The following is a 118,469-nucleotide window of genomic DNA, read 5'->3' as shown; positions in this document are numbered from 1 at the left end:
GCATGTGCCGGTATAAGATTTTGACGGTATGATAACCTTGGATAAAAATATCACGGTTTCACGGTATTGTGTTTACTAATGTAAAATATGGTCTTTTCAAACGTTTGGGTAAAAAACACACACTTTTCCCCCACTGGACACACTCCATTCTAAATATTTTGTAACGGTAAACATGTCAGGCTACACAATTAAATGAAATCATTGACTTCTGTTGTTTTCGTTAGTTTCAAAACTAACTTAAAAACTAAATTAGTTCTTGAATAACTTAAAAAGGCATCTTTGTTTTTCAGATGTTTTCTGAATCGTGGGCTGATCAGTAGCTTTTGACACGAAGGCTCCTTTTCTGCTGGAGATACTGTTGAACTAAAAAAACAACTAGTCAAATAGTCGTAAAAAAACATGTAAAAATGACAAATACCTTAGGAATGGTTTAACAGGAAATTTTAATGGTATTAAAACCTTGACTTCTCAAAACCGCGGTAAACCTTAAAACCGGTTATCGTCCCATACCTAATCCCTGGCTGTATCCCTTCTAACTTTACAATCAACAATGAGAGGAAGAAAAAACTGGAATAAAATTAGCATAAAACAGGTGAAGGATGTGTATGAAAATGTAAACGTCTTAATAATATAGTTATTTATTGTATAACATATTCCAGTAATGTTTTTTTACACCCACATGAAAAACAGTATTGTTTATGAACTACAAAGAAGTATATTGTACTGTATATATTATTGTATTTTAAGCTCTTTGTTAACGAATGCTGCAGCAAACTGCACTGTGAACTAATACTGTAGTAAACTTTAATTTTTATTACAGTAAACTGGTGTAGTATAACACTACCTCACAGTTTTCGAACACAGTTTTTATTGTTACCAAAATAGCCGTGTTATTAACAGTTTAATTCAAGAACTTTATTATAATGTGGTTCAAAAACACTACAGTATTAACTAAAATTTACTATAGTATGTTTTCACGCAGGTAACTTTAAGAAATCCTTTTATGGTAAAGCTTGTCAGATGGTCAGGTATTGTAAAGAATTGCTCGATATCATGAACTACTTTATAATAAATGCAGATTGTTTTTAAAAAATCCTATAGTAAATAGTGTTTTATCCATTCTATAGTAAAGTATTGTGTTAATTCTATAGTTGCTTTAGTAAAACTACAACTATAGTAATATAAACAAAATACCTGATACTGTACCATTTTTTTACAACTGCAATACACCAATACACTAAATTATACGACAGCATTTATTACAGTTTATCAGGTTACTGTATATGCTGTTATAAGTACTATAATATATACAGTATAAGGCTGATCAACATGACAGAAATCTCATATCGTGGTATAAGTCATCTCATATCCTGATAACTATATATATATATATATATATATATATATATATATATATATATATATATATATATATATATATATATATATATATATATATATATATATATATATATATATATATATATATATATATATATACATACAGTTGAAGTCAGAATTATTAAACCCCCTTTGATTTTTTTTCTTTTTTAAATATTTCCCAAATGATGTTTAAAAGAGCAAGGAAATTTTCACAGTATGTTTGATAAAGTCTTATTTGTTTTATTTTGGCTAGAATAAAAGCAGTTTTTTAATTTTTATGAACCATTTTAAGGTCAAACTTTTTAGCCCCTTTAAGCAATTTTTTTTCAACTGTCTACAGAACAAACCATCGTTATACAATAACTTGCCTAATTACCCTAACCTGCCTAGTTAACCTAATTAACCTAGTTAAGCCTTTAAATGTCACTTTAAGGTGTATAGAAGTGAAAAATGAAAAATATCTAGTCAAATATTATTTACTGTCATCATGGCAAAGATAAAATAAATCAGTTATTAGAAATGAGTTATTAAAACTATTATATTTAGAAATGTGTTGAAAAAAACCTTCTCTCCGTTAAACAGAAATTGGGGGAAAAAATAAACAGGGGGGTGGATAATTCAGGGGGGCTATTAAATCTGACTTCAACTGTATTAAGTCAGAGTTTTAGGAGCAGCAAATAATATCTTGACTTCTAGTTGATCATTTGGTATCAGAAGTGACTTTTTTGCAAGGCAAAGGCCTCTAGATGACGCTTCTTTTACCAAAATAAAATATGATCATGCCTTGATTTTTAGTTCTTTAATTAGGACAGTAACAAAAAGACAAAAGTCTTGTCACTGAACCTTCAATAATGTCCAGTATAGAATATGTGGTCATGCTGCAGTGGAAACAGAATGAATATTGTGTCTGACTCCATCATGAGCTTGGAGGACTGCATCCATACATCTCTGACATGACTCAAATCACTGATTAATAAAGTCATCTGGAATGGCAAAGAAAGCGTTCTTGCAGGACTCCCAGAGTTCATCAAGATTCTTTGGATTCATCTTTATTGCCTCCTCCATTTTACCCCAGACATGCTCACTAATGTTCATGTCTGGTGACTGGGCTGGCCAATCCTGGAGCACCTTGACCTTCTTTGCTTTCAGGAGCTTTGATGTGGAGGCTGAAGTATGAGAAGGAGCGCTATCCTGCTGGAGAATCGTCCCTCTCCTGTGGTTTGTAATGTAATGGGCAGCACAAATGTCTTGATACCTCAGGCTGTTGATGTTGATCATCCACTCTGCAGATCTCTCACATGCCTCCATACTGAATGTAACCATGTAACCAAACCATGATTATTCCTTCACCAAACTTGGCTGATTTCTATAAGAATCTTGGGTCCATGCGGGCTCCAGTAGGTCTTCTGCAGTATTTGTGATGATTGGGATGCAGCTCAACAGATGATTCATCTGAAAAATATACCTTCTGCCCCTTTTCCTGATCAACTAGAAGTCAAGTCATATTGTCCTATACACTTAACTACATTATGGTTCAAAAACACACTTTAGTATTTACTATAAATTAACCAAAACTTACTAACAAATGTGTTTTATATTCAGTCCTCTGTAATTAGAAGACCAAGTCCATCAGGAGCTGCATACGCTGCAAATATAAACATGCAAATGTTGCCACACCATCATCATTTTCAGGAAAAAGAGACTGTATCATTAAAACTCCCATACATACAAGACATGAGCCGACATCACAACTACAAGCTGGATGTTGTAGAAAACCAACTGCGAAAGATGAGCTTCGCCAGAGAGAGACGACATCATCCAGAGAGCGATCGCAAGACCGAACCCATTCATGTGGAAGAGCAGAATCAGTACGTTCCTTCGCGGAGAGAATCCGACAGACTGTTCCCGCTAAAACCGGTGCTTCACAAGAGAGCGTACAGCCTGAGTAACATCCCGAAACCCGATCATTACGCAACATTGGCTGAGCAGGCCGCTCTCAGACACCAGCAGAAGATGGTGAGGAAACTAGACGCTCGAGATCAGCATATCACCGCACGAACAACGAGCCATGAGAAGAAGAGCTCTGAAAAACACACAAGGCTGTCGGAGGAAATCCACTCCAAGGAGATGATGCTCCAGCAGAAGATCTTCAGGGCGGAGGAAACCGTGAGAAGAGTCCAGAGAGAGAGGAACAAGCGTTTTTTTGAAAAGCAAATGGATGACAGGTTGTACAGTGATTGGTACGAGGGAACGGGCAGATATCAGAATCCAAGAGATGATATGGAGAGATGGGAGATTCGTGATGCCAAACAGCAAACCAGAAGACAACTTCTGACCTCAAAAGATCAAGAACCAAGAGAATGGGATGAGTATACAGTAAAAGACTGGGATTTGGAAAAGATAAACATGCGGAGAGAGAGAGAGATGACGTTAAATAATCATGTCAGGAGACGAAGAGAGATGGACAGAGAAGATGAGGAGCTGAGAAAATCCACGAGAGGAGACGGATCTCAGAGAAGACATGATAGAAGAGCTGATGAAGATGCCTTAGGTCAGCTCTCATCCAGACGTCTGCATGACAGAGATCCTGGCGAGGAAAACGCAGAGCTGCTGATTCCGTGTAGCGTGTGCCAGCGCTGCTTCGCACCAGAGCGCCTGGAGACACACATGAGGGTGTGTGAGAAGAAACGGCCGCAGCGCAAGGTCTTCGACATGTCTAAGTACAGAGCCAGAGGGACCGAGCTGGAGGAGTTCATGAAGACCAACAGCAGGAGCAGAACGCCTGAGGTCAGAGATGCTTATCTTTATTATGCAATACTTTTGAAATGATCACTCACATTAAAAAATACTGTCTTATTTATAGTAAAACACAAGTGAAGTATATTAACAGTTGATCACACCGAACATGCGTTTGTGTTCTGAGAACGTGAGGCACACCGCACTGCCTTTGTTTGTTGACAAGAATAACGACTGAATCAGCTGTGTGCGAGTGTTGTTGTTGGTGTTGTTATAATTTAATAATATTGTGATATTCAAGATTTTTGAAGTCATACAGCTCTGAGGTGCGTTTCCCGAAACCATCGTTAGCCAACTAAGGTCGCAAGTCCCGTCGTTACAAACATAGTTCGTTGATTTGCCGTTTCCCAAATCCGTCATTCCAACGAACATTCGCAAACTGCGTCGCAAACTTGTGCACTTGCAACTACACCTCTGGAGCTGTAGTTAGAAACATAGTTCCTGGCTGTGTTCTATTCCCACTTATCCCCCCTATGCCCTATTAATTTAGAACGTTCTAACATTTAAACTTGGAATGATTAAAAATAAAAACTCATTGAAGTCATCTCTCTTAGGTGTAATTTGCTTTCAAAGAATTTTTACAGTTCAGTTTTGGCGATCTTCATGTTTACAATTGTGCTCCCTTTGCAGTGCACTTTGAAAACATTGATGTTATTTTGAACACAGGCTCATGGCGAAAGCTATTGGTGACGTATTTAAAAGACCAAAGCTTGTAAAAAAACAAAAAACATAGCATACGTTAATGCCAGCTATTCCCCCTATGCCCTAATAATAATAATAATAATAATAATAATAGTAATAATAATAATAACAATAATAATCATCATCATCATTAATATTATTATTAAAGTAGGATTTTTTAAATTTCGTAATAAATAATAAATATTACATTTCATTTTAAATAATAGTCAAATTTTTTATTTATTTATTTATTTATTTGATTTATTTATGACATTAGAATATGTGTTAGCTTTTGTAAGCGATTTGATTTAGAATAGACTATGTAATGTTCTCAATAATATTTGTAAAGGAAACACAGGTCATATATGTTGGATTTTTTTTTTTTAAATGCGTGTGTGTGTAAAACAGTGATAATTTGCGCAAATAAATGATGGGTTTCTTCTCTAATGAAGTAGTTACTCCACCCCGTTTAGAGCATTATTATGGGCGTTTTACGTTATAACTAACGTGGTTCAAACGACGGATCTGCGACAGAGAAACTGCGGGTTTTGGGCAACACTCGTCACTATATCGTTCTTTTCCCAACCGCACAATACACAGCTGATTCAGTGGTTGCTTAGTAACATAAAAAGCGCACCGCACTTCTTTTTTTCTTGTCAACAAAAAAAGCCAGTGTGGTGCACCTCGCGTTTTTAGAATGGAAAAGTGCGATCAGTGTGATCGGCCGATCACACCAAACACGTTTTTTGTGGTAAGAGGTGCATTTTTTGAATGATTTACTAATGACTAGGCCCACACGGAATCTCCGCGCACAGAATTCCGCAGATGTTTAGCCCATCATTAATTCTGTTTATTTACTTGTGTAAATGTGTGTAAATTTATATTTATTCAGTTTTTCAATTAATTGCTTTAATATCATTGACTAATATGTAAATATTAAATATTATTTATTTACAGTATAGTTTATAAAGTAATATTTTCTGTCTTTTAGTAGATATATTATATGAGAGACTTTGTTTTAAACAAAATAAAAAATGTATTACTCTTAATTTCATATATTTAGTTATGATACTCCCAAAATCATTCTGCATAAATCCGCAGATTTTTAACAAAATTCTGCACAGAAAATAGCAAAAAATATCTGCAGATTTCGTCTGGCCCTACTAATGACCACAAGCGTTTTGACCTTGTGTTTTGCCGTTGCGCTCTGTGTGCCCGCAGTTTGAGTCATCAAGACTACTATGGAGATGGAAGAGAGACTAGTGGTCGCTGTTTGAGGTTATGGGCAGCTGAATGACCTTAATACTATCAAATATTAAAATTATAACAATATCAACTGCAACACTCGCACACAATACGCACCTGATTCAGTCAGTGCCTAGCGACATAAAAACACAGCACACTTCTTTTTTTCGTTCCAACAAAAAAGGCAGGACGCTGCGTCTCGCGTTCTCAGAACGGAAAAGTGTATTCAGTGTGATCAGGCCATTAGAAACCATTAAAAAAAGGCCTGTCAATGCAAAAAGTGCATTCAGTATGATCAGGCCATTAGAAACCATTAAAAAAAGGCCTGTCAATGCAAAAAGTGCATTCAGTGTGATCAAGGCCTAATAGTATAGAAAAATAATCCTATTTACAACCTTAATGTTGTGTGGCAACAGTATAAGGTTATAATAACAGTATATGGTTGAATATAACCAGCTTCTGATGATAAAAATAAATGGGACCACCCGAAGGAAACCCACGCCAACACGCGGAGAACATGCAAACTCCACACAGAAAGGCCAACTGGCCCAGTATAATATACCCTATAGTTGTAGAAAACTGTACGGTATTGGGTAATTTCTTTAAATTACTATAGTTGTTGAGTTTTCATAGCAATTAGAATTATTACAACAGGTTAATTCAAGTACATTACTATAGTATAGTTCAAAAACACTATAGTATTTATTTACAATTACTTGACTTCTTTATTACTTGAATTATATTACTAGCCCAACAATTGTGTTAAAATGGCGTTTACCTTTTTAAACATTAACCCAACAGTTGTTTTAGACCATATTTGACTAAATGTTGGGTAAAAACCAAGTGTATTACAATATTATTGTTAAAACATTGATTTACATCAGAATTTCTTTTTGGTTCCTGTTAATATCAGCATCAACCATCTTGTAATTGTCTCTTCAATATTTTCACTAAGTCATATCACATGAGCCATAAAACCCTGATGTATAGGAAATGTAATATATTATCACACATGACATATATAATATCCTATTACAAAAATTACATACGTGTTTTAATTTTTATATGCAGCATAGTTTAGCCTCTATAGTGAAAACAGTGTTGATGCCAGTGTTTATGTGTATTAGCACTTCATAACGCGTCTTATCAGTGAAGTCACTCTGTATTGTTTGTTTGTTTTTCCCGCGCAGCGTAAGAAGAATACATGGCGTCAGAAACACGAGGCTTTCATTCAGACCATGCGTCAGGGTCGTTCCAGCACATCTCAACAGCCAAACTCAATATCAGGTCTACACTCAGAATACATCACCTGTCCGCACTGTGGCCGTAAATTTGCCCAGGGTCCAGCAGAGAGACACGTCCCGAAGTGCCAGAACATCAAGAGCAGGCCAGCGCCTCCAAAACAACCGCACAACAGCGCCACCAGGAGGAGGACCACGCACTGACAGCATTAAAATTCATCTCATTTAGCTTTTACAAAACCGCTTTCACTAGAAAAGTACATTAAATACAAATAATTAATCAGAATAAAACTTTCAACAACAAATTTCTTAATTTTTTTTTTTATATTAAAAATACATTTAGACTCATTTTCAAACAAATGTATAAATTAAATAAATATAAAAAGAAAGAAAAGTGAAAATTATTAAACTAAATATTATCAAATTAAGCTTTTAAAAGCAGAGCAATGCTGAGTTTTTTTTAGATATGTCCATCGAGGTCATGTAGCGAAATGGGTTTAAATGCAAATAAAAATAAATTAATAATCTCATGTTAAAAAAATTGTATTTACATTTATACACTCACCGGCCACTTTATTAGGTTCACCTTACTGGTGCCGGGTTGGACCCCTTTTGCCTTCAGAACTGCCTTAATCCTTAGTGGCATAGATTCAACAAGGTACTGGAAATATTCCTGAGATTTTACTCCATATTGACATGACAATAACACGCAGTTGCTGCAGATTTGTCGGCTGTACATCCATGATGTGAATCTCCCGTGCCACCACATCCCAAAGGTGCTCTATTGGATTGAGATCTGGGGACTGTGGAGGCCATTTGAGTACAGTGAACTCATTGTCATGTTCAAGAAACCAGTCTGAGATGATTTGCGCTTTATGACATGGCGCGTTATCCTGCTGGAAGTAGCCATCAGAAAAGGGAGACACTGTACTCATGAAAGGATGAACATGCAACAATACTCAGGTAGGCTGTGGTGTTGACACCATGCTCAATTGATACTAATGGGCCCAAAGTGTGCCAAGAAAATATCCCCCACACAGTTACACCACCACCACCAGCCTGAACCGTTGGTACAAGGCAGGATGGATCCATGTTTTCATGTTGTTGACGCCAAATTCTGACCCGACCATCTGAATGTGTCAGCAGAAATGGAGACTCATCAGACCAGGCAACATTTCTCCAATCTTCTATTGTCCAGTTTTGGTGAGCCTGTGTGAACTGTAACCTCGGTTTCCTGTTCTTATCTGACAGGAGTGGCACCCGGTATGGTCTTCTGCTGCTGTAGCCCATCCGCCTCAAGGTTGGACGTGTTGTGTGTTCAGAGATGCTCTTCTGCAGAGTGTTGTAAAGAGTGCTTATTTGAGTTACTCTTGCCTTTCTATCAGCTGGAACCAGTCTGGCCATTCTCCTCTGACCTCTGGCATCAACAAGGCATTTGCACCCACAGAACTGCTGCTCACTGGATATTTTCTCTGTAAACCCTGGAGATGGTAGTGCATGAAAATCCCAGTAGATCAGCAGTTTCTGAAATACTCAGACCAGCCCGTCTGGCACCAACAACCATGCCATGTTCAAAGTCAATTAAATCCCCTTTCTTCCCCATTCTGATGCTCGCATTGAACTGCAGTAGATTGTCTTGACCATGTCTACATGCCTAAATGCATTGAGTTGCTACCAAGTGATTGGCTGACCTAATAAAGCGGCCGGTGATATATATACACACAGTTGAAGTCAGAATTATTAACCCCCCTGAATTATTATCCCCCCTGTTTATTTTTTTCCACAGTTTTTGTTTAACGGAGAGCAGATTTCTTCAACACATTTCTAATCATAATAGTTTTAATAACTCATCTCTAATAAGTGATTTATTTTATCTTTGTCATGATGACAGTAAATAATATTTGACTAGATATTTATCATGACACTTCTATACAGTTAAAGTGACATTTAAAGGCTTAACTAGGTTAATTAGGTTAACTTGGCAAGTTATTGTATAATGATGGTTTGTTCTGTAGACTGTTGAAATAAATAGCTTAAAGGGGCTAATAATTTTGACCTTAAAATTGTTTTTAAAAAAATTAAAAACTGCTTTTATTCTAGCTGAAATAAAACAAATAAGACTTTCTCCAGAAGAAAAAATATTATCAGACATACTGTAAAAATTTCCTTACTCTGTTAAACATCATTTAGGAAATATTTTTTCTAAGGGGGGCTAATAATTCTAACTTCAACTGTGTGTGAATGTGTGTATATATATATATATCCGTTATTTGTTGCTATGTATTTTTTAACACTTATTTTGTTATCATCAAAATGCTATATTTGTTTTTTTTTTTTTGTCTTTAGGTAAAGTTTTACTAGTTTTTGTGTGTTTTGTTATACATTTCTATATGGTTTTATAGATTTATACATTTTTCATTTGAGTTTATTTTTGTTTTATTTTTTTATTTTAGTTAACATCATCCTCATGCAAAAAAGAGATTTGCTTCTTGTTTAAACTACTTATTTAAAATGAGCTGAAACAACACAATTCTTGAGTTTTTTTGGGGGTAACAACTTAATTGTTTTATGCTCCATAAACTTAAATGTGTTAACTTAATCGATTTGTGTTTGACAACATGAATAAATTGAGTGGAACCCTGCATTTTAACATTGCTAGACTAAATTGAATTGAGAAACTTTGACCTGAACTGTTCTCGTCTGTTTAGTTACCCACAATCCTCTGCTGTAGTGCCACTATACACTGAAAAAAATTACTTATTGGATTTACACATTTTTTAAGGTAAGTGATAAACAATTTTTATAGGCTGAATTTAAACAAACAAATGAATATGAACATTACTAAATAAAATGTGTTTGTTAAATGCAGCCCATATAAATTGTTTCCAACCACTTAACTTAAAAAATGTAGTAAATTTAATAAAGAAAGTCCTGTTTTTGCACCTGTCAAAATTTGATCGATGACGTCTGGCCCTGCCCCTTTTAGGGTGGGACTTCTGGTTTAAGCCCTGCCCCCTTGTCACTATCAGCCCCACTCTGACTATTTATTACAATATCAGTTCACTATGTTTTATTAAAGTGTTGTAAAAACAATATAATACACTTTACCATAATCATTCATTCACTTTCCTTCGGCTTAGTCTCTTTATTAATCAGGTAATGAACTGCCAAAATATCCAGCATATGTTTTACACAGCGGATGTCCTTCCAGCTGCAACCCAGTACTGGCAAACACCCATACACTCTTATTCACACACACACACTCATTCACTACAGCCAATTTAGTTCAATTCAATTCACCTATAGCGTGTGTCTTTGGAATAGGGGAAACCAGAGCACCCGGAGGAAACCCACACCAACACGGGGAGAACATCCGCACTCCACACAGAAATGCCAACGATCCAGCCAGGACTCGAACCAGTGATCTTCTTGATGCGAGGCGACAGACCACTTCAAAATTCTGTGACTGTGATATTCCAACAACAATTGCCAATAATAAAAAGTAAAATTCAAAATTAAATGTTTATTGAATATTGCCTTTAGAGCTAATGTTAATGAATGAAGTGATACTGAAGAGAGAGGACGATAACAACAAAGGGATTTTCTCCTCTCCATACCTTATTTTTCACTATACGTTTCCATTTAGATGTTTTTTGAAAAATAAATAGAAAGTGCCAATTATAAAAAGTAAAATTTGAAATGAAATGTTTAATGAATATTGCTTATGTGCTACTGTTTACTAAACCAGCCCAGCTATGTAAAATATACAATTTCTAATACAGAGATAGCCCTTGAGGGAAAAAAAACGAAGGAAAATCACTAGTTAAATGCATCATTAATAGTCACTGTTGTTGGAATATCACATTCACAGAATTCAAAATGCAATAAGCTTAACAGAGGCCAGATGATAATGATAAGTTGGTGTATTTGAATCACAATATATTAAAGCGTATAGAGGAATTACCAACCAACGTTACACATGACGTCACATGGGTTCCCAGTAGCAAAAAAGACCAGTTGCAATAGCAAACATGTTGTGTTGTGTTGTGTTGTGTTGTGTTGTGCGGTAGGATGCCAAATTCGAGTCCAAAAATCAAAAACGTAACTTTTACCGTACACCACACTGATTTTAATGCCAACTGCAGAAGTCTTTGGCTAAAAGGGAGCTGAATGGAGTGAAGACCTAATTAAAAATGCTTTGCAGTTCTCATTTCATATCCGGTGAGTTCACGCTATGCTAAATCATACACATTACTTGTTTTTGATTACAGCAATGATTTCAGCAAAAACAGTTAAATATGGTGATTTAAACTGCGGACACTGAATGCTTAGAATGAAATGTAAAAATCTAAGTTCACATACCCTGCCGTACAGGTGCAGTTCGCTGTCAGAATGCAGTTGTTTTGAGAGGGGCTGGATGCAGACCTGGTGCAGTGCAATCTGAGCTGCATCCAATGCTTTTTAATGCGCTCACCTAACCCCACCCCTAACCCAACCCATCATAATGACATCACTCCATTGAGTGCATTGTGTCTGACATTGCATCGCGGAGTGATGCAATCTCAGCTTGCATCATAAAGGCTCATCCAGATACTACTGTTTGTTTTGCTTGTTGATGATTACCCAGGCCTTGTACAGTTCCGTCTTCTTTCCTTGTCTTTGGCTAGGCAGAACCTCGGTTTTTAGCACTACAGAGTTTTGAATCTGGTAATCATGGGACCAGGGGCGTAACGGACATTTTAAAAGTGGGGGGGACAGCTGTATGAGATCATACATTCATATAATTATTAATCTCCTGTTTCTAAATGGTCTGACTCTAAAAGTGAGGGGGATGTATCCCCCCGTTCCCCCCTGGTTGCTACGCCCCTGCATGGGACATTATTTCTTGCACATGACTAGAACTAAATTGTTAGCATCCAATGATTTGTAGGCCTTTAACTTCTCTCTTGTAAAATCACTTGGAGTTTCAATGAGAGTTGTATATTTCGGGCTGGATGCTTGGCGATTTCGTCTTATCCAATATCCATTGGGAAGGTGCTATCGCAAATGGACCTGTCAGACGAACGCTGCTCATTTTAACGTTAATTTTGCAGAATAACTGTGCTTATCACTGGGTGACAAGCTGTTATAATACTCTGAAACATTATGTAGATAATATATATAATATGTAATCAATATAACTTATTTTTAAGACAACAACAGGCTCTGTACCCCATCGAATGTTATTCCCTCGCTGTAAATGCTAGCGCTCCTGGGTTTTTTTCTGCAACCTTGCTGCGCGCGCATCCTGAATGTTTACAAATTGGTAATTCGTTTATAGGTTACATCCACCCCTGCATATTAATTCACTATAAGCTGTAGCGTTCATTAAAGTGCTGTAAATTCAATACAGCCCAATACACTTTACTATATTGTGGTTCAAAAAACCCAACTTATAATATTATCTGACTTCTGTATGTTTTGAATTATGTGAATATGATATTCCACTAGTAACACCAGTGACCATTAATGTTACGTTTAATTGATGATTACCCTTCGTTTGTTTTCCAAAGAAGTACATTTTCATAGTACATTTTATATGTCTGGGCTAGTGTAGTAAAGAGTAAACACTTGGCAGTGTCCAGTGAGCAACAGTAGCCTAAATATGTCATCCATGATGCCATCCCGAACGCGCTTCCCCGTGTAACGTGACCCCTCCAATGGCTGCGTGAGAAACCCCGTACAACCGGAAGCGGAAAAAAACTCCCGCGGCATGAGTTTCGCCGCCATTTTGCACCAGACCTATTGAAAAGAGTGAGATAGCAGACACGGCGGGATTTGGCCACTTTATCCTCTTTCAATACGTTTCCCTCTGGATTTATCCCAACACAATCCAAGATATAATCTGACAGGTATGATGGCGTTCTGTTCAGTTTGGCGAAGCCGGAGCGCGGTGTGATTTTCGGTTTTCAGTGAATAATAGTGTACGGCGGCACCGGCTTCAGCGGCGGCACGCGCGCGCGGATACACGGCCACGTTTACCAATAATTCCCGGACTCTCTTCGTTTTGATTTTGTACACGCGTACAGTGTTAAGCTAGCGTGGTGAAGTCATTGTGTGTTTTTATGTTTGCTGGTGGACAACAAACACGATGCCCCCTCCTTTCCCAACACACACACATACATTGTCACACAAACAAACAAACTTAACACGTCCGAGCATGACGAAACTTTCCGCAGGAAGTGTTAATGACTCGATCGCGAAGCTAAAGACTTGTGTGTTTGTGTTTAATGTCGGATTTTATGTGCTGGAACTGTGTTTATCTGAGCGCGGAGTGTCCACGTAGCTCTTGTGTTGTGGCCTAGCGAGTGTGCCCTTGTCATTCAGCATCTGCACAGTGACAACAAAGAGACAGAGCCCGACGCTGAGTCGTCATTTTATACACACTCGACTAATGTGGAGATTAATTTTAACCATTTGCCAGCTTTATTATTATTATTAGTTGTAGTAGTAGTATGATGATGATGAGTTGGTTAATCATATTGTGAAGCTAAAGTGTATTGATCACCACACTAGTTATTGAGGTGAAGAATGTTGAAATGATGAAGATCTGCAGTGATGATGAGGATGTGGTAGATATGGTGGTTTTCTCAGTAGACAGCATGATGAAGATGGTCCCAGTGCACATGCTCGTGAAGCGGGAATCAAACACGTGGAGCTCTGAGTGATGAAACAGGCACGAAACCACACTCAAATGGTTTTGCTGTTTGTTCAAGCTACTTATTTAAAATAAGCGTAAGCAACAAAGTTCTTGAGATTTTTTTTATTTGGGCTACTTGATTGTTTTCTGTTCAATCTACTTAACCCTTTAACTGCCTGCTCTACCAAATGGTTGATAATATTTTGACTGTTTTAAATAATGGCTATCACACACACACTCACAGGATTGTTGGTTCACAAAAAAAAAAAAAAAAAAAATCTAACAAACATAATCCTGTTGCTCTACTACACTTGACTTTGGGTTTTATTGTAAAAATACTAACAAGAAAACATGTTTATTGAGAATCTGAACTATTTTATGGCCTACGTCAAGAAATAAAGATGATTTAGTATTCAAAAATGTTTGTTTTTATATAAATTGGTCTGACACTTCATATTTTCAGATTTTTCATAGTTTATGAATTAATTTTGATAAAACCGATATATTAGCCTCTACCAAATGGTTGATATTTGATAAATTATGGGATGTGTTTAAAAAAAAATGCATTGAGGTTGTTAACTAGCAACATTAGGAGGTTTTTTTTTGTTGGTGTGGCAATTAAAGGGTTAAATTTAAAGTCGAGTGTGTATGAAATGACGGATTGGCGTAAGATTTATGACAGATTTTCAACTATTTAGCAATCGCGTAAGTAAATATCTTACTAGGGCTGTACAATTATTCAAAATAGTATTGCAATCGCAATTTGAAACGTTGCGATTAGCTAATTGCAAGTGGCTGTGATGTGGAATATATATGTATTATTTAATTTCCCACACCCAGAGCAAATGTGTGACTGCCGTCTATGTGTGATAGTCTTACTAGCCAATTGAGTAAGCACACTGTTGTTCTGCCCAATCAGAATTACGCAAATTACGCAACAGAACTATGCAGAATGCCCCCAATAAAAAACAAAAAAAACATACAGGAAAAGGACCATTGGGTTAATGGCGTCTGCTGCTTCAGAAGCATTAATAGACAAATTTATATCAAAGAAAAACAGGACATCAGTAATATTTTAATATTTTGGTTTCAAAGTCACAGACACCAAAGAAAAACAGGTGATTTTTAAAAGCTGTCGCAGAAGTGTTTACAGGTTATTGACCTGAAGCTTGACTGCAAAATTAAATCGCTAATCAAATTGCAATCGCAATGTCTGTCCGAAAAATCGCAGTTAGATATTTTCCCCAAATCACACAGCCCAGTAAAATTTATGATGATAATGCCATTGAGTGAAATCAGGTCCAAAAACAGTATGGTTAAATACACAAAAAAATGCAGGGTTCCACACGATTCATTCATTCAAGTTTTGGGACAACATGAATTAATTTTATTGTAATAGTACTATTATAAATGAACTGAAATGTTTTTATAACTGAGGTATAAATTAGGCATGGACCGTATACGTTTCTGACGGTATGGTAACCGTGGATAAAAATTTTGCGGTATCAGCAATGCTGAATTGGGATTATATTTGACCAGGAGCTGCAGTTCAGAACATGGAGTCATTGGAGATTTTTACCATAATGGAGCAAAAGTTTATCATTTGCATATTTTTTAAGCCCTGTGACTGTATAAGCATGTGAATAGAGTTTAAAGCATTCAGACACAAGGAATTGTACCATTTGAAACCTTCATAAAAATATTTTATTGAATTATTTATACAACGAAGACTATGCAGTGCTATTTTACGTTTGATCGTTACATTTCTGTACCTGAATTCTTACCAACCAGAGCTAATTAAGTCATCTGGTGAAATTGTATTCATATCGCAATATACATTATACAGAAAAATGAAACATTACCATGTCAGGTTTTTCCAATATCGTGCAGGCCTATTTTAAATGAAGTTCTCATCAAAGCAGTAACCAAAAAATGGGTTATTTAATTTTTACTGTAAGATATTCACAATGTATTCATGGAAGATGATCTATACTTTTTACCCTAATATTTTTTCATCCTTATAATGCATTTTTGGATATTGCTAAAATATTCCCATCCAACACAACACTAGTTTTGGGGTCCAGGGTCACAAATAACAAAATCTCCTACACGTGCTTTAAAAAATACAAATTTCCTCACCTCAAAGGGTTCTAAGCATTTATCTCCCGTTTCTTCCTATACGAAAGAAGATAATTGTCTGACATTGAGTTTTTTTATACCTACTATAGATGTCAATGGCTACTTTTTCATCATGCTTCAGAATAATTTTGTGTTCAACAGAATAAAATTCACACAATTTTTAAACCAGTAAATGGAGAGGATATGTTAGTATTTGCGTGAACTGTACATTTAAAGATTCCCTTCAATTAAAATGAAGTTAAACTGTTGTTCGTAGCTATGTTTCCATCCAAAGATGCTAATTGCGACACGCAATGAACACGTAGTGGCGCGTCCTTAATGATGTTTAGATATCTATTTTGACTTACATTATAATTTGGGTAAAAGTCAGTTTGAATGCAGTGTTGTCCTTATGGTTGGGGATTTTCTATTTTTTTTATTGTCTTTATCGTTTTGGGCTGCTTAAATATTTTCATTTGATAAAGACTTAATAGTTCAAACATTACACCGAAAGCTTTTTCTCAAAACAAAATGTGGTTTTTAACGTGCATCTCTAACTGTGTTTCCATCCTCTTTATGCGCTTTTTGGATTATCGCATAAATACTTGATGGGAATGGCAAGATGTGCTTAAATTTTGAAAGTGTGGATGATCTTATGCGCATATCTGAGTAGAATAAACATTTTATTCAGTAAAAAATGCACATAAACTACGATGGAAATTCCAGTATGTGGATTAAAAGTCATGTGATTTTGATATAAGAGATCATCTAGTAAAAAAAAAGTCTGTGATGAATGGCATTAGTGGACCAGTACATCAAACCAGTGCATCACACACACAAATGCAGCACATTCTGTTTTATATTTCTGATATTTTACCAGTTCATCAGTGATTTGTTTTCTTTAACTCCCTGGATATAAACGCTGCATTGTTCGTAAATCTTTAAAGCAGTTGTATGCTTAAATTTACTTCACATCTTTGTATGGAAGCATAGCTACTGTGTTTATTAAAAGTGCATGCTCGCTACATTTATAGAATAAGCAAGTGTTCCTGATCATTGAGCAGTGAGTAAAATCAGGTTTATCCTGCAGCGTTTCTGCTTGCTGATGAAGACAGACGCCAGGCTCCAGTTCGCTCAACTTTGACCCAGTTTTGGATTAATTTGGCCCCTTACATCTGCACAGGTCACGGAGACATGGCCACGGAGCATATAAATGGAAATGGTGGTACGGATGAACCGGCGGAGTCTTCAGCAGCAGTTACCCATTCAGAGCACTTCCAGACGCTACTAGACGCAGGCTTACCGAGAAAAGTTGCGGTCAAACTAGATGAGATTTACATCGCAGGTGAGATGAGCAACACATTTCACACTCTATAGGACAGGTGTCAAACTCAGTTCCTGGAGGGCCGCGGCTCTGCACAGTTTAGTTCCAATCCTAATTAAACACACCTGATCAAACCAATTGAGTGCTTTACGACCCGCTCACACGGTGCGTCAGCGTCAACACTTCCCATTCACTTTGAATGGGTGACATCAGGCGTTGTGGATCCGTCTGCGTCGCTTTAGTGGTGTTGCAGAAGTTGGGAATTTCTCAACTTTTCAAGCTTCAGCCAATCAGATAGCTTTATGCAAATACCAGACTTCATGCAATGTCAGACAGTAGCCAATTGTGGACTAATTTCATTGGCTGACACTGCTATGATGATCACATCAGCCCTAACTTCAGACACGCCCTCTGTCCAGCGTTAACGCTGATGTACCGTGTGATTGCATGGTTAGGGTTGTTTGATACCTGCAGATAGGTGTGTTAATGCAGCGCTGGGACTAAACTCTTCAGGGCTGCGGATCTCCAGGAACGGAGTTTGACACCCCTGCTCTATAGGATTGTATGCGGTGTGGTGCTTGTGTGTGACTGTTGAAAGTGTTGTTTTTTTGGCAGCGTATTATTATTATTATTATTATTATTATTATTATTATTATTATTATCAGGGCTGCATGTTATTGGTTAAATCTTATGTTTCTGTTTTATTGTTCTGCGGTAAATATGATGATATGAATACAGTTTCACACGATGGGTTCAATTGGTTTTCTCGGGAGTCTAACAGCATTCAGGTGCAGTAATTGAATAATCACAATGCAGAAATGCTTTTCTTTGTGTCGTTTCTAGTCCAAATATCTAAAAAAAATCTTAATCAACTAAATGTTTTGTTTTCAACTTCAGAAAAAGGCAAAATTATTTCAGTTCATTTAAATGAAGTTTTTCCTTAAAGCAAGCTAAATGATCTGCGAGTGGGATAAGTAAAATAATGTTGTTTTTGCTTTAAAATGTAGATATTCCGACAAAAAGGAAAAAATTTTTGGAAAAAATAAATTGTATAATTCTTTATAAATACAGTAATCAAATACAATCTTATGGCTTCTGGTCAACTATAATTCAGACTCAACCTTGCATATCTTGCGATGATCTTGAACAAAATCCAGCCAAAATGAAGTTCTTTTTGTGTTTGTTTTGGCTAAAACCGCTCATCAAGCCAACATTTTGGGGGAGTTTATTTTGGTCCTAAACACCTTTGAGCTGCAGTTGGTCTGTGAAAATTACAAAACTGATGGCTGTCTTTTGGAGCTCCGCCTTAGATGTGCTTTGTCCGAGTCAGAGAGGCCAGCACAATAACACCAATAGCAACGTAAACTGGAGCTGCTACAGATGTATCCCTGTACAATCACCTTTGAAAGGACTCTGAGGGTTTCACACACCTGATAAAGTTGGCGTCTGTATAAAAATATAAAGCTATGCTGCCGTGGTGCTTGCAGAGAAGGCTGTTTGTCAGATATTAATTTTCTTTCATCCGCTGTGGTTGTGTTTGGCAGACTACACTTAAGCAGTGAGACACCTTTACAACACCACCTTTTGTTGTGCAAGTGTGTCGGAGTGTTCGAAACCGGTATGCCCATCACTCAGCCTTTTCAAAACCGTTTTTGCCCTAAAATGAAGAACTTGACCGTTTCTGCACTGTAATCTTAAAGAGATCAGGACCAGTTTGTAGTGCCATGAATATTATCTGCTTTACTGTCTCTTAATTTGGAGTTCTGATGTGAACTATAAGAACAAATCAGTCTGTCTAGATGAGTTATTTACGTGTGGTGTCAGAGGAATCACGCTGAGAAATGTGCACATGCAGGGACAATGACAGCAGCTGGGTGTGATTTGGGTTATTATAGTTTATAAAGCGATGCATCCATTAGATTCACTCAATGGCTCTGCTGTGTCAAATTGCACTCGATCTTCAATTGACAAAAGCACTGCTGGAGTTTTTATATTACGTCTAGGCTAATGGTATCAAAGTTCATTGTAATTAATTGCTAAAGCTATTGTCATGGTGTACAATATTATAACGATGGTAAATATTGATACAGTATTATAACGATATTGATAATAAGCTGCAAAACAGTTACCTTAACTGCTATAATTTCAATATAATTACTTTTGTATTTTCTCTCTCTCTCTCTCTCTGTGTGTGTGTGTGTGTGTGTGTGTGTGTGTGTGTGTGTGTATATATATACACGTGTTCAGAATAAACAAATGGTTCAACCAAATTACAAAAGGGTTATAAAGTACAATATGTAAAACTTTACAAAAAAGTCTTGTTAATATTAATGAATAAATATCACTTGAGACATGGCTAGAGTTTTTGCAGTTACTATGTCAATATTAGTAAAAAAAAAAAAACTGCTGAAATTAATTGGTCATTTACATTTAATAAAACGATTGACTTTTTAATAAGATTATGACTACGGTTTTAACACGTTAATAGCCATGGACCGAGTAAGTTACATAAGTCTGCGCAAACACAAAGGTGAATTATCGTGACAGGGTGTGAATGATGCAGAGTTTGAGTAAATCTGCTCAAATCGGATGTACCGTGCAAGTTCAAATAATTAAACTTGCCGATAAGTCACATGAGGTGAAAAACATCCCGTGAGTAAACTAGTGCAAGTGACTGGCTGCTCTGTGTAGAATGAAGCTGTTTTGGCCAATCAGAAAGGAGAAACCTGTGCATGCTGACTAGGGCTGCACAATATATCGTTTCAGCATGGATTTCACAATGTGATCATTCGCAATTGTCACGTGGCAGGATATGCAATGTTGAGCATTATAATTGATCATTTGCATGTGTTTTTGATGCCCGTGATTTATATAATGATTTTAAAAACATTCAGGTATAAGAAGTGTACCATTTGTGACTTAACTACGATTAATTTTGAGTTATTTTTATTTTTACCATTCAGTTACTGTACTTGAATACTGTTAGACTCAGAAAATGGTAAAATATTTTATTTCAATTGTGTCTTTTTCTTGATTGTATTTATAGATTGCGTGAAAATACTCACAAACACATGCAATTACAGAAATGCACTGCAAACAGCACAGACCACAATGAAAATGTGTTGAAGGACCCTAAAAAGTTTATAGATTGTTTATTAGATTTGATGGAGATGCAAATAGTAAACCTTAATTCATCAATCTCTGACTAAACAAGTGCATGGAAATACTCGCACAACATGCAAAATACAGAAATGCACTGCAAATAGCAGCGACAATGTCTTGGCGCTCCCTAGAACGTTTTATGGAGATGCACTCCCACTGCAGAATCATCCCAACTGGTCTAACATTATAAATTCTTTCCAAATAGAGATATAAAGTCATGTTGTGAAATTGTATTCATATTGCAATATATCTCGCAAAATAAAAAATATTGCAATGTTAGAATTTTCCAATATTGTGCAGCCCTAATGCTGACATCATGAGGTGCAAAACAACCACAACGAAAACCTGAAAATCTTCACTCTGGCTGGTTTTCAGAAAGTTTCGGTTTCTTTTGCCTGATGCCACGTCTTTGTGTGCACCAACAACCATACTGTGGTTTTGAAAATATCTGTGTTTGTCTAGAGAGGGCCTGAGTTTTACACCTGTGGGATTTGTTTATATAGTTTTTTATATTGAATTTGTGAATATCAGCTTGTGAAATCGTTTCAATATTTTTTTGGTTGTTTTTAAATTGCTAATATGTGAAATGTGTTGGCAGATTGTAGTGTGTAAAGGGTGTGTTTTTTTTGTTTTTGTGCAGGGCTCGTGTCTCACAGCGATCTCGACGATCGAGCGATCGAAGCTCTCAAAGAGTTCAACGAAGAAGGCGCGCTGCAAGTCCTCCTGCAGTTTAAAGAAAGCGACCTGTCGCACGTTCAGGTATGTTAGACAAGACTAAACTAATGCAGACTAAGTCTCAATGATTCCTTTCAATGATTCCTTTCACCGAGTGTTTTTGACATCTTTAGTATTCGCTTTTGAGGAATTTTATGGTCTTTAAATCAAGCATTTTGTTGACAACGCATGAATATAGCGATTTTGTATAATTGTATTTGTTTTTAATTGTATAGTTATTAATGAAATGTTTTTGTCATGAAAGGAGCCTTTGTTGCTGACATGGCATTAAATAAAAATATGATTAGTCTTATTGCATAATGTAAAAAATATAATCTCAAATTTACTAAACAATCTAGTTTACAAGAATGTTAGCTGTATTGAACATGTTTGACGGCAACAATGAATAATCTTTAGGGCAATTAAGAAGTGTTTTCAGAGATATTATGTACTGGTGCTTGCACCTTTAAGTTTTATTTGTTACAATACAACATTTCTGATCGTTTTCTTTTTCACTGCGCATCGTCTCCAGTTCAATCCTTAAATTGATGATTGTAGACATACTAAACAGAAACAAGTTGACAATGATGGAAAGCAATTTGAACTTTCAGCCAATTAGTTCTGTTTCTTTTGCTCTCTCATTCACTTAATGCGCATTTTACAGGTTTATATAGGAACTATGAATAATTGTCTTTGTGTTTGATGTGAAGCTGCATCCTATTATACATTTTTGGAGGTGAGAGAGTTGAGAATGTTTTCATTGGTTTGTTTTTTCATCAGCAAAAATGTCGGCTTGTGCCAGAAAACATGTTTCGGCTGATGTTTCTTTAAAATTTGGCAAAGTCAGTTTTTATTTTACAAAGTAACAGGCCACGTTTGAGAATCAGAATTTTCAACAATGTTGTTTTTAGAATATCTTTTATTGAGATTAGTATTGTGAATTGTGTTGAATAATTAGTTGAATGACTCTTTACATGCCTAAAATTGAAATATCAATGGTTGCTAACAATAGCTATGTTTCCATCCAAAAATGCTAATTAAATTTATTTACAAAACTGCAATATCACATAAAAGACATGCAAATAAAGCAGCATTTCCATCCAACGAGTCAAAGAGAACAAAATTGTCTCTTTGTGATTAACTGGCACCAAATATCAACAGTAAAAACTGAACTTGCTATGGTAGGAGACCACTTCAATCTTTTCTTTTATTAATAAATGACTTGCGCCTCAGAAAACGATGACGGCGCGCAATGAACGAGTGGTGGTGTTTGAAACGCGAGACGCGGAGCACAGACGCTCTTGACAGTTCTGTAGGTCGTTATTAATATAATTACACTAATACTGAAAGGTGAAGGCATTTTAAAATGACCAAATCAACATTTCAGATGGTTTACAGTGTGCTCAGCCTGCTGGTTTATCTATTCACACGCATTTTTATCATCACATGATCACTTAAAACAAAATCACATGACCTTTTTTAGTGCACATACTGGAATTTGTTCGGTAAAAGTGTTTCCATCGTGGTTTATGCCCATCTTTTCTTATTGAATAAAAATTATCCTACTCAGTTATTGGTATGTTTTTTTTTTTTTTGTTCAATACGTATGCACATCTTGGCGTTTCCATCAACCATTTTTTTTTATTGCACATCCAACATGCACATAAAAATAGTTGGCTGTTAACATAGCTAATGAGAACATGCTTGTAATTTTTGTTTTTGATTTCCTCTAAGGTTAATTATCTGTCTCATATTTTTATGTTCGTGTGATTTAGTTTGTGAAGGAAAACTCAGTGGTTCTGATGCTGCCTCAGTTTCTTTTGCATGTTTATTTATTTTTTTATTCGCATCCTCCTGCTGGCGCACGCTCACCTCATGTTTTAATACAGAATAAAAGTGCCTTCCTCTGTGGAGTGATGAAGACGTACAGGCAGAGGGAGAAACAGGGCACCAAAGTGTCAGACTCTACTAAAGGACCGGACGAGGCCAAAATCAAAGTCAGTCTGCTTCACTTTATTGTTTGTTTTGTCCCGCCACTGTTGGTTCTTGTTCGTTCTTTTACTATTTATCGAGTTACAAGTGCTTTTCTGTGTGCTGCTTCACCAGGCTCTGCTGGAGAGAACTGGCTATACGCTTGACGTGACGACAGGCCAGCGCAAATATGGTGGTCCGCCTCCAGGATCGACCCATGCCGCAGTACAGCCCACCATCGGCACAGAGGTCAGTCTTATAGTCTAATAAATGCACATCAGCACACCGTTATTCTGATCTAGTGTTTGGTGGTCATTGTATACCTAAAACTGCCAGTGTAGGTAAATTCTGTATATATATATATATATATATATATTTTTTAAAAAGCATTATTTCACTGTATTATGCCACCGTGTTATCAAAGAAGTTGAAAAAAATTATACAATATTTTTGTCCTGTTTTAATTTGAGGTTTTTTTTTAATGCAAGCTTCCTCACAGAAGTGCTCTGATTGTTAACAGAGTTGTTGAATGTTAAAATAAGGTGTATTAAATAAAACATAAGGAACATCCTGGATCTGTTGCTCTTCTTTATTGTTTTTTAATGTATTTAAGAAGTATTGGATCAGGTTTCGGTATGGACAGATACTCAATCAAAGGACTTGAGGGACATTCCTAAGGGTTAAGCTTAAACTCTTACGTCTAACAACTGAAAACAGTAATTATGTATAAATGTAATATTCAGTAAGCTTCAGAACCGAAATCTCTTAATGAAAATGCTAGCACTGTCCATCCATAACAGCAGGTGCAGTGAACAACTGTTCGGTCTTGTTTATCCATGTTTATGTAAACGTTAATGGACGTGCGTAACCGTTATACACTCTCCTCTTTTTCAGTGTCTCGTATGAGCACTGTGTTTTTTTTAGACTGCTTGTCAAGATAAAACAGTTTCAGCTTTTACACACAGCACTGTTCAATCTCAGTTACACAGCCGCAGACCAATCAGAAGCACTCTGAGCTGAGACCAGAGTTGCGAGCTTCAGTTTACAGTAGCAAGTTGGCATGGCACTGGCAGCCTCAGAAAAGCATTTCTTGATGCAAAGACGCGTTCTTTGTGAATAACTCCTAAGTTGTTTACTGCTGGATTCATTCAGGATGAATACATGTATTGTTACACCCCTATTGTTTACAGAACAATATCAGATGGTGATGTAGCTTTGCAAACACATCTTTCATTTATAGCATGTCTAAAGCCTGTTTTATACTTCTGCATCGAGTGATTGTACCCTATGGAATCTACCTTGCACAGAGCTAGCCTTTGTGAGCATTAATAATTCTGCATTGTGTGTGTGTTGCTCTGTAATAACACTTCTATTATATAATCCGTTCGGTTTCTTTGCCGGTTTTTCACCTGAAATGAAACTTAAAAGATAGAAAGAGGCAAGAAACACAGAACTTTCAACAGCTGTAATCATGAAGCCAATATTTGGAGCTCCTCCACAGGACTCAACACTTGTTAAACACCCCGGCCTATCCCATGGCGCTCGCCATTTTAACGTGATGTTAAAGACATACAGAATTTGAAGCTTTCCCAGTTAAAGCACGTTTATTCCAGCCTTGGTTCAGCTGTTCACTTTGGATCAGTGGGATCTGATGATTATGACCTTTGTTGACAGATTTTTGTGGGAAAGATCCCGAGAGATCTGTTTGAGGACGAGCTGGTCCCTCTGTTTGAGAAAGCTGGACCCATCTGGGATCTGCGTCTGATGATGGACCCTCTCAGTGGGCTGAACAGAGGATATGCCTTCGTCACCTTCTGCACTAAAGAGGCTGCTCAGAAAGCGGTCAAGCTGGTAAGTGCTGATCTGTTAGTCCACGTTCAGCTTGCTGGAGTCAGTTCAGTATTTGGATTGTTATTCTGATCTCCTTTACAGTGTAACAACAATGAAATACGGCCCGGTAAACACATCGGCGTCTGCATCTCTGTTGCCAACAATCGTCTGTTTGTGGGCTCCATTCCCAAGAGCAAAACCAAGGATCAGATCGTGGAGGAGTTTGCCAAAGTCACTGGTAAGTCATGATGATGATCATTTGTGATTTGTGTTTACAGTTGATGACGTTTATTAGCCCTATGATGTAGATCATATGGGCAGAATAAAAAGTCTCATTTCATAGAAGTAATCTAGCTGAATATATCTACACTGCAAAAAATGCTGGGTTCCACACAATTGATCACCACTTGAAGGAATTGAAAGGACTTATTTCCAAACTTAAGTGGATTGAACACAAGTTGTCCCCCAACAAAACTCAAGAATTGTGTTTCAGCTCATTTTAAGTTGTTTGAACAAACAGCAAACAATTTCTTTGAGTGTAATGTTTATCTCGATTCCAACAGAGGGCTTGAACGACGTCATCTTATACCATCAGCCTGACGACAAAAAGAAGAATCGAGGCTTCTGCTTCTTAGAATATGAGGATCATAAAACGGCAGCTCAAGCCCGCCGCAGGTTAATGAGCGGCAAGGTCAAGGTTTGGGGGAACGTGGTGACTGTGGAGTGGGCCGATCCTATAGAAGACCCCGATCCTGAGGTCATGGCTAAGGTGGGAGGTTTTCCATTAGCTGCAACGTTGTGCAGCCCATATATATATATATATATATATATATATATATATATATATATATATATATATATAAAGGTAGCTCGGAAAAAAAAAAAAAAAATTCAATTCCAATTCACCTTTATTTGTATAGCGCTTTTACAATGTAGATTGTGTCAAAGCAGCTGATCCTGAACCATGCAAGCCAGTAGCGACAGCGCAATTTTCACTATCACAGGCAGTTTTTTTTTCTGATTGTGCGTTGTGCAGCATAGATAGATAGATAGATAGATAGATAGATAGATAGATAGATAGATAGATAGACAGGTAGATAGACAGACAGACTGACAGACAGGTTAATAGATAGATAGACAGACAGACAGACCGATAGAAAGATAGACAGACCGATAGATAGATAGATAGATAGATAGATGGACGGACGGACGGATGGACGGACGGACGGACGGATAGATAGATAGCAGGGAAAAAAATTGCATGTAATATTTGTCCAATAAATAAATAAGTATATAAATAATATAACTAATAATTAGTTTGTTGAAAACTATCTTTACTAATATTAATTTTAAATTTCTATAAAATATTATATTTATATGTATATATTTTAATCACACATTTGCCCTGAAGTTCTAAATAAGGTTAGAAATATCTAAATATCTATGTACACTTTAGATGTAAAAAAGAAATGGCCCTTTACATGTGGTCAATATAATAAATTGGTTGAATTTACATTTATATATCGTTATCAGGACACATTAATTGTATCATGATATGATATTTTTGTCATATCACACAGCCCTACATTGAGTCAGTTTATTTTTATGAAGTCACATAAAAAATGTATACCAGCGAAAAGTCCTTCATACTGTTTTCAACCCTACAGTAAACACTATGGGTGGTACGGTGCATGCATTTGTATTGTACTGTCTTAGTACAGGACTTTTGGTTTGGTGCATTAACATCTAATAATATAAAAACATTCAGAGTATGAGCCATATGGACTGATTTAAATACGTTTCAATTGAAAATGTTATTTGCCACGTGCTCTCTGGATAAAATGTCTTTGCAGGTTTGAAAATGCTATCAAAATCGATATTTTTCCTGGTATCGTATTCAAGTTACAAATTTCAGTATCTCAATAACTACAGTAGAGTAATTAAACTTCAGACATGAATAAAAAATATAAACGTTTCAATGCAAATCCAATTATATCCACTTGTTTGGTAAACAAAGCAGTCATATATCTATTAGAAAACATTACAAACTATAGTATATCATATAAACATTTGCATATTATTCACTAATGTTACTGAAATTAAAATACAGAACTGAATAAATATATATTGACACACTTTTAAATTAGTAAATAGATTGAATGAGGCTCAAAACCCTGCTGATTTCTTAACACAGATTTAGTGTGGGCCTAACAAAATGTTAATTTGTCAAATTATACACAATTTCACGTGTTATTTAGGTCAAAGTCCTCTTTGTGAGAAACCTGGCGAGCACAGTAACAGAGGAGCTCCTGGAGAAGACGTTCTGTCAGTTCGGCAAACTGGAAAGGGTTAAAAAGCTGAAAGACTACGCCTTCATCCACTTCGAGGAGAGAGATGGTGCTGTCAAGGTGATCTTCTCTTTAGTTGTCTGAGTTTAGAGGTTGTCAGTAACGTATGTGCAGATTTTAATCAGACTTTTCCACAGGCTCTCGCTGAATTGCATGGGAAGGACTTGGAAGGGGAACCAATTGAAATCGTCTTCGCGAAGCCGCCCGATCAGAAGAGGAAAGAGCGAAAGGCCCAGAGACAAGCTGCTAAAACTCAAATGTAAGAGCATTTATAGTGCTTTGCAGTGGCAGTGCCCATTCACTTTTATTTTACTTGATAAATATCCACCACATGCTTCAGAGGATCATAGCCCTGCTGAAAAATCCAGCTTAAACCAGCCTGGGCTGGTTTTAGCTGGTTGACCAGTCTGGTTTTAGAGGGGTTTTGGCCATTTCCATGCTGGTTTCCAGCAATTTCCAGCCTGGTCTTAGCTGGTCAGGCTTGAAAATGACCAGCTAAATCCAGCTTGACCAGCTTGGTTTAAGCTGGGCATAGCTGGTTTTGGCTGGGCTCCCAGCCTGGCTAGCTGGTCAAGCTGGTTTTACCTGGTCAATTTCCAGCCTGACCAGCTAAGACCAGGCTGGAAATGGCTGGAAACCAGCCTGGAAATGGCCAAAACCCCTCTAAAACCAGGCTGGTCGACCAGCTAAAACCAGCCAACCAGCCTAGGCTGTTTTAAGCTGTTTTTTTCAGTAGGGAGAGCCCTAAACATTAAAGGCTGTTATCGCCACATCTGTTGAATTGGTCTGGGTCGATTCTAAACCACATGCGTTTGTTTCAGGTATGATGAGTATTATTACTACGGCCCACCGCACGTGCATCAGCCGACAAGAGCGAGGGGACGAGGTGCTAGAGGTTATTCGTATCCGCATGACTATTACAGCTATGAGGATTATTACAACTACTATGGCTACGACTATCACAACTACCGAGGCGGCTACGACGACCCCTACTACGGCTACGACGACTTCCAGGCTCACGTGCGAGGAAGAGGCAACAGAGGAGTGCGAGTGCCCACTCTGTCCCGAGGCCGCGGCTCCAGCGTCAGCAGAGGACGAGCTGCTTTCTGCCAGCGCGGGGCTCCAGGATCCAGCCGTGGGGCCCGGGGCTCCAGAGGAGGCCTCCAGCAGAGATGTCGAGTGGTACGTGATGTGACAAATATATCACAGTAGAAGTCATCTCATATTTTAATAGCTATATATATCACAACATAGTACCTTTCCTGTAAATTCACTTCATATTGACTGCATAGATAAGGAAGTCTGAAATGTTCGTATGCGTATTCATATCTGAAAAATTCATCACACAGACACCAAGTCTGATGCGTATTAATGAATCCACTGCGAAATAATCCTCAACACAGTATGAAATGGAGTCTTGGAGTGGTGAAGATGATTGTGGTCTTCCTGTTAAACAAAGAATAAAAAGAGAGGAAGGAGATCTACCTCCTTATCAAAGAACTGTGGGATTATCTCGACCCAGTCAAAGTTTACTTCAGGATGTCCGTAGCTCAGTTTGATACTTTACTAGCAATACTGGAAATAGAGTTTCGATTGGGCCCAAAAAACTAAACCCGACCCTACTTGAGCACCTTGTGTCTAAGCCCGACCTCGTCCAGCATTAATGTAATTATGAGCCTGAGCCCAATTGAAACCTGACTAATTTTTAATACGTGGGCCGTTATATCAGACGTTCTCAACTACAATTCTTGTCTGAACTACAGAAATTAGTTTTGATTGATCTTAATGAATAATGAAACAAGAACAAATCATGTGAACTGCACTGTTTGTTTATTCAGAATGGATCGTAACAAAGGGGACATTGAAGGCTGACTATTATCTTTTCATTATTTATTTTATCTTTGCCATGATGACAGTAAATAGTATTTTACTAGATATTAAGCCACTTCTATACAGCTTAAAGTGACATTTAAAGGCTTAATTAGGTTAACTAGGCAGGTTAGGGTAATCAGGCAAGTTATTGTATAATGATGGTTTGTTCTGTAGACAGTTAAAAAAATATATAGCTTAAAGGGGCTAATAATTTTGACCTTAATGTTTCATAAATTCTAAACTGCTTTTATTCTAACCAAAATAAAACAAATCAGACTTTCTCCAGAATAAAAAAATATTATCAGACATACTGTGAAAAATTCCTTGCTCTGTTAAACATCATTTAGGAAATATAGGGGGGCTAATAGTTCTGACTTGCTCTGTATATGACCATTAAAGCGCTCACATTAAGATGACTTTAGATGTGTGTGGTCTGCTCGTCTCCGAGGCTAAGCACACGCAACAACATGTGCTCTTTCACGCTTTTAAAAACATGAATGATTTGAGTGTACATCAAAGAATGATGCGCATCCCGTGCTGCAAAAGTTACTTTACAGTACATGCTTTTAGTCATTTTAACATGAAACTGAGAGCAACAAATGTGTACAACTGAGAAGGGGGCGGTATATGATGCAATAATCGTTTCATCTCGATTAATAATTTTTCGAAACCGAATTTTCGATTAATTGCACAGCCCTAGTAGAAGTCCCCGATTTTGTCATCACCTCTTTCACACCGCACATGCGAGCATACCTGCCAACACTCCTGTTTTTCCCGGGAGTCTCCTGTATTTCAGACCCATCTCCCACCACCCTCCCATTTTGTTATTTCCCCTGGAAAACTCCTCCCCACATATACCGCTTTTTGGATAGTCTGTAACACCTCTGGGTCGCCAACTTTGGTATAGTAACCGATCGCAGCGACTGCCCGAAACCTGATGATAATAGTGAAAACCTGGCATTGATAATGACCAAAACACATTGGATGACAGTAAAAAGTAGTAATTTTTCCCTATAAATGCATTGATAAGATCCACTGATTGTTATGCACCATGTCCGCTCTACATACGTGCTGCTTCACCTCTGTCTGCGCATGCGGTGTGAATGTGTGCTAGTGGAGGAGACGCTGTTGCAGGAGCTAGATAATAATAATATTTCTAGTTTTGGCATAGCTCTCCACTCAATTATGCTAATTAATGGCTAAAAACACACAAATGCTTGATCACGGCCGACCCTGAAGATAGCGGCAGGGAATATCGCCCTTGATCAAGTCATGGCTGGGCTCGGGCAGAGAATCTAAACTAACTGGAGACACACTTTAAAAGTACACCACCAATTTCCATGACATGTGCTTTGTTTAATTCTCATTTGATGAATTTCTTGCAAATGTCTTTGTGGTTTGCCCACAACTGCACTAATGAATTTTACTAATGAAATATGAAACCCTTTTTAAAAGCTAATGCTTACAGGCTAAACCAGGGGTCACCAAACTTGTTCCTGGAGGGCCGGTGTCCAGCAGATTTTAGCTCCCAACTCTAATCAAACACACCTGAACGAGCTAATCAAGGTCTTACTAGGTATACTTGAAACACCCAGGCAGGTGTCTTGAGGCAAGTTGGAGCTAAACCCTGGAGGGACACCGGCCCTCCAGGACAGAGATTGGTGACCCCTGGGCTAAACACTTCAGCCCTCGTCCTGATTGCGATGAACTAATATGGATCAATAGACACCTTGTCCTTATGAAATATATGTGATCATATATTGCACAGCTCTATTTTAGACTACACATTCACTCTTTGAAATTGAGCTTATGTGTACAAAATGATTAAAATATGTGTATTTTTCCCCCTTTCATTATTTTTCATATTGCTTACATATGCAAGGCACTTTGTGGACGATATTGAGGTTTGCACTTTTATTTCCTATCGCTCTGGAAGTGCACGGATTAATTTTATATGTGTCTTAAAGGCATAGTTCACCCGAAATGTACAGTTTTGCCATTATTGTACAATTTTAATCATCGTTTACTCGCACTCCATGTGTTCCAAACGTATTTGAGACCCTTCTGCTGAACACAAAAGAAGATATTTTGAAAAATGTTAAACTCCTCGAAATATATTCTCTTGTGTTCAGCAGAACAAAGAAACTTGTAATGTTTTGGAACCTCTTGAAAGCGAGTAAATGTAAAAAAATTTTGGTGGACTTTGCTTTTAAATATGAAATTGTAGTGCAATTGTTTTCTTTTTGTTGAACCAAGATTAAATGTGAGCACTTTTCAGCCACTGTTAAAAGGTTTCTATTTCAGCAACTAAATGTAGCAGAAATATAAATGACTAACTTTATTTCAACTGGTAAAAACTAGTGATGTACTGATCTTGCATCTCATGGCTGCTTCAGATTGCTGATTTAAAGCACTTTTTCTGTTTGTTTAATGTTATTTTTATGTTTAAAATATGAGTGTTTATACAGAAGTGTTTATTTGCTTTATCATAGGCTGGTCTATCTTTACGTGACTTAAAACAGGAGCGAACCACAGCTCTGTAATCACAATCCACATAAAGATGTTACTAACAGCATGGGGAAGATGGGGATTTCTATGAAGTAAAACCATTATCTGGCATTATCTTTGGTGAAATTGCTACAAAAACATTCCAGTACAAACGTGAGGATAGACTGGATAAAAACCAAAGCTAGTTTAAAATGTAAACTCCCTCTCTTCCAGCAGGTGTCACTAATTGAACAGCAGGAACAACAGAGTCTTTGGGTGATGCTTGGAACTAAGCAGCAGTGCTGTTTTTAATTGGCACACTGAACAGATGCACAATTATACTGAATTAACCCCATGTATAATACATTAAGCATAGATGTTTACTCTATATTTACATAAAACTGATTGAATTAAAACAAATCCTGACCCCACCCCTCTTGCCATCTATTTGAAACAGATTAAACTCCAAGCGATCATCTAAACATGAGCTGAGATAACAACTCCCCAAACAAAAACACTTATATCATACAGTGTGTTTTTTACATGTTAAAGGAACAGTTCACCCAAAAATGGTCATTTATTCACTATTGACTTCCAAACAGATTCGATTTCTTTAGAAGACAGAAGAAGATATTTTGAGGAATGTTAGAAACCGACATCCATAGTAGGAAAAGCAAATGCTATGAATTAAGGTTGGTCGACGTCAACCAATTTGGTATCGTACGATGTCTAATGCGAAACATCTCAATGGACGATGGCATCGTTGTTGTAGGCGGCGGTGAATTGATTATGAATAATTAATTAATAATGAATGAATTATTTGTAGCCTACCGTTTCAACTACCTGACCCGCATGGTGTTTGTTTTACCCATAACCAAATCATAAATAAAGATAAGTTACACACAAATTACCACCTGTCAATCACTTTCCGCAGGACTCTGGCATGAATATGCAGAGTGATCTGTGTTGTTATAATGGCGTCGACAAACATGGTTGGTAAAAACGGTGCACAACCAACAGTATCTGAGTTTTTCACTAAAATTACTAAGTACAAGTGTGAAAGTGAAAGATTGAAGCAGTGTACTGACGCTGTGACATGTTACCTGATAGATTCAAAAGACAGAATAGTCGTTAGATAGAGACAAGATTAATTAAATATCACCTTTAACAACTATATACGCCATGCAGCAGTACATCCTCGATAAACTGTGTGACGTGCACTGCTCTCTGGGCTTTTGTGCTCAAAGCACCCGCTGACTGTTGGAGCTCAGACATGCGCATGCAATGCAGCGCATGGAGTGTGTGTGGTCACGTGATGTGTGTTTTCAGCGGTGTAGTGTGGATGCAGATCTTTTCAGAAATGCTAGGTGAAACGCCAGTGCGGATGTGGATCGTTTTCGTTCTTAAAAGCCATTTTAATACTGAGACATAGTAGTGTAAACGGGGCCTAAGTGTGTGTTTTTTCACGAGCGGGTTGCTACTATGACGGGGGCGGGGTGGAGGATCGTGATTCCGCCTCAGCATCGTGATGTCCATCAGCCATTGGCAATTGACAATGGCATCGTCTATCGACCCAATGTCAGTGGTTACTAGTTTCCAACATAATATTTAGTTAATTACTGGTGTGTAACAAGTCAAGAGTGAATAAATGATGACTGGAGTGTCATGTTTGTGTGAAGTATTTGACTCTAGTAGATTATCACTTTGAAATCAAGAGTACGGTTTAGGTCAGGGGTGGGCAAACTCAGTCCTGGAGGACCGGTGTCCTGCACAGTTTAGCTCCAACTCTAATCAAACACACCTGCTTATAGATTTCTAGTGATCTTGAAGACACTGATTAGCTTGTTCATGTGTGTTTGATTAGTCTTGGAGCTAAACTGTGCAGGACACCGGCCCTCCAGGACCGAGTTTGCCCAGCCCTGGTTTAGGTTAACCAGCACACGCTTTTAAGTCCTGCATGATCTTGACTGATGTACCTCTGCTCGTGTCTGAAGCCTGCTTCTTTTTCTGTCCCCCAGGGCAAAGGGGTCGAGGCTGGTCCTGACCAGGTTGTATGAAGATTGACTTGTTGTATGGGGTTACACCGGATGCTTCCAGTGTTCATAAGCTCACAGCAAACTCAAAAGGTCCAATGATATCCCAGCCTGTATCGAAGCATCTCCTATACTGCCACTCCAACAAACACCCCTAAGAATTCAAGACCATTTTTGGCCGTTTTACATTCGGAGCCCGTCTAAATAAACCAAACCCGCTACTGCCCCCGGTTAAATAGCCCACATTTTTGAACCCGGAGACTTTCAAGGATCCCGATATACGACCGATGTCTTTTTTTGCACTTTTTTTTTGTACTTCTGCGTTTGAAGTGGCTCAGAAGAGCTTGATGCTGATGTATATTTTTGTGCTATCTACACTTTTTTTTCCGTCGGAACGTCCCATGTTAACCTAAAATGTTTGGATTTGCTTGAGCATCTGTGGGTCTTTGGTGTAACCGCCTCACGAGGAGGAGTCAGGCATTCCAGGAACGCTGTTCTTTTAAGAACTTGTCTTTTTTTTTTAAGGGTCGGTTAACTACCTCAGTAGACGAGGATTCAACTACCCTGCCTGTACTGTAAATAGGGACACTTAAAAATGAAAACAAACAAAAAAAAAAACAAACAAAAGCCAAGCATAGGAGCAGGGCTTGTTTCTGATAAAATATGCACAAGGGCAGCAGAACGTCTTCATGTAATATAGTCAATCCACTGCTGCTCTCACATTGCAAACAGTAAAACTGGGCATGCAAGTCAACCTCATCTGATGAGCTGGAACAAGCCCTGCTCTTATCCTCCTCTCAACCTGAACTAGCCGCCTCGCTTCTTCAGATTATGTAGTTACTGGGTGTATGATTGTATGATAGTTTGGAATAAAATGTTACTTTTGTATCGGCTTAAACCACACAAATGCATCCGCTGCATTTGCTAAGCCCTGCAGTGTCCTTTTTTCCCTTCACCTATGGAGCCAGATCAGTCTCAAAAATAATACATTTACTAAATAAATTTCATACGTTCACAACAAAATTAACGTTTACAAAATGCAATTTGTAAGTTCAAAACACAATTCAAAATCAAGCCCTGATTTTCGTAAATTTAAAACACGATTTAGAAATACACAACTCCAATTCGTAAATTCAAAACGACTCAAAAACACAAATCCAATTCGTAAGTTTCAAACACGATTTAAAAACACAAATCCAATTCGTAAATTCAAAACACAATTAAAAATTGCACAAATACAATTCGTAAATTCAAAACACGATTCTAAAATACAACTATCATATTCGTAAATTCAAAACACAATTAAAAAACGCACAAATACAATTCGTAAATTCAAAACCAATAACAAAAATACAAAAATCCAGTTCTTAAATTCAAAACACGATTCAAAACCACACATCCAATTTGTAAGTTCAAAACACGAGTAAAAAACATACAAAACCAATTCGTAAAATCAAAACAAGATTCAAACACACAAATCCAATTCGTAAGTACCAAATACTACTTAAAAACACAAATCCAATTCGTAAATTCAAAACACGATTTAAAAACAAAAAATCCAATTCGTAAGTTCCAAACAACTCAAACACACAAATCCAATTCGTAAATTCAAAACTCGATTCTAAAATACAACTATCAAATTCGTAAATTCAAAACGCGATTCTAAAATACAACCATCATATTCGTAAATTCAAAACGCGATTCAAAACCACACATCCAATTCGTAAATTCAAAACACGAGTAAAAAAACACACAAATCCAATTTCATAAATTCAAACACGATTCAAAAATCCAATCCGTAAATTCAAAACACGATTCAAATACAAAAATCCAATTCGTAAATTCAAAACACGATACAAATATCCAATTCGTAAATTTAAAAAATACAAAAATCCAATTCGTAAATTAAAAAAATACAAAAATCCAATTAGTCAGCTTAACACAATTCATTAATTTGCAAATTCAATAAATTTTTACTTGTGAATTGACAAATTGGATTTTGTAAATGAATTGTGCTGTATGAATTTTATTTTGTAAATGTATTCCTTTTGAGACTGATCTGGCTCCATATTCACCTATCAGCTTTCTGAAGAGCAATTATGTAGGGGTTTTTTAATCAATCATGACTATTGTGGATCGACATTAACGCCGGACACTTTCCCCGTGGCCGCCGCTTTCAAAGATATAAATGTTTTTTTTGGTAGAAAAAGGGATACTGCAGCTTCAGTTTATATTCCATATATAGCAAGCAGGTGACCGAACCATTCAACCGGTTTTGTACACAGTTAACTCCCTCTCAATAAAGCTGTAACATTGCAAACCTTTTGAAAAAGATGTGCGCAGTTTTAAACTATTGTTGGTGGCCAACAACGTTTTTGCATTCCAGCAAATAAATTGTTTTATACTGTAAAATGAGGTGAGTGTAACTTATTTTTGTAATAAAGGTTTTGAATTCTATCTTAAAACCTGTTCACTGTCGTCATCTTGTCTTCTTGAACCATCTTCAAGTGTTGCTAGTTTGCTTTATTGTTGGGGATTTTTGGGTTCATGTAGAATAATACAAAACGTACAACTGTTTACCCTTATCATGGTAATGGGCATCAGCTTCAAGGGCTCTATTTTAACCTTCTAGGCACAAAGTCTAAAGCGCATATTGCTAAATTATTTAGAGCGTGTCTGAATCCACTATTGCCATTTTATGGATGGTAAAATACGCTCTGTGCCTCGGTGTATGGTCTAACAGGGTTGTGCTTATTCTTTTAATGAGTTCTGGGTGTGTTTTGAGCATAATGTGTATTAAACCAGTCTTATCTCTCATTCCCTTTGAGATTGTGCATTTGCGATTGACATGGTGGACTTTGTAAGTGGAAAAACTAAATGCTTTACTAGTGAGAAAGCAGTTAAACAGAGCATCTGCAGCGCGCGGATAAAGAACAATCCTCCTCCATTCAGCCTCTTTACTTTCTCTTTACTTTTACTCCTTTACTTTGGAGGATAAGGAAACTCACAAATAGGAACCGACTAACTGAATTGCATCTTTATAAAAGTAACTGTCAAAATTGTCAAATAAATTACAAAATGTATATTAATTCAAATGCACATGAAATTAAATTGGTATAAATTATTCAACACTTCTATATTATGTTAATGTAACTGTGAAACAATGTGAGAGACACCTGTCAGATTTAATATTTCATTGTAAATATGATCATTTCCATGCAGGAACAATAAAACAAAATAGATTTAATATTCATCACAATTGGCCAACAGATAAGTCTAAAATAAATGATGATCCTTAAGAAATTTGACCAAAATACTACAAATATAACAGTGTTCAGGGATTAAATTCCGGGAGTTTTCAAAATGGGAGATGGGTCTGAAATACGGGAGACTCCCGGGAAAAACGGGAGTGTTGGCAGGTATAGTGAGGAACAGCTGATGGTGGCCAAATCTAAGGCAAATGGCAGATGATTGCAAGTTCAGAAACGCACTTAAATCGCTAAAGGAAGAAGCACGCGTCATGTTTTCAACATGGTTTTGGACGCAATATGTGAACAGCCCCAGTGTTATGTATTTCTTTCATTTATTGAAAACAATAATACAAAAAAGTTATTTTATTTGAAGTAGTGAGTTTTGTCCTGTGTTGTTGTATATGCCTCTGTTGTGGTTTTCTTCTGTCCGCCTCTTTTCGTTGTATCAGAGACATGTTTCTTTATCAGCGCACGGGTGTGGTGAATCAGGTGCTGACACGTGGAAGCTTGCCAGCTTGTTTGCGCAGTCAATTTAAACCGGACTGGAAGATCGTTCGGAGAATCTCCTCTCCCGGCTTGTTTTGTTTATTTATAAAAGAAAACTTGTGTTTACTCTGCGATATTGTTGAAATAGTGTTGACTGATCTATATGAAGACACGTGTGATGAGGAGGGTGACCTTTTGTGTTGTTACGTTTTCTCATAAGTTTTTGTTTTTACCCAGACATTTAAAAAGAATATATATTAGAGCAGTAATCATAAAACCGTGATTTATTTATTCAAGGTTATCATACCGTCAGAATCTTATACCAGCCCATGCCTAGAGGTAAGTAAATTTAATTTATTTTATTTCATGTGCAGGTAAGAGGGTTAACTTAGTTGTTGAGTTTTTGTTTGTTATTGTGGCTTTACCTCCGTAAGTTGTTTTTATGTCTCCTTTTAAGTTAAATGTCAAATAAATTTGACTTTACATTTTCTTTGGTCAATCGTTATTCTCCATTTCTACCTGGGGATACTTTTCCCGAGGCCCTCAGACTATGCAGAGTCACTGATTCGATCCAAGACCAACGACGAGATGATCCCAAGGTTTCCATATCCTGGACCAGGCCGTATCCTGAGCAGCTACTGTGGTGGTCATGGAGGAGTGGAGAACATGAGACTGATTCCTGTGACGCTCCAGGGACAGACGAGTCTTCGCTGATGCCAGCTTCCAGCCTCCGCCACTGAGACTGCAGCTCTGCACAAGACGTTTGGCCAGTGGAGAAATTAAAATGGTCATGCACAAACTGAGTCTGGTTTCTCTCAAGGTTTTTTTTTCTTCACTTCCGCCTTTAGTGAAGTTTTTTTTCCCTCTCCGCTGTCGCCACTGGCTTCCATGGTTCGGGATCTGTAGAGCTGCGCATCGTTGGATTTGCTCTTCAGTGTTTGGACTCTCAGTAGTGATTATTAAACCACACTGAACTGAGCTAAACTGAACTGAACTTAAACACTACAAACTGAACTACACTGTTCCTATTTACTGTGACCCTTTATGTGAAGCTGCTTTGACACAATCTACATTGTATAAGCGCTATACAAATAAAGCTGAATTGAATTGAATCGTCTTTGTTGTTGTTTTTCCTTTTGAAAGGGAGACTCTGGGCTCATTAATTTGTTGGTGTCCTAATTATTTTAATTATTGGCTTGCTTTGTGGAGCCATGCAAAGTTAAATAACGTTACACCCACATAGATTTAACCTGAGAGATGCAGTACAAGCACTGATCTATAATAGATAAGTGTTTACAAGCCGCTCTGGGCAATTGCATCTTATAACACAATTAAATATATTTTGCAAACTGCACAAAACCATGCAAACATTTTAATTACACTAACATGTTATGATCCGGAGGAAGAAGAAACTGGTCCATATGAACTGTAACTATTACTGACAAAGTCCCAAGCATTATGATCTCTGCTGCTCCTTCAAACAGCTGGGAAATCCCGCGTTGCAGCATAGGTTATTGTATCAAAATACAGAAAAACGACAGGAACAAAAACAGCACAGGGTTGGCTATACTTTGGTATTGTTGTGAAGATGACCTTTAAAAAAAATGAACTTTCCCCTCAGCTGAATCTCCATCTGTCAGTGATCGTCATCTTCGCGTCATGATTAGTCTCGTGATCCCCCACGCTGCGCTAGTGTCTGGAAAGGGGTGTTTAAATTTTACCGGATCTGGCACTACATATTTGATGTACTGTATCGACATGTTCAAGCGAAAAATCCAAACCCAACATGATTCATTTATTCAACTCTGAGTTGACTGTTTCCTTAAAGAATCAATGGTTTAATGCTGTGTTCACACCAGACGCGGCACGCGCGGATAAAATCTGCTTCACAATATATGCAGAATCGTGTCATGAGCAGGGCTTCTGCCCAGTGACTCTAGCTTCGTTGCTAAATGGCTAACATGGATTTTATTGAGAGAATAGCTGTGTTTATGTGCTTTATGAAGGCTGAAAAACAACATCGATTCGTTTGGAGTCTTGTCTGAGTCCACTAGATCCTTTCAGAGGTGCACCCAGCTCTGTAAGTACATAAACTCCTCCAGACACTGTACCTTGATGATGGAAGCTTTCAGCTGTGCTTCCGACTGAGCCGAGCCCAGTTTGATCAACTGTTGTCCGGTGTCGGCAGGAGGATTTCCCCCGGGACACCAACAACAGGCGCTGTTATAAGCACACCCCTACAAGAGAAAGCTCCTGATTGGTTAACGCGGCGCGAATCTCTGCTGAAATTCAGATTTTTCCAACTCGAGCGGGCCATGCAAAACACTCAACTCATGCTGCTTCATTCGCATGAACCATGTCATTCGCGCTGCCTCATTCGTGCAAATCACGCCGCAGTATGTCTAATCGTGCCTTTGCGTTGACTTAACATGTAAATCACTCGCGCTTGACACTTCTTCCGCGTCTGGTGTGAAAGGGGCATTAAACACGGCCACTCGGGTTTTACCCAGGGATATATCAGCACCCTGGGCTGTCTTGGAAGCCACACCGTATTTCATTTAAGTTATGAAGGCAATCAGGGAGGAGGCGCTGGGGAAAAAAGGGTTTTAATTTTGAACTGCAATACCTAGTTCAACCACTGGGTGTCAATCTTACTGCACCTCTAATAATGTTATTCACTTTTAATTACAATAGAGAATACTGTAGAAGTATTGCAAATGTGACGTTCATTAAATAAGTAAATATCTTTCGATTATTACACGTATTCGATACAGCACAACTGATTGCTACAGGCTTGTTTAATTTACATATTTACATTATCTGAAGTTCCGCTGAAGGATTAATGTGACGAAGAATCTCTCCGCAGCCTTCAGCACAGTTTCACTGATGATCCAGAATAAACCTTAAACCCAGCATAAAGAGGCTGAGTGAATGTGGTCTGGACTGAGTGGACGAGGTTCACTGTGTTTCTACAGATGTTGTAGAATCTCAGAGTTTCTGCACTGTGATCCACATACACTCCTATTCTACTGCTGATCGGCTTCACTGGGAGATCAGTCCATCTATTATTGTGTCCGTATGAGAATCTGGAGGAATAGCAGCTCAAACCCCAGGACTGATCATTACATCCAAACTCAAACTCATCATTTCCTTTACTGTTGACGCTCTTATATGACACTGATATACACGCGCCAACATCTCCACTCCAGTCAATTTCCCAGTAACAGGGTCCACACACACTCTCTCTGCACAACACCTGAGGATGATAATCAAATCTGTCTGGATGATCCGGATACGACTGTTTCTTTATCACACGTGTCGATTCTCTGTTCTCCGCAGACAGACTGAGTTCAGTGTTTGCCGTGTTTGGGTCCAGCGTGAGATAACAGATCCCTGAACACAAGAAGAGACATTTATTACACAACAACACTCTAAATACTAAAGCTGTGTGACTGTGTGTAGATGTACATTTGCGTGGTCCTGCTGTAATCCTCTTCGCTCCTGCATGATCCACACTGTAAACACAGATTCACATTTAGTCAGTAAACAAACACTAAAGCTCACTTTTGTTTCAGCAAGGCTGCACGCAGAATTATTCTCATTAGAAATGTAATTATGTTTTATAGCGGATCTAATGCAAGTAAAAAAAAACGAGAAATGAATAAAGAGAAAACCGAATGCTCCACATACTTGAGTTTGGCCAGTGTGTAGTTAGAATCCTCCAGTTTTTGGGAGAGCAGCGCGAGTCCTGAATCTCCTGGATGATTGTAGCTCAGATCCAGTTCTCTGAGGTGTGTGGGGTTTGAACTCAAAGCTGAAGACAGAAAAGCGCAGCCTTCCTCTGTCACCATACAGCCAGACAATCTAAAAACACAGAAGTAGGTCACATGACATGAGTTTGACAATTATCTTTTTGCGTTATGAAAACGCTCACTTGAGATTCTGCTCATGTGAACACCAGTGTTGAAAATGTTTTGGTTCCAGATGTAACACTCATTCCCCAATGGCAGGAACGAAGATATCATGTTGGAACGAGAGTAAGAGTACTTATGAGTAAGATGGTTAGCTGGTAGGGATGTTTAGCTGGAAGGGAAGACATGGGTTTACCTATAGAGGGGTAACTCGCCATGGCTGACTGATGCAGAAAGGGGCACTGATCCCCAAAATGTGCGTTGACCAAGCGGGCATATTAGACAATGCAATGGACCAACCACCTGTCCCCTGACATGGCTCACCTTTACTTTGGTATGCAAGGGTGATGGCATGCACAGTCCAGTGGACCAACCTCTGTTCGGATATGGCTCTTCACTTCAGCCAACCACCATAACAGATGAAAAGCTACTCAGTGTATCTTATGCTCTGTGTGTGGTTCACATAAATGCGCAGTGCATAAATGGGACACAGCATTGAAAGGGCTGGGTATGCCTCCTCCAAAGGCAGCACTTGTAGGTTCATTTCCTGGTCCCTAAAGGGAGTCATAAGAACCTTGGGCACATGGAAAGGCAGGGTTCTTGGGACAATTGTGTGTAGCTCAGCCTGAATTTCAGGCATGATTCTTGACTGAAAATGCCTCCAGGGCCCAATGGTTCAATGGATCTCTCTGCAGTCCCACTAGGACTACATATTAGCTGGACCACACCAAAGTGGAGTCTCTATTCTACCAAAAGCATGAGCTGCCTTGAGAGCCTGTTGGCTGCACAGATGAGCTTGACCAGAACGTGAATATCATGTAGCAATTTGAAGGGACCAGCTTGATTGCTTCCTTTGCCAAGAGGACAGCAACCTCCTTGCGCAAGACAGGGGGAGTTATGACTAAACAGGCTGACAGAGCCTGCACCACTTTTTTTGCTCCCAGAATCCCACAAAGAGGCTGGAGGCATGTGAGAAAGGAGCCCGTCCTCTGGAACACTCAGCCTCTGTCAACTTTGCGAGCTGGAAGGCAGCATCTCCAAGACTGGCAACAGTTGAGAGTTCACACAATGCAGGTGTTCTTGCTGGAATGGTGACCAGACAGGATTGAAGGTCCAGCACGATTGCAGCTTAATACATCGTTACACAGTCTATCAGACAGAGAAACACTAGAACTCTGGAAGTCAGGAACTCAATAGCAGTTGTAATCTCGTCTGAGATGTTAATGACTCTGAAATTAAGTCTAGTGTGCTATCTCACAGGTGTGCCTTATATAATGCCTTGATTACTTAGTGACTGCACTTGCAGATTGCATGTTTAGGGTTAGGGCTTTTTTATCATTAACGCTTTAACATTTTTTGTGTATTTTATCCTCAACAGTTTTGAAATGTGTATGAATCAGTCTTATTTGATTTAGATCCAATAAGATCCAACTGGACTTAAGTTCTGTCAATAAATAAAAACAAAGTTTGCAAAATATGAATAAAATCACATCACCTCAGAATCTCCAGTTTACAGTTTGAACTCTTCAGTCCATCAGAAAGAAGCTTCACTCCTGAATCTCCCAGGTCATTGTTACTCATGTCCAGCACTCTTAAGACACAGGTTGAAGATTGTAGAGCTAAAGAAAAACTCTTACAAGACTGAGCAGTGAAATTACAGCACTGCAGCCTGTATAGAGAAAACACAACAATGTTCATGTGTTCATTTAGTAGGTTTTAAAGTTTTATTATGATTACACATGATCAATCTGAACAGGAAGATCATGAAATAGATTAATAGTGTGACTTGATAATTAGCTTAATGAAAATAACAATTAAAGTAATTTGAACTCAAACCTCAGTATCTCCAGTGGACAGTTTAAACTCTTCAGTCCACAAGAGAGAAGCTTCACTCCTGAATCCTGCAGGTCATTGTTACTCAGGTCCAGCTCTCTCAGAACACAGTTTGAGGATTGTAGCGCTAAAGACAAACTCTCACAAGACTGAACAGTGAGATTACAGCACTGTAGCCTGTGTAGAGAACAAAAAAACTATATTCATGTGTTCATTTGGTAGGTTTTATAGTTTGCTTACAATTTAACATTAAGATTGCACTTGGAAGATACCGCTCACATTTGCTTTGCCTGGCTGCACTCAGGCAATTATAATAATAATAATAATAATAATAATAATCCCTATTTATTAGCATGTGGAACAAAGAGACTAAAACAAAAGCCATCTGCTCACATTAGACAGAACCATGCAGCCAATGTGAACATTAGCCCAAGATTGAACTTGCCCAAAATTGTGCACCAGCTACAAAGACAAGAAACAAGAGAGTGTGCAGCTTGAGCTTACACAAGACCACCTCCTCAGTACAGAGACGAAAACAAAGACAGGAGAAATAAGTGCATAGCCTCACCTCCTGGTGTCCTCCAGTAGAGCAGCCAACAAGATACAAAACACAGAACAGACAAGAAACACCACATGACAAAAAGACAGACAACACAAGACAGAAAAGAAACAGACAAGAAACCATGACGGGAGGAGGGGGGGTGGATAAGCCAGGCCCAGCATAACAAAGAAAGATGGACGGGAGGGTTAAGCCCAGGGAGGGTCTGGGGAATCAGGTACTATGACTGACAGGTAGGGCAAAACAGTAGGGTATTCAGGGCAAGGGACTAGGAATGATCTAGAGGAAACAGTCCAGGGTAGGTGGGACAGTTCAGAGTAAGTCCAGTGTGTCAGGGAGCCTGACTGGGGGCCAGGGTGGAGCCGGTGGGATAGACCAGGAAGGAACAAGATGCACCAGGGTGGAACACTCGAAAATATAAAACGATTATTGACAGTATTTTGGAGTGCCCACAATACCAATATTGTGCAAGTTCATTATCACTATTTATTGAATATTGGCATATGTCTATCGTTTTTTTAGATGAAAGCAAAAATAACCTTGACTTACAGAGCTCTTTTAGAGGTTTTGATGACTGCCGATAGTCTGATGAGACACTCGTCTGATTTCTTGAATTTCTGAAGATCAAACTCCTCCAGCTTCTCCTCGGAGGTCAACAACACAAAGGTCAAAGCAGACCACTGGGCAGGTGATAGATCAGCAGATGAGAGACTTCCATCTCTAAAGTGGGACTGAATCTCTTTCATCAGAGATTGGTCGTTCAGTTCATTCAGACAGTAGAGCAGATTGATGGCTCTCTCTGGAGAAAGATTTGTTTCAAGTTTCTGCTTGATGTACACAACTATTTCCTCTTTGCTCTGGTCACTGTTGTCCTGCTGTGTCAAGAGACCTCGTAAGAGTCGTCGATTGGTCTGGAGTGACAAACCAAGAAGGAAGCGAAGGTAAAGATCCAGATGTCCATTGTCACTTTCCAGAGCCTTGTCAACTGCTGTCTTCAGCAAACCAGTCATGCCTTTATTTTTGTGCTTCTGTCCAACAGTAAACACGGATTTCTTTTTGATGTTTAGATACAAATGTGCATAAAGAGCTGCGATGAACTCCTGAATGCTCAAGTGAAGAAAGCAGTACATGTTACCAAGGATGATTCCTGTCTCCTGCTTAAAGATCTGGGTACACATGCCTGAGCACACCGATACCTTATAGACGTCAATGCCACAGTCTTTCAGATCACTCTCATAGAAGATCACATTGTTTCTTTCCAGCTGCTGGAAGGCCAGTTTGCCCAGTGAAAGGATGAGGTTTTGATCCCAGGAAACACCAGCTGTGTTTTTTCCATCATACTTTTGCCTGCTTTGCTGGATCTGAAAGCGGAGAAAGTGTGTGTACATCTGTGTCAGAGTCTTGGGAGATTCCTGCAGTGCTTTAGCATAAGCCTTGTGTTTTACTTCAGTCTCCTTCAATACATTCTGCAGAACAGTGGCTGAAATCCAGCAGAAGACTGGGATGTGGCACATAATATAGAGACTCCTTGACTGTCTAATGTGCTCAATGATTTCCATGGCCAGATTCTGATCTGCAAGTCTCTTTCTGAAGTACTCCTCCTTTTGGGCATCATTGAATCCTCGTATCTCTGTCAGCCGGTCGATACAGTCAGCAGGAATCTTACTGGCAGCTGCTGGTCTGCTGGTGATCCAGATGAGAGCAGAAGGAAGCAGATTTCCCTTGATAAGGTTTGTCAGGAGAACATCCAGATAGGCTGGTGCCAAAACATCATGACATGTCTCATTACCGGCAAAGTTCAGAGGAAGACGACATTCATCCAATCCATCAAGGATGAACAGGACTTTGTTTCGTATCCTTCTTGTAAGGTTCAGTCCTTTGGTCTCTGGGAAAAACTGAGTTAGGAGGTCTTTCAGACTTAGTTTTTCTTTCTCCTTTAAGTTCATCTCTCTGAATGGAAGAGGAAATATTAAGCTGATGTCTTGATTTTCTTTTCCTTCAGCCCAATCCAAAACAAACTTTTGCACAGAGACTGATTTCCCAATGCCAGCAATTCCTTTTGTCAGGACAGTTCTGATCTGCTTGTCTTGTTCAGGTGCTTCAAACAAATGTTTACATTCAACCTGTATCTCTAGTGATTGATGACATCTGGAAGCAGCTTCAATCTGCCTTATCTCATGTTCAGTATTGACCTGTTCAATCGCACCCTGAGTGATATAGAGATCTGTGTAGATGTTATTCAGAAGTGTGGAGTCTCCTCGTTGTGCAATTCCTTCAAAAACACTTTGGTATGTTTTCTTCAGGCTACTTTTTAATTGATTAATAAAGAGCAGCTCATCTAAAAAACAGGAGCAAAGAAAAGATAGTTTTAGTCTTCCCTTTTCTAGCTATTTTTGTAAGTGTCAGTCTGACTGATGGCCATGAGTATCTCACCTTCGAGAGTATCAGCAACTTCATCTTGCTTCATCTCTCTCAGCAACAAGAGTGTGAGATCAAGAGCTGATTTAGTGATACTACTTTGGTTCTCATTAAAGCCCTTCGCAAAGTCTTGTGTATTTTCTCCTTGTAAGATCTGCTTAAATTTCTCCAGTTCATTCTTCAGAACTTTGAAGATTTTGCTCTCAAGATCCTACAATTGAAGGAAATAACAAGTACATGTTCGATCTTAAGAGAAAAGTAAATTAATTAGAAAAACTACAAGTGAAGTGTAATATTTTTTGTTATAATATGTAAATATGAATCTAAATGAGTTTTTCCCCACCTGAAAGATCCTCAGGAGATGGTCTGTGAAACTCTTGCGGTTGCAGTGAGTCTTGTCAACTGAATCTGATAACTCATATTCAACGCTGTAAACAAATAAAACTACTGAAATAATACATTTCAAGAGTTCACACTTAGCTGATGATTGATTATAAAGCTATTTTGGCATGCAGTCCCGGGAGAGAGCCCTGAGCTCATAAGATCCTCGAGCCTGGGGCTCCCTCCCCTTGTAAGGCAAGAGGGGAGTTTGAGCTCAGATAGATCTCGAGAACTCCCCTGTCATGGTGGCAGAAGAGCAGATAGAAGTTGCTCTTTAAAGATAAGTACTTGGTAGGAGCATGTCTATGGTGTTGATTTGGATTAGTCAATAAATTTAGGTTGCATGTTTTTGGACATGAGCACGGGGAGAATGTACAAATTCTGCACAGAAACGTCGGCTGGTTGGTAAAGACTGGAACCAGAGATGTTCTTGCTATGACGCAACAGTGCTAAGCACTGGGCCACCGTGTCACACATCTACAAAGGAGGAGGAGTAGGGGTGGAAGGGGGGATTCTTAAGCAAGGGTATTTATAGTAGCTTAGAAATAGTCTGATTGGTGCATTGTAAACTGGATAATGCATGTCCAGCCACAAGCAATCATGATCATGTGATGTTTTGGAAATTAGTTTATAAATAAACTTTACTTTGAGATAAAAGAAATCTAAACTTTAACAGATTATTTTAAATGAAATATAGGGCTCAAAATAAAAATAACAGATGTGAAACCACAACCAAAGTTTATTCAGTTCACCTATAGCGCATGTGTTTGAACTGTGGGGAAAACCGGAGCACCCGGAGGAAACCCACGCCAATACGGGGAGAACATGCAAACTCCACACAGAAATGCCAACTGACCCAGCCGGGGCTCGAACCAGCGATCTTTTTGCTGTGAGGCAACAGTGCTAACCACTGAGCCACCGTGCCACCATAATTATCTGAAAACAGCAAGCTGCTCTGTAAAGACCCACATGGGCACATAAGTTACACCATGTGAATAGACATCTTTTTCTTCTCTTTATAAACAGATGATGCCAGTGTGCCCCCAAAATGGCATTTGACTGCATTTATTGCAGTCTCTATTCTATCTAGAAATACTGTATTATTAATAATAGTAATAAATTTAATTGTTTTTCAAAATGGATATTAATTATTGCAACAATAATAATTAAAAAATACTCTAAATGCTAAATAAAAAATATTACTAAACAAAACCAAATCAGAATGTTTTCCTAAAAACAAAGAGCCATGTTACAGGTCTTCGGTCTCTATAGAGCAGGGAGACTATAAGTACCTTCTGTTGGATGATGGTAGTTGTTCACCGAACTCTGGAGGTAAACCCTTCCTTGACTCGTCACTCTTCAGAGACACAGAGCTGGACACATATGAACCTGATCTCACACTGATGACACAAAGAAACCAGAGGAATAAACTGCAGGAAATACATCATTCCTGCTCAAAAGAAGCCAAATCGATGTGTTTGTTTAGTTTAATTTCGCACAAACTAAATCTTGGCTCAAGATTTGGGTGATCAGGTCTACTACAGAGGACCCATGGGTAAACAGATGCTGCTTCTCTTCTTTTATTTCAACTTCACTGCCAAACACATTTGACTCTAAAGCCTTGTTATGTAGCCTGCTCAGATCATTGTTTAGTGAATAACTGCATTATCAGTCTTTTATTATAATGCAGTCATTATTGATCACTCCATCCTCAAGAATTGTTTCCTAACAAATTAATTTAAAGAAATATTTTGCTAAAATAATTCACAGATTTTATATGACATGGCATGACTTTATGACATGGTCTTCCCCTTTCTTCCCCATTCTGATGCTCGGTTTGAACTGCAGCAGATCGTCTTGACCATGTCTACATGCCTTAAATGCGTTGAGTTGCTGCCATGTGATTGGCTGATTAGAAATTTACATTACCGATCAGTTGGACAGGTGTACCTAATAAAGTGGCCGGTGAGTGTAATTGCAAACCCCTTTTTAGCATCTTCAAAAAAACTGAAACAGTGTTTAAAAACTATTTCAACATCTAGTAACAAGAAAGAAGTTAAAGCATCTAGTATTTGTGCTTAAATATTCATATATTTATTTCCTTTTCATGAGCCCTTCGCCATTTACCTGTTTTAGCAGTATTGCAATTATAAGTAGTAATAATTATGTAATTACAAGTAGTAATTTATCTCCCCAGTGTGTAAGAGTTTGTAGTTTACATGTTGGGTCTGAGAGAAAAGTTCATGTTTCTGCCAGATTGAGTTGTTTTGGAGAGCTTCATTACGACCTGAACAGAGGAAGTTTGGGAAATTAAGTTAAAAGTTTTGGATTATTGCTCACTTTGAGTTTTGCAACAACAACAAAAAAAAATCATAGAAATGTTTTAGCAATTGAGAAAATCTGTAAATAAAAAAGGCCTATATAGTCCCCATTTTATATCCTCTATAATACAACCTTAAACTGTACTGTAGTCTACTTTAAATCTGATGTTGTACAGAGTTTAAACACAACACATTACACACATATTTAGCTTTGATAAGTATGACAGCACATCCAACCGGTTTATAAACTAGAATGATCTAAATAAAAGTTGTAATCTGAAGCTTTGTGCATCAATTGATCTTGCAATAGCATAAGTGCGTTGTTGTCGGACTTTGTTCTTCGAAAAAAGTGTTGAAATAATGGTGTAAAAACAGCGTGATTACCTGTGTTTCTCTGAGAAAGAGTCCTTTGCTCGCTCCTCTGCCATATTGAGCTAAAACACCAATGCAAACATTAGCAGAGCTTTGAGGAAACAATCAGCCACCGACCAGGACCTAGAGATGACAATATACTGTGATTATCAACATCACACAGTATGTCAATCAATGCTGAGTTCTCAAACAAGCAGTTACTAAAACAGGCCCGATATATATATAGTTAAAGTCAGAATTATTAAACCCCCTGAATTATTAGCCCCCCTGTTTATAGAAGAACATTTCTAATCATAATAGTTTTAATAACTCATTTCCTATAACTGATTTATTTTATCTTTGCCATGATGACAGTAAATAATATTTGACTAGATATTCTTCAAGACACTTCTATACAGCTTAAAGTGACATTTAAAGGCTAATTTAAAGGTTAATTAGGTTAACTAGGCAGGTTAGGGTAATTAGGCAGGTTATTGTATAATGATGATGGTTTATTCTGTAGACTATCGAAAAAAAAATGGCTCAAAGGGGCTAATAATTTTGACCATAAAATGGGTTTAAAAAATTAAAAACTGCTTTTATTCTAGCCGAAATAAAACAAATAAGTCTTTCTCCAGAAGAAAAAATATTAGAGGAAATACTGTGAAAATTTCCTTGCTTTGTTAAACATCATTAAGGAAATATTTGAAGGAGAAGAAAAAATTCAAAGGAGGGCTAATAATTCTGACTTCAACTGTATATATACTCAAAGTATTATTGTTTGTTAAAACTACCTATTTAAAATGAGCTGAAACAACACAATTCTTGAGATTTCATTGAGGCAACTTAATTTTTATGTTTAATCCACATAAATGTTGTGTTAGTGTTAAGTTAACTTAATTGATTTGTGTTGGGAGAACATGAATGAATTATGTGGAGCCCTGCATTTTTTGAAGTGTATAGTATTAGTTAATGTTAGTTACTGTATATAGTAACATAAACAAACAAACAATACATTTATTACAGTATTTGATCATGTTTGTTAACATTAGTTCACGGAAATACATTTGTTCATTGTTAGTTTGTATGCACTCAAGGTGCACTAATTAATGTTAGCAAGCATGAATTTTGAGGTTAATAATGTTGAACTATGATTAATAAATGTATTGTCATAATTAATGTTAGTAAATACAGTAACCTTAATGTAAAGGTAATATATATTACCCCCCCCCCCCCCCCCCCCCCCCCCCCCCAAAAGATGTTTAACAGAACAAGGAAATTTTCACAGTATGTCTAATAATATTCTAATATTTTTCTTATTTGTTTTATTTTGGCTAGAATAAAAAAAAAAACATTTTATGGTCAATATTTTTAGCCCCTTTAAGCTATATTTTTTCGATAGTCTACAGAACTCTAACTCTAACCTGCCTAGTTAAACTAATTAAGCTAGTTAAGCCTTTAAATGTCTCTCTAAGCTGTATAGAAGTGTCTAGAAAAATATCTACTCTAATGTTATTTACTGTCATCATGACAAAGATAAAATAAATCAGTTATTAGAGATGAGTTATTAAAACTGTTATGATTAGAAATTTCTTAAAATTTTTATTTATTAATTTGTATATTTATATTAAATTTAACACTGAAAAACGGTGACATTTGTTACATTAGTAATAAAATGTTTTATTTATGTGTTGTAACTCTGGATTATCGGAAATATCGGACAAAATAACTCAAATCCTAATGTTATTTGGAAAGTACAGCATTCACAAAACAAAATGTATGCAGACTGTACCAAACTGTAATGTCTTTTTCATTAAGCTAAAGATTTTATTATGATTCCCTGACTTTAATACAGAGTAATCCTAAAGCTCTTAAGACCTCTCAACTGCTGAAAAAACACTTAATGTACATAATTAATATGCTTAATATGAGTTAAATGTTTTTACCTTTTGTTGTTAATTCTCTTTTATAACTTTGTATTTCCCTGTTTAAAGGAAAAACAGTAGTTAGATCAGAATGCTGGCGTTTACCTTCCTGTTTAACTGGAAAGTCAACTTTAACTTTATTTTTGTTTTGGGTTTCGCTTTGTTTAGAGTTATAATTTGTGAAATGATCAAGTCAGCCTGATATTAGAGTACAAACACTTTTAAGAGAGTAAAAATAATGTTTTATCAGGTGTTTAATTGACCGTGTTATTATTTTGATATGATTCTTAAACGGAGTTTGAGGCTGACAGTTTCAGGAGCAGACGGACATTTAAATTACGTTCTCATACAAAAATATCCCTTCATTTTCACAAATTACCGCGTAAATATAGAAGTATTAAACTTACATGCAGAAGTACAGACGCTTTTGTGAAGTACGAACAGGCTCCGAGCTCTTTGATTTTTTTCTGTCCACCAAAATAAACCTGTGCGATCTTACAGGTATGTCCTGAAACATGATTGGTTCCACTGGCGCTTCATGAATATTCATGAGATTCTCCCGGGTGTGGGCGTGTTCTTGAGACAACATACACTGGAACTGAAAATATCAGGTTTATATGATCGCTAACATTTTTAAAAACATTTTTGCCAAACTCTTAACACACCTAAAAACAGACAGCGACAAAATAAATAAATAAAATAAATAAGCCCTGCTGAAAAATCCAGCTTAAACCAGCCTAGGCTGGTTTTAGCTGGTTGACCAGCCTGGTTTTAGAGGGTTTTTGGCCATTTCTAGGCTGGTTTCCAGCCATTTCTAGCCTGGTCTTAGCTGGTCAGGCTGGGAGATGATCAGCTAAAACCATCTTGACCAGCCTGGTTTAAGCTAGACATAGCTGGTTTTGGCTGGGCTCCCAGCCTGGCTAGGCTGGTCAAGCTGGTTTTAGCTGGTCATCTCCCAGCCTGACCAGCTAAGACCAGGCTGGAAATGGCCAAAACCCCTCTAAAACCAGGCTGGTCAACCAGCTAAATTCAGCCAACCAGCCTAGGCTGGTTTAAGTTGGATTTTTCAGCAGGGAGATGCTCAAAATCACACACACACTCAAAACTCTTTTTAAATTACAAGTACACACTCCCTCAATACACTTCATTTACCAAAGCACTACAAACATGTCTCAAAATCTAATTATTAATTCAAAACTCTAACACGGTCTTTTATAGAGTGGCATGATGGCGCAGTGGGTTGCGCTGTCGCCTCCTAGTAAGGAGGTCACTGGTTTGAGCCGCAGCTGTGTCAGTTGGCATTTCAGTGTAGAGTTTGCATGTTCTCCCCATGTTGGCGTGGGTTTTCTCTGGGTGCTCTGGTTTCCCCAACAGTCCATACACATGCGCTATTGACCTTATTCTTCAATGCGGAAGTGCGCTCGTTTTTGCGATTGTTTTTGAACTTCTGACTCAGCTGCCTATGGGAGAAATGACTAGGAATAATAAACGGCAGAAAACGGTCAAACAACTTACTCTACACGCAAGTGTTTTCATGACTATACAGACAATGTAGAATAATATAATAAGAAAATATCAGTTTGCAACATCAACCAGCAAACAGAGCTGTTTTTAACATTCTAAAAATGAATGGAAGTGAATGAGACCGGAAGTATCGAGCCAAAAAGATTCCAATGGCTGCGCCCACTCGTGCGTGAAGAATAAGGTGAATAGGGGAATTGGGTAATCTAAATTGTCCGTAGTGTGTGTGTGAATGTCCTGGTCCTCCAGGTTAAGCGTTGGGCTAACAACTCACCTCATAAAAATAGATGTTAGGAAACGCCAACATTGTGCGACTAAATATCAACTTCGATATAAACGGCCCTGTGAGTAAGTAACACATGTTCTCTTCGAAAATTAACATTTAGTCAATCACAGCACAATATCATCAAATGGATTTACAGAAACTGCAAGTGTCGGATTTGAACTTATGCCTTAAACAGTGCAGCAAACTGGCATTAGATGAGGTAATGTTGCTTTATAGTTTAATCAGCACTGACATGCTCTTACATGCTTTAATAATCTTTTTTGTTTTAATAATCTCTTGTTGCAGGTCCTGAAGAACAAACAACCAACTAAAAAAGCTAAAAAAGAAAGGGAAAAACACCGTGGTGTTGATGTGATTAACTATAGTTAAATTAAATTTATCTTACAAACAAAATTATAACATTTAATGTATTTATTTATATATTTTGAATATTTTTACTTACAAAATGAGCATTATTTTTTAATCAGGGTGGGCCATTTATTATCTAACTTAAGAGCAAGGTGAGAGGGACTTTTTTCTTGCCTCTCTCTCCTGAATGTATCTTATTTCCTGTTCCACCTCCTGTGACCTGTCTTCCCTGGAGTTGTGATGTCTGTGCACGGTCGGGGGGTTCCATTTACCTGCATTTCGTTGCCTTGTACTTGTACATGTGTGATGACAATAAATTGAATCTAATCTAATCTAATCTAATATGGAGGTAAGCGATCAGCTGGTAAGCATGAAAAGGAACGTATCACTCGTTTTAATGATGAAATGCAGCGTTAAGTTCCTCTGGCTACATAATTCGTGATCTCCAGAAATGTATACAGGGCTACGTTTTCAGAGTGCGCCTATGTTAGATTAATTTAGACAGAAAAACACACTGCAGAAATGTTAATACTTCATTCACTCGTTTATTTCAGTTTATTCATTGATGTTACAAAACTGGATTTCTTTGGTCGTTTTATAGTGCAGTTCTAAAATATATACAGGTCAACAGCAAACAATTGCAAACCAACCTGAAGCAATCAACACTCAATATACACCATTGAAAGACAAAAGATTAGGGATACTGGTAATGGATGTCTTTATTTTGCCAAATGCAGACATACAGATCATTTTAAACTCAGGCATTTCAAACGCAGGACACAAAACTACTGAATGAATGGACTGATTTCTGCTCTCAGACGCCCATGAGTTTCTTGGCCATATAGCCAGGCATACTGTAGAGGAACAGGCCCAGAATGGCAAGAAGCATCAGCGCCAACACTAATTTGATGACCAGCCACTTGTATTGGTTGCAGACGAGATGCCGGATTGCCTTTAGCGGCATCAAGAACCACAGCATAGCAATGTCCGGGCGGCTGGTGGGACAAAACCAATGAACAAGCTTTTAATCTTTCTGAACAAATCGTAAACGTTTGTCTCATTGAAGACATGCAAGCTTGGCAGGTCAAAGCAAAAGGGAAGGGCGAGTATAACGTTGTTTAATGAACGCTTCAAAATGGATTTTGCTAAATCATTTGAAGGAAATATGATGATTGGTGCAGCGAATGCATCCAAAGATCAAAAACTACACTGGTCTTCGGAGCTTAGGTGCAAATAATTGATAGTTTTCACATGACGTCACATGATTAGAGGAACGCCCCCCCCCTGATGGGCAAAACATTACATTACATCTCCTGCTGACTGGCAAGTCTTTATATACCACTTCTGTTCTTAATTCTAACAGGTAAAGTGCAATAAACTATCAAGTCAAAGTATAAATAACAGAAGTAAACAAGTAGATTTTCACCATCAGCAATGACTAAATTACTGAGGAATATCCACAAGATAAATGTAAACATTGGAGAATTAGAGCTCTGACAGAAACACTAAGGGTTTTAAATGACTGACAAAAGGGTGCAGATGCTGTATATGTATCCCAAGTGCTAACAATTTACATTTTGTGATCTGTTTTGTTCTGTTGATATGTGATCCTAATATTTGTAGCTTGAAGCAGATGTATATATGCAACCCAGGCTCATTCCGAAAATGTAGTCCCGCGGACGTTCCTGGAGACCGCGAATTATGTAGCCGGAGGTACGTATGGCTGCATTTCATTTTTTAAGCGAACGCTGCGGGGTGGTAAGACGCCGTTCCTCTCAGCGCTTACCGGCTGACCGCTTACCTTCGCGTGGAGGGCTTTCCCGCAGCAACCAGTTTGTCTGGTTAGCTCGTCCTGTGTGTCGGCGGATTTGAGACGCAGAGAGGAGCTGACCACGACGACGACGACAACCGGGTTCAAGTCCGGGGAAGAGGGGTTCAAGAAATCATGTAAGAAAACAAAAACAGAATCCAAGAAATAAAGTGAACGAGTTCATCACAGGGTAAAAATGTGGTAAAAATCAGATGAGGCTTTTCTTTTTGTGGACGGCTTTTGTAAATTGTTGGTTGGGTTCAGGGAAGTAGGCGGGCGGGCGGGTCAATCTGTAAAATTGGTTGGGCTCAAAGTAGGAGGAGGGTGGGTCGGCCGGCCGGTCGCCCAGTCAATCATTCAGCCAGTCGGACAGACAGACGGTCGTTCGTCAGCGGGCTCGGGTGGGTTTACGCGAGAACAGCGCGGGAGACATTTGAGAAGCGAAAAAGCGCACACAGCGGCCTCTCACGGATTTGCGAAAACCAAAACTGCAAAAATACGTACCTCCCGGGACGTATTTCGTGGTCTCCAGAAACGTCAGCGGGACTACGTTTTCGGAATGAGCCTGGGTTGTACATTTGACCAGTTTGTGCTGTCTTTCCATGGAGATTTAGTGTAGCCGCCATTGCGGCTCATTGTTTTGTCGCTCGCCATGTCTCCACACAGGTCACGTGACTGAAAACTATCAATTGTAGAAAGAAAAATTTTCTCTGGGTTCTAACAAATAAAATGCATGCATAGTTTTTTTATTGATTTATCAGCAGCAGCCAAAAAGCACACAATAACACACATTTCAGCGAAGAAACACAACTTCCAACCATCGGAATAGTCCAGAAATGTACTAATTTATAGATGTATATAAAACATTTTACATCAGCACTGGATATGCAGACAACTACATATTTTTATGTGTTTTTAGTTTTCTGAAGCACAAAGAGATCTCTACTGTACGCTCCTCTAAATCTATATTCAGTCTTGCGGTTTAGTAGTGTTTATGATCAAACCAGTAATAATTGAAGGCAAAAGAGGAAAGTAGGTTTGCGTATGACTTCTCCAACACACCAATACACCATTCCAAATGAAATTTCGCAGAACTATCAAACGATGCAGAGAGAAGCTTCTCAAGCTCCCAGAAGCTTTTTCACCATGTAACCAGGCATACTGTAGAGGAACAGGCCCAGAATGGCAAGAAGCATCAGCGCCAACACTAATTTGATGACCAGCCACTTGTATTGGTTGCAGACGAGATGCCGGATTGCCTTTAGAGGCATCAAGAACCACAGCATAGCAGTGTCGGGGCGGCTGGTGGGACAAAACCAATGAACAAGCTTTTAATCTTTCTGAACAAATCGTAAATGTTTGTCTCACTGATTGCATGCAAGTTTGGCAGGTCAAAGCAAAAGGGAAGTGCAAGTATAACGTTGTTTAATGAACGCTTCAAACTGGATTTTTGCTAAATCATTTGAGAGAAACAGGACGATTGGTGCAGCGAATGCATCCAAAGATCCACCACTGGACTGGTTTTCAGAGCTTGGGTGCAAATAATTGATAGTTTTCACGTGACGTTACTTGATTGTGGAAACGCCCCCCTGGTGGGCAAAACATCACTATCTCCTGCTGACCGACAAGTCTTTTTTATATAGAAACACTAAGGGTTTTAATTGACTGACAAAAGGGTGCAGATGCAGTATATGTATCCCAAGTGCTAACAATTACATTGTGTGATCTGTTTTGTTCTGTTGATATGTGATTCAAGTATCTGTTGCTTGAAACAGATGTATATATGACGGTTTGTGCTGTGGTTCTATGTAGATCCCAGTGTAGCCGCCATTACGGCTCATTGTTTTTTCGCCCGCCATGTCTATCTCCCGCAGACTGACAAGTCTTTTTATTTAGTTTCTATTCTAGTGCAATCCAAGTAAAAATCGAAATGCAAAGTCAAAGTTTAAATAGCAGAAGTGAACGGTTAGATTTTTGCAGTCACCAATGACTGAATCGCTGAGGGATATCCACAAGATAAATGTAAACAACGGCGAATTCGAGCTCTGAGAGAGACATTTGTAAATGACTGAAACAGCTTTATGGATTTCGTTTATAGTTCGCAAGTGCCCACAATTTACAGTTTGTGGATATATCTCTTGTTCATTCTGTCAATATGTGATCCAAATATTTGTAGCTTGAAAGAGATGGAAATATGACCGGTTTGCGCTGTGTTTCAATGGAGATCCCAGTGTAGCTGCCATTGTGGCTCATTGTTTTGGTTTTTTTTGCCTGGCATGTCTCTACACAGGTCATGTGACTGAAAACTATCAATTATAGAAAGAAAAATGGCAAGATTTTCTCTGGGTTCTAACAAATAAAATGCATGTATAGTTTTATTTTTAATTTGATTTATTAGCAGCAGCCAAAAGCACACAATAACACACATTTTAGCAAAGAAACACAACTTCCAACCATCGGAATAGTCCAGAAATGTACTAATTTATAGATGTATATAAAAACATTTTACATCAGCACTGGATATGCAGGAAAATCAGACAATTATATGTTTTCAAGTGTTTTTAGTTTTCTAAAAGACAAAGAGATCTCTACTGTACGCTCCTCTAAATCTATTTTCAGCTTTGCGGTTTAGTAGTGTTTATGATCAAACCAGTAATAATTGAAGGCAACAGAGGAAAGTAGGTTTGCGTATGACTTCTCCAACACACCAATACACCATTCCAAATGAAATTTCGCAGAACTATCAATCGATGCAGAGAGAAGCCTCTCAAGCTCCCAGAAGCTTTTTCACCATGTAACCAGGCATACTGTAGAGGAACAGGCCCAGAATGGCAAGAAGCATCAGCGCCAACACTAATTTGATGACCAGCCACTTGTATTGGTTGCAGACGAGATTCCGGATTGCCTTTAGCGGCATCAAGAACCACAGCATAGCAATGTCCGGGCGGCTGGTGGGACAAAACCAATGAACAAGCTTTTAATCTTTCTGAACAACTCGTAAACGTTTGTCTCACTGAAGACATGCAAGCTTGGCAGGTCAAAGCAAAAAAGCCGTGCAAGTATAACGTTGTTCAACACAACGGTTGTTCAATGAACGCTTCAAAATGGATTTTTGCAAAATCATTTGAAGGAAGTATGATGATTGGTGAAGCGAATGCATCCAAAGATCCACAACTAGACTGGTTTTCAGAGCTTGGGTGCAAATAATTGATAGTTTTCGCATGACATCACATGATTAGAATAACGCCCCCCCCCTGGTAAGCAAAACAGCTATCTCTCACTGACTGGCAAGTCTTTTATACAGTTTCTATCCTAATTTGCACGTTAAGTGCAATTGAATAATAAAATGAAATGCAAAGTATAAGTAGCTGAAGCAAACAAACAGATTTTTGCCATCACCAATGAGTAAATTAAAGAAATATCCACAAGATAGATGTAAACATCGACAAATTGGAGCTCTGACAGGGACATGAAGGGTTTGAAATGACAGTAAATGGATCGACACAAGTATACGTGCGAACAATTTACATTTTGTGATCTGTTTTGTTCTGTTGATATGCGATCCAAATATTCGTAGCTTGAAACAGATGTAAATATGATTGATTAGTTCTGCTTTTCTATGCAGATCCCAGTGTAGCCGCCATTACGGCTCATTGTTTTTTCGCTCGCCATGTCTCCGCACAGGTCACATGACTGAAAACTATCAATTGCAGAAAGAAAAATGGCAAGATTTTCTCTGGGTTCTAACAAATAAAATGCATGCAGTTTTTTTTAATTTGATTTATTAGCAGCAGCCAAAAGCACACAATAACACACATTTCAGCGAAGAAACACAACTTCCAACCATCGGAATATTCCAGAAATGTACTAATTTATAGATGTATATAAAAACATTTTACATCAGCTCTGGATATGCCGACAACTACATCTTTTTATGTGTTTTTAGTTTTCTGAAGCACAAAGAGATCTCTACTGTACGCTCCTCTAAATCTATATTCAGCTTTGCGGTTTAGTAGTGTTTATGATCAAACCAGTAATAATTGAAGGCAAAAGAGGAAAGTAGGTTTGCGTATGACTTCTCCAACACACCAATACACCATTCCAAATGAAATTTCGCAGAACTATCAAACGATGCAGAGAGAAGCCTCTCAAGCTCCCAGAAGCTTTTTCACCATGTAACCAGGCATACTGTACAGAAACAAGCCCAGCATTGCTAAAAGCAGCAGAGCCACCACTATTTTGATGACCAGCCACTTGTATTGGTTGCAGACGAGATGGCGGATTGCCTTTAGCGGCATCATGAACCACAGGAATGCAGTGTCAGGGCGGCTGGTGGGACAAAGAAAAATGTGTGGTAAAATTATGCGGCATTTCACTGGGCGACTTTCGATCGCACTGGGGTTTAATCTCAGCTTATTTAAAATTTAGTAACAAGCAAGCACAGATTATTTTGGTAACACTTTACAATTACACACTATTAATCATTTGTTAAGCATTAGCAAATAGTCAAGTGATTATTTGTTAAGCATTAACTCTACATTAACAGACGTTAGTAAGCAGTTTATAAATACAGCTACCCATGCTTTATTGTTGCCTTATAAGCGCACAAATAATGTGCTTAATGATTGTGTTTTCATACTTTGTTAGTGATTCATTTTTCATTACTAAATTAAATGTGGCATTATTTACAAACCAGTTATGTAAGAATAGTTGGTGTTTTTTAAGATCATTCAGAATGTGTAAGTGAATGATTAATAATTTCAATGGCTTTAAAAGCTACGGTCACACCGGGCTTTGTGTGTGCGAAATTCTGTCATGCGGAGCTGCGAAAAGGGGCGGGATTAAACAAGCTTATTAGACATTACTAAAGCGAGCGATTGCTCCATGTTTTAAATTTCTGTCCAGAGAGGTCGTGTTTTGATCCTCGATTGGTCTCACGCAGTCAAGTGATGCAATTTCGCAGGTCAGAGTTCACCAAGCTTGAACTTTGCACCGCAGCAACATGCGAAACTTGACGCATGACCCCGCGTTTCTGGTCTGACGCATTCGCGTGCGTATGAATGGAAGTCTATGGGAAGAAAAGTCAAGTGTGACCGCATCTTAACTTGTTAACAAAGGTACGGCAAAACCACGCCCCACTTAGACCCAATCCCAATTCTATTTTTGTACCCCTACCCCTACCCCTTGGCCCTTAAAACCAAGTGTGAAGGGGAAGAGCTTCAAAATGTACCCCTAATTAGCACTACAACTACAACACTACACTAAAACACCTGCACACGTCATCAGATGTCATCGCGATCCCTTGCTTCATATGAGATCAGATGATCGCGACTGCTGTACTTATTCCAGTTGTTTATTTTTTGGTATTTATCTTCAGGAAATCACTGAAGGCATATATTATGTTATCATGATGATCTAATGTGGCAATAAGATCGTAACTGTACTGTGCATTTACACAGTGGCCATATTCATCAATGTAAACAAACCAAACACAACATTAATACTATAGCAGACACTGCAAAAAGCTCATTCTCAGCCACTAGACATTACTGACAGGGGATTCGAGCGTCATCGAGTGTCAGAATGTTGTGGGCCTGCTATACAAGAGTTATTATTATGGATTATAGATCGCAAAGGTTATTTAATTTAGCAATTTTTTTTAAAAAGTATGATGGTAAAACACAAACGCGGTTATAAAAAAAAAAAATATATATATATATATATATATATATATAAACGTGCTTGTTTGTTGTAAACATTCGTACTAATAGGACAAAAAAACACTACTTTGTGCATCTCCTTAGATCTGGTTGCAGCTATCCTGCCGTTGTGGCTAGTGTATTCTGGGAAATTTTCATACCCCTTGGTTTTGAGTGTGGTCCTAAAAAAACCTCTGTTCGAAGGGCTATCTAGCCCTTCCCCTTAGCCATACGCCTTCAAGCTAAAGAGAATTGGGACAAGGGCAGTAAGGGGAAGGGCTAAGAGGTAGAATTGGGTTTGGGCCTTAGTCTCCTTTCCAAGCACCTACTCCCTAAAACATATTTAAGGCAAATCAGCCCTCTAGCACAGTTTTTCCTCATTCTTTCGAACCTACCCTCCCTCACTATATTTCCTTGCTTCCCATTCACAATCCTATAACCCTCTCTTCACTCCTAGGTTGAATCAGGGTGTCCAATCACCAAAATATTACAGAGCCATTACTCTCACTCTGAGTCTCTGGGCATCATCATAGGTCACCCGATCAACCTACCTACCTGTTCACTGTTTATCCTCCTCTTACCTCAGTTCCCCTTCATCCCACTGTTCTCTTACCATCCCCTTCATCCCTACAATAAAGTCTAGCTCAAAGCGTGGGGTGGTCCATACTAGTGAATTAATAATTAGAATTCAGGCACACAATAGAAGTTCATTTGTATGTTAATTACATTTTTTTAGATAAGATAGCAAAGATGTGTTAATTGTCATTTATATGGGATTTAAAAATATGGGATTTCAAATAAGCCACTTCTTATAGCAAATGATCAACTACAAGTCAAGGTATTATTTGTTGTTCCTAAAACTTGGATAGGCAACAAGACTTTAGTCAGGAAGTGTACAAAGTAACTATTATTATATGCCTGAATAATAAGATATATAAATGTACATTTGAATAGTTTATTAATCATCTACTTATGCATTCTTAATGATCTTAAACACCAACTATTCATAAATAACTGGTTTGTCAATGATGCAATATTTAATTTGGCAATGAAAAATTAATTACTAACAAGGTATGAAAACACAATCATTAAGCACATTATACATGAGCGTTTAAGGCAATAATACAGCATCTGTAGCTGTATTTATAAACTGCTTACCAACGTCTGTTAATGTAGAGTTAATGCTTAGCAAATAATCAATTAACTATTTGCTAATGCTTATGATTTATAGTGTGTAGCTATTTTCAAGTGTTACCATTACTTTTTATTTGGAAACAGGCTCATATTACAGCTCCCCAAGAATGAAATAGTTGAGTTTTACCATTTTTGAATCCACTCAGCCGATATCCTGGCGGGAGCACTTTTAGCTTAGCTTAGCATAGATCATTGAATCAGATTAGGCCGTTAGAATCTCACTCAAAAATGACTAAAGAGTTTTGATAGTTTTCCTATTTAATGCTTGACTCTTCTGTAGTTACATCATGTTTTCTAGGCTGATATGTCATTCTGGTGTAATAATCAAGAAACTTTGCCTACGTAGCTTGGCTGAATCAGGAGTAATGATAATATGCAGCGACTGAATATAGTCTTCCAACATGAACCTCCAATGTCTGGCAGTTGTGGTGCCTAACATCATTGTGCCTACTGCAGCCATGGTACAGCAGCAAAGTTCCTTGATTATTACGCCAGAATTACAGTATAGTTCCTAGGCATATCAGCCTAGAAAATAGCAACTTTTCATTTCCCGTTGGTCTTAGTACTCGATGTAACTGCGGGAGAGTCAAGCTTTAAATAGGAACATTTTCTAAACACTTTGATTATTTTTGGGTGAGATGCTAATGGTCTAATCCGATTCAATAACCTATGCTAAGCTAAGCTAAAAGTGCTCCATTCAGTCCCGGAGATCAGCAGAATGGATATAAAAATGGTAAAACTCACCTGTTCAACTCTACGGGACTAAAATCAGCCTATTTTCAAAAAAAAAAACTCCTTTAATGCATTTATCAGATGTTTCTTTTAATCAGATTTATCAGATGTTTATCTTTTCATAAGCAGGTGATCTCCATGAGAATGTGGTGGGAGAATCTGAACAACCAATGAAAACTTCATATGGGTTGATGACACTTATAACGCAGTGTTAATTTCGCCAACGAAAATGGCTCGATACAAACAGTAACTTCACAGGTCTGCTGCGCCGATAACGTTAAGCACAGAGGACCTGTCTAGCTTGTTTGTTTCAAGCTACAGGCAACACATTTTTTTGTCTTGTTTTCAGTAATGAAATTAACACTGATATATGTCAACTAAAAGATTATCCACCAGAGGACATACCCTTTATTATTCAAATTTAGTTACATATTTATTTATGTCGGAGATCATTCCTTTCCTGGGAGATGTTAGATTTCGTTTAAATCAGGATAAGCAAAATCTGTTAATTCATTCACTCATTTAGTTATAATTTATTTATAGTTTAGAGTTTTATTTGGACTTTAGAATGTTTAAAGTATTGCAGTATACTTGCTTAAAAGTTAATTACATGTTTAAAGCGTTTTAATGTTTAGATCAACAATTCAAGTCCTTTTATATTTTATAGAAAAAGAAAAATTGTAAGTGGCACGAGATATTGAAGGTGTGAAAGTGTAAATGTTGCTCTTACTTGGGTTTCTCCAGAGGCTCTGGCTCATTGCGTCCTTCACCGACGGGACTCTTCTCAGCCTCCTCACCTGTCAACAATTGAAGCTCTGCTTCCACTTTACCCTAAAGCAAAAACATTTTTTCAATCTAAACTTGAAAACAAGGCTGAACATTTTCTTATTTGCATCCACTTGTTACAAATTTGTATGAACACAAAGATATTCTGAAGGATTTTCACAGCATATTTGAAAATGAAAGGTCAAACCATGCTTTGTAAAAAACTGCAATTCTGAGTGTGCTCCATGCAGGTGAGTGGGCTTGACAAACCACATGTAGGAGACACAGTACTCTCCAAATGCACCAGACACTTTCTTATCAACTTCTGGAAAACATCATGCAATTCTTATGGCCTGTTTCCACTAAGCAGCACAGTTCGGCACAGTGCGGTATATGGTGTGCTTGTTTCCACAGTTAAAAGCCCCTAAAAAGTGAACTATACCGTACCAATTTTTTATATACCCCTTCCAATGGGTCCCTAGCACACTAGGCCAAAGATTGCTTGGAAGAATGCTATTGGTTCACAGAGAATCATTACCAGTGTGTGCAACACGCCAGGAGAAAGACAATACTGGAAGCACCATTTTTATATACAGTTAAAGTCAGAATTATGCCCCCCTGAATTATTCGCCCCCCTGTTTATTTTTCCCCCAATTTCTGTTTAACAGAGAGATGATATAATAACTCGTTTCTAATAACTGATTTGTTTTATCTTAACCATGATGACAGTAAATAATATTAGACTAGATATTCTTCAAGACACTTCTATACAGCTTAAAGTGACATTTAAAGGCTTAACTAGGTTAACTAGGCAGGATAGGGTAATTAGTCAAGTTATTGTATAACGATGGTTTGTTCTGTAGACTATCGAAAAAAAAATGGCTCAAAGGGGCTAATAATTTTGACCATAAAATGGGTTTAAAAAAATTAAAAACTGCTTTTATTCTAGCCGAAATAAAACAAATAAGACTTTCTCCAGAAGAAAAAATATTATCAGACATACTGTGAACATTTCCTTGCTCTGTTAAACATAATTTTGGAAATATATATAAAAATAAGCAAAAAAAAAAATTCAAAGGGGGGCTAATAATTCTGACTTTAACTGTACATAGCCTGGACATGACAACATAAAATTACTAATAATGAGCCATGTTTGACCCAAGCTCAAAAAGACTTTGTCAACAAACAGCCACATGCCAAGAAGAAGAACAGAATCTGCTGTGTCCTCTACTGTTGTTTACGAGACCATCTAAATACAAATGGATATCGTAAGTGTTTTCCTTTGCTCTCGGTGTGCATTTGCCCAGTGTCTATTTTTAAAATGATGAACTTGAGCTCATGACAATAATTTGCTGTCAACTGTGAGAGTAAAGCGTGAAAAAACAAATGAGCAAATGATTCTTTTTGCAACCTAAAACACCACTCAGTGGAAACAAGGCATTAGTGTGCTTCATTCAGGTGAGTGGGCTTGACAAACCACATGCATCTCTAAAAAAAGTCTAATTTAACCAGAGCAGTCATGGCATGTATATAGAGTAGTACTTATATACTGCTGCTCTTTGATGATTAGAAGTGCATCTTTTATTCTTACTTGTAAGACGCTTTGGATACAAGCATCTGCTAAATGAATAAATGTCTAAAAAAAATCTCTAACCTGCTCCCAATATGACAAAAAGCACCACAGACATGCCATCAAAATAGTCCACGATTGTCAACAGGTCATGCATGAGGTTTTTTTAAGATCGTAGGACAGCATTTTTAGTGAAACGATTCATTTTGGTTTGGACCAAAGTAATTTTTTAAAAGTTTTACACTGTAGTAACACACTTAACCACAATACCTAGATATATACAGTAAATATTCAAATCAAAACAACACAAGGTACTATTTGTTAGTTTTGGGTGCCTTATGAAGCTTTGAAACCTTTGTTGAACATTTCTTTTTGAACCAGTGATTCAGAGCACAATTCAAACCTGTTTGGAAACAGTTTGAAATGTCATAGCAGTATATTAGATATACTTCCGCAGGTCACCTACTGTAATTTCTAGCTCATCATTTTCATCTCGGGCCACAAACGGCCACCAGCCTTTGATTCTCTTCTGCTTGAAGATGTTGACCATGGGCATTTCATTCTCATTAGTGACCATTTCGATGGAGCACTGCTTTGCTGTCTTTGCGCCTCTTGGAAATCGATTTAGGTCCAGTTCGATCGCACCTGAAACAAAATGTGCCAGCGTGAGTGAAACTCATCTAATTCAAACGGATGATAAATCAATGCATCGCAATGGAGAACTGATTCTGCATTGAATCTGAGATTTTTCTGATTCCATTAGGATATTCTCTCTTCACAAAACTCTACTTGCTTTCAATTCCTCACACATACAACTTTAACTTTTCCTGATTTATTAACGATTACTTTACACAAATTCCAAGAGTGTTTATAGCTAGCTGTGTTTATATTAATCTTGTAACATAAAATCAAGGTGCAAGCATATTTGACCACTTACAGTATATGCAAAATGCACAAGCACCATCTGCTGTTAAAAGTAGCAAAGAGTGCTGTCTTCTGTTAAAAACAAACCTAGACTGAGCATCATCTGCTGTTAAAAACTAGCCTAGAGAGCAATCTGCTTTTAAAAACTAGCCTAGAGTACCGTCTGCTGTTAAATCTAGCCTAGAGTGCCATCTGCTGGTTAAACTAGCCTTGACTGAGCGCCATCCGCTGTAAAAACTAGCTTAGAGTACCGTCTGCTGTTAAATCTAGCCTAAACTACCATCTTCTGCTAAAAACTAGCCTAGACTGCCATCTGGTGTTAAAACTAGCCAAGAGGCCATCTGCTTTTAAAAACTAGCCTAGAGCGCCTTCTGCTGTTAAAACTAGCATAGAGTGCCATCTACTCTCAAAAACTAGCCTAGAGTGTCATCTGTTTTTAAAAGTAGCCTAGAGTGCCATCTGCTGTTAAATCTAGCCTAGAGTGCCATCTGCTGTTAAATCTAGCCTAGAGTGCCATCTGCTGTTAAAACTAGCATAGAGTGCCATCTACTCTCAAAAACTAGCCTAGAGTGTCATCTGTTTTTAAAAGTAGCCTAGAGTGCCATCTGCTGTTAAATCTAGCCTAGAGTGCCATCTGCTGTTAAAACTAGCCTAGAGTGCCATCTACTGTCAAAACTAGCCTAGAGTGCCATCTGCTATTAAAACTAGCCTAGAGTGTCATCTGCTATTAAAAGTAGCCTAGAGTGCCATCTGCTGTTAAAACTAGCCTAGAGTGCCATCTACTGTCAAAACTAGCCTAGAGTGCCATCTGCTATTAAAACTAGCCTAGAGTGTCATCTGCTATTAAAAGTAGCCTAGAGTGCCATCAGCTGTTAAATCTAGCCTAGAGTGCCATCTACTGTCAAAAACTAGCCTAGAGTGCCATCTGCTATTAAAACTAGCCTAGAGTGCCATCTGCTGTTAAATCTAGCCTAGAGTGCCATCTGCTGTTAAAACTAGCATAGAGCACCATCTGCTACTCAAAACAAGCCTAGACTGAACGCCATCTGCAGGTAAACAATAGCTAAGAGTGCAATCTTCTGTTAAAAACTAGCATAGAGCGCCATCTGTGGCTAAAAACCAGCCTAGACTGCCATCTGCACCATTTGCTGTTAAAACTAGCCTAGAGCACTGTCTGCTGTTAAAAACTAGCCTAGAGTGCCGTCTGTTGTTACAACCTAGTATAGAACCGTCCGCCATTAGAAATTAAGCTCAGAATCTATTTATGAGAAAAACGTGATGCATTCTGATCATCTAAAAACTATTCAACAATCGCAATGCGTCGATTTATCATCATAGCCCTATTTAAAATTGTATAAAGATTGACTATCCACTGTAAAACAGCACACCCAAGAAGTCGTCAGCAGAGAAATGATCTGCATCCCACACTTGCAAGTTCAGTCGGGCAGGAATTTTGTACTCAGTCTCATCCCAGGAAAACATGGACTCTTTCTTTGAGATGACAATTTTCTCTTCGGCCTGCAGGTAGTCGAAAGGATAAATGAAGCGCCAGTTGAAATTTCCCTCTCCAGTCAGTGAGTGATAGTGGACATCTGTGTCCTGCTTATCCTCTTGTTGGCCTTTCAGCCATCTGTTGGTCACAAGTTTCACAGTAAATTACACTTCTGATGGTAAACAAATGTTCTCTGGTTTCATAATTTGTATGAAACAAATGCGAGGTACAGTCCGACTAGTGAAACGCACACCACATTACAGCAACTACAATAATGTCCACTTGTAAATAATAAGTCAGATATATCATTAAGCCCAAGTTGGGATTTACTTCAGAAAACCAGCTCGCTCGGAATCCAAAACTTGGATAGTGTAAATACATACAAATGTACAGAAGATCTCATACCCTCTAACAAAGATGTCGCTTGATTTTTCCCCAGTGAAGATGTCATCGTCCTCAAGAACGACTTCGTCTGTGTTCCACACGATCACCCTGAGCTCAAATCTGTCAATGTGGAACACATATTTTAAGCATATTATTAATATTCACCTGTATTATGTAAAATAAAACTAAGCGTTTCCTACTTCTTTGGCTTCCTTGGTGAGATATCTAGAGCAGGTCCAGGCGCAGACATGTCCTTGGGGAACATGTCTACCCACATCTCAATCCTCCCCTATATCACACACATACACACACACATTCACATTTATCAGCATTTCATCACAAAACAGTGCTGCCTGTGGGATGTTATTCCTGACCTGCTCAATCCCAGGTTTATCTGGATTTAGGAGAGGTCTCGTCTCCATGTGTTCTGGAACCAGTTTACAGCCGATCCGAGGAATGTCTTCCCAGTGGTTCAGTACAGCAAGAGCTAAATGCTCATCCGTCTGTTTCTTTAGTCCTGATGTAAAAACAAGAGCACTGGTATACGTTTCATGTTTTTCAAAATTACAAAATCGCTGATCTTATCATGGTGGATGGGTTTGAGTGCCTGAGTAATCCTAGAAGCTATGTTGTCGAGCTATAATGCCCTTGGTAGGGTCTCTCAAGGCAAAAAAGTCTTAGGTGACAGGTCAGACTAAGTGCAGTTCAAAAACCCCTTTATGAGTACAAAAACACTGAGGGCTGTGACGTTGCTTTTATGGTGCAGACCGGGCCCCACCCTGGAGCCAGGTCTGGGGTTGGGGCTGGAGCTCCTGGTGGCCAGGTTTTATCTCACAGAACCCAGCTGGACTCAGGCCGAAGGAGTGACCTGGGACCATCCTCCTGCAGGCCCACCACCTGCTCAGCACCACCGTTGCATTGTGGAATGAGTGGTGGTCGAAGATTAGGACCATGACAACCCGATCTTCAGGCAGAGAAACTGGCTCTCGGGATATGGAATGTCACCCCACTGGGAGGGGATTTTTAACTCTCACTCCTCGAAGAGCTTTAAACCAGATCCTGAGGGAGGCTGGAGACATTGGGACGGGTGGTTGTGGCTGTAAGGCCTGTGGTACCTGTCAAGGCGGCAATCCACAAACTTGGTGGCGAACACTGGAAGTCAGGGATAGCGTCAAGCTGAAGAAGGAGTCCTACAAGGCTTGGTTGGCTTGTAAGACACCTGAGGCAACTGATGGGTACCGACAGCCCAATTGTGCTGCAACCCGGGTGGTTGCGGAAACAAAAACTCGGGCCTGGGAAGAGTTCAGGTCTCCATGGAGGAAGACTACCAGTCGACCTAACAGAAATTATGGCAAACCATCCGCCGCCTCAAGAGGGGAAAGCAGTTTCACACTGACACTATTTACAGCAGAAATGGGGAGCTGTTGACCTCAACTGGGGATGTTGTCAGATGGTGGAAGGAATACATTGTGGATTTTCTCCACCCCACTAACATGTCTTCCATCGAAGAAGCATTGACAGGGGATGCAGGGGTGGACTCACCTATCACCCAAGCTGAGGTCACTGAGGTAGTTTGCTAGCTCTGCAGTGGCAAAGCAGAAGGGGTGGATTGGATACACCCTGTGTATCTCAAGTGCCTGGAGTTTGTGGGGCTGTCTTGGCTGACACATCTCTAAAATATCGCATGGAAGTCGGGGACAGTATCTCTGGACTGGGCAACTTGGGTGGTGGTTCCTATTTTTAAGAAGGGGGACCGAACGGTGTGTTCCAACTATAGGATATCACACTCCTCAGCCTCCCTGGAAAAGTCTATGCCAGGGTACTGGAGAGGAGGATCAGGCTGATGGCTGAACCTCGGATCTAAAAGAAACAATACAGTCCACAAAGCCATGGACCACAGAGACAAAAACAACAAACTACTTAAACAAAGATTAAATGAAAATAGTACATAAAAATACTAATTAGATTTTATAGAGATAATAAAATAACTCTGTCTCTTCATTAGGACCTCATCAGTCAGTAGTTCAGATTACAGTGAATGGTACTAATCTACCAAAACAACCACATCAGCTCTGATTAATCCACACTCGTTTCCTATTTGTAAAAACATACATACCATTTTCATCTTCTACTTCAGTTGGCCCTGTGTAAACTCTGTTCGTCACTTTCACTCTTCCTCCTGGGCCATACTGCGGCGCATCTATCTTTCCATCTTTGCAGAGTTTGGCAAGGATGTGCGATGGCTTTAATGGGTCCCGCCATACATTATAACCATGACTAATAGAAAAAAAATGGGAAACTGTTACCTTTTCTCAAGACTGTAACAGTCATACTAGTTCTTGTTACCCCTGATCGGGTCAATTTTTTGAATGTCTGTATGTTTTTATTGTAGAACAAGTTGGAAAGTACAATGAAGCACTTTACTTCATGTGCCAAACGGATAAAGCCTAGCCGAAAATTTTTTAAACTCAAAAAGTAAATGTGTTCAGTTTCTCCGACAGATTGCTAGGTGACTACTATACTGTAGGGCATTCTGTGTGGCGGTAATGATAATTGTATGTAATTTTTTAGGTATTTGCAGGTAGGGTAGTTGCTAGAATTTTTCTGTGCGGTTGCTAGGGGGTTGTTTTGTGGTTGCTAGGGTATTCTGTTTAGTTGCTAGGGTGTTGTGATACTGTTGCTAAAGTATTCTGGGTGGTTGCAAGGATGTTTCTATGAAGTTGCTTGTATGTATTATCACATTGCTAACATGTTTGAGACAGACAGGCAGACAGATCGATAAATAAACAGTCATACAGACAGACTGATAGATAGACATACAAATAAACAGACAAACAGATAAATAGACAATTATACTGTACACAAGCTAGTTTGCATACATGGCATAGGTGGAGCTGATGCCACATGTGGCCCTGTGTTTGCTGTAGAAACGGTTCTCCAAGTCTATCTTAGTCTCGCCGATCAGGTCATCGGTTCCCACCAAATCCCAGTCATAGATGGACACAGTGAGGGTGGAGTCCATTGGGAGAGTTGCTTCAACATCAAACGACCTGCAAGAGTTTAACATTAATATGAATGCTGATGATGTAAATCCCATTGCCAATCTTCATATACTGACTTTCCAAACACAGGGTTGAGCTGCTTTGAGATGTAATTCTCCTTGTCCTTGATTTCGGACTTTCCAAGCTTGATGGCAACGTATGGATCGGCCTTTCCATTGATGTCTGCAGGGTGCAGATCTGTTGCCTGAGACAAGCAAACACCTCGAATGAGTTCAGAAGATGAGCCCGAAAGATTAGGGGACAACAATCTCTGTCCTGGGGGGTTGGTGTCCCTGCAGAGTTTAGTTCCGACTTGCGTCAACACTCCTGCTTGGAATATTTAAACTATGCTTAGAAAAGCCTTGGTCACAATACACTTTTCGCCCCATATACCTCCATTCATATGCATGTGAATGCTGCAGACCAGAAACGCAAGCTTGTGCGAAATGTTTGGCATGTCTCTACGTTGCCAAATTCAAGCTTGGTGAACTCTGACCTGTAAAATCGCATCACATGATTGCATGAGACCAATAAAAGATCAAAACATAACTTCTCTGTACTGAAATTTAAATTATGGAGCAATCACTCGCATTTTAAATGTCTAATTATCTTGTTTAATCCTGCGCCCTACGACAGAATTTCACTAGCTCAAACTCTAGTGTGACCACAGCTTAAGACCTTGATTAGCTTGTTCGGGTGTGTTTGATTAGAGTTGGAGCTAAACTTTTTAGGACACCGGCCCTCCAGGAACAAGTTTGGTGACCCCTGCTATAAAGTGTGTCCTGCTGTAGTGCTGCATACCCGGACCACGTAGATTCGGACAAGCACGTTTATTGGATCATTGTGCGGGATGTTCTGGAACATTCCCATGTTGGAGTCAAAGCCCATGTCTCTGGACATATCATCTGAGGGGACTTTGTAGATACACAAGGAGCCCTACAGTGAATACACAAAACAAATGAAACTCGTGTGGGATAATTACTATGTTTGTGTGTGATAATGTATGACATTACCAACATTTAAACAACCTGAAACTGTGTACTACTTAAACTGCTTAATAAAACATTTGTATTCTGCTTGTCAGATGTTCTTAGGACATGAAATGTGAACAGACCTTGAACTTGCCAATGAGTCTGTCTTCATCAGCTGCATTCTGATCCACATCCGCGTCGTCTGAGCACTTCCCTCTGTGAAGGTTGAAGGTGTGAAGCCAGTCCTCAAACTGGTTATAATCATACTCCAGCTCTCGGTTGTAGACCTGCAAAAGAAAACATCTTCATTCCCTGCTCAAGTTCACGTCTGCTGTTAGAGAGATGAGCAGAGATGAACCTTGAACTCTTCGATCTTCTGCTTCTTCTTCTCCGGCACGGCCTCTCCAGGCATGGTTTTACTCTTCTTTCCTCGCTTCTTCTTCCCTACAATGGTGTCATCAATGGAAAGAACATTGCTAGGATGGGTGAAAAGTATCTAATTAAATGTTACACACCTAACTTTATGTTGCACAAGTAAAAATTTGTTATTTCACTTTTTATAATCAGACTTGATAAAAAAAAGTCTGCAAAAACACATTTGCTGCATCCGAACTCGCAAACTATCCATCCTAAATAGTACTTGAAAGCAGAATTAGTATATCCCAAATCGTAGTATGTTGAAAAAAGTATTCCAAAGGTTCCTGGATGGTTTATTATTTCCAGTAAAAAAAATTAAGTGTAGAAGCGTCCATACTCTAACTGCTGATATTGCCCACAGTACATTGCACGTTGGACGTGAATTCAGTTAGAACTACAATTGCGGGTGAAAAGTGTAAATGAACTACAAACATGACGCACGAGACCAACTGTCAAGTAGAGAGGCTTCGGTAAAGTTGTTTGTATGACGTTTTCTGTGTTATATTTCATCTGCAACAACAATATTGAACTTATATAAAGACGCGTTTGGACATTAACATCTGAATACATAATTATCCAAAGACCTGAGGAGATTTCTCTGCATGAAAGACTCGTGAAATTAAATACGACAGAAATGTGGATTATGTGTGGATGATTGACGGGGCTCATAACTAAGCAACATAACTGTTAACAAGGAAGTAGTCCCTGCTAAAAATTCCAGCTTAAACCAGCCTAGGCTGGTTGGCTGGTTTTAGCTGGTTGACCAGCCTGGTTTTAGAGGGGTTTTGGCCATTTCCAGGCTGGTTTCCAGCCATTTCCAGCCTGGTTTAAGCTGGACATAGCTGGTTTAGGCTGGGCTCTCAGCTTGTCTAGGCTGGTCAAGCTGGTTTTAGCTGGTCATTTTCCAGCCTGACCAGCTAAGACCAGACTGGAAATGGCTGGCAACCAGCCTATAAATGGCCAAAACTCCTCTAAAACCAGGCTGGTCGACCAGCTAAAACCAGCCAACCAGCCTAGGCTGGTTTAAGCTGTTTTTTCTGTAGGGGTATGTCCCAAAGCTTGCTCTTTTGTTACACACTCAAAAGTATATATTTTTCCTTCACAAAAAAAGTACATACTTTTAGGGCGTATTATAAGTATGCGAATTGGGACGCAGCATTTGATTGATATTCTCCCTTTGTACGTGTCATCAGAGGGGAAAGCCCAGCACATTAGGCAACCATGTCTCCCTCATAAGCATAAGGCGCTAGTCTTGTTTTTGAATCTGCCACTATGCTGACACACAGGCATTTGTAGCTCCGCCCACTTCTGAAAAGAACCCAATCTCATTTGAATTTAAAGCGACAGTCACCAAAACAGCACAATTAGGATCAAAGCCTAAACGGGGAAGTTTCAAAGGGTTAAAAACATTACATGCTGAAACTCTAGCGACATTAGAGATGTTGTAAAAAGGCACATAATAGGTCCCCTTTAACACTTTTAAGGATACCCTGCTATAGGTGAATCTAGTTTTTTTGCTAAATATACAGCTAACTCACCATCTCCAGATTCAAAATCCTCTTTTTCTTCAGCTTCTGCTTCTTGTGCCTTCATGGCCTAAATTATTCATGAAACAGAATCATTCATTTATTTTTTCATGAATGTTCAAGCATCTGCTTGTAAATCTAAACATTTCGATGCTTGTTTATGTCTCACCTCTTTCAGTGTCTCAATGGAGGCAAAATACTTGGACCACCAGTCCAGCATGCTCTCATCCAGCTCCTCCTCCTCCACCTCTTCGCCCTTCTTACGCTTCTTCTTCCCTTTCCCACCCTTCTCATCGTCCGGCTGCTCAACACACACAGGTCACACGGACACATAATGCTTAAAGAGAGTTTAAAACGTGCTGCAGGTATGAAATAGAAGAAAAAAGACATCTGCGTACATACCATATCAACTTTGACCACAGCATCAGATGCCTGAAAACAAGACGCACAAGTCAGCTTGAAGCATACAACTGAAGGCAAATTTGCTAGCGCTCTTGTGAAATTTGATTTCTTTTCAAATATTTCCCAAGTGTTGTTCAAGTGAAGTCAAGTTGAGTTTTATTGCCGTTCTGCTACATGTGCAGAAACAAAATGGTGTGTCGCAGGATCACGGTGCAACATGAATAAAAATGAACAACACTGGACGTAAGAGCTATTTTAAACCTTTAAATAACAAATCTATTGGAGCGCTAATCTAACTACACATATACAATAAATAATTAACTATAAACCTAACCTTAGACAGACTATACAAGTACGTTTACATAAGACAGAAGAATATTGTGTAAGATATTGTGCAAAAGAGATATAAGAAAATAAGTAGTGCAACACGATGTGTGCACGGGTAAACATTGTTTTTCTTATTGAGTCCTTGTAAGATGGAGTTAAGTAAAGTGTGCGGTGCATATGGAGAGAAGAGTGTTTCTACAGGTGGTTTGTTATTCCCCTGTGTGAGGCACACTCAAAAATGCACACAGTTTTTATGAAGATATAGAGTGAATGTAAGAAAATGTCCGGTGCAAATGTGCAAACAGCAAAGGATTTTTTCACAGTATTTCCTATAATATTTTTCTCGTCTGCAAAAAGTCGTAATTCTTTTAGTTTGGTTGGAATAAATGTAGTTTCAACATATTTTAAAGGTCAATACAATTAGCCAGCTTTAGAAATTATGGTATCACTTTATTCTGATGGTTCCTTTCACACATTTAGTTGATTTTAATTATATTGCGACAACATTGCGACTAATTCTTATTAGAGTATTAGTAGACTGTAAGGCTAGGGTTAAGGTTAGTGTAAGTTGACGTACTTGAAAAATGTCTTCTAGTCAGAAGAATGTCTCTTGGTGGAGCAGTATCAGCAGATACAACACAAGAGGCCCTATCATACACCCGGTGCAATAAGGCACAAGATGTGTATGCCATGATTTGTTGCTATTTTCCGACCAGCGCAACAATAACTTTCATGTTTTGCGCCACGTTGTTTAAATAGCAAATCTATTTACACCACTTTGTGGACTCATGGGTGTGCTGGTCTAAAAAGGAGGTGTGTTAAGGCGCATTGTTGCTATTTTGAGTAACTGAAATGAGCCGCGCCATTGACTAACTAAAAGCTGCTCTAAATTCTAGCGCAGAGCGCGTTGGTTATGCGCCTATGCACGTCCAAACACTTACACATTGCTTAATACACACGGGCTGTACAGCAATACACAAATATCTTTATATATGAAAACAATTAAAGGGTTAAAATATTACAAAAATTATTATTTTCTACATAAATATAAAAACCACTGCCTCCCTGCTTCATCTCGGGGGGCTTTTTCAGTTTATTCATGACAATTTGTATAATATTATTATTATTATTAGCAGTATTATTTATTATATGCAGATTTATATTTGTTTTAATTAACACAAGTTTAGATTTGTCCACCTGTCGGGTTTTGGAAAAGTTTGCATCACCAAATGGGGCATCAGAACAGGACGTGTGTTTGAATATAACTCAGTTTTTTGACCACTCTTCATTATTATTGTTCATTTATTAATTTACTGGAAATTAAAACTGAATTTAGTAAATAGTTTTGAAAATCTTTACGCTTAAACAAAATTAAATGTCTTCAGTGGAGTGCATACAACACCGTTTCCTCACTCCACCAAAGTAAAGGAGTAAAGAGAAAAAGTGAAGTTAAGAGAAAGTAAAGAGGCTGAATGGAGGAGGCTCATTCTTTATCCTCGCGCTGCAGATTTTCTGTTTAACTGTTTTCTCGCTAGTGAAGCGTTCAGTTTTTTCTCTTACAAAGTCCACCATGTAAAAAGCAAATGCGCCATGGCGCGACACAACTGACTCTTAAAGGGAATAGGAGATGAGACTCTGATTAGTTTAATGCACGTCATGCTCAAAACACACCCATAACTCATTAAGAGAATAAGCTCAACCCTGTTATACCAGGCGCTGGGGCACAAATCATATTTTTCTGTCCTTCAAATAGCAAAAGTGGATTCAGACACAACCTTAATGCTTTTGCGCCATGCACTTTAGGCTTTGCGCCTAGATCATTAAAATAGAGCCCATTGTCAATTAATACTCTAATGAGAATTAGCTGACATGTAGTTGCAATGTATTTTTTTCTGTATTTTTATCAATTAGTTTTTAATGATTTCATACCGAGTCAAGTTTGACAACTGTCTCAATCTTCTTCACTGCTGGTTCAGGCTCTGTGTGGATCACAACCTCTTCTGCAGAAGGAGAAAAAGACACACACATTACTTGTGATAAGATTAAGAAAAGTAAATAACGTTAAAGTAACGTAAATTTAATTTTAGTGCAGTGTCTTCAGCTCATCAAGGCTGCATTCATTTGATCAATCATACATAAAATAGTGGATTGAACATAAAACAATTAAGTTGGCCCAAAAAAATCTCAAGAATTGTGTTGTTTCAGCTAAGTCAGCGCAGTGTTGGACTTTAATAATGCATTAGTAAATGTTGAACTACTATTAATAAATGCTGTACATGCATTGGCCATTGTTTGAAAATACATTGACTAACATTAACTAAGTATCGCAAGTTGTGTTACAATAAGTGTTACAATAAATCATTATAACTATCCTAATGATTTAATGATCAAGAATCATTCAGTGTATTATTAGCAAATTCAGTAGTTATTAGCAAACAATGATCATTGCATTATCGTTTAAATCTGTTTTCCAACTTTATATTGTAACGCAGGAAGTTCTAGCGGCTATAAGACATTCATTACAAGCTGATCAACTAGACAGACATTTGACAGCTGATCTCTACACACCCATAGCAGACCAGTTATTGACACTCTTGTCTGCAGGCCTGTAGATGAACTTGCGCAGGGATGTGACGGCATGAGAGCCGACTAGTGTGTAGCGGCCAAACGCTCGACAGTCCACCACGCGGATGTTCAGTGGAGGATGGAGGAGCTCGTTCTCTGGCAGATCCTGGAGGAAAAACACCAATGCTTTAAACGAATGTAGTGCAACGAACAAAAGGGACTTCAAAACAAATCATTTTAAGGAGTTTTTTTAATGTTTAAATAGCTTTTTTTAGATTGTGAGTGAATCGTAGTTGGTGGTTTACTTGGGGAGGATGAATGGGAGAATGTAAATAAGGTCAGCTTGTGCTTTTGTTTTATCTCAATATTATTTTTCTCATTATTATTTTTCCTGTAGCACTTTGAGATTTTACTTAAAATGTAAAGTGCTTTATAAATCAAATGTATTCGTATTATTATTATCATTCTGCTGATATAAACAGATATGGAGATGTCCAGGGCTATATTTTGGGAACTGCAAAATACATAGGCAAGGTTTTAAATATAACAAAACCCAAAAAATGAGTCCAGTCTAATGCAGCAACCCATTTCAAATGCCAGCCATACGAATTTAATTGGTCCAAAGACATCAACGGCAGGTGTTTCTCATAGCAATTAGGACCAAAGGCGAAGCCAACCCTCAATGTTGACCTGAGGAACTCCACTAACTCATAGGATGTCATACCAGGTAAAACAAAACAAACAAACAAACAAACAAACAAACAAAAAAACGCAGTGTGAAATTATGGTAAAAACACACGGCCACGATATGCTTGTAGATTGCTTTTGAAAACACTGTCGGTTGGGTTTAGGGAAGTGAGTATGTAGGTTCTATAAGATCAACAAAATAAAAGTTATGTGCCTTTGTTTATGAAATAAATAAAAACAATAAATGTTTTTTATATTACATAAAATATATCTTTAACAAAAATCATCTTAGCCTAAAATTGACAGAAAAATCTAAGCTAAATATCTGATCAAATTATATTCCAAATTTGAAGTTGATACCCTAAATAAAACGTTCAGTAACATTTTGTTGGGTGCAGTACCAAACATCACCAGCAGATGGCATTCAGTTTCCACTGGTGACCATATGAGGCCGTCCCGTTTCAATGTATGTTTTAAAGAATATGAAAAAACTATTTCATACTTTTGACAATATTTGTAAAGTAGACAACAACTTTTAATGAAGCATGAGCAGTTTGGTGGTATATGATCTAAATTTACGATCTAAAAATTATTTACATGTGGATTGCTGTAGCAGAGCAATGCTTTACGACTATTATTGTTAGAAATAAACAAACTGTTGTTCAGTTATAATTCTCAATATTAAAAAAATCAGTCACCATATTTAGAAACTTGACATTTGAAGCTTTCAAATGATGTACTGTATAGTTTGTTAGGATTGCTTTATGTTTAGACGTTAGTTATGGCTTCAATATTTAAGCGCAAATGGCCCCACAGCTTGAAGGGTGATGACAGTAAAAGAGATTTGATCTATTACTCTTCTTATATAACAAATAAATGGTAAAATAAGTATTTAGAAGGACTTTCTAGTTATGTCATTTGTCATGGTTATATTATGATTTGACTTTTCAATATAGTAAAGTAAACTTAAGTGTCCCGGTGGAGAGACGGTGACAGTTAATGGGTTAAAATTGTTTCTTTAACCCTTTCACGCATACAATCACACTGGTGTGATCAGCTTTAGCTGGTCTCTGAAGTGTGCGATCACACTCTTCAGTGATTAGAACGTTCAGAGCGCACGTCATCAACTGCTCAAATGTAAATCTGACGGCGCACGCTAAGGCACAGAAAGAGATGCGCAGTGCTTGTCATAAATCACAATGTACATGCTTTCAAATATTTAATTTAGGTTTCAGACATTTAAATACACATAACTACAAGCAAAACATACCAATTAAGGTTTAATAATACACATGTATGCCTATGGAGATGGCAATAATAATAATTTTTCAATATAACCTGATGATGTGCTTTGTTCACCTAAGATACACACTGTTGATGTTACTATAATATTTTCTCTATTCCTCCCCCAGATTAAACAGTTGCTTTACCTTCCTGTATTTCGGCAGAAAATTATGAATACACATGATGTAAATCCAGCAGCTCGGATCTCTCCTGTAGTTATTCCTACAAGGGATACAGCTACGATCGGAAGTCAACGTGAAGTACTAATATAATTTATTAAATTACGCATTAATTGTATTTCATTAGCGTCTACCCCTACTTCAACCCTAAACTCCAACCTTCACTGTAATGCAAAAATATTATTTATTGTACAGTGTTACAAAGATTATGCTATATTGACGTGAGCATCCTCAGCTGTATCCCATCTAGACTTCACCGCGCTGCGGGAGAGGGTGAAGTCTAGATGGGATACAGCTGAGGACACACATCAATATAGCATAATCTAATAAAATACAATTTCATTAGATTATGCTATAGTGACGTATCTTCAGCTGTATCCCATCTAGCTAATGAAACACAATTAATGCATAATTTAATAAATAATATAAATGCTTCTTGTTAACTTCCGATCATAGCTGTATCCCTGCTAGCGACAACAGCGCCGCCCATTACCCGTCGTATAACACATAATACGATCATTATTAAGCTGTTTAAAAGACAAAATATATGTTCTCTCACATATTTGAGAATCGGAGTATTGCAAAATTTCACAATATAATTGAAACATTTTTCAATATTTACAGAAAAGGCCAAAAAAACTTGCATATTTAAAACTCGAGCGTGAAAGGGTTAATTATGTCCTATAATTTTGACTTTCTTTGGTGTCCCTCTTTTTTTACGTCAATGTGAGCCATATGGTGTAACACTTGGTTTCTGGAAACATCCTTCACCGGACTCGAACCCTGGTCCATTCCACATTCCAAATTTGATGCCGTACAAGATGAGCTACCGAGCAAACTGATCGCTCCGGAAAAGCTGTCCATACTGAGGTAAACGTCAGCAGAAGAAGTTTCTTCCAAAGGGCATCATACTGCTCTGTAGTGATTGTTTTACACATGAAATTTAGCCATACGTATGCCAGGGAACGTAATTGCGGTTTCTCAATTATATAGCCCCGGGCACATATCCCCAAATTGGATATAAACGTGCAAAACTCACCACTTCAAACCACTTGACCAGAGTGCTGAAGTTGGGGTTTTTCTTGTAGTTCTGGATCAGCGACGACTGAACACCTTTCCCTGCGCACTCGATGTCCACACGGGGACGGTCCACTTGAGCCAGATTCACCCGCTTCAAGTCCCTCAGACCCCAGAACAGAACCTTAAGCAGGAGTATAATTTCATCAATTGCTAAATCAGACCATTTCATGAGTCCATGTGTTTATATAGCTGTATAAGGGGTATACATTTTCTACAGGGGGAATCAGTAGTCATGTTTCTATACATCTATTGTACATAGAAATGCCAAGATGCGCATCGATTTTGAAACGGTTCATAAAAACAAAACTTATGCTCACAACTGAGTAGGGTAAACTTTGTACACTGCAGAGTTTTTGCCATGTTTCTAGAGCAAATATCTAAAATGTCCTAAATCAAGCAACATTTTCTAGATAAGCAAAATATATTGTCTTATTTTTAGAAATAAAATGTGAAAATTAAGTGAGTTTTTCCTTAAAAACAAAAGCTAGATCATTTTGCTTACCCCGTTGGCAGATTAGTTTGCTAGTTTTAAGGAAAAACTCACTTAATTTTGACATTTTATTTCTAAAAACAAGACAATTTTTTGTACATGTATGGGTTAATGATAGGGAATAACAAACGGCAGTAACTTGACCTATAAGCCACTGTTTATGACAATACATTTAAAAAATATATAGATACTAGTTTACAACATCAAGCAAGGCAACAAGATGTTATACATGTAAGTTACAACGGTCATGTCTGCTTTTGCATGAACAATAAGGTCAATACCATACCACAAACTGCTGCTTCAGACTACAGTAATCCTGAAAATAATTCTTGAATATAAATACACTTTGATATTTTGTAAGTGCATCCAAAATCAATTCAGCTGAGGCTCTAAAATCTTGTTTATAGTAGGTGTCATTCCTGAACAGAAAGAAGCATTACTACTAGAATCACCTCACCTCAATCCTGTATTTACTCAAGACAGGTCTAATACCGATAGGCACCGGCAGGATTGGGCCGCGGTCGATATCTGTAGGTCCGTCTATTGGTGGCAGGTCAGCCTTTCCACCTGGTCCAATCTGAAAGATCATCATATATTAATATATCAGTATATGTATATATTTCACCCTGGTCCATAAAACCAGTTTTATGTCGCACAGGTATATTTTTGGCAATAGCCAGTAAAACATTGTAAGGGTCAACATTTCCATGAAGATATTTAGTACATTTCCTACTGTAAAAGTATTACATATAATGTTTTGTTAGTAACATGCATTGCTAAGAACTTCATTTGGTCAAGTTTAAAGGTGATTTTCTCTGTGTTTTCATTTTCTTGAACCCTCAGATTTTCATATAGTCGTATCTTGGCCATTTTTTTGTCGTAACAAACCAAACACCAATGGAAAGCATGTTTATTTAAGTGTTTCCTATTATGTATAAAATTCAAATTCAAAATATTTGACACTTATGACTGGTTTTGTGGGCCAGTATGCGCGCACACACACACACACACACACAGACTTGCATCTCAATCATCTCCCTTGTTTAGTAGTCAGGAAACTGATCAGGCCGTCAGCCATTTTAAGTGCAGTTTAATCGCTAAAATCTTCTAGTGCACTGAAGCAATCGTTCCTGGAAAATTCCCACAATGCACTGTAAATACAAGCAAGGAGGATTAATCCTCACTATAGTCTCTTAATGGAATTCAGAAACTTTCGAACATGAATCACATGAACAAACTCACCAAACATAACGACAAACGAGAGATAGTAACTGTGATCTGTTTATATTTAACACGTATAGAACAATTCATGGTTAAAATGTTGCTGGTATATGAAACCAATAGGTATAATGTACTTATAAATCATTTAAAACTTAATATGTGGTTGAACATAACTAATTATTTTATGTTTAATTGATTTTGGGGTGCAATTAGTTCTAAAGTAACTAGTTACTGTAATTAAATTACATTTCTTCTGAAAAAGAAAAGTAAGGGGTTATTGTTCATTTTTAGGTGATTTAGTTACAGTTACTTATAATATACTTGCTTAAATGCTGTACATAGCATACATTCTGTATAAATCAATTCAGAGAAGCAGAGTAATTGAATATTTTTTGTTAAAATAAAAATATATTTTGTAAAATAATCAAATTTTATTACATTTATCAAGACAATTAAACACGCTGAAGAAAAATTCATTGTGAAATTAGTTTATGACGATATATGGAATAAATTCAGAGAACACAGTAATTGTATATATTTTTGATACTCAGATGTTTCGCATAATAATTACATTTTTCAACTAAAGAAGCTTGATTTGTCTGACCACTGCCCATGCCTAAGAAAATTAATGCCAATATATGCATGAAATATGGTGTCTTTACTTAGAATGCTTTTGGGTTTTAATACATATGTTGTTTAAAATTTAAGTGTTAATGTTTTTAAATAAAAATAAAAGGTACAGTTTGACTCAAATGTAAAATATTTAGAGTTTTATTTCTTTAGCCTATGCATTGAGATTTATGTGTATTTTTAGTATTCAGTAGTCAACTATAGAACACACAAGACATGTCACTTGAATAGTTTTGAATGGGGAATGTGTAACAGTCAATATGGATAATGAAGCCCCGCCTACTAGTACAAGAGCCAATCATCGATCGCTAAAGACTGAGGATTCTCCTGGGGAGGGGCTCAGTCCAGTGTGTTTTTACAACACAATCTCACGGCAATTCGTAACTTTTTGATTTAGTGGCTAATTTGTACAATTTAGTACGATTTGCTCATCCGCCAATGACGGTTGGGTTTAGGGGTGGGGTTAGGTGCCACGCCTCCTTTTTAAAATCGTACAATTTCGTACGACTGAACTCGTACGAATTCGTACGAATTAGCCACTTAACTGTCAAAACGTAAAATACTTACGTTTTCTCGTGAGATCAAGCTGGTTTTTACGACAGTTTTTGCAGCTTCATTGTAAACCCTCTGGGTTCAGCAAATGCACTGAAATCTCAGCGAATACTTGCTTCACACACATACGAAATATATCCAAATAAAGCTTGAAATCTCTACTTTTAAACGAACCCACTACTTGAAAACAAATGTTCTCTGGTTTTGTAATCTATATGAAATGACAGTCTGCTCATCACTGCCCTTGCCAGTGTCCAACGTAGTGTACATGACCTACTGATTCGCACTGAATGAGACACTCTGAGAGCAAAACAGATTCGCTCTGACCTGCAGCAGCTCAAAGGCGGCCAGCATTTCTCCAGCCGTGCAGTTTCCCCTGTAGATCTGATAGTACTCCAGCTGAGGAGGGAAACGCGGAGGCCCGTAGTGCTCATCCGACATCTTGGTGATCGGTTTAGCGAACGTCCTTCCCATGAAATCAGCTTTCCCCTTGAGAGGTGTGAGATTGGAGCACATATATGAATCCACATTAAGATCCAATGAGAGTAAATTCTGAGGCCGTGGAGACTCACCACTGTGTCCTGGTCGTAGATCTCGATGACGATTATCGGAGGATCGTCTCTCAGTTCTCCAGCTTCACCGTAGAGCTCTACATGATCAAACACCAGCAGCTGATCCCATGTAGGACACAGCGTCTCGTTCAGGACCTGGGAAAAACCAGCAAAACAACTCAATGCTTCACTAACGCAGAGTTATAACTACATGTGACGCGGTGCCACAACATGCAATGAAAGGTATTGTTTTCATGTTAAAATTAGTTTTTGTTCTATCCATGTGCATCAGTGGTGTGCAAAATTTCTATTTTCTATTTGCACGGCATCGTAACTGCTAATTTGACAATGATCACCTCAGGTACCAATTATGGGCTTTATTCAGTGTTAAATGCTACCAATGTGAGTTTGAAGACCCTTTTAAGTGACATTTATTGCCATACTACTGAAAGCAGCAGCATATAATTCACCTCAGATCTTGAAAACTAAATAACTAGCAGATGTGATTCAGTGCAAACCATCAACATCAGTCACTCAGCTTATTTACTTTTAATAATGTTGAATAGGTTAAATGTTTATTAATTTCATTAAAACCCTTATCATTTAGTCGAGAGTACAGTGGTTGATATATTCAAATGTGTCGAATCACATTTGGTGCAGACAGCCAAAGTGCTTGTCATTGGAATGTTGTCATGCCGTGTGTATTTAGGACACAGTAAAACAGCACCAAATTAATTTTGACTATATATTTTTACTAAAATTGTGTGTTCAGCGGTCAATCGGATAATTGCACATTTGAACACAAATTTATTAGCTATTATTCACTATTATTATTAAATGTTTTTTAGAAAATTTATGCCAATATATTTACGAAACATGGTGCCATTAATTTGAAACGTTTTGTATTTTAATACAGTTGTTTGTTATGTAAATAATATTATTCACTAAAATTATTCACTATCATTAGTGAAATTTGTTGTCTTTTTGTTTCTCAAACTTTTCCACTTTTTTTTCATCTTTCTTTTAGTTTGGCTGAAAGACGAAAAAAAAAATCATATATAAAATATAAACTGCAGCTACAGGGTCACAAATTATATTAATAATATAATGATATACACATAATTATATGAAAAATTGTATTAAACAAAATTATAAACTAAACTAAGGGGGGATGTATGTAGGATTGACAGCTAGTGGTTGAACTAGGTATTGCAATGCAAATTCAAAATATTGGATAGAGTTTTTTTTCACCCAACCTATTCCAATGACTCAACACACGCACAAGTTGCCAGGATGCCAGGTCTACGATACCAATAGCTCAGCTTATTTTGCATTTATCTGCTAATTAAAACCATGTTGTGAATTGTCACTACCTAGACCAGTGGTCACCAAACTTGTTCCTAGAGGGCCGGTGTCCTGCAGATTTTAGCTCCAACCCTAATCAAACACACCTGAACAAGCTAATCAAGGTCTTACTAGGTATTCTTGAAACAATCAGGCAGGTGTGTTGAGGCAAGTTGGAGCTAAACCCTGCAGGGACACCGGCCCTCCAGGACCGTGATTGGTGACCCCTGACCTAGACTGACGCCTTGATGAGGCAGCCATCATGACTTAAGTCAAATACACTCTCTTCCACCAATGCAACGCAAAGTGCTGAAATATAATTGGTTAAACTGGCAGTGGGCTAGTTATTGAGACCAAAACAAAGACAGACTTTTTGACATGGAATGCACATTTTCAAAGGAGAACAACTGACTTAAACATTGTTTTTCAGATAAATTTGTTCTCTGCAAATATCTGCAAACATATTATGGTGTTTTTATGCTTCAGAAGCGGAACTTAAATTAAAAAAAAACAACCTGCTGAAGGAGTGAATTCTCACCACACATCTCACCTCTGTGACTTGACTGTGAGTAGAAAAAAATATTCTGGCGAATGGATCCGAGAGGCCTGTGCTGTCTGCCGCAAACAGACTGCGAGCCTGGTACATGTGGACCCTCAGCTGGAAGATCTGCTTCACTGTGGGTGTAAAATAATGTTTTGGGTGACTCCTGGACAGACAATATGAAAGTCAGTGGTGTGAGCGGTCAGGTCTCTTACTGGTGTACATCAGGCTGATAGGGGGAGAGGACTGAATGCCCGGCCCTTTCGCTGCCTTGTTCTCCTCGAATCCGTTAGGCAGACCGCACAGATAGTCCTTACGCTGCCTGTTCAGGCCCAGCCACAGATACAGCTCAGTCTTAGCCTGAACTGTCCAGCCCGCAGGTCCAAAACTCTTCTTACCAGGCAGCTACAACAAGAGAAAATACGATGGAAGTCAGTTTCCAACAAGTTTCATAATATATTCTTTTGTGTTCAGCAGATGTTTGGAACAACCGAGGCATCTGGATCGATTGAGATCGGCTTAACTACCTTCAATTCACTGATGACATAATCCTGTTTGTCTACAATGTACAAACTGCCGAGTCGATGCTATAAGAACTCAACAAAGCTAGTGCAAAAATCGACCTGTGAATCAACAGGAACAAGACCCAGGTGATGAAGAACAACTACTGTGCCAATGGAAAAATCATCCGAGAAAGTCAACATTTTGTCAACAAATACACCTACCTAGGCCAACAAGTCACGCAGCACAATGTGGAATAGCTGCAAGAGCACACAAGAAGTCCTCACAAAAACAGAAAATGTCAATGTCCACACCCAACTCTTCAACTTCAGCACTCTACCCACACTGAATTATGGTTGTGAAACATGGACGATGCAGGGAAAAGAAGAGAAGAAGCTGCAGACAAATCAGACCGATAAAGTGGCGAATCCTAAAGATCCAACTCAGAGACAAGGGCTGAAACGAGCACTTTTTACACAAATAAAGTTCAAGGATGGCTATGAAGATGCCAGAGAGAGGAAGCTCAGATGGGCCAGACACATGGTGCGACAATACGACAACCGTTGGAAGACTTGAACAACATTCTGGTGGCCATACGACAGGGGTGCTCCCTGTTCCTGGAGTTTTAGCTTCCTGCAGAGTTCAGCTTCAACCATGATCAAACACAACCAAACCAACTAAGTAGGTAGGAGCACTTCCTACTGAACAAGCACTTGGTAATTAAAGATCAAGGTTGCAGCTGAACTTTGCAGGAAGGTAGATCTCTAGGAACAGAGATGAGCACCCCTGCCCTGCAACTTCAAGAATGTCCCTCAGACCATTGACGGAAAGAAATGGAAGTAGCCAGAAATCGTGAACTCCACTGAAGTCCACTCAAGGATCTTCTCCACTACAATGGTGGATAAACCAGGTCTTCAAGTATCAAGAAGTTTGGAGCAAGTGGAGGAAGGGAATAAATGATTACAAAATGTTCATTTGGGGGTGAACAATTCCTTAAGGTATGACTGGTTCGCCATGTATTCTGACATAATAAATTACTAAATGTTGATTTTAAGGTATGTCAGCAGTGCATTCATCCCTACCTTAAAGAAGATGGTCTGGACCTTCCCGCAGTCCTTTCCACACTCCTCCTCCACAGAAGAGTAGAGGATGTCTTTAGAGGGAACTCTGGCGTATGCAATGCGTTTGTTGTTGCTTATCATCCATATGTAAATGTCTGGAACGCTATGTTGAGGCTATGGTGGAATAAAAAGACAAAGGTTTATGTGAATATATTACAGTTATATAAATTCATATGCAGTTGAAGACAAAATTATTAGCCCTCCTATGAAATTGTCATTCTTTTTCATTTAACAAACAGGGCAAGTACAATTTTCACAGTATATCCTATGATGTTATTCTTATTTCTTCTAGTTTGACTGAAATAATTTCTCTTTCAAGGTTGTTATTGTTAGCCTCTTTAAGATTTTTTTTTCTCAATAGTCTACAGAACAAACCATTGTTGTCAAATGACTTGCCTATTTACCCTAACCTGCCTAGTTAATCTAATTAACCTAGTTAAGCCTTTAAATTGTACTTTAAGCTGAATACTAATATCTTGTAAAACTAACTAGTAAAATATAATATACCGTCATCATGGACAAAAGGAATGAGTTAATAAAACTATTGCTTAAAATCTGTTGAACAAAAGGTAATCTCTCAATTAAACCTCACTTGGGAATTTTTGAAAAAAAGAGTTAAAATTTCACAGAAGGGCCAATATTTTTTCTTCAACTGTATATGGCCAAACAGCTGAGAGGGGTCTGGATGCAGACCTGGTGAGGTGCAAGCTGAGCTGCACGCAATGTTTTTTAAATGCGCACACCTAAGCCAAGCCCGACCCCTACCCCTCAGTCATATCACTAGCTCCATTGAGTGCATTGTGTTCGAGACTTGCAGTTTCAGCTTGCATAATCACGGCTGCATCCAGATACTATTGACACAACCAAGCATTTAGTGCTCCACCTCATCAGACAAGAATCTCAGCTTGTGGAGGAAGTTTTGAGCCAGTTTTATTCTTTCTTTCACGTTGCTTTTTTTGACTTGTGATCTCATGGTTTTTGCTTGCTGGCCAATGCTCTCCTGAGGACACAACAACACAAAAGGAACAATGATCAGCATTAGATATTTACCGTTAGTGTTTATTAGCAACAGATGCTTTTAACTGAAGTCTGTGAGTGTTTTACCACTTCCTGCATGCATAATTTGACTCTCTCTTTGTCCAGTTTAGTCCTGCCGGCCTGATTCTGGTCATTGTTTGCCAAAGATACAAAGGTACTGAAAGAGATCAGAAATGAGGTATCACTGCATCTTTCCTCTACAGATAATAACAACGGTTTAACAATTGTCAGATTTTTTTGTAGTCATTTTAACTGAATTCAAAATGTTTCTTTCTACACATAATTGATACATACTCTCACCGGCCATTTTATTAGGTGCACCTTACTAGTACCGGGATGGACCCCCTCTTGCCTTCAGACCTGCCTTAATCCTCCATGGCATAGATTCAACAAGGTACTGGAAATACTCCTCAAAGATTTTGCTCCATATTGACATAATAGCATCACGCAGGTGCTGCAGATATATCGACTGCACATATATGATGCGAATCTCCCTTTCCACCACATCCTAAAGGTGTTCTACTGGATTGAGATCTGGTAACTGTGGAGGGCATTTGAGTACAGTGAACTCATTGTCATGTTCAAGAAACCAGTCTGAGACTATTCGCGATTTATGACATGGTGCGTTATATTGATGGAAGTAGCCATCAGAAGATGGAGACACTGTGGTCATATAGGGATGGACATGGTCAGCAACAATACTTAGGTAGGCTGTGGCGTTGACACGATGCTCAGTTGGCACTAATGGGTCCAAAGTGTGCCAAGAAAATATCTCCCACACCATTACACCACCACCACCAGCCTGAACCGTTGATACAAGGCAGGATGGATCCATGCTTTCATGTTGTTGTTGCCAAATTCTGACCATACCATCCGAATGTCGCAGCAGAAATCGAGTCTCATCAGACCAGGCAACGGTTCTCCAATCTTCTATGGTCCAGTTTTAGCCTGTGTGAATTGTAGCCTCAGTTTCCTGTTCTTAGCTGACAGGATTGGCACCCGGTGTGGTCTTCTGCTGCTGTAATGGGGCAATTTTTGCAAATCACTTTTGACCACAGTGTCGGACCGGAGTACCAAAACACACTTGCAGCCAATCAGCCGTAAGTGGCGTGTGAAGTAACTATAGACTGATTTCATGTGGCCGCCATTTTAAAAGCAAAAGCGAGGCTGCGGTAAGAAGAAACCCGAAAGTATCGCCTGGAGTCACACAGGAACAGCGTCCGCCTCAACAAACCTCAACATCAGCAGCAAAATTTGGCAACTTTAATTATTGCGTAACACTTTACAATGAAGTTCCATTAGCTAATGTTATTGAATGTATTTACTAACATGAACTAACAATGAACAATACATTTATTACTGTAATTAGTCATGTTGGTTAAGAGTAGTTAATGAAAATAAAGTTGTTCGTTGTTATTCACAAGTGCGTTAATGTTAGTGAGCATGAATGTTAATAATGCATTAGTAAATGTTGAACTAGAATTAATAAATGCGGTACAAGTACTGCTCGTTTAGTTCATATTAGTATATACATACAACTATTGAAACCTTATTGTAAAATGTGACCAATTATATAGTGCTAGTGTAAATCATCTGGACACTAAAATGGCGTTATAGATGCAGAAGAACTGCAGAATGAGATTTTTGCAAACCTGCAGCTGTTGCTGAGCTCCTCCAGGACTCCTCTGAGTCTGCGCTCCGGATAGGCCTTCTCTGTTTTTATGATCTCCTGCACATCATTCAACCCTTCTTCCTTTAACAGAACAGAGATGCAGTGTAAACGCACAGATCTCACTTGAAAAATAAATATCTAATTGACCTTGATCTTGACTTCCATTCTTGACTATCGTCACTTAATAATTGACCTCAATCCCGGTTTGTAGACGTTAAATCAGGCTATTTTGTACATGAACTTAACGGATGTCCATACAGCAGTGGATATTAACGTCTATCCTTTCACATTTGCCATGCAAAACAGTGCAAAGTTAAACATATGTATGCGTGTGTGTGTGTGCGTAAGCTAACTCATCATTGCAGAAAGGCTTGAATTAACTCCAAAACAAATACATCAGATAGAGAGATCTGCTTTATTCTTGTGTCACTGTGCTGCTTACACGTGAGGCGCAGCAGGAGAAGCTACACCCATCAGAGCAATAGTGAATGATCTCTATAGCTGCATCTCAAATGGCACACTATGCACTCATGCACTATGTACTTATACACTTACATGCTCGACAGAATAGTGCATGTATGTAGTGTCGTCCCAAATGGAGCACTGTCTTTTTACTAAGCGGAAATTCAAACTATTTCCCTGATGACGTTTGACGGTTGCCAAATCAGTGAAATAAATGACCAAACTCTCAAATAATACCTGCCATGACTTTAGCCGCATACGCCATTTCTGAAATTTGTTAATATAAAAAAATTCTATTCTTTATGAACTGTGGTCTGCAGGAATGAATACAGCCCATATATTTACTGCTTAATTACCAGTTTATCTGCCATTTTGTCCATGACGTTGGCATTATAAAGTCGCCGTCGTTGGTCCTGCCACCAGCTGTAGATGTAGATGCAGGGCTTCCTCTCAAAGTACGGGAGGTGGAAATAATTCCTGCAGAATGAATGAACTAGATGCATCACATGAGCTTACACTAAAATGCAAAATAATATGACCTACGCAGTAACATCCAAATTACAAACTAGAAAGTAAAGACAAACTTTATAGTTGGCTTGAGAAAGCCTAGTCTGAATGTTTGAAGTAGTTTTAAAGAGCCCCTATTATGGGTTTTTGAAAATGACATTCATGCACTGTGTAAAGGCTGATTTATACTTTTGAGTCAAGCGCACGCGTATGGTCCGGCGCTGCCTTCGTGTGGTCGCATAGTCCTCGCCGTGGCCGTCGCTGACGCGTACCTCTCAAAATATGTAACTACACGTCGCAACACACAGCGCAAGGTCTTTTACTATGAATCATCTTGACCTTTAGTGATTATTTCCATATTGACATGCTTATCTTTCACACCAGTTGTTGACTCTTTGGCGCCACATTGTGACTGAACAATGTGCAGGTTAGTGTATTCTCCATTCAGCCATCTTTGTTTCTGTCATCAATTACTGAGCTTAGAACTATGTTTTGTGTCCAACTTTTACATTTTGTGGCAAATAGCCGAGTCAAAATAGTTTATCCAAGTACACTAAAAGTTTGGGCCGGTTTCATGTTGTTGTTTTTTTTTAAGAAAATTATTCTGTTCAAGACGGCATTTATTAAGTGTAAAAAAAAATTTAATAGTTAAATACTTATTTATTAAATATTTATTTATTACTTAATGACTATTATGAAATTATTAGTCCAGTCATTATTGCTTTTATTACTATTACCATTAATAATATTAATATTAATAATAATAATAATAATAATAATTAATATTAGATTGATTTCTGAAGGATCACGTAACTCTGAAGACTGGAGTAGTGAAGCTGAATATTCATTATTAAATCACTTTAATAAATGATTAAATTAAATGATAACTACTTTTGAACAGTTATTTTATAGTGCAATAACATTTCACAATTTTACAAGTTGTACTGTATTTTTATTTGTATATATATTTTTTAATTTTTTTTTAGGGGTTTTCACCTTTATTGGGATAGGACAGCGGAGATTTTACAGACAGGAAAGTGTGGGGAGCAGAGATAGGGGAAGGATCGGCAAAGGACCTTGAGCCGGGATTCGAACTTGGGTCGCCGTGAGCACCTTGGTGCTATGTGTCGACGCACTACCACTAGGCTATTGGCGCCGACGTACTGTGTTTTTTTAATAAATAAATGCAGCCTTGGTGAGCAGAGTAAGCTTATTTTAAAACATTTAAAAATCCTACTGACCCTAAACTTTTGACCGGTAGTGTATATCTGCAGCATTCCAAGCTATGTTATCCCAAGATGACAACCGCTAAATAACGCAGGCTCATCCAGGGCCTTTGAATCCCTTTGCCCGCAGTGAATACGTTCACATACATATACTTACATCCAGATTCATATGCATCTGTTTGTCTGTCACGCCACAGTTTTTGACTATTATTGACATGTTGGCGCCATCTTGTGAATACATAGTTTAGGTTATGGTTTATTCAGTCAGCGGCGTTTCTGTCAGCTTTGCGCTTTTGACTGTTTGGCGCTGTCTTGTGACTGAATAATGCACAGGTTAGTGTATACTCCATCAGATTTTATTTGTTTCTGTCAGCTTTGAATTTAGTTAGAGAATTATTAAACTATTATGTCTGAGAACAATGTTTTGTGCTGAACCTGTCGGTGATGACTGGCTTCATTGGAGGAGTTGTGGAAACTGACGTCACGTCTCCACCATCATCCGCCTCCTCATCACTGGAGCCGTGAATCAGCTCAGACTCCTCGTCATCCCCATCACCCTTCTTCTTCTTCGATTTGGGCTTGGTTGGAGTATCAAGCTCACTGCCATAGTTTCCTTGAGTGCAGAGGACAGACACAATATTTCACAAAGTCATCTTATTACAAGTGTAAAAGTGTCGTCTGTGCAAAGGGAAAATACGAGTTTTCAGAGGATAGTGGTGTACAGTTGAAGGCAGAATTATTAACCCCCCTTGAATTTTTTTTCTTTTTAAAATATTCCCCAAATTACGATTAACAGATTTAGGAAATTTTCACAGTATGTCTGATAATATTTTTTCTTCTGGAGAAAGTCTTATTTGTTTTATTTCAGCTAGAATAAAAGCAGTTTTTAATTTTTTAAAAACCATTTAAAGGTCAATATTATTAGCCCCTGTATTTTTTCCGATAGTCTACAGCAGTGTTTCCCAACCCTGTTCCTGGAGGCACACCAACAGTACATATTTTGGATGTCTCCCTTTAACTTCAGGTGTTGGAGTCTCTTCTGATGTTATGATAAGTTGATTCAGGTGTGTTTGATTAGGGAGAGGTTGAAAATATGTACTGTTGGTGTGCCTTCAGGAACAGGGTTGGGAAACACTGGTCTACAGAACAAACCATCGTTTTACAATAACTTGTCTTATTACCCTAACCTGCCTAATTAACCTAATTAACCTAGTTAAGCCTTTAAATGTCACTTTAAGCCAGTGTTTCCCAACTCTGTTCCTGGAGGCACACCAACAGTACATATTTTGAATGTCTCCCTTATCTGACCCATTAACTTCAGGTTTTGGAGTCTCTTCTAATCTTCTGATGAGTTGATTCAGGTGTGTTTGATTAGGGAGAGGTTGAAAATGTGTACTGTTGGTGTGCCTTCAGGAACAGGGTTGGGAAACACTGGTCTACAGAACAAGCCATCGTTTTACTATAACTTGTCTTATTACCCTAACCTGCCTAATTAACCTTGTTAAGCCTTTAAATGTCATTTTAAGCCAGTGTTTCCCAACCCTGTTTCTGGAGGTACACCAACAGAACATATTTTGGATGTCTCCCCTATCTCACCCATTCACTTCTAATGTTCTGGTGAGTTGATTCAGGTGTGTTGGATTAGGGAGAGGTTGAAAATGTGTACTGTTGGTGTGCCTTCAGGAACAGGGTTGGGAAACACTGCTTTAAGCTGTATAGAAGTGTCTTGAAGAATATCTAGTCTAATATTATTTACTGTCATCATGGTTAAGATAAAATAAATCAGTTATTAGAAATGAGTTATTAAAACTATTATGATTAGAAAAGTAGCATCTCTGGGTTAAACAGAAATTGGGGAAAAAAATAAACAGGGGGGCTAATAATTCTGACGTCAACTGTATATTTACATTTAGATATCAGAACAGACTTTCGTTTCCTTTAGTTTTTCCCTATTATGTGAGTAATCAGAGCATTTTCCCTCTATAAATGTGACTGTAAACCTGTCCACCATAGAGTTTACCTATTGTGACCTCAAAGTTGATGGGTTTATCTCCGATCTTCCTGTCAATCATGGTGGCCTCGAGGAAACTTCCAAAGAGAAAGAATTCCTCCACTTTTCCTGTTGCATTCTGGGATATGAGAAACAAACAATCGATTAAAAGGTCGCCACATAGAAATACCAACTGACCCAGCCGAGACTCGAATCAGCGACCTTCTTGCTGTGAGGCGACAGTGCTAATCACTGAGCCACCGTGTCTCCCTACTGAATTTTAGTAAGCATATATTTTTGAACAGTTTTAGTCTTCATTTTAGTTTGCGTTTACTTGGATGTTTATTTGCAAACTATTAACACTATGTTCAAATTTGCCACGTCATATAATTTTGCAACTTACGATGTTAATGTAGCAAGCGTGCTTTGGCTCTGACTGTGTAGATGATTGTCTTGCACACAATGAACTACTATGAGCACTGCTGCTAAATAAATAATGTAGGAGGCAATAAATAAAGACGATGAATTACTGACTGTAATTAGTGGATGGCTTACGTCAGAGATGTTGGGTATCCCCTCCACCTGCACCTCGGTGGAGCTCATGACTTCAGGAGACGAGGTGTCCAGAATCTCCACGGCCAGGCTGATCAGCAGACGGGCCCTGAAGGAGACGCCCTCCCCGAGGCCTTCGTTCAGGTCCTGATACTCATCCATGAGCGTGTAGCTGCGTGTGGAGCCGTACATGTTGACCCACGCCGGGCCAAGAGTTGGGAGAAAGCCTACGAATCAACCAGGAGAAATGCTTATCATCTAAACACTTTCATTCCTTATTATTTTTATTTATTTTGTAGTCGCTCTATCTTTTTATTTTTTTTCATTTTATTATTGTATTTTTTAATAACTGGTCTTCATCATAGTGAATTCATTTACTGCATATAAATAACTATTTCTCCGTGATTATATGTGACCCTGAATGATGTCTTATGGTGCACAGGTATGTTTTATGCAATAGCCAAAAAAAATCAGATTGATTTTTCTGTCCAAATTTATTTCAATGTTCAAGTCATTGTGCCGCCCCTCATTTATCCTCCAATGATAATTGGGTTTGGGGGCATCTTTTAAAGATCCTACATTTTTGTATATATATATATATATATATATATATATATATATATATATATATATATATATATATATATATATATATATATATATATATATCCAGTCAATTTAAATCTGTGGGCCAGAAGAGTTAACATCAGAGCTCATTATCCCAATTCAACATGTAGATTTGGCATCAAATGTCAACAAAAGAGGCCGTTCTGGGGTGCGTTTCCAAAAACCATTGTTAGCCAACTAAGGTCGCAAGTTGTGTCGTTACAAAAATAGTTCGTAAATTTGCCATTTACCAAACCCATTTTTCCAAAAAACAATCGCAAACTGCATCGCAAACTTATATGCTTGCAAGTACACCTTTGGAGCTGTAGTTAGAAACATAGTTACTGGCTGGCTTCTATTCCCTATTATCCCCCCTATGCCTTATTCATTTAGAACATTCTAGCATTTAAACTTGGAATGATTTTTTTTAAATAAAGCATTAAAGTCGTCTCTCTTAGGTGTAATTTGCTTTCAAAGTAATTTTACAGTTCAGTTTTAGCGATCTTCATGTTTACAACTGCGTTCCCTTCGCAGTGCACTTTGAAAACATTGATGCCATTTTGAACACAGCCGTGGCTCATGACGAAAGCTATAGGTGACCTATTATTTAAAAGAGGAATTTGTCACGTCTCCAAAGCTTGTGAAAACAAAAGACATAGCATACGTTAATGCTTTTAATTTATAGTGGGTTATTTATTAAGTATCTGTACTGTATATGACATGGGCCTGTTGGTTAGAACATTTCTGCAGTGGTTTGCATGTGTCAAAATGTAAAAGTAGACTTTTTCAAAAAATTTAATAAATAAACTATATCATACTTAATAATAAACATCATCATCATCATCATTAATGTTATTATGTTATTATTAAAGTAGAATTCTCTTCATTTCCTAATAAATATTAAATTTCATTTCTTAATAAATAGCCTCCTTATTAATTTATTTTTATGATTTGTATATGATATTAGAATATGTGTGGCTTTTGTAAGTGATTTTATGTTAATTTAGAATAGACTAATGTAATATTCTCTATAATATTTGTAAAGGAAACACAGGCCCTATATGTGCCATTTACATATATTTCAATTAATATGGAAAGCGAGTGCATGTTTTAGCAAAACTAATATTGGATTTTTTTTAAATGCGTGTGTGTGTGTAAAACAATATAATTTGCACAAAAAATATATGGGGTTCTTTTCTAAAGAAGTTGTTACCACTCCGTTTAGAGCATTATTATGGCCATTTTACATTATAACTAACGTGGTTCAAACAAAACGATGGATCTGCTACAGAGAAACTAGGGGTTTTGGGAAACACTCGCCCCTACATCGTTCTTTTCCCAAATGATGCATCGTACTAAGATAGTTCAGCTGTGAGTTATGTCGTTGTTTGGGAAACGCACCCAAGACTGGTTATTCATCAACAAATCAGTGTGAGTTTGAAGTAGTAAAGTGACATAAACTGTAAAGGACTCAAATCTAGAAGGAACACAAAGATGCTGGCTGTAATTGCCCTACAAATATTCTAATAAAATGTAAAGCTGCTTTGTTTGTGCTTTGCCCATCCTGAAGTTCAGGATTCCAGTTCTGAATTAGAAAACCGATACTGTACTCCTCCTCCCTGCGGTGTGGAAAGACACATCCTTACACACACAGAATGTGCACTTTTCAATCAATCGGTCTGTTTGGTGTGTTCAAGCTAGGTATGGGACGATAGTTGGTTTCAAGGTTTACCGCGATTTGGAAAAGTTTAGGAAAAGTGTTCTGTTATGTCGTTTACATGTTTTTATTTCGTTTTTTAGGGCAACAGTACCTCCAGCTGAAAAGGAACCTCCACATCAAATGCTACTGATCCAAAATATTACTTCATTCATTCTTTCATTTTCTTGTCGGCTTAGTCCCTTTATTAATCTGGGGTCGCCACAGCGGAATGACCAAAATATTTTAAATGTTTCTTAATATAAATTATATTGTGTTCAATGGGGGAAAAAGTTGTTGTTTTTTACTCTGACATTTAAAAAGAACTTATTATGGAGCAGTAATCACAATACTGTGATACCTTTAATCAATATTATCATACCATCAGAATCTTATATCGGCCCATGTGTAACCCCGCTGGTCCTACACCACCCAACCCGCTCCGGGCTGGGATCGAACTGGTGACCTTCCGCATGGGAGTCGGGTGCTTTACCAAGGAGGCTAAAGACTATGGACTCTAGCTTCTGTTCTCTAGAGCACCTTTAGAGGTCAGAGGAGTGAGGCTTTACCTGCACAGCACTTACTAGCTGGCCTCTATTACACATGCCTACTTCAAGCACAGCTTTTTGGTCCAGATAGAAGCTGACGTGAGGTGCTGGGTTTTGTCGGTGCTAGTTGTTTGCTGTTTCCTTGGTGTGTCTCTAGTAATACCCTTACATCCAGTCAGCTTTTGGCTCCTCGCCAATTCTATACTGTCTCCATCATCCCAACTTCTCCTAGCTCATTTCTGATATCTGTTTGAAGCATCAGCCAATTATATGGGAATCAGCCTTGTGTCTCTGGCATTTACATGAATTCATAATCAATTAAATTTGTTCCTGAATGCTTTTGGGTTTCGTTCTGTTTGCTCATGCTTGCATTGATGGAGTTTTGCCCAGAACAACACTGATCTAAAGTGATCTGGACTGAATTGTCAATGTCTGCCAATACGTAAAAGTTAAGTTTTTCTCATGAGGTCAGGCTGGTGCAATTTAAGTCTAGGGTCATTAATCTGGGGTCACCACAGCGGAATGAACTGCCCTTCCAGCCGCAACCCATCATTTGGGAAACATCCATACACACTCATTCACACACACTCATACACTGCGGTCAATTTTAGCATACCCAATTCATCTATAGCGCATGTCTTTGGACTGTGGGGGAAACCAGAGCACCCGGAGGAAACCCACGCGAACACAGGGAGAACATGCAAACTCCACACAGAAACGCCAACTGACCCAGCCGAGGCTCGAACCAGCGATCTTTTTGTTGTTAGATGAATGTGCTATCCACTGCACCACCACATCGCCGATTTCATGTTCAGGTATTACGAATTATTATTAGTGCCCAATTATTAATAACGCCACTTTTCGATGTCAATGTGTAACATAGCAGTGGACTAATTACATTTAAATCAGTTATTTTAAATCTGTATTACTGTATTTTTAATTCGTCTTTCTTTTAAAAAAATCGTACTGTCTGCAAACTTCTGAACGTTGCTATTTTTGCACATGGTTACCTTTGTCTCCATCATTGGCGATCATCCGCAGGTCAATGAAGTGTGTACCGATGGCCACGTCGTTCACCTTGTCTGAATCCCGGATCTGGAGCTTCATCCTCCGACACAGTGGTGGAAACTGCTCGGTGAACACAATCTGCTCGTTCCAGATCGGCTCGTAGCTGCTCTTCTGAATCGAAGTTTTCCCCTGAAGAAAAAAATAACGATGCAAACTTCAGCTCTTTTAACTTTACATGTTTACACACACAGACACACATATAAACATTCCAGCTAATATATTTGAACATAGATGTACATATTTCTAATCTCAATGGTCAAAAAACTAATATTAGTGTTCATTTGGAAATATGTGCTGCATATATGACATATATTTCATATACAGCTGAAGTCAACATTATTCGGCCTCCTGTAATTTTTTTTCTTTTATCAAATATTTCCCAAATTATTTTTAACAGATTCAGGAATTTTTCACAGTATTTCCTAAAATATTTTTTGTTCTGTAGAAAATCTTATATGTTTTACTTTTTGGCAAAAAATTTAACTTTAAATTTAACTTAAAATTTTCTTTAAACCTTTTCAAGCTCAATATTATTAGCCCCCTTAAGCAATATTATTTTTTCCCGATTGTCTAGAGAACAAACCACTGTTACACAATGACTTGCCTAATGCCTAAACCCTTGACTGCTGAGCGAATCACTGGTACGACCCTTCCTACTCCCCAAGAACTGTACTTATCCAGAGCGAGCAGAAGGGCTGCCAAAATCACTCTGGACCCCTCACACCCAGCACACTGCCTCTTTGAACTTTTACCCTCTGGTCGACGCTACAGAGCACTGCGCACCAGAACAGCCCGACACAGAAACAGTTTCTTCCCTCAGGCAATCCATCTCATGAACACTTGATGATAATAATTGTGAAACCAACATCACTACTTGCTATACACTTTTATACACATATACACTTATTTAACAACACACTTTACATGCCAATTTGCACATAACAGCTGCACATATAACATTGTATATTGTAATAAACATGTACATACACTTGTCAATCTGTATATTTGCACTCACTACTTACTACTATTTTTTTAAATATATTTATTATCTGTTTTTGTCCTGTCTCTGTAATCCTGTTGCACTGTAGAAGCTCTGTCACGAAAACAAATTCCTAGTATGTGTGAACATACCTGGCAATAAAGCTCTTTCTGATTCTGATTCTGATTCTAATTACCCTTACTTGCCTAATTTAACTAATTAACCTACTTAAGCCTATAAATCGCACTACATGCTAAATACTAGTATCTTCCAAACTAACTAGTCAAACATGACCATCATGGACAATGAATTTAGTTACTAAAATTATTACGTTTAAGAATGTGCTAAAACTACTTCTATACATTAAACAGCACTTAAAGGCCAAATTATTTAAATATAAATGTTAAGTGTTACATTTCCAATGTAGTGCACTTTAATAAACTTTCAGCAATATTTCTGCTCACCTTCTGTCCTGCAAACAGCACCTGAACGTACGGATCAACCAAGTCCTTATTTTCTCCAATGAAAGCCTTTTTGACATTTGCCATGATGCTGGTGTTCATTTTGGGCAAGCCCTCAGCTCTGTATATTTTCAGATAGAATCTGGCCCACTGGCGCTCCGCTGGGACATCCTCCGGCAGCAGCAGATTACTGGAAACAAGAATACACACACACACACACACACACACACACACACACACATATACCTTCAGTTCAACAGAGTACCGCTGGATGCAATAATCTGGCAGTCATTTTAATAAAATAAAAATGCACTTTAAACTCATTTTATTTAAGTTGGGTACCACTTTTTCAAGTTGATCAATGGTTGACGAATCAGGCACTTAATAAAAGTACAAAAACACTAATATAATATTACTCAAGTAGAAGCAGAAATTCATTACTCATTATTACTTGAGTCAAATGACTTGATTTTTGATTTACTTTACACTGTAAAATCCAACAGTCAACTTTATTGAATGAAATGAGTGTAGTTAACTCAAAATTGACTGAAAGTTAATTCTACTCATTTGAAAAGTGTTTTGAACTCTGTGTTGAAGGTAATGAGTAAACACCTCATTACTTCAATGTAAATGGAGTAAGTTCACAGTACTCATATAGATTAGTATTTGAACTCAAATGGTTAATTGCAATCGGTTTCCTCAAACGGTTTGAGTTGCCTTAACTTATTGAGTTTTACAGTACTCAGTTGGTTTGAGTTCTCTTCATTTATTGGGTTTTACTGTGCTCAAATTGCTTCGTTTACTTAAATGGATTAAGTTCACAGTACTCAGGATTAGTTTTTGAACTTAAATGGTTTGTTGCAATCGGTTTCCTCAAATGGTTTGAGTTACCTTAACTTTTTGGGTTTTACAGTGTAATAATAAAAGTATTTACTGATGATTTTACAAGAAAGATTATTTACCAAATCAGTGAGTTGTTAACTGGAGACTCACTCCGAATGGATCCTTTCAATCAGTGAGTAGATTACTGGAGACTCACATTGAATGGACCATTTGAATCAGTGAGTTGTTTACTGGAGACTCACTCTAAATGGATCATTTGAATCAGTGAGTTGTTAACCAGAAACTCACTCTGAATGGATCATTTGAATTAGTGAGTTGTTTAGTGGAGACTCACATTGAACCGATCATTTGAATCAGTGAGTTGATTACTGGAGATTAACTCTGAACTGATCATTTGAATCAGTGAGTTGAATATTGAAAACTCACTCTTAATGGATCATTTGAATCAGTGAGTTGTTTACTAGAAACTCACTATGAATGGATCGCTTGAATCAATGAGTCATTTACAGGAAACTTACTCAGAATGGATCATTTGAATCAGTGAGCTGTTTACCGGAGACTCACTCTAAACAGATAATTTGAATCAGTGAGTTGTTTACCGAAGATTAACTTTGAACTGATCATTTGAATCAGTGAGTTGTTTACTGGAGACTCACTCTAAATGGATTAAATGTCAGTCCAATTCACAAATAAAATTTTCAGAGTAATTTTTGAACTAATTTAACATGCTAACTGGTAAAATTCAGCTTGTTCACCAAATTAAACACCACTTTCCCATCACTCCACTCCAAATACCCTACTACAAAATAACTTTTTACTCAACTACATTTATGAAACGTAGAGTAAAACGTACATTCTATTGTTTTGGAATGTAGTGAAGGAAAATTTTCCTCCTAAGTAAAACATACAGAAAAAGTACAGATATTTAAAATATGTACTTAAGTACACTAGTGAAGTTAAAATACTTAGTTATTACTTAGTTATCTCCACAAGTAAAATTGATCTATTGTTTTTTCCAGTATAGAATTAAACAGTATTGCAAGTAAATGTTTAGTTTATAGGAACTATAAGAACTAAAGTTTGCCTAAAAGATCAACAGCATGTAGTGCTTTATACCTCTCAATGTCGTCCTCATCATTTTCATTGGCTTTATGTGGAGTTTTGATAGTGTCGCCCTTCGCCACGACTGCAATGTCACACTTGACGTAGCCTTTCAATCCGGCAGTGATGTCATCGGGATCACATAAAGTGGCCCATTTGTGGAAGAACTGATGGTCTGTGAAGCCAAAATAACGTGTCAAATCTCTTCATATCCGAGTGAAATTGAGAGATTGATATTGAAGGATTACTGTGTTTACCAGGTTGTGTGTATATGGTGCCAACATCAAGCTTAAAACTCCCGACCAGTGTGCCGCTTCGCAGAAGATTCTTCGAATGGATCACCTGTGTGAACGCAGTATTTTAAAACATGTAATGCTAGGGAGATTTACACTAAGCAATAAAGACCACAGTGAACGAAGTGAAGCTAATGTTGCTTAATGCTAAATGCTAAAGTGACCACTTTAATTTCGTAAAATGCACACGTGCGTATTTTAAATCTTAAAATCTGATATTTTTAATAGAAAACTGTATTTGCGCATTATTTAATGATATGCGATGAATTACCACTTCAGTTTTCTTGAAGATATTTACATCGTATATCTATTTATATGGGGCGACGCGGTGGCACAGTAGGTAGTGCTGTCGCCTCACAGCAAGAAGGTCGCTGGTTTGAGCCTCGGCTGGGTCAGTTGGCATTTCTGTGTGGAGTTTGCATGTTCTCCCAGCGTTCGCGTGGATTTCCTCCGGGTGCTCCGGTTTCCCCCACAAGTCCAAAGACATGCGGTACAAGTGAATTGGGTAAGCTAAATAGTGTGTGTGTGAATGAGTGTGAATGGATGTTTCCCAGTGATGGGTTGCGGCTGGAAGGGCATCAGTTGCGTAAAAATGTGCTGGATAAGTTGGCAGTTCATTCTGCTGAGGCGACCCCAGATTAATAAAGGGACTAAACTGAAAAGAAAATGAATGAATTTATTTATGTCACATGGCTAACATTTTTTAATGGTCGCCAGAAAGCTTTTTTAACACTATGCTAGCATTAATTGGCATGTTTTAACATGCTTTTAAGACATGGATAACATGGAATAGCATTTTAGCACAAGACTAGCATGAGCATGCATTTTAACATGTTGTTTACTATGTTTTAAAAGTACTCTACATTTAAACTATGTTACTTTATTTTTATTTGATTCCATTTTTAATGTAGTTGTCCGACAAGTGGACACTTAAGTAAATTATTTCAATGTTTAAATTTTCATTAAAGAGATCACATAAAAATTAAACTTTCCCCATTCCTTAATCACTTCAAGTGATTATAAACCTTTATGAAACGAATATATTTTGACGAAAGCTGACATTGACCTCCATAGGGAGGAAAAACAAATACTATGGAAGTCAGTCGTTACAGGTTTCCAGCTTTCTTCAAAATATCTTCATTTGTGTTCAACCCGCAAAAAACGAAACAGATTTGAAACAAGTGAATGGAGAGTGAATGATGACAAGATGTTCATTTTTGGTTGAACTATGCCTTTAATAAATTACTGTTTAAAAATATGCTAAATTACATATTATATACATTAAATTTATACTATTAATTAAATTAAATGATATATTCTGAACTGTTATTCAGTGCTACTTACCGACACTTTCAAGATTTTGTCAAACATGACATCAGGAGGAACGTGGAAGTCAAAAACAAAGTACTAGAATAAAAAATGGTAAATGTTAATACCCTTACAGTTCAGTGGACAACATGCAACACTATATACAGTCTATTATGTTCATTACAATCACAAAATAAAGAGTCACACACCTCATTGTAGTAAGGGCAGTTGGTCGACTCCTTCATTGAAGTGTATTTTTTATCATCACCGATTTCTACACACACCACGGGATCCATGTTCAAACCTACCAGCTGTCGAGCCTCTATCACAGTAACACTGACCTGGATGGTAAAGTAAAGCTCAGTTTAGCGATGAAACACAATTTTTTACATGTGTATACTGTATCTAAACAATAAATATGAGTGTGTGATTTTGCAAAGTACGATGCAATCCTGGATAAACATCTATGTTGATCCTGGAAAGTCATTTTAGATGAGAAATATAATCCATAACTATTCCTTACCCCTAAACACAACCCTAACTGTAAATAATTCCCAAAATCAAAGGCGGATAATAATTGGATAACAATTATGTAGAAGTACACAATCTGTGAGCCTAAATTTAACATCAGCTGTAAATGTATCCATTAATTCTGTCTTATGAGCCTTATTTCAATCTTTCTCTGCCAAAAATAACATTTTGCTGTAAACAACATACTTGGAAATCCATTGGTCTTCCAGCACTAGGCTCAATCTTGATGTCAGGCTTTGATCTAAACATTTAGGGCAGTTTTGGATTAAAAAAAAGTTAGTCAACTCACAGTGCTATATTAGAAAATGAGACCTTTACCTTTGGTGTCATTTCACAAAAAAACATTTCACTTCCTTGGTTAGGTTTGGGGACCGGTTCAGGGGGGTGAGTTAGTTTAAGGGTTGGTGACAAGTTCAGTGGGAAGTGCAGGTTTAATGGTGGGCTATGGTTGCAGACAAGTTCAGTGGGATGAGTACGTTTGAGGGATAATTAAGGGTTGGAGACTGGGTTAGTGGAATGGGTTGGTTTAAGACTTGGTTGTTTGGAGACAGGTAAGTTTGGGGATTGGTTACGGTTGGGGACAGATTCAGTGAGATGGGTAAGTTTGAAGGATAATTAAGGGTTGGAGACTGGGTTAGTGGAATGGGTTGGTTTAAGACTTGGTTGTTAGGAGCCAGGTAAGTTTGGGGATTGGTTAAGGTTGGGGACAGATTCAGTGAGATGGGTAAGTTTGAAGGATAATTAAGGGTTGGAGACTGGTTCAGTGGGATGGGTTGGTTTAAGACTTGGTTGTTTAGAGACAGGTAAGTTTGGGGATTGGTTAAGGTTGGGACAGATTCAGTGAGATGGGTAAGTTTGAAGGATAATTAAGGGTTGGAGACTGGGTCAGTGGGATGGGTTGGTTTAAGACTTGGTTGTTTGGAGCCAGGTAAGTTTGGGGATTGGTTAAGGTTGGGGACAGATTCAGTGAGATGGGTAAGTTTGAAGGATAATTAAGGGTTGGAGACTGGGTCAGTGGGATGGGTTGGTTTAAGACTTGGTTGTTTGGAGCCAGGTAAGTTTGGGGATTGGTTAAGGTTGGGGACAGATTCAGTGAGATGGGTAAGTTTGAAGGATAATTAAGGGTTGGAGACTGGGTTAGTGGGATGGGTTGGTTTAAGACTTGGTTGTTAGTAGACAGGTAAGTTTGGGGATTGGTTAAGGTTGGGGACAGATTCAGTGAGATGGGTAAGTTTGAAGGATAATTAAGGGTTGGAGACTGGGTTAGTGGAATGGGTTGGTTTAAGACTTGGTTGTTAGGAGACAGGTAAGTTTGGGGATTGGTTAAGGTTGGGACAGATTCAGTGAGATGGGTAAGTTTGAAGGATAATTAAGGGTTGGAGACTGGGTTAGTGGGATGGGTTGGTTTAAGACTTGGTTGTTTGGAGCCAGGTAAGTTTGGGGATTGGTTAAGGTTGGGGACAGATTCAGTGATATGGGTAAGTTTGAAGGATAATTAAGGGTTGGAGACTGTGTTAGTGGGATGGGTTGGTTTAAGACTTGGTTGTTAGTAGACAGGTAAGTTTGGGGATTGGTTAAGGTTGGGGACAGATTCAGTGAGATGGGTAAGTTTGAAGGATAATTAAGGGTTGGAGACTGGGTTAGTGGAATGGGTTGGTTTAAGACTTGGTTGTTAGTAGACAGGTAAGTTTGGGGATTTGTTAAGGTTAGGGACAGATTCAGTGAGATGGGTAATTTTGAAGGATAATTAAGGGTTGGAGACTGGGTTAGTGGGATGGGTTGGTTTAAGACTGGGTTGTTTGGAGACAGGTAAGTTTGGGGATTGGTTAAGGTTGGGGACAGATTCAGTGAGATGGGTAATTTGAAGGATAATTAAGGGTTGGAGACTGGGTTAGTGGGATGGGTTGGTTTAAGACTTGGTTGTTTGGAGCCAGGTAAGTTTGGGGATTGGTTAAGGTTGGGGACAGATTCAGTGATATGGGTAAGTTTGAAGGATAATTAAGGGTTGGAGACTGGGTTAGTGGGATGGGTTGGTTTAAGACTTGGTTGTTAGTAGACAGGTAAGTTTGGGGATTGGTTAAGGTTGGGGACAGATTCAGTGAGATGGGTAAGTTTGAAGGATAATTAAGGGTTGGAGACTGGGTTAGTGGAATGGGTTGGTTTAAGACTTGGTTGTTAGTAGACAGGTAAGTTTGGGGATTTGTTAAGGTTAGGGACAGATTCAGTGAGATGGGTAATTTTGAAGGATAATTAAGGGTTGGAGACTGGGTTAGTGGGATGGGTTGGTTTAAGACTGGGTTGTTTGGAGACAGGTAAGTTTGGGGATTGGTTAAGGTTGGGGACAGATTCAGTGAGATGGGTAATTTGAAGGATAATTAAGGGTTGGAGACTGGGTTAGTGGGATGGGTTGGTTTAAGACTTGGTTGTTAGGAGACAGGTAAGTTTGGGGATTGGTTACGGTTGGGGACAGATTCAGTGAGATGGGTAAGTTTGAAGGATAATTAAGGGTTGGAGACTGGGTTAGTGGGATGGGTTGGTTTAAGACTTGGTTGTTTGGAGACAGGTAAGTTTGGGGATTGGTTAAGTGTTGGGGATGGGTTCAGTTGGGAGGTATGTCTAAAGATGGGTTAAGGGTTAGGAATACGTTAAATGGGACTGGTAGGTTTAAAGTTGGTTAAGGTTGTGGACCGGCTCAGTGGGATGGGTTGGTTTAACGCTTGGTTAAGGTTGGGGACAGGCTCAGTTGAATGGGTTGGTTTAACTGTTGGTTAAGGCTGGGGACAGGTTCAGTGGGATAGGTTAGTTTAAGAGTTGGGTCGGATTTGTAACAGGTAGTTTTGAGGAGTTGTTAAGGTAGGGGAGAGGTTCAATGAGATGAGGTGGTTTAAGAGTTGGTTGTTTGGGGACATGTAAGTTTGAGGGTTGGTTAAGGTTGGGGACAGGCTCAGTCGGATAAATTGTAAAAAAAGATTTGCTGGTCAGATGCAGAAGTAGCACAGCAAGGTAATGCAGAAGAAAAGCATAAACTAAAATTAAACAAACAAATTATTATTATTTAGTTTATATTTATCATTATATTTATATTTATAGTTACTATTCTTGGTGTCAACCGACCTAAAGGGTACCTTAAAGTTGAGGACAGGTTCAGTGGGTCAGGTAGGTCAACAGGTTAATTGCAGATGTAGTTACATAAAACATTTCATAAGTACAATTTAAAGAAATGTCTATCTACACAATATGTGCACTGAACTCAATTATTAATTTAAATGATAGTACAAAGTAGTTGAAGACACTTAATATAATGGCTCCATTCTCATAAAGAATACATTATTATGTAAAATAAATGTAATGCAAAATATCTTTTAAATTACTAACAATTTGTATTTTTATTCATTTATAAATAAATTAATAAACAGATGTTTGATATGGAGTCATGTGACTGTAATGAGATCATTTTTGGTCACCTCTTGTTGGAGACATTGGTTGTGACAGCAGTCACGGATGCCAGTGAGATGGTGTCAGGGTCCGGCATCCTCATGTCCTCCGTCTCCAGAATGGCCGGTTCATCTGAACAAAACAAATATGAGGAGACATCCATATGAACAGCTTTTTAGTTCATTAATTCACTATAAGCACATTAAAGATTTAAAATAAAAAGTTCAATACACACATAAAGTACATACAGTTTAAGTCAGAATTATTAGCCCTTTCTATATTTTCCCCAATTTATAATCATAATAGTTTTAATAACTCATCTCTAATAACTGATTTATTTTATCTTTGTCATGATGACAGTAAATAATATTAGACTAGATATTTTTCAAGACACTAGTATTCAGCTTAAAGTGACATTTAAAGACTTAACTAGGGTAAAGTTAGGGTAATTAGGCAAGTCATTGTATAACAGTGGTTTGTTCTGTAGACAATCGAAAACAAATATAGCTTAAGGGGCATAGTAATATTGACCTTAAAATGACTTCAAAAAAATTAAAAACTGCTTTTATTCTAGCTGAAATAAAACAAATAAGACTTTCTCCAGAGGAAAATATATTATCAGACATACTGTGAAAATTTCCTTGCTCTGTTAAACATTCATTCATTGATTTTCTTTTCAGCTTAATCCCTTTTTCTGTTAAACATCATTTGGGAAAAGAAATTCATAGGAGGGCGAATAATTCTGACTTCAACTGTATATATAACAGATGAAAATCTATTATAGTGTACAATCATATACATGTCTTCATTATTTACAGTGTCCTAATACTGTTAAAGTATTCATAATCCAAAAATGTTCCCATAACTTAATAAAAAAGTTTCACCTTGACCTTTGCCATCATCCTTGGAGGAGCGATGCTTATTACGCTTCATTGTTATGAGTTTGACGTATCCTCTGCGTATATAAACCTTTAGAATATGAAAACTCAAGTTAAAAATCTCTCAATTTAAATAAATTCATATTACACTCAAACTTCATGTTATATTCAACCAAAAACAGCAATAGCCAGCCTGATCATTTGTCCTCAATAATTAAATAAAGCCAACTAACCCATTAATAATTTGCAAATACATAAAGAATTGAATTAGCCCTGAATTAATCAGCATAATCAGCATACCCATAGACATGCATCAAAAACATATTGATTACCTTGAAGTTTCAATAATGCATGTTGTAAATGAGCAAGAAAAAAGGAAGGATGAAAGAAACTGATCATTACTAACTACTCTGTTGGCTACATCTAAAAACGACCAACTTTTAAGCGACCAAAACAAGAGTCTGCTCAAATAAAATCAATAGTACTCAATAATATTACTAGTTTTTCTTTTTAAACACACATATATCAACCATATCCTCTCTTTGGAGCATCCTAAGTGAATCCACAACACATTTTATCCTACTACACACACTACATTCCCCATTATAGTCAATGTTTTCTGGAATAGGTCAAACACCACAACAGGTATGCTGAATCCAAAAGGCGCTGTTATTAAGTTACAAACACAGGATTGTGATATTTGGCTTTCCGTGACGCACAAACCCAAAAGAAAGTCAGATGAAATGCTGTCGACTCACCGTTCAGCAGCCGTTTTATGATTCTCAATCACATCGAGGAGTTTGCAGGATCACTGGCTCCAGTATTGAGACGTCTTTAAAATAGCCAGTCTAGAAAGTCATTATTGACATTTGGAAGGCAGAAACGGAGAGGCCACAAAAGTAACTCAAAAAGAGTCTGGTTTGGTCTAAGCCTGGAGATGGTTGGGAGAGATGTGATATGGCCATGAATACTGAATGAGTGCTGAACCCGAGACACTGGTAACTAGAACTAGTTCCTGATGAGAGAGAGATCGTGTGGGATTTTGACAGGCTGCTACTCTGGGGATAGTCCCCAAAAACCTTACAAACTAGGTAAAAGCAGCTAAACGGTAAAACTGCTGGAGAAACTTGTTGTATCGGTTGAACATAATCCTGCTTATCTGGAACTTTGACCAGTGATGAACTGTACGTAACACTGAACAATACTTTCTGCCAACATATCACAATGTTTACATGATTTCAGCAAATACCAGTGCAGTGTGTTGACATATTTCATATTCCACTTAAAAGTTTGAAAGCATGGGTTAAAGGAGAATGAACGTTATACTTACAATATTGTTTTCTGCAGCAATATTGCGTCTAGCTGGAATACACTGGAAAAAAACGCTGGGTTCTACACAATTGATTTGTGTCGGGGCAACAAGAATGAATGTAATTATGTTAAATTAAGTGGATAAATTTTACACAAAACAAGTTGGTTGGACTAAACTCGGTCCTGGAGGTCCGGTGTCCTTCAAAGTTTAGTTTCAACCCCAGTCAGACACACCTGGGCTAGCTAGTCAAGCTCTTATGCCACAGTCACACTAGAGTTTGAACATGCGAAGGTCTCTCGTACGTCGCTGCGAAAAGGGGCGGGATTAAAAAGTTGATTAGACATATTTAAAATTTCTGTAATGAGAGGTCATGTTTTGATCTTTGATTGGTCTTACACAGTCACGTAATGTGTTTTCGCATGAAGGGTGAACTTTGCAATGCAGCGACCAGCGAAAGTTTTCACACGAGCTTGCGTTTCCAGTCTGTCGTATTCGCATGCGTATTAATGGAAGTCTATGGGGAGTGTGGACACCCCTGGACTAAACCAAATGCTGGGTTATTATTTGGAATTAAATTAATCTGACCAAATTTAACCCAATGTTTGGGTTAGTCCATATTTTGCACGATTTGAGTTTAAATAACCCAGCATTTATTAAGAGCGTCGATCATCGCATACGCCGCTTCGCGCACATGACAATTGGAAGTATCGCACACCAGATGTGCACATTCGAATGTTATTTTTAATGAAACTATTCAGATGGCACTTTGAGGCGCGGCAGAAATATGACGTTTCCTGAGTCGTAGCTGGGCGTCATGGACAGCCGCCGACTTGCGGCAGCGATGTGTGTACCCTGATAGAAATCCATGTTTAGAATTCAAAAATGCATGGTGTTGCGTGATGCAGCGTTGAATGGCGCATCTGGGTGTGACCCCCTTTAGAGTGTAAATTGTCCCCCCCAAAAAAACTCAAGAATTGTATTGTTTCAACTCAATTTAAATCAGCAGTTTGAATGAACAGCAAATGTTTCACACTCCATCACTTTACAATAAGAAGAACCGCTGACAACTTTGTCTCAGTCCGCAAACTACATCTCACAACCAAACACACGCGAGAAGTGACATGGAAACAACACAAGGTCACGTAGTATATCTTTTGTTATTAACTACATAATGAGAAAGAAGCCTTTAGTGGGATAGAAAATGTACTTATTTTGCTCACCTGGCATTTGAAGGGAATTAACAATTTCTCCTTGACTTTTATCTTTATTTTTGTCCTGAAGACGAATGAAGGTCACCTGATCTCACGAGGAAACAGAACTATACGTGGGGCCAAACCCCACCCCTAAACCCAACCGTCATTGAGGAATCGTACTAAATTAAGGAACCGGCAAATCGTACTAAATTGCACGAATGAGATTTTTACGAATTAGACACTAAATCCTAAAAGTTTTGAGATAGTGTGAGGTCTCGGGGGATTCAAATGACAAAAGGGTCAATCATTAAAAATGGAATTTAAAGTTTGGCATGAACTAACCCTTTAATTTTTTTTACTAAACTTAAAGACACAAACAAAAAAGCCTTCTGTAATCAATAGCTTGTGGTAGAATTTCAAACCAATGCTGTGTGCTTGACTAAAAGTTGAGAGCTTATAAAAGGTGTAAAGGAATTAAAACAATGACAGCACAACGAAAGCATTTCTGATGTCTAAAGAAATGTAGTGTAAATTTTATGTAAATTAAGTAGGCTTGAGAACTCCATTTAGCATCCTCGTGAACTAAGTTATTTAGACCTTTATTTCAGTATGTTGATGTGCTTCCGACTGAAACAGAATATTTATTAATGGGTGGGGTTTTGTTTTTGTGTATCACTGCCTCATAGCAAACTAACTGTAAGAGGGGTGTGATTACGAATACTGTGGCTAAAGTTGTTAAACTGATGTCAACAATGTTTTGGCATAATTCACATATTTTTTTGATGTCATGCTTAATGTCAATTTGATGCTGTTCCAGCCAAACTGAAAGAGAAAAAACTTTCTCCAGAACAAAAAACATAGTAGGAAATACTATCAAACATTTCCTTGCTCTGTTAAACATCAATTCATTCATCATTCTTCTTCCGCTTAGTCCCTTAGTTATCAGAGGTCGCCACAGGAGATTAAACCGCCAACTATTCCAGCATATGCCCTTCCAACTGCAACTCAGTATTGGGAAACACCCACACACTCTCACATTCACACACATATTTATACACTACTGCCAATTTACTTCTAGCACATGTGTTTGGACTGTAGGGAAAACCGGAGCACCCGGAGGAAACTCACACCAACAAGTAGAGAACATGCAAACTCCACACAGAAATGCCAACTGACCCAGCTGGGACTCGAACCAGCGAACTTCTCGCTGTGAGGTGACAGTGCTAACCGCTGAGCCACTGTGCCGCACATATATTGGGAGATATTTGAAAAAGAATGACAATTTCTAATCATATTTTCTTCAACTGAAGACAGGCTAACAATAAGATGCTTGAAGAGAAGCAAGCGTAATTGTCAAGAGACAAATCAAACTGACTCTGAGCTTAAATAATAGATGACGTCTTGTTCCAACTGCAACCTGCAGACTAGCTGACGACAAGTAGCTTTGGTAACCTAGTCGTGAGTTGATCTACAATGCAAATTTACAGAAACATGAGACTGACTTGATGGCTTGTTCATGAAGCTCCAGAAAAATAGCTTAAAATTCTGAAATTCACTTAAGCAGACTGTTTAAAGAAGCAAATATTCACTATAAAGATCAAAGACCCTCTTTTAAAGATAAAAAGTGCCTCAGTCTATTCACGTCTCCAGCAGAACAGTTGTCTACATCCGCATTTGACTGCCACATAATAATAAGTTCTGCTTACATGATGCAAACGATAAAATGTGCATGAAGCAAAACACCTGCATTGTGTCTCTTCCATCAACAATGCTTTTGCAAACAGTGTATAATACAAGTTCTTTTGAAAAGTCTGGCTAAAGTAATCAGCTCATGAATAACACATGCTGTTGGTAAGGTATACGTTTAAGGTCTAAAGTTGCCTGTATCCAGTGAAATGCCTTCAATTATTAACTGGTGCCAATCAGTGTCGAATGCGTCATCCTCAATGAGGTGGCATCATTTCTATTATCTTGACATTCATGCTTTGTTAGCTAATAAAATACCACATATTAAATAAACTAAGCTGTAGGAGGTGTTTTTGTATTTACAGTATGCATATAAGACTGGCACTTTTATTTTTAAATGTATTTTTGACTTTTTTTAATTAAATATATTTACAAGACATTATTGTTGGAGCCAGTGTAATATGTTTGGCATTTCGTCTTTATTAGAGGTTTAAAATTAAAATTATTGTTTTTTTAGGCTAAGAACCTAAGACTTTTGCAAAAATCAATCTATCTAAAAGCTTTGGAACAATTGCTGGGTCATTATTTTTATGTTAACTATACCTTCATTCATTCATTTTCCTTCTGCTTATTCCCTTTATTTTATAAGGGGTGAACCACAAACTTATCCAGCATATGTTTTACGCAACAGATACCCTTCTAGCCACAACCCAGCAAACTCCACACAGAAACGCCAACTGACCCAGCCGGGGTTCCCACAACCCACCCAGCCACAAATACTGCAGAAAACCCATTGGAACCTGCATGGACCCAAGATTCTCATAGAAATCAGTCAAGTTTGGTGAAGAAAAAATCATGGTTTGGGGTTACATTCAGTATGGAGGCGTGTAAGAGATCTGTGGATGGCAACATCAAAAGCCTGATGTATCAAGACATTTGTGCTGCCCATTACATTACAAACCACAGGAGAGGGCAAATTCTCCAGCAGGATAGCGCTCCTTCTCATACTTCAGCCTCCACATCAAAGCTCCTGAAAGCAAAGAAGGTCAAGGTGCTCCAGGATTGGCCAGCCCAGTCACCAGACATGAACATTATTGAGCATGTCTGTGGTAAGATGAAGGAGGAGTCATTGAAGATAAATCCAAAGAATCTTGATGAACTCTGGGAGTCCTGCAGGAACGCTTTCTTTGCCATTCCAGATGACTTTATTAATCAGTGATTTGAGTCATTGAAGAGATGTATGGATGCAGTCCTCCATGACATAATATTCATTCTGTTTCCACTGCAGCATGACTTTATATTCTATACTGGACATTATTTCTGTTAAGCGACAAGACTTTTGTCTAAGCAAAGTCCGACCTTACTGTCCTAATTAAAGAATTAAATTAGATAGGTCAAAATAATAAAATAAATAAGTCAAATTATTATTTGTTGTTCCTAAAACTTGGATAGGCGACAAGACTTTTGTCAGGTAGTGTAATATTCAGGTCTGGACTCTGTGTGGACTCAGCTGTTTTCTCTCCGGATATGATTTCATTACTTTAGAAGTGTGCATGGTATCATTGTCATGCTGAAAAATTAAACTAATGCAAATTAGGTGTTTTATAGTAGGAATTACATGACGAATTAAAACCTGTCTGTGCTCTTTAGCATTCACAATCTAATCAATTCCGGCAGTATTGACAACAGACAGCTCTGATAGAATTGCAGATCAAACCAAGACAGAAACTCTTTTATTTTTCATTCATTCTTCCATGTTTCTCTAACTTTCTTTCATATGTCTTAAACAATTAGACCCAAAAATCAACTAGAACCTGTATTTTTCTGGTTGTATTTTAACTAAGAGAATGACAAGTAATATATAATATAATTATGCCATCACTAAAACAACAAATGTAACTGGGGCTTTTGCACAGTACTGTACATGAGCATGAGAAATCTTTAATAAATATCTGGAATTTTGAAAACAGACAACAGTGATTAAATTACCCGCATAAAAGATCTTCTTCAAACCTAATTTTAAGTGACCACAGATGTTTACAGACCGATGTTTCAAAGCAGCTTCCCATTAATGAGCATTAAAATGTCTGTCTTTATTAATGAAACAAGAACTGAAGAAAACAATGTCATTATAACTCCATTTTTTTAGTATGACTGATATATTATTACACTTTTTAATTTTTATTTGTTTATTTTAGCTTTACACCGTGTCCCAATTCCACACAGTACAATGCTGCAGTGCAATAAAAGGTATCTTTTCAATGTTAAAAGGGCTTTTTTTGTCCTCATGTGATGACAACATTTTAAAAAATGGTTTCTATTTCTGTGATGCCATGCCTGAAAAACAGCTTAAACCATACCTGCCAACACTCCCGTTTTTCCCGGGAGTCTCCCATATTTCAGACCCATCTCCCGCCACCCTCCCGTTTTGTTATTTCTCCCGGAAAACTCCTGTATTTTTAACCCCGCTCCAGTCCTCAGCATTTTGGTACAGTCTGTGAATCCCCCGCCAACATTGGTATAGGATCTGATCGCAGCGGCGGCCCAAAACATACTTCATAGTACAGTTACTAACACCACATAGAACCCGGTTCTCAACAGTGTTTTTCAGACACCTCATCCCCGAACCAAACCCCAACCCCCCCCACCCCCCCCCCACCCCCACCCCCCCGGTCTCATGGATTTTCAGGCTGTAAAAAAATCTGGTTTGACACAATTTGTGTTGGGACTACATGAAGGAATTACGTTTACCTAAATACTGTTTAGTTTTTTTTTAACAAATATAAGTGGACTGAACATAAAACAATTAAGTTATCCCAAAACAAACTCAAAGAATTGTGTTGTTTCAAGTAGTTTAAACAAACAGCAAAAGTCAAACAACAAACAGCAAAAGTGATATTTTACTTGAAAGTCTACTTCAGATATTAAAAATAAAATAGCTAGCGAACATAGTTTAAACATGATGACTGAAACGACATGAGGGACAGTAAATAACACCAGAATTTAAAATAATTGTGTGTGAACTAACCCTTTAATATCTCTCTTCATCGTTTTTTTGAGCAAAAAGTTTGTATTATTTGCTTCCAAAAAAAATAAGGTTACAGAATTGAGGTTACAGTAAATATAAATGAGCGTGTAACTTAGTCCACAGACTGACACCTTTCACAATGTCATCCAGGGCGAACCAGAGCCAACCTGATAGCAGGCTGCAATCTTATCCGCTCTCTCTCCTGAAAGGCCTTTCTTGGCTCTGGACTTATTATCCTAATCTCTTTGTGCTCCAGTGCCTCGGCGGCTGTACCATCTGACTGTGGTGTAGTGTATCGCACTAATCTATTCCTCTGGTGTTTTTACATGCTATTGGTCTGCTGTGGCCTGTGGCAGAGCTGGGTCGAAGCCAGTATAACGCATCTCAATGAATGATAATGACATATTATTTAGCTATTTTGCATCAAAATGATTAGTCACTGACAGACACTTCGCATCTGTCATCAATGTTTCAGAATGATTGTGTTTACACTTGGTGTTAAAGGGATAGGTAAACCACAATATACATTTACCCAGTATTTAATCTCCCTCAAGTGGTTCCAAACATATACAAGTTTCTTTAGTTGAACACAAACGAATATATTTTAAAGAAAGGTAAAAACTGACTTCCATAGTAAGAAAAACAGATACTATGGAAATCAATGATCATAGTTTTTTAACATTTCTAAGGTTTCTAACACTTTTGTGTTCTCATAAATGGTTGAAAAAGGAAAGAGTGAGTAAATGATGCCAAAATTTTGATTTTGGGATGAACCATTCCTTTAACATGCAACCTGCATTCAAAATGTTCCATGTATGCATTAAAAGGAACAGTGTAAACACATTTGTGATGAAAATATTATTGGATCTGCCAACACAATCTCACGGCAATTCGTAACTTTTTTTAGTGGCTAATTCGTACGAATTCGTACGATCTAATTCGTACAATTTAGTACGATTTGCTCATCCTCCAATGACTGTTGGGTTTAGAGGCGGGGTTAGGTGCCACGCCTCCTTTTTAAAATCGTACCATTTCGTACAACTGAACTCGTACGAATTCGTACGAATTAGCCACTAAACTGTCAAAACGTAAAATACCTATGTTTTCTCGTGAGATCAGGCTGGATCTGCACGTCTCGTTAGCTGAAGACACATTGTGATGCATCTCAGAGTCCTCTAAACGGAATGAAGTCATTGTGTGTATCATCAATCCCTGTCCTTTCTTATGTCTACAATGTCTCTCACTCATTCACGTCCTCCAAAAAGGCTGGTCGTCCACAAAAGACAGATAATAAACGGAGGTCAGAGTCTTGGGGCATGTAAGATACTAGAGAGTATTTGATTGGTCAAGATTTGATGGGAAAATTAAGTGTCCTGAATAAAAACGTTGATCCATTTAGGCGGACAGCAAGCTTTACATGTTCATATTAGTTTTATATCTTTAAAACAAAAACTTTGTTATTGTTTTGTACCATACTAGCTTATAGATATTCTTGAAGACTAACATACTGATACAAACTTCTAAAAAAGACGTTATTGTAATTTCACTGGACCTTTCCCTGCTGAAAAATCCAGCTTAAACCAGCCTAGGCTGGTTGGCTGGTTTTAGCTGGTTGACCAGCCTGGTTTTAGAGGGGTTTTGGCCATTTCCAGGCTGGTTTCCAGCCATTTCCAGCCTGGTCTTAGCTGGTTAGGCTGGAAAATGACCAGCTAAATCCAGCTAAAACCAGCCTGACCAGCCTGGTTTAAGCTGGACATAGCTGGTTTTGGCTGGGCTGGTCAAGCTGGTTTTAGTCATTTTCCAGCCTGACCAGCTAAGACCAGGCTGGAAATGGCTGGAAACCAGCCTGGAAATGGCCAAAACCCCTCTAAAACCAGGCTGGTCAACCAGCTAAAACCAGCCAACCAGCCTAGGCTGGTTTAAGCTGGTCTTTTCAGTAGGGTTAACCTCTACACACCAACCCTAAACCTATACCTTACTGTGTTTTATGAATGTCTACACTTAAAGCAACCCTAAACATACACTATAACAATAGACCATTTCCATTGCACAAAGTGGGGAAAGGTTGTTTATATTCTTAAAATGCTCTTCACATCGTGATGAAACCCCTATTTTTTGAGTGTAAGGTCTAGATAGGTCTATGAGAAGGTGATATAAACAGAACATGTATATTTTAGTAACGTGCATATTACTTTCTGGGAACAAAATGTGTTCCTTATGGCCCATTTCCACTGGTTAAGTGGTACAGTATGGTTTGGTATTCTTCAGTATGCTTTTATGTGAGTTTCCACTGTCAAAAGATACCAAAAATTATTTATGTAAATAAAGCATTTGTTTAAGTTAGTAAAAAGTACTTCTCATGATATGTGAACTTCAGGAGAAAATGAAGTCGACTGCAACTGTTTGTCACACTACGCCTACTAAAAGCGTACCATTGGCACCATTTGGCAGTGGAAACACAACCCTGATAAAGGTGAACCGTACCGAACCATATCGTACTGTACCAGTCAGTGGAAACAAGGCATCTGTTACTTCTTAAAGAAAGAAATGTGAAATGTTATGTCGCAAATGGTAATTAATA

The 118,469-nt window shown here is 38.1% G+C and overlaps 4 protein-coding genes across 8 annotated transcripts; 2 read left to right on the top strand and 2 right to left on the bottom strand.

Moving 5' to 3' along the window:
• The first annotated feature begins 2,990 nt into the window (after positions 1-2,990).
• Positions 2,991-7,624, top strand: zc2hc1c (zinc finger, C2HC-type containing 1C). The gene is made up of 2 exons (XM_056476350.1): positions 2,991-4,170; positions 7,296-7,624. The coding sequence occupies exons 1-2, from the start codon at positions 3,043-3,045 to the stop codon at positions 7,548-7,550; spliced, it is 1,383 nt and encodes a 460-aa protein (XP_056332325.1). The 5' UTR covers positions 2,991-3,042; the 3' UTR covers positions 7,551-7,624.
• Positions 7,625-13,106: 5,482 nt separating this feature from the next.
• On the top strand, positions 13,107-34,948 carry syncripl (synaptotagmin binding, cytoplasmic RNA interacting protein, like). Of its 2 annotated transcripts, XM_056476616.1 has the most exons (12): positions 13,107-13,237; positions 17,327-17,488; positions 21,270-21,388; positions 23,233-23,340; positions 23,450-23,563; positions 24,989-25,165; positions 25,247-25,382; positions 25,708-25,913; positions 27,403-27,552; positions 27,630-27,751; positions 28,314-28,674; positions 33,870-34,948. In XM_056476616.1, the coding sequence occupies exons 2-12, from the start codon at positions 17,338-17,340 to the stop codon at positions 33,906-33,908; spliced, it is 1,683 nt and encodes a 560-aa protein (XP_056332591.1). In that variant the 5' UTR covers positions 13,107-13,237; positions 17,327-17,337; the 3' UTR covers positions 33,909-34,948. The 2 variants fall into 2 exon arrangements, with proteins under 2 accessions (XP_056332591.1, XP_056332592.1); XM_056476617.1 differs by lacking the exon at positions 17,327-17,488 and having other exon boundaries at positions 13,144-13,237.
• Positions 34,949-38,769: 3,821 nt separating this feature from the next.
• On the bottom strand, positions 38,770-51,815 carry si:ch73-50f9.4 (uncharacterized protein LOC799740 homolog). Of its 2 annotated transcripts, XM_056477160.1 has the most exons (12): positions 51,728-51,805; positions 51,342-51,379; positions 49,429-49,539; positions 48,016-48,123; positions 46,686-46,770; positions 46,358-46,553; positions 44,474-46,262; positions 43,369-43,542; positions 43,028-43,201; positions 41,312-41,485; positions 41,090-41,136; positions 38,770-41,014 (listed from the first exon to the last, which is right to left on the bottom strand). In XM_056477160.1, the coding sequence occupies exons 3-12, from the start codon at positions 49,470-49,472 to the stop codon at positions 40,491-40,493; spliced, it is 3,315 nt and encodes a 1,104-aa protein (XP_056333135.1). In that variant the 5' UTR covers positions 49,473-49,539; positions 51,342-51,379; positions 51,728-51,805; the 3' UTR covers positions 38,770-40,490. The 2 variants fall into 2 exon arrangements, with proteins under 2 accessions (XP_056333135.1, XP_056333134.1); XM_056477159.1 differs by lacking the exon at positions 51,342-51,379 and having other exon boundaries at positions 51,728-51,815.
• A 4,770-nt stretch (positions 51,816-56,585) lies between these two features.
• Positions 56,586-109,597, bottom strand: LOC130244357 (otoferlin). 3 transcript variants are annotated; one of them, XM_056476746.1, is made up of 42 exons: positions 109,428-109,597; positions 108,676-108,760; positions 107,821-107,923; positions 104,543-104,597; positions 104,035-104,166; positions 103,862-103,924; positions 102,482-102,566; positions 102,240-102,399; positions 100,284-100,470; positions 98,783-98,969; positions 94,926-95,149; positions 94,401-94,509; positions 92,816-92,993; positions 91,004-91,124; positions 90,166-90,266; positions 88,580-88,670; positions 88,359-88,475; positions 87,437-87,589; positions 86,069-86,258; positions 85,863-85,987; positions 83,990-84,124; positions 83,745-83,906; positions 81,472-81,591; positions 80,484-80,645; positions 77,298-77,460; positions 76,659-76,729; positions 74,403-74,432; positions 74,170-74,301; positions 74,013-74,070; positions 72,416-72,501; positions 72,201-72,344; positions 71,888-72,022; positions 71,164-71,291; positions 70,925-71,095; positions 70,162-70,322; positions 68,420-68,562; positions 68,246-68,334; positions 68,067-68,165; positions 67,558-67,799; positions 65,712-65,890; positions 63,641-63,741; positions 56,586-58,233 (listed from the first exon to the last, which is right to left on the bottom strand). In XM_056476746.1, exons 2-42 carry the CDS (start codon positions 108,722-108,724, stop codon positions 58,053-58,055), a joined length of 5,322 nt encoding a protein of 1,773 aa, XP_056332721.1. In that variant the 5' UTR covers positions 108,725-108,760; positions 109,428-109,597; the 3' UTR covers positions 56,586-58,052. The 3 variants fall into 3 exon arrangements, with proteins under 3 accessions (XP_056332721.1, XP_056332720.1, XP_056332722.1); XM_056476745.1 differs by lacking the exon at positions 56,586-58,233 and adding an exon at positions 58,242-59,614; XM_056476747.1 differs by lacking the exon at positions 56,586-58,233 and adding an exon at positions 58,242-59,614 and having other exon boundaries at positions 108,682-108,760.
• Between the last annotated feature and the right edge of the window lie 8,872 nt (positions 109,598-118,469).

The sequence above is a fragment of the Danio aesculapii genome, chromosome 17 (genome assembly GCF_903798145.1).
Source record: "Danio aesculapii chromosome 17, fDanAes4.1, whole genome shotgun sequence".
Classification (NCBI taxonomy): Eukaryota; Metazoa; Chordata; class Actinopteri; order Cypriniformes; family Danionidae; genus Danio; species Danio aesculapii.
The sequence above is the reverse complement of the archived record's forward strand: the minus strand, read 5'-3'. Positions and strand labels throughout refer to the sequence as shown.

What these genes read in the sequence shown, in the direction of transcription:
- si:ch73-50f9.4 (XM_056477159.1), bottom strand. Translation starts at nt 49,472, where the DNA reads ATGGCAGAGGAGCGAGCAAAGGACTCTTTCTCAGAGAAACACAG. An exon ending in TCTTTCTCAGAGAAACACAG is followed by an intron (nt 48,124 to 49,428) that starts GTAATCACGCTG and finishes TTGTGTCATCAG; the next exon opens with TGTGAGATCAGGTTCATATG. An exon ending in CTACCATCATCCAACAGAAG is followed by an intron (nt 46,771 to 48,015) that starts GTACTTATAGTC and finishes ATTTGTTTACAG; the next exon opens with CGTTGAATATGAGTTATCAG.
- zc2hc1c (XM_056476350.1), top strand. Translation starts at nt 3,043, where the DNA reads ATGCAAATGTTGCCACACCATCATCATTTTCAGGAAAAAGAGACTGTA. An exon ending in GCAGGAGCAGAACGCCTGAG is followed by an intron (nt 4,171 to 7,295) that starts GTCAGAGATGCT and finishes TTTCCCGCGCAG; the next exon opens with CGTAAGAAGAATACATGGCG.
- syncripl (XM_056476616.1), top strand. Translation starts at nt 17,338, where the DNA reads ATGGCCACGGAGCATATAAATGGAAATGGTGGTACGGATGAACCGGCG. An exon ending in GCGACCTGTCGCACGTTCAG is followed by an intron (nt 21,389 to 23,232) that starts GTATGTTAGACA and finishes GTTTTAATACAG; the next exon opens with AATAAAAGTGCCTTCCTCTG. An exon ending in AGCCCACCATCGGCACAGAG is followed by an intron (nt 23,564 to 24,988) that starts GTCAGTCTTATA and finishes CTTTGTTGACAG; the next exon opens with ATTTTTGTGGGAAAGATCCC.
- LOC130244357 (XM_056476746.1), bottom strand. Translation starts at nt 108,724, where the DNA reads ATGAAGCGTAATAAGCATCGCTCCTCCAAGGATGATGGCAAAGGTCAA. An exon ending in ACAAAATGGCAGATAAACTG is followed by an intron (nt 90,267 to 91,003) that starts GTAATTAAGCAG and finishes GTTCTGTTAAAG; the next exon opens with GAAGAAGGGTTGAATGATGT. An exon ending in AATTATGCATGCAGGAAGTG is followed by an intron (nt 88,476 to 88,579) that starts GTAAAACACTCA and finishes TTGTGTCCTCAG; the next exon opens with GAGAGCATTGGCCAGCAAGC.